Source organism: Convolutriloba macropyga, chromosome 15 (genome assembly GCF_964194025.1).
Source record: "Convolutriloba macropyga chromosome 15, txConMacr16.3, whole genome shotgun sequence".
Lineage (NCBI taxonomy): Eukaryota > Metazoa > Xenacoelomorpha > Acoela > Convolutidae > Convolutriloba > Convolutriloba macropyga.
In genome coordinates, this window is record NC_134482.1 from 31,833,012 (window position 1) to 31,935,457 (window position 102,446).

The 102,446-nt window shown below is 35.1% G+C and overlaps 3 protein-coding genes across 4 annotated transcripts in view; 1 reads left to right on the forward strand and 2 right to left on the reverse strand.

The window, feature by feature from the left end:
• LOC142354319 (uncharacterized) overlaps positions 1–11,440 on the reverse strand; it is a 32,523-nt gene extending 21,083 nt beyond the window's left edge. Inside the window, exon 1 of the mRNA XM_075406587.1 lies at positions 10,997–11,440. Within this exon, the coding sequence (XP_075262702.1) occupies positions 10,997–11,084 (88 nt within the window). The 5' untranslated portion in view covers positions 11,085–11,440. The remainder of the gene's footprint in view (positions 1–10,996) is intronic.
• Positions 11,441–11,597: 157 nt separating this feature from the next.
• LOC142353983 (uncharacterized) lies at positions 11,598–15,719 on the forward strand. The gene is made up of 2 exons (XM_075406225.1): positions 11,598–11,942; positions 14,688–15,719. The coding sequence occupies exons 1-2, from the start codon at positions 11,926–11,928 to the stop codon at positions 15,613–15,615; spliced, it is 945 nt and encodes a 314-aa protein (XP_075262340.1). The 5' UTR covers positions 11,598–11,925; the 3' UTR covers positions 15,616–15,719.
• A 34,781-nt stretch (positions 15,720–50,500) lies between these two features.
• Positions 50,501–88,252, reverse strand: LOC142354003 (beta-1,3-galactosyltransferase 5-like). 2 transcript variants are annotated; one of them, XM_075406249.1, is made up of 4 exons: positions 87,732–88,252; positions 65,192–65,835; positions 50,900–51,075; positions 50,501–50,660 (listed from the first exon to the last, which is right to left on the reverse strand). In XM_075406249.1, the coding sequence occupies exons 1-4, from the start codon at positions 88,101–88,103 to the stop codon at positions 50,656–50,658; spliced, it is 1,197 nt and encodes a 398-aa protein (XP_075262364.1). In that variant the 5' UTR covers positions 88,104–88,252; the 3' UTR covers positions 50,501–50,655. The 2 variants fall into 2 exon arrangements, with proteins under 2 accessions (XP_075262364.1, XP_075262363.1); XM_075406248.1 differs by having other exon boundaries at positions 50,501–51,075.
• Positions 88,253–102,446: the final 14,194 nt, after the last annotated feature.

Here is a 102,446-nt window from a genome sequence, read left to right on the forward strand (position 1 = left end):
CTCAAAATACTATTTTTACTGATTTGCATTATTTGATAACAGTCTGCTCAATATTCACTAAAGTTTCGTTTTATGCAAAGCTTGCTATCATAGAATGAACCGTAATAATTTCTTTGAAATCTTAAATGATTCCTTTGAACGCTAGTTTATTTTTTTCCACCGTTTTTAGGTTTAATTCAAAAAACCGAACGGGAAACCTTACAAAAGTTGACTCCAAAGACAACTGTAAATAATTAAATTGTGAGACTTTGGAGGGCTTGCATTTTTCAGTGGTTAAGATTTTCACCGTTTGTTTTAATAGCGGTACATTTTTTCCATCGCATAAGCAACGGAAAAAATTACCACTTAAAAGCGCTAATCTCACCGAAACTCAACGCGTATGTGACAACCTAAGTGGGAGTGAATTTGTTGTAAGCACAAACGAAGTATTAGAATTGTACGTGAGAAAATAGGGATGTAGAAAAGAGGGCAGAGGTTCGAACCCGAGTGAGGGAAACAATTTTTGGAAAAAATTCCATGGAACATTTTTATTTAAAAAACTCATCTCATTTTTTACAAAAATTTAACTCTTTAACCACTTTCACCGCTGAAAGTTGTGGGCGCTTTGAGGTGGAAATACTTATTTTCAGCGCCTGCAACCGAAACGTTTCTCTGAATACACTCTTAAACTCACTCGTGTGAGATCACATGAAAAATCGTGTGTCGGCACGCGATTTTTCGGGAAAAAAGTGACACACGATAAAACTGGCTTTTACATAATTTTTCATGTAAATTTACATGAATTTCTCGGGTTGGGCATCACGATTTTTCGTGTGATTTACACGATTTTCCATGTGAATTTTCATGTAAAATCACACGAATTTTTGTTTGTTTGCACACGAAATTTGTGTTGTTTCACATGAGTTTTAATGTGATTACCACATGAGAATTTGTGTGATTTTAAATGAAATTTCATGTGATTTCTCATGTAGAAACACACAACATCTCATGTGTTAATCACACGAAAACTCATGTGAAACAGCACAAAATTCGTGTGCAAAAAAACAAAAATTCGTGTGCTTTTACATGAAAATTCACATGAAAAATCGTGTAAATCACACGAAAAGTCAACCCGAGAATGCCCAACCCGAGAAATTCATGTAAATTTACATGAAAAATCATGTAAAAGCCAGATTTATCGTGTGTCACTTTTTTCCCGAAAAATCGCGTGCCTACACACGATTTTTCATGTGATCTCACACTAAAATTCATGTGCGCAGAAAATAGCATAATCTAGCTCCTAAGCAGCCCTCATGCTGATTTCTTACAGTAAATTCTATAGAAAGAAACGAACAAACTGCGCTCTCGGAGAAATCGTTCCGAAAAGGAAACATTTTTTCAATTTTAATTAAAACAATGGTTTAAAAGAAAACAATTTTTCAAGTTTCAATTAAACAATGAAGTAACATTTCTAGTTTTTGTTTTATTAGTTTACTGTGAGACGTCTTTCGGGGAGACAGCCTATTTCATTTTTGACGGAATTCAATCACGGTTCCTGGAACTGGGAGGTCGAACCATCATCCGTTTCCAGAAGAGCAAACTATTATGAGACAGAAAAGGTTGCGTCAAAATCAAGGCTCAAATATTTCAGATACAATGACACATCATATTCCAATACAAATCATCTTGTTATATTTGCAACTCTTCCACTGAAACACTGCAAATGATTCGAACTACCGATATGATCTATGGTCCACAATCAATAGAATTTGCCATGAGAGTTTGATAGAAAAATTTGGTCAAATTTATGGCCCAATAAAAATGGAATTAAGGTAATGCTGATCAATGATTCAGACAAGAATTGGAAGCCATCAGAAAAGAATTTCAGGCATTCTGCTCACCAAAAAATTTCAATATCAATGGAAAATTGGTCAAAATAATGGCCCAATTTTTCACGTTCATTGACTTTTTGTGATACGCCATTCTCCCAGGAATTAGTTGTATTGGAAACCGAAAAAAATGGGAACAGAAAAAAATAAGTTATGGCCCAATTATCGATATATTTTGTGTTTTCTGTAAATCATTCGTTTAAGTATAGAAGGTGTTTTCTGAAAAGGAAATTAGAAAAATCGTTTTGGTCAATTTTATGGCCGTTTACTTTGAAAAATTTTCTTGCATTAACCTACACAGGAGATAGATAATCACAAAAGATTTTTGAAGATTAAAAAATTCATTGTGCTCAGTTCTTGAAAAACAAACATAGCGTTGGATAATACCCTATAAGGCGACTACTCATCTCTTGGAGTATCAGTTTAAAACGAATCGCCGAAAAACTTGTTCAATTGCGCAAAACACCACTCAGCCATAAAATTTGAGAAAATATTTTGTTTTTCTGCATTCATAATTTAATAAGTGTTCTAAAGAATATTTTCAGGAATTTGACTAGCCATTCAAGCAAAGAGCGTCTTAACAGCAACACATTAAGCCAATAATCACTTGTTCATGTCAAAATATGAATGAGAAAATCGAAAAAGTGCAAAACATTAAATTCCTTTCTCAATGTGGTAAAACAAGTTTTTTCCTCTGCAAATGCAGATTTTGCTTGGATATCTGTTGCAAATAATCTTTTTTACCTGATTTTTTCTTCTTTGAAGGCTGTAAATCAAATTAAAGATCAAAATAAATTGAAATAAAACATTAGTCCTGAAACAATCAACGTTTTCAACAGCTTTCAACAAAATTGCTAATTGCTTTCACGAAGTATATATGCATTTATTGTCATTTCAAGACGAATAATTGTTCGAGTTCCCTTTACCTCGAGATAAGAAGGACACTGAGTGAGCCTGAATAGATAAAGCAAAGGGCACGCGAAAGGAGCGTCCAAAAATCTAGAAAAGGAACGAACGATTTAAAAAGCATGCCTAAATAAAAAAAAATCTGAAGAGTGCAATTTAAAAACTCTATGAGGAAAAGAGCAATTAATACATTCTGATCGCTGTTTACTCCTCTCATTCAAATCAAATATTACGTTTAGCTAGGCCCTAGGTCAAATAATTGCAATTAGCGAGAGCAGGGGACAAATGACTTTTTCGAAGAGGGGACAATGAATGTAATCAAAAGGGAACAAAAACATTTTTCGAAGAGTTAATGAATGTAATCGCCTGGTACTAAAGTAACAACTCTACAGTTCTCCTTGATAAATTAATTTCGTGTTTTGTCATTGAAATGGATGTGCCCTGTGATTGTGTTTTGCTAATTGTAATTCCGAAAACATGTATTAGTTGATTTTATACCGAAAAGGGTCTTTGATCCATTTTACCCTCTTTTGTTTAAAAACTATCACACTTCTTTATGTTTTGATGTTTTTATCCGTTAGAAATTGGGTTTGAGTGATATAAAAAACATCCTTAGGGATTTGATTTGTATTTTTATTGATAAATGACCTACTGTAGCGGATTCGAGAGTCCGAGGACAAAAAGGCTCGCTTAAATAATAAAAATCTTGAAGAAAGCAATTTAAAAACATAATGTTGAGGAAAAGAGCAATTACAACTTTCTGATCGCTGTTTTCTCCTCTCGCTCAAATGAAATGTTGAATTTAGCAAGGCCATAGGTCAAATAACTGCCAATAGTGAGAGAAGGGGACAAACGACTACAAAATATTTTTCTAAGAAATAATAAAAGTAATCGCCTGATTTTAAAGTGACAATTCTACAATTCTACTTGATTATATAAGTTCGTATTTTGTCATTGAAATGAATGTGCCCTGTGATTAGTTTTCGCTAATTGTTAATCCGATATCAAGTATTAGTTGATTTCATACGGAAAAGCGTCTTTGATCCAATTAACACTGACTTGATTAAAGACTATCACCTTTCACATTTTTCTGATGTTTTGTGCCGCAATCAATAAAAAAATGGGTTGAAGTGATTTACAAAACATCGTCCGGGGATTTGAATTGTCTGGGGATTTGTATTGTTTCAATACAGTTCAAAGCTTCAAGGTGTCAACGGTGTCAACCGCTGGTGTCAACCGTTTCTGAGGCTAAAATCGAGGGCAAGTCTACTGGCCAATTTCTCTGAAAGGGCTGAACAAAAATGAACCTCCTTAAAACAGTTTGTAGCACCGCTTGAGATACGCATCATATTAAAAAATGAGCCCGATCGGTGAACTCTAGAAGAAGTTATAGCAAAAAATAGGTACCCTGCCAACTGACCAAAAAAGCGAGGTGACCTGACCTCAGAGCCAAATTTGACGATCTCAGTTTCGTGAAATGCTATAACAAATATATATGGTGATACTCCCCACTAACTGAGGATTCTAAAACACTAACATTTGTTGGGTAAATCGCGTGCTTTGTTGTACCGAAATTTGGGTCATCCCTTATAGCCCAAAAACTCAACTTTTTTCAAATTTAAACGTTAATAACTTTTTGATTTGGACAATTTGAGAAACCAACTAAGCAGTGCAAGCAAGAAAGTTTCAGTATCAACAAAATGCGACTAGTCCCGTTTAATTTAGTTCAGTACTTTAAAAGATATTAACAAAATACCATTCCATAGTCCATTTTTTGGGTTATCACCGAAGCCCAAAATCTCCGTAACCGACGCAAAACAACATGAAACAGCGTTCCCGGCGTATTTGTGGGTGTAATTCCGGTCAAATTCGGTTTTCTAGGTCACGGCAAACCTTCATGGTGAGGTGGGCAAAAATTTCCCACCTCACCATGAAGGTTATGAAGTTATGTGTTTTTTGACATAAAACAACATCCACAGAATTTTTATGAAATCGCGAAAAAAGATAAATTGTTGAAATAACCCCAATATTTGACAAAATTAGCTTCAACTGCCTAAATCGTCTCTAGAAAACACAAAACGCACGCCGAAAAACTTGTTCACTTGCGCAAAACATAACTCAGCAATAAAATTTGGGAAAAGATTTTACTTTTCTGCATTCATCATTAAATAGGTGTTCTAAAGAATATTTTCAGGAATATGACTAGCCATTCCAGAAAAGAACGTCTTAACAGCAACAGATTAAGCCAATAATCACTCGTTTTGGTCAAATATTGAATGAGAAATTCGAAAATGACCAAAAATGACCCAAAATTTTCTCAACATTTGGACATGAATAAGTTTTTGCGGTTATTGACTCAGGAAGACAGCGTTAAATCTGGTACAGTAGTTTTTGAGAAATCAGCAAACCACTTAAATGTACCCCATTTTTTCGCTATAAGCAAAGCCAGAGTTCTTGATAAAAAACGCGCAAAACGGCCTGAAACATCACTTGCCGAGTGTTTCTGGACGAATGTTTAGTCCATTACCGAGTGAAACAAACTAGGGTCAAAACTTAAGGATAAAAACAGTTTTTATGAGAGGATCTTTTAGGTGGCCCACTTTACCCCACTTTTTGCGACTCATTGTTTTTTCTCTACAACTATGCCTTGAAAAAGGTTTAAAAGATGACTAAATCAACAGTGACAACTCGTTATGATTCACAGCTAAAGAGTCAGCCGTTTTAAGTCATCTTAGAGTACCAGTTGCTGATATGGCTATTTCGGCTTTTCAGTCTGGATTTTAGTTCAATATGTTTTAGCAGGTTCTCCGTAAAAACTCTATCAAAAAATGGTCAAAAAAAATTTTATTCAATTCATCCGTACGTTTGAGTAGTTTCATTTAGGAACAGCAATTCAAAACACTAGAAGAACTTTTTCCTTGCTATTGCAGTTATGAAACCCCAGAATAAATACTATATACAAAACAGATCGAAGTGATTTCTCTTTATCAAATAAAAACTTCAGATCGTGCTCACGTCAGAGTTATTCATAATTATGAGGCTCAAAGGCCATTAACAGCTAATATTCAGCTTGACTGACAAAGTACAGTCAACAAATAAAGATAAAAACAGTTTTTGCGGGAGAATCTTTTAGGTGGCCCACTGCACCCCACTTTTTGCGATTCATTTTGTTTTCTCTACAACTATGCCTTGAAAAAGGGTTAAAAGATGACTAAATCAACAGTGGCAACTCGTTATGATTTGCAGCTAAAGAGTCAGCCGTTATAAGTCATCTTAGAGCACCGTTTGCTGATGTGGCTATTTCGGCTTTTCAGTCTGGGTTGTAGTTCAATATATTTTCGCAGGTTCTCCGTAAAAAATCTATCGAAAACATGTCAAAGAAAGATTTCATTCAATTCATCCGTACTTTTGCTTAATTTCACTCAAGAACAGCAGGTCAAAACGCTAGAAGAACTTTTTCCTTGCTTTTGCAGTTATGAAACCCAAGAATAAATACTATAGACAAAACAGAACTAAGTGATTTCTCTTTATCAAATAAAAACCTCAGCTCGTGGCTCCGGTCAGAGTTATTCATATATAAAAGACTCAAAGGTCGTTAACTGCTAATATTCAATTTGACTGACCAACTACAGTCAACACATAAGGATAAGAACAGTTTTTGTGAGAGGATCTTTTAGGTGGCCCACTTTACACCACTTTTTGCGATTCCTTGTGTTTTCTCTACAACTAGGCCTTGAAAAAGGGTTAAAAGATGACCAAATCAACAATGATAGCTCGTTATGGATTATGGCAAAAGAATTAGCCGTTGAGAGTCGTCTTAGCGCACCAGTTGGTGATATGGCTATTCCGGCTTTTCAGTCTGGGTTGTAGTTCAATATGTTTTCACAGGTTCTCCGTAAAAAATCTATCGAAAACATGTCAGAGAAAGATTTCATTCAATTCATCCGTACTTTTGCTTAATTTCACTTAAGAACAGCAAGTCAAAACGCTAGAAGAACTTTTTCCTTGCTTTTGCAGTTATGAAACCCAAGAATAAATACTATAAACAAAACAGAATTAAGTGATTTCTCTTTATCAAATAAAAACCTCAGCTCGTGGCTCCGGTCAGAGTTATTCATAAAAAAAGACTCAAAGGTCATTAGCTGCTAATATTCAACTTGAGTGACCAATTACAGTCAACAAATAAGGATAAGAACAGTTTTTGTGAGAGGATCTTTTAAATGGCCCACTTTACCCCACTTTTTGCGATTCCTTGTGTTTTCTCTTCAACTAGGCCTTGAAAAAGGGTTAAAAGATGACCAAATCAACAATGGCAGCTCGTTATGGATCACGGCTAAAGAATTAGTCGTTGTGAGTCGTCTTAGCGCACCAGTTCCTGATATCGCTATTCTGGCTTTCAGCCTGCATTGTAATTCAATATGTTTTAGCAGGTTCTCCGTAAAAACTCTATCAAAAAATGTTTAAAAAAATTTTTTTATTCAATTCATCCGTACGTTTGCGTAGTTTTACTTAGGAACAGCAATTCAAAACGCTAGAAGAACTTTTTCCTTGCTTTTGCGGTTATTAAACCCAAGAATAAGTACTATATACAAAACAGAACGAAGTGATTTCTCTTTATCAAATAAAAACTTCAGGTCGTGGCTCCGGTCAGAGTTATTCGTAACTATAAAGCTCAAATGTCATTAACTGCTAATATTGAACTTGACTGACAAACTACAGTCAACACAAAAGGATAAGAACAGTTTTTGTGAAAGGATCTTTTAGGTGGCCCACTTTACCCCACTTTTTGCGATTCCTTGTGTTTTCTCTACAACTAGGCCTTGAAAAAGGGTTAAAAGATGATCAAATCAACAATGGCAGCTCGTTATGGATCACGGCTAAAAAATAAGCCGTTGAGAGTCGTCTTCGCGCACCAGTTGCTGATATAGCTAATCCGGCTTTTCAGTCTGGGTTGTAGTTCAATATGTTTTCACAGGTTCTCGGTAAAAAATCTATCGAAAACTTGTCAAAGAAAGATTTCATTCAATTCATCCGTACTTTTGCTTAATTTCACTTAAGAACAGCAATTCAAAAAGCTAGAAGAACTTTTTCCTTGCTTTTGCAGTTATGAAACCCAAGAATAAATACTATAGACAACACAGAACTAAGTGATTTCTCTTTATCAAATAAAAACCTCAGCTCGTGGCTCCGGCCCGAGTTATTCTTAAATAAAGGACTCAAAGGTCATTAACTGCTAATATTCAGCTTGACTGACCCACTACCGTCAACACATAAAGATAAGAACAGTTTTTGTGAGAGGATCTTTCAGGTGGCCCACTTTACCCCACTTTTTGCGATTCCTTGTGTTTTCTCTACAACTAGGCCTTGAAAAAGGGTTAAAAGATGACGAAATCAACAATGGCAGCTCGTTATGGATCACGGCTAAAGAATTAGCCGTTGTGAGTTGTCTTAGCGCACCAGTTGCTGATATGGCTATTCCGGCTTTCTGTCTGGATTGTAATTCAATATGTTTTAGCAGGTTGTCCGTAAAAACTCTTTCAAAAAATGGTCAAAAAAAAATTTTATTCAATTCATCCGTACGTTTGCGTATTTTCACTTAGGAACAGCAATTCAAAACACTAGAAGAACTTTTTCCTTGCTTTTGCAGTTATTAAACCCAAGAATAAGTACTATATAAAAAACAGAACGAAGTGATTTCTCTTTATCAAATAAAAACTTCAGGTCGTGGCTCCGGTCAGAGTTATTCACAAATATAAGGCTCAAAGGCCATTAACTGCTCATTTTGAGCTTGACTGACAACCTACAGTCAACAAATAAGGATAAAAACAGTTTTTGTGAGAGGATCTTTTAGGTGGCCCAATTTACCCAACTTTTTGCGATTCATTGTGTTTTCTCTGCAACAATGCCTTCAAAAAGGGTTAAAAGATGACCAAATCAACAATGGCAACTCGTTATAGGTCACGGCTATAGAAATTGTTGATGTGAGTCGTCTTAGCGTACCAGTTGCTGATATGGCTATTTCGGCTTTTCAGTCTGGATTGTAGTTCAATATGTTTTAGCAGGTTCTCCGTAAAAACTCTATCAAAAATTGTCAAAAAAAGATTAGATTCAATTCATACATACGTTTAAGAAATTTCACTTAGGAACAGCAAGTCAAAACGCAGGATGAATTTTTTCCTTGCTATTGCAGTTATGAAACCCAAGAATAAATACTATATACAAAACAGAACGAAGTGATTTCTCTTCATTAAGTAAAAACTTCAGGTCTTGGCTCCTGTCAGAGTTATTCATAAATATAAGACTCAAATGCCATTAACTGCTAATATTCAGCTTGACTGAGAAACTACAGTCAACACATAGGGATAAAAACAGTTTTTGTGAGAGGATCTTTTAGTTGGCCCACTTTACCACACTTTTTGCGATTCATTGTGTTTTCTCTACAACTAGGCCTTGAAAAAGGGTTAAAAGATGACCAAATCAACAATGGCAACTCGTTATGGTTAGCAGCTCAATTGTTAGCCGATGTAAGTCATCTTAGAGTACCAGTTGCTGATGTGGCTAATTCGTCTTTTCAGTCTGGATTGTAGTTCAATATGTTTTAGCAGGTTCTGTCTAAAAATTCTATTAAAAACTTGTCAAAAAAGATTTTATTCAATTCATCCGTAAATTTGTGTAAATTCACTTGGGAGAAGTAATTCAAAACGCTAGAAGAAATTTTTCCTTGTTTTTGCGGTTATGAAACTCAAAAATAAATACTATTGTCAAAACAGAACGAAGTGATTTCTCTTTATCAAATAAAAACTTCAGGTCGTGGCTCTGGTCAGAGTTATTCATAAATCTAAGGCTCAAAGGCCATTAACTGCTAATTTTGGGCTTGACTGACAACCTACAGTCAACACATAAAGATAAAAAAGTTTTTGTGAGAGCATGTTTTAGGTGGCGCACTTTACCCCATTTTTTTCAATTTAAAGTTTTATCTTTGGTTTTAATAACTGAAAAAAGCCCAAAATAGCATGAGAATACAATTGACAGAAAAATCTAGTGTTGTAAAAGAAATTAGGATGAGCAAAAGACCCACAGAGGTTGCAATTTTCAAGAAGAATTTTAAGCCTATAACTCTTGAGTGCGCTACATCTACTTTGAACACATTATCCATAAAATTCTTAATGGGGTCTTTTTTGGGGTTTTTTATCAAACACAGCATAAATTTTAAATCAATACAACTAATTTAACGTCCTTTGATCTTACCAGACTACTATCTTTTTAAATGACAAAGACAAAGAAAAAATGTACAAACCTTACAAAACACTTTCCTCGCAAACTTGTTAGATTCTCTTATATTCTCCAGCTATGAGTTTTTTGCGCAAACAAACACTCATTTTGATAAAACATGAGATTTTCTACAAATTGGATTTGACAGTCACTCAAAATCAGCGTTGGAAATAAATTTTTGGCGAGACAAATTTAGGTGGCCCATTTTACCCCATTTCTTTCATTTTAATGTTTTTTCTTTGGTTTTAATCACTGAAAAAAGCCCAAAATAGTATGTGACAGAACATTCTTGCGTTCTAAAAGAAATTGGGATGAGTAAAAGACCCAAAGAGGTTGCATTATTCAAGAAGCGTTTTGAACCTATAACTATTGAGTGCGCTACATCTACGTTGAACACATTATCCATTAAAATTTTTAAACTCTTTTTTTGGGCTCTTTTTGTTGGGTGTTTATCAAGCACGGCATAAATTTCCAATCCAGATAACTAACGTATAGTCCATTGAAATTACCAGGTTTTCTTTTTAAATGACAAGAACAAAGAAAAAAATGCACTTTACCCAAGTTCTTCAATTTAAAGTATTATCTTTGGTTTTAATCACTAATAGCACAATGTAGCATGAATTTATCATGGATAGACCAGTCGTCTGTTCTAAAGAAAATTAGGAGGAGGAAAAATCTAAATTTTTTTTATAAAAATTGCTTTTTTTCCTCCTTCATTTACTCACATGAAAAATCGTGTAAATTTTCATCACACGAAGAAAATTTTCTCGTGTGAAATCACACGAGACGCATTTTTCACACAAAAAATCGTGTGATTTTTCATCACACGAGAAAAAATCGTGTGATATTACACGAGAGAGTTTTAGAGTGTAACCTCGACACTGGATGGTATAAAGCATATGTATTTTAAAAACCCACAGGGTGTTGGGGTTTTAATAATTGGTACTAACCAGAAATTGTCAACTCAGGATCAGAATTGTTCACAGGGTCTCCGCTAACTATTTCCCCGAAATGGCCGGAAGTTGAGCTACCGCTCATGACGTCCAGGTCGGCTTAGCTAGTACAGGTTTTTTTTTAAAAAAAACTGCAGCAAACTTTATAGAGACCAAAGAACAATTATTAAACAATTGCTCCAGATCTGAAACAATCTGTAAATAATCTTCGCCAAGTTTGTGCAACTAGCATTGATTAATAAACAGAATACAGTAACGATGGTGTAAATAGATGCAGTGAAAAAATTATGTAACCTTTTTTGGATGCAAGTTTATTTAAAAAGTAACCATTGCAAAACATTTCAAATGTTTACAAATAATTAGTTCGACCAAATTGAACCATTTTACAGTTTTTGTATTTCTTATTTGTGCAAACTACTATAACAAATGGTAAAAAATGCCAGTGATTAGTTAGTTATCACAGCTATCAGTTTGTACTGTTGCAAAGAACAAGCATAAACTAAGCAAGAAATTTTACAAATACGTTCATTTTTATCTCATTACTAAATTTAATAAACAATACTGTCTATAGCACCAGGCACGAAAATTGATAGATTAATTTTTGGTGCATTTTAGATTTTCAGACGGTGCAAAAGTTCATATGAATTAATATACCATTTTTTTCGGACCTCAATGACAAAAATATTGGTCATCTGTTTAATAGAACGCCTCAGAACTTCATCATAACTCGAATACCACCTACATTATTAATTCTCGAGTCACATTTTTTGCAATAATCATTCACTAGCAGCACTCTGTTACAATATAATACTTTCTGTATTATTTTTTATAATTCAGCTGAGATTTATTGTAACGGCAAATAAATTATACACAGAGTCAAAGCGAAAAAGCCACATTTGCATGTTGATTGAAAGGCATTATGTAAAATGATGGACTCTAGCAGGTAAGGGCAAGTTTATTTTGGTCGTTTGAGAGAAATTTATTTGTTTTTGCAGACAGAAATATACTGCTAATCATTTAAACGTTTGTCCTTTTTGTTGTTTACATAAAATTGTTGAGCAGTCTAAAAATCTGCAGTGATATTTAGCTTCAAAAAGGATCTTTTCTGTTCCCGCAATTCTGAATAACCAAACTTTTTGAACCTTCAAATAACTATTTCTGGTCCTTAGATTCCCTATTTTAGTTATAAAAAACTTCCGGAATCGTTAGAGGATTGGATGGATTTTTGTCTCTGATTGTCAAAAAAAACTAGTGCCATAAACCTATTCCTGTAGTGTATAAGCTCAAATATTGTACACAGAAACTATTTTTTGCCTGATTACCTTTAAAGCAAGGTTTAATTATCGTGAACGCGTTCATTGCAAAAATTTGCTTCACCGATAAATTGTAAATGTCGCTTGTCCATAATTGTACATATAAGTGCATGAAATGCAAACAATATGCTGTAACATATATAAATTTTGGGCGCATCTGAACGTAGGGGAGCAATAAATGTGACTTCTCAGCCAAAATGTATAACTTTCAACGAACCTGATTGGCTGAAGAATTGAGAAACATTGTAACCTTATACGTTTAAGTAACCTAATTTGACATAGCCTAATTCTAGATGACATATTTTACCGTATCTGACCATGCCTCAACGGTTCGTGCGACTTAATACGGATCAATCACAACCAAACCTGCAATCAGTTTCCCCAAAAAATACACATTTTTCTCTCGTTTTTTCTCTCTAAAGCACATTTTCTCTCTAAAGCACATTTTCCGATAACACTCATATCCTGATTCAAAAAAATGGATAATATTTGAGTGAATTATGAGGGATTCAGCTAATCAGAAAACAGTGTGAAAATTTTCTCAATTCCGATTGGCCCGCAACAATTATTCCTTATAATTGTAAGTCTTTCATTTTCACTAGCGGCAGCAATAGAAGAAAAGATGCTCACTCAAAAATTTAAAAACTGTTGAAAAGAGTTTATTGCGAAGGAAACGCAACTATTTAATACGCTTTTTATAACAGATAAACTTCGCGATTTTTTGATTATTTAAAATAGCCTCGCTACGAGCAAAACTGTTTTAACATTCAGGGTGACGCAAGATGTCCTACGCTACCAACTTTTGCGAACACTGTCAATTATTAGATAGTATTAATGGGCAGCTGAAGTTGACCTTTGTTACCAGTTTGCCGTTTTTCCTCTCGCTTATGATATAAAAATAAATGCAAAAAACAATTAAGCTTTTAGCCCAAGCATATTGAATTACTGTTTTTGAAATCTGTTACTAATTAATACAATTCAAAAAATTTGAATTGTATTGAGGTGCTGTCTTTTTTTAAGATCTGTTCACATATTTTCATGATTTTTGAAGTCAAATTGGAGTAGTGATTTTTGTCACGCCGAAACAGGAAGTGGAGCAAAAAAGCGAGTGGTTTTGCGGCGTGAAACTTTTGCGCTCCAATTTTAAAGTAGAAAGAGAAAACGGTGATGGAACAAAAGTTCGCTTTCTCGCTAGTGGTTTTTTGTTCACATGCGGCATTTTCACTTGGATTTTTACTGTTTTTTTCGGTTTTTTTTGGATCAGTTTTTTTAAATGCTTCTACCAATCCATTCATAGTTCATTCTAGGTCTAGTTATTTGTTTGAACCAAATTTCCATTTCTCGCTGGTGGTTTTTTGTTCACATGAGGCATTTTGACATTGGTTTTCTGTTTTTGTTCTGATTTTATGGTACATTATGGTTTTTTTGGCTTTTTTAGATACCTCCTAGCCTATTTTGGCAAGAAAAGTTTTAATCAAAGCGAGTTTTGCCAGAAATAATGATGTATCACATTTCTTGACTAAGCCCACAGACTTTTTAGTGCGTCGTGCATTACCGTCGGAGTGAGAGATTTCAAAGTAGTTTGAAAACTTTTTTACCGATTTCATCGATGTCATATTGTTTATGCTTATTGCTTTGATAACGCTTTTGCGCATTGAAACCATCCATGTTGCTTCTCTTCATATTTGAAAAATTAAATAAATGCTTGAAAACAAGAAATTGCTACTGATGTAAAATTTTAAAATAATTTGACATAGGTGATATTACATACCCAAAAGACGCTTATTTACCGAAGCATTTCTCAAGCATTTAATCCTCTTCACAGAAGCAATTCTGAAGCAAAATAGAAATCTGTCCAAAACAAACCTCTGTTTTCAGGATTCTGAAGAAATTTAGCCAAACGTTAAAAAGCAGTTAGAAAATGTTCACCAGGAGTTCCGTTCTCAAAAACCTCTTGTAACATGTAATGCCAATTAAGCTTTTTTGAGTACACGAGATTAAGTTAAATTATATTTTCAGCAGGCTAAAATTAAAATTGGGTAAAAGCAGCATTCATAACATAACCATGAAATTTCTATTGCCATTGGCACGTTCTATTGAAATTTCTACTGTCATTGTAATTAATAGTTTTCTTGCAGTTCATGTAAACTTATTCTAGGTTAGAAAATTAGGTTAGAAAAATGGATTATTCCTCAATCTAAACGAATTTTCACAAAAAGCATTGCGCAGAATATCTTTGAAATGCTTTTAGGATTTGTTCGATTCATATAATTTAAGAAACCAGTTACTAATTTGCATTATTCCTGTAAAAAATAGCGTGCCATTATATATTATTGATAGCTTAATTCTCGAATTTGACACCAAATGTTTTGCAGAGAAATTTGTTGCATTGGGAGCAAAAGAAAAGAAACCCTGAAACCCGTTGGAAAAAACATTACCCGGGAAGCACTTAAAACAACCCAGAACATCATCTCATTTATTGACGAAATCAGTGAAAATGGCTGCAACGAAGTTCACCAATTGCTTATGGCGGTCAAAATTATTGAGACAAAACTCAACTCCTTGTCAGAAACCGGCTATGAAGAATCGTTTTTGGAGAAAACAATCGCAGAAATTGTGGAGACGTGTGACGATTTGTACCACAGTTTCAAGTTCATCAAGCGAGCGTCGAAACTAACGGGCGAACCGTTTGTGCTAAAGCAAAGTCACCTGGACGATATTGCAGATACTTTTCACGTTTTGAAAGAACTTTCGGACCGCATGCCCGGGTTTCAAACTGATGTCTTGACGAGCAACATTTCTGAGGAGCAAAAAAGAGTGTCAAAAATTGAAATCTCAGAACTGCTGAAAAACTTAGAGAAATTGGACTCATATGTTGGAAAATTAAACGAAGAAAACTCTTTCACTTCCACGTTGGAGTTGCCGGTGCCTTCAGTAATGCGGCAATCGAAATTGAACTATTTTCATGAACACATCGAAACAGCGCGTGAAACAATTATAGACTGCGTTGTCAAAATTTATCTTGAGAGAAATGATCACAATTTATCACGTCGCGAGTTGATCGAACAAATTATAGCACAAATTTCATCTGAACAAAGTTTGAAGGAAAATTGTTCGACAGATTTTCTGCTGCAAATTTTGGAGGCAACGCATGACTTTGGAAGTAATTCACGATGGGTTTCAATTTTGTACAATTTGCCTTTGAAAAAAGCGTGCAGGTCAAGAGGGGAGAGCGACCCAACGAGGGGGGAACGAAACTCGGTGAGGGAACATAACCGTGATATATCTCCGCATATTGGTTGATCGGGACTCACATTTCCTTTTAGGACTCTCTTTTTCAAAACAGCATCCACTTCTTTTCATTACCCCGCCCCAAAACAACCCCCTCCCTTGTCACCTTAAACAAACCCTTGGCTTGTATCAAACACGTGAAAAATTATTGATACATTCATTAAACGTTGATAGCTATTTATTATTCGGTATTTTTGGGTAAATCTGGATGATCAGGTTTTTTCTTCAGTTGCTAACTTTGTATTAACATATTTTTTTGGATGATTTTGACGTTTTTATGCCAAAAAAAGGTTTTTGCAGGATGTTGGACAAAATACTGGATGCTGCTTCGAACTAGAAAATGGATCAAGGAGAAGAAAAAATAACTTATTTGGAAACAGTTTTCTTTCATAGATGCTTTGTTAATACCATCTTTACAACTCAAGCTATTTTCGATTTAGTGCGAAAGCTTTGTATGCTCCTTTCATAATGACATCGCCTTAGCCAGCGATAGATTAGTGTTTGAAAACGCTCAGAAGAATACTTTTTACTTTAGATCTTTTGTTGTTAAAAATTCTATGATAAAATTGAATTATTAACAGTTTGTTTCCCTTTTTATTAACTTCGATCTTCGAAGAGATTCCACATACTAAGCATTGGGTGGTTAGAGGTTCAGTCACTAATGGAAACGCAGCATTCGAAAGCATTTCTTGGTGATCAATTCTTGATTATGCCGAAGAAATTTCGGGCTCAACTGCTTTTGCGTTATCTTATTTTTACCGACCGAAGACCGAAGTAGTTTCTGATCAGATCAAGTTTCATTGCGCGCGTTCAAATAGCGTGTTCCATTTACCGTTGGTAAAATCACTTGGTAAAAATTTGAGGCACAAATGTCTCGGTAATCGTCTGTCTCGGTAATCGTCTGTCTCGGGAATCGTTTGAGAAACAAATGTCTCGGCTCTGCCACGCTTTAAATGCACAAAATTTAAAGCACAAAACTATGACTACAGGCGTTTTCTGTTAAAAACACGAAAATCTGATCACAGGAGGCATTCGAGCGGAATAAAAGACTGATCTAAATTGTTAGAATCTTCAGAACCAAGTGCAACAAAATTTGTTCATTTCAGAACCAAGTTCAACTTTGTGCATTTAATTTAAGAAATTAGATTAGAATGAATTATGTTTGAATTTCCGAATGCTGTATTAAAGGTACAATCAGCATTTGAGAGACATTCAAATAGGTCGGAACCTGTCGAGCGATGTTTCAAGAACATTGAACAAAATGAAGCATGAACTGAAGAACTAATTGATTGAACCCCACGACAATTGTTTCCAAAGGAATTGGTTACCTTGTATGTAATTATCCCTAAATTTATTCAAAAAAGTTGGAAGTTCGGTCTCGGATAGCGTTAAAAAATTTCTAATATTTTGATGTCCAGTTTTGCAGAAGTATTGATTATCTTTCGCACTCGCGATACCAAAGACTTTTTAATGTTTGTAGTCGATTTCATTAAGAGCTTAAGCTCTGTCTTTCTATCCTCTCCACTTAAAACCTTTTCTAATTCAAGGTTATTAATCGTATTATTCAAAAAAATGGTTTGGTGAATCTTGTCTTAAAACCTTGAGAAGCACCTTAATTAGTTCATAGAAGTGAAATTCCTCTGTTTTTTTATTTTTTCAGGTCTTCTTCGACCTTCGAACCGCTTTCAAATTTTCACGGACCAATAATAATTCGTAACATATGACTTTGCAACCAATTAATTTTTGTCAGTGCAGATATATTTGCAGTGTCCTACATTAAAACATATTGCAGAAACCAATGAACATATGTTTTGTACAAGAGTTTTACGCCTGAAAAACTTTTTGAAACTGTAAAAACGTATTTATTACACGTTTCGATTTTTTGCAATTTCTTCTAAATGATGGGCACTTTTCTATTAAATGATGGGCACTTTTCTCAATTTACTTTTCTGATGATTAATATTCAGCTGATTCTCTTCCATTCAGTTGCAGATTGCTTAGATATCATGCTCCAGCTTTTGTAGTTCTTTTTTCAGAGAGCAGTATTAAGACGTATCGTCGGCATAGAGTGCTGTTTTGCTCTTTCCACACAGAAGCTGAAGATGATTATCATAAGTCAAAAAAGTATTGTTCCCACTACTGACCCTTGAGGAACACCGCGTTTCATGGCCCTTGTTTTGATTGAAAATTTCTTATGGAAAAAACCCTGCTTTCTTTCAATTAAGTTGGATTTCACAAGACCCAACAAAAACATCGAACTCCATATTTTCCCGTTTTTTAGTAATATCTCATGTTCGACTGTGTCAAAGGCAGTACTGAGGTCAAAAAATACACAACCTGATCTTTCATTATTGTTTATATTATATCGCATAGTTAATACCATCTCAGGAATTGCTTCAATAATACTCCGTTTGCTTCTGAACCCATATTGATTAGGACATAGAACATCATATTTTCTAAAAAGTTACCTAAAGAGTCTGAAAATGATTTTTCCAAAAATTTTGCCAAGTATCGGCAAACTAGATATTGGTCTGTAATTGTGTGGGTCATTTTGGCAATCATTCGAATGAAATGGTATCACCTTAGCCATTTTTAGTACTTCAGTAAATCGCATGAAAGTAAATTTTTTTGTTAAAAACGTCACAGAAGATCCCACAGATGGTATTATCAACAGTTTTAAGTATTACATTATTGAATTCAAACATAACAGCTGATCGTCTGTTATTCAGACGTTTTATTGTTTCGTAAACTTTGGTGGGATTGGTCTGAGAAAGTACAATAGTATTCTCAAAACGCTTCATAAACGTGAAAGTGTTTTTTCTATGCTGGTGTTCCGCAGTCTCTTGACCAAGCTTGCGAAAACTGCCATTAAGTTTGTTTGGACTGAGTTGCCAAAGTTTATGAGACATCGGTCCCTTTTATATATTTTTCACAAGCTTGAACCCAGACTTTTTATTAGCTTCACTTCACATCTTTTGTTCATAAAGAATTTGTTTTGGCTAATTCACATGCAGCCTTAACTCTATCGCATATTTCCTTGTATTTCTTTTAAAACAAATCAGTTTTATTTATTTTATTTGGCAAAGCAACGTTTCTTTTTTTTGCGGCCAAATTTCATAGGTGTAACCCAATTAGGTCCCAAACTTCTTCTTTATTGAGCTTGTGCATTTGTTTTGACATCAAAAATTTTTCCTCGCGTAGTTTGAGCTTATTTTTTAAGAAGCATACAAAATAATGATCCGATATGGCACATATATCTACAAAACAATCTCCATTAATTTTTGAAAAAAATAGATCAATTGAAGTCTGTGAGTGAGATTTATCACATGCTACTAAGTTTGCATTATTTCAAAAATATGACAACAAATCTATTAAATTTTGAAATGTTTCTATTAATTTTTTAAATATGTACATTAGAATTCCCACAAACTATGTGTTTTTCTCGTTTCTTCACATCTAGGGACATAGGAAGTTCAAAATTTTGTGATTTGATTAGTTTGGCGATTGATAATCAATTGTGATTGAAAAGTGTCTCTCGACGGTTAGCAGTTTTCAAACTTAAAGTTTGATTATTTGGAATACTGCTCTTAATCGTGTTAATTTTTTTCAATTTGTCTTGCAAAAATACCCCTACAACACCAACAATTCCATCGCGTCGTGAATAGAAGTTTCTATTTGATTATACGTTAAAAGAGAATAAGCTCCAGTTTGGATGTCATCACTAGTCCAGGTTTCTGCATGCACAATTGTAAGTGGTTTTTTGTCTAAGTTTTCTAAATAAACTTTACGTTACTCGAAATTACGATCTTAGTAACGATCTCATGTTTAGTAGGCCAACTTGGTCGCTCATTCCAATTGTCCCTCAAATTCATTGTTGTGTATTTGTTATTTATTATAGAGGTGCGCTATACAAAAACATATGCATTTTGATGGCTCTTCTTCCACTGATCCGTTTACATAGTCTTCTTATAGCAATCCTCGTGGATAGAGATTTGCTTATTGTTTCTTAGGAGTTGTAAAAAAATATCAAAAGCGAATTTTTTATCACTTGAAAATAGAGTTATTGAATTATTTTAAGCTGATAGCAATTAAAACCTGGTCATGCGACAACTGCACCCATTTTAGCCAGACAAAAAGACTACCGCACGAGGAGTCAGAATGTCACGAGCTGAAATGTGCAGTAGAATATGCAATTCTATATTTTTATGAGGCATGGAATAAGATTGTCTGTACATTGGAGTAGTTGATTGAATATTTTTTTCTTGTTTTATTGAAAAAGGTTAATTGTAACAAATAACTAAAAATCGCAAAAAAAGCCAACAATCAGAAAATGAGAGTTTTATGTGAAGGAACTCAATGCACTGCTATGCTGACCTAAAACATAAAACCACTGAAACAAACCACTCCTAGTTATAAGTTCTGAGAATTTATCAAAATTAATGAAATGAGATAATGAAGTTAAAGGAGTTAATTTACAAATTCATAATTGTTTTGGGTAAAAGAGTATCTCATGGGGGATTTTTCATGCAGTCATATATGGAACAAATTTATTCCAAATTTGAGCAGAGCTTTTTAATTCTGCATCTTTAATGGGATCTTGGCGTTCAATGGTTTCGCTCTAAAAGTGTTAACCACTAGCCTATATTACTTTGTTTGTAATATCTTAAAGTTCAGAAATGTTATAGTTAAAAACTTTTCTTGTGCACAATCAAAATGTGTCAGACGATTGAGTAGAGGAGAAACGAAAAAGTGAAGTATTACCGAGACTTGAACTTTGGACTCCCAAGTCAGTTATGTTGCCATCAATGTGCTGCGGATTGTACACTTCTGTTTTGTTTGGGGTGGCATAGAAATTAGTCATGGGTCATGATTAGTCGTGATTTTGAGCTACTCGAATAAACTGGTAATTAACGACAAAGAATAAGTCTATGTGGTGATTTGGTACGCAATTGTTAGTCTTGATAAAGATAATTGTATGAGTTTCGTTCACATTTAGTTTGTTGTTAACCTTCGGCTAATTCATTCATTGTTCTCATGTTTCTGTAATTTCCTGCTGTCCGCAGTTTCAATCGCTTAAATTTATACTGTATTGGATCAATCGAACAACTATTTTGAACTGGTTTTTGAATGATTGTGTCGGGGATTTTTCATCCGCCGGTAGCCGATTGTGAGCATCGTTTAACTATCATTTTACTGTCATCATTAACACATTGATTATCATGAGCCTAATTCAGTCCATGATGATCAGACTGCTATTAATGTCACTTTCGAATTAGTATCTCAAAGTGTAACAGGAAAGTCACAAGGAAGTACTCCACTTTGTGCTGGAAAGTCCTTTGGGAGTGAGTCTTTTATTGAAAAAAAAAGATTATTAACTAAAAGTTGCATAAAATTTATAATCATGACTTTTCAATTACCTTTTTCTCTTGTTCATACTCTTCAAAAGTTCTTTTAAATGCCCTTCTTTCTTAGCTTTAGCTTTTTAAATAACTCATTTAAGTTGCTCTCTCCTTTAACTCTGAGCCTCATTGAGGCTTATTATCAATATGAGCTAAATTGACAGACTTTTATTTGAGGCCAGAATGACAGCAGAAGAATCAATGCAAGATCAAAGCTTTTTTTTACTGAAATGCGGAATAAAAGAAATTGATTCAGAAAAGTGCCACCTCCAATCAGTAAAATAAGACCTATGATTGTTTCAGTTGATCCAAGATTATCACTAATTCAGTTTGAAAGAGCAATCAGATCGAAGTTTGCAGCCATAAAGACAAAGCAAATAAGAGAACTGAAGAACAATACCGATATCTTCATTCCACCAGAGGACCTCATTCCAAGAAAATGCCTTATACCCTTCTTTAACGTAAATCAGGCTTTCCAAATGCCAAAGAAAATGCCATGAATACACTTCCCAAGCCTAATACAAAACCAAAATTCGTCATTGTAAACCTTTATCACATGATTACTGAAGATGAAGTAAAAGAAGATTTTTTAAATGAAAACGCAAAGAACGTCACCAAAGTTTTACGAATAACAAGTCGAGCAACGAGCCAAGCAACAAAGTTATTACGCGTGATTACGGAATCAAACATTAAAGTCAATGTAGATCAAAAACATGGCGTCCAAATAGGCTGGCAGCTGTACCGATGTGAAGCAAGCCGAAAACCACAACATGTTATGCGTTGTTTCAAGTGTGAAAGATTTGGCCACTCAGCAAGGGAAGGCAATTCGATGTCTTCGCTGGTCGCAAGATCATAGTGATATAGAATACGCTGTTGCGTAAGAAAACGCCATGCGCTCAAACTGTTGCGGTGCTCATGCGACAGTTTATCGAGGCTGTCCAGCATATCAGCACAAGTAAGCAGAAACCTCAAAAAAGATAAATGAGAATAAAGTCTCAGCCTTTGTAAAAAAACTCATAACTCAAGCAAACAAAGAGCTAACATTATCAACTAAAAAAACTGCTGTTGTAGTAGCTGAAGCTTTGAACAAAATATGAACTGTTCTTAACACTATGTCCTACAGTGACATGATAATTAATGTCTCTAAGAGCGCCTCAAGTATCTTCAAGGAAAAAATTGGCGGCCAGAGATTACATGACAGCAATAAAAGAGCAAATAAAGCTACTATCATTACAAAACAGACAAACAATTTACCAAACAGACAAAACTTCTCGCAAAATGGATAAGCTCAAACTTTTGCAATGGAACTGTCGCAGACTATCCAACAAAACAAGCGATCTGATTTTGTTTCCAGCAGAAGAGGTCTTAGATGTATTTCGTTTGAATGAAGCTAAGAACTGGAAAAAAAGAAATCCTCTCAACAACTACATCGTTACGACGGAAACTTGCAACAACGGGCATCATGGCTTTGCTATCTTAGTGAACAACAGCCCTGTTATCAAGCGAACAGAACCAGTTGAAATTGAAACTGATACCAATAGACGAACATTAAAACAACTAAAAAATTGCCCTAATTTGCCCTCTATCGATGATCTTTGGATAATAGCTAATTACAATTCCCCTGGAAAGCCACTGTCGGCCGAGAAATTATCTTCAGGGAAGTTGAAAAAAGTCTTTGCATGTGGCGACTTCAATGCTCCCCACAGAACTAAACTCGTCCTTTGATTCTGAAAATGGAGAAAAACTCCATTGACTTTTTTACGAGGTTACTTTTAAACTGCTGAAAAACTGTTATCACTTCTATCAGTCATTTGATGGAATACGCAAAACAATGTTAGATCATCACTTTTGCGATAATTCATTTTTCGCGCATCTTAACGATTTTAAAAAATCAGATGATTTAGGCAGCGATCACAATAATACAATTACGATAAAGAAACTCAAAGATGTAAAATTTTTCAACTAAATTCAAAAATCGACTATTGAAAATTTTGAGAACATGCACAAAAATTAAACCGATCATGAAATCTCTGACCTGCGAAGTGTTTCATAAAAGAATCAATGAAATAAGTTCATCAGCAGTTCAATTGAATTAATACACAATACTCTAGAAGACTTCTGCATTGACAAGAAAGAGTTCCCATACAGTGTTGAGACACAAAAACTGGTAAAACTGATAAAAAAGGGCGAAGAGAGCTCAAAACTAACTGCAGATGGCGATCACTATACGTCTTTAAGAACGGAGATAAATTACCTACAGAAATAGAATAAACGATCAACGAGGCGGTGAGAAGACAGAAAAAGAATAAACGTCTGGGAAAATGCATGTGATAATGGTAGCAACGGTGTCTGGAAAGCAATAAAATAACAAAATAATAAAACGAGCCCAAACAAAAAACAGCAGAACACACAAAACTATTCTACAAGGATTGCGTGCTGTTTATAAACAAGTACAAAAAATGAAATGAAATGTTTAAACAGCTGCTAAAAGACACAATGAAAAACCTCGAAACGGAATCATAAATAATTTTTGAACTCTGAGACAATATTGAAAATGAAACCATAGCAATAATTAAAACAAATGAACATGCTGAACAGCTTGACATTGTGGTTACAACAAAGCAATTTGATGAAATCCTGAAAAAGACGAGAAAAAAGGCCCTGGGCTGGACAAAAATTGCTACAAAATCCTTGAAGAAACACCTAAGATTGATAAAGCCCATGCCTGTCCTCTCATATCTAGCTCCATAAAAAACTCGTATGTTCCAGTTTACTGGAAAAAAATCCCAGATGAAAATGTTACCGTAACACGACAAAGACCGATCGGAGGCTGAAAATTACCGGTTCATTAGTCTCACAACTTGCATTGCCAAAATGTGTGGAACTGTTGTGAAAAAAAATCGTTATGAACATTGTGAAAGCTAAAATATTATCGGCGAAACTCAGAGTGCTTGCACGAAACATCACTGCGCCCAGACAACCTCATTTAACTCACTCAGCACGTCAGTGAAGCCTTTCAGTGCTCCGAAGTAGTTGGTTTCGTATGCTTGGATGTCAAAAAAGCGTTTGATGCTTTATGGCGCCTAGAACTATTGCACAAATTAAATTCGATTGGGCTAAAATAAAAATATAATTCAGTAAAAAGGTGAAAAAATTCATTTTAATCGCAAAGGAACCTGTTTGTATTAAAAAACTCCACTGTCAGTGATAGTTTCAGCCCAACAGCTGGAGTACCTTATGGGAGCGTAATTGCTGCCATTCTCTTTCTCATTTACGTCAGTCGTTTGTCTCAAATAAAAGCCCAGATCTCACAGTTCGTTGACAACTTTGCACTCTACTATAGGTCATGATCCCCCAAATCAATTCAAAAACATCTCCAATCATCATTGAACAGTCTAATGGATTGGTGCAATTCACTCAAAATCAAAATTGACCCAAATAAAAATCATTGCCTGATCTTTAAAAAACCCCTCAAAAAAGAATCTACTGTAGGACTCAACATAAGAGGAATTTCTATTCAGACAAGACAATCAACATAATTCTTGAGCATCATTCTCACTCCGCAGCTCAAGTAGAATGAACATTGCAAAAATTCAGTACAAAGAAAGAACAGCAGGCTATTTCAACTCTGGAAGCTTAGTAACTTAAACGTTAACGAAGAAAGTCTAATTTTGGTTAACAAATCGTGGATCAGACCACCATTTCTGTACTCAAATGCTTGCTCACTGGAATAATCATATTCCCTTATCAATAAGATACAATAAAGTTCAAAACCGAGCCCTACAATTTGCCTTCGAAAACCAGGATGCTATCAGATTCAAAAATTCCACGAAGAGGCAAACATGAGGTCACTCAGCAAAAGCAGATTAAGCGGGACAACGGGTACACTAAAAATGCAATCAAACACAATGTACTGTCTGTATCAGAGCTGATACATAAGAATCGACAGTGCCTGCTCAACTCTCGCAAAAGCACTATTGACCATCTTCATTACTAAACCCCATCTCCAAATCATTCCCGGAAAATTAAAAATAAAGATCATAGTTTTTCAAACTACAGAATTGGGCTCAACGACGGAATAAAAGCAAGATTCGAGCGCATAAAAAAGAAAACTAAAGAACCAGGGAAATTCAAGTACAGCAACAAACGGAAAAACAGAGAGACAGATAGTGCATATGAAACACTGGCATTCGGATAACCAAAAGCAGTTGTCAAATGACAGTTGCGAGGAGCACAAAATTGGTTGAATAAAGTACACACAACTACGTCTCGAGTCCAACTCCAGCAACTTTTGATATATTTTCTTGATGCCTTTGTTCCATCCAGTAAATTGTAACAAATTTGTAACGTCTTGAAGAGGAAAAAAATAGTGCAGTGGGCAACAAAGCGTGGAAGAGTTAGTCTTGTTCATTATCTGTCCATCTCATTCAATTGTTGTCATCTGTTAGGCCAGCCGCTAATCCATTCAACTCTGGGCTGAACAGATCACAGCTGTCATCAAAATCTCTATGCGTAAATACTGATGCGCCTTCTTTTGATACTTTCCATTTCTACTTTATTAATAATTAGTTTTCTATTTTCTTCAACACCACTAATTTTTAAAAAAAATCGTCTGTATGATTAAAAACAAACAAAAATATTCATTATTGTGCTGCGCTTGGTTTGGTTTCAGTGGTTTTATGGTTTATGTTAGCGTAGCAATTTTATTTATCAATTTCCTATTTCTAGCACCTTTTTTAATGCTTGAAGTCAGAATCAACGTATTTCTCGATTATTTTTCTCCCTCTCTTTATTAATTTTAACCGTTCATTTCTTTCTCGTCGGTCTTTTTTCATCATTGAAGCAGAACTACTTGAAAACAAGGCCACCAATTTAAGCCCGAGCTATAAATGAATCAAGCGACAGTCAATATATTTGAATGAAAGCTGAATTTTTGTAGCATCGTACATGACACTTAGCTCGGCCCGCTAATACAACATCAGAACTGGGGGCTTCGATTCGAAATCGTTCAAGTCAGTTTGTTGATCTCCATTTTAACTTCGCGGCGACTGCAACATTGAAAGAACGACTTTGAAACGAAAAAATGGCAGCTATATAAGTCAATTTATTGCATTGACTATCACTTAGAAAAAACAGAACATCAACAGGAGTTGTTTCGAGTCCCACCCACACCCATCGCACTTTTAAGGTTTTTCCATTCGATTCTTTTTTGTTTTTTATTCTTATTTACAATATTTACCTGAAGAAATTGCCACACTCATTTCACACAATTTCCACGAGGCTAGTCAAGAAAACGATTCACTAGCGTTCGTATACGTCATGTTCTGCCAGCAGAAGTCCTCCGTGGTACTTGAAATGATTGAGTGCATCTGATGCAGAGGAAGTTTTTTACTACAGTTAGATATAAAATTCAGTCCTAACCAGAATTTCTGAAACTCATTTTTATGAACTCAAACTCTTCTTGCTGTGTATATAACTTTTTCACCTCTGGTTGTATATAAATTGTATTGTATATAAGTAACGAATTGATTATCTTGAGTATACGCATTTCTCGTGATAGTCCACCACCATAGTACAAATTTGCTCAAAATATGGTTGTTTACACTTTGGTGACATTGGTGCTGTTCGAAGACAAACTGAATGATCCCAAGATGAAATCCTAATTTGTGGGTCTCAATTGCTTATCTGTGATATAAGTGCTTATTTTATTTTAAATTAAGTAGCACTTTGCTCGCAATGTTAATCTTTCCTCTTTTTTTCCATATAATGCATGTTTGCTGTTGAATACTCGGTGCACGGATATAAAAAATTACTTTTTGATTGAGATTCAAAATTTTGATCTCAAATGTAAAAACGGCAATTGAATAGAGTTAGGGATTTTCTTTTTCCCATTAGAATCGAATACAATTTGTGTGTTGTGACGAATAATATCTCAACTTTTGTTCTAACCTTCGAAAATATGCGTATCGTTAGCGAGACTCAACCCTCGGGTCTCTAGAGGACAAAATGTTTTCCAGCTTTTCAATCGTGTAGCTTATTTGACCGTTCGCGCATTGATCAGTTCTTTACGTCGTCAAGAACAATTGATCAGCCATCCTTTGCATTATATACTGTTCTCTGCACATGAAATTAAGATTATTGTAATTGAGATTTGAACTCTTGCACCAATACAGACAAAAATGATATCTTATGAATTTGGTTTTACGGCAAAATCCCGTTTGCTCAATGCCTTTGTGTTATTAGAATTTGGTGGGATGAAGATTGTTCACTAAAGCAGGACAGATATAGCATGATTTTGAAAGTTTTTTAGCTTTGTTTTTTTTTCAGATAAGCTGAGCTATCAAGGCTTTTTTTTCTTTTTTCATGTGAGGTATTTGTTTGCTACTCAAATATGAATGTCACACACAACAGGTATATTTTCCTCTCAATGGGGATCTTTCACAATACACCAGCAATTGTTTCTCGGGTAGAGCATCAACGCTTTAGTTTGCATTAGTTGTACATTTGCATTAGCTGTATTAGATTGACCAGTCAGGTTAGAATTCGATTGCAAAGACAAAGGTCGGCTCTAAAACTTATATAAAAGCAGCTAACTCTTTTTAGCGATGCCTAATTGGGTGATTTAACATTTTAACTGATAGGTTCCTTAGTCTATTATTCCGAGAAAATTTGCGCTTGAATTTTAATGAAGGGTTAATGTTATGGCAACAAGTTCAACTGAAATTATCGCGTTCAATCATCTTTTTTAAAATGAAATCATCGAGAGTTTTTTCTTCCGGTTTTTGAAGAACATGCAGTTGTTCTGCCAGGGTCTATTAATAAATTTGGCATTTCACACTGTGCGATCAACCTTTTATTATGCATTGAAGAATCACTTGCATTAAACTGCCAGACCACGACCTGTGATACAAGACCAACAATCAGCAAAACGTGAAAATTTTGGTCTGGTAACTGGGAAAAATTTTTCACTTAAATCAAAATGGGTATCCGTAAAATGACAGACCTGTTGAACTCCTGTCAATGTTGAAGTGTTGCTTTCTTAAGACCTCTTAGAGTTTGCAGATATCTTTGCCGTTTTAATAAATCTTTGACATCGTTTTTTTAAGGCTGATTGGTCCGCAGTTCTCTGTTTTTATCTTCGGTAGCATTTTGGCTTGTGAATTTTCATTAAAAAAATTGAATATAAAATTTCTTTGTAGTGGTTCCTATCAGAAGGTAGCTTCTGTAATTGATTTTCTCCTGTTATGGAGGACTTGGTCTATTCGTTTTATATAAAATTTCCTTGTTTGGTATTTTTGAAGCCAAAATAGATTTTTATTTCATTCCCTCTTGTTCTAAAAATAGTTTGGGTGCTCTTTTGATCTTCTAGAAATTGATCATTTGGTTCCCAGTTTTCGTAATTGTGCTCATTTATCGTATCTTTTAGTAAATTTTTGAAACTTTTGCTATTCTGTCTCTTTTGTACACTGAGTTCACTATACAACATTTCATTACTTTGCTGCTTCTCATAGTTCATTTGTTAATTGTTCCGACCCTCTTGAGGGGGGAGGAACTATATACTCAACTGGGTTTTTTTTTTTTTGTTCAGTGAATTTTCGCCGCTCGATATATTCATCGTAGAGAGTTGAGACTGGTATCATTAGAAAGCTCGTTCAGCGTAGAATATGGAATTAAAAAGATTTTTTTAATTTTCGTTTTCTACAGGGAGTTATCGAGGCTTAAACTTCTGAGAAAAAAAGAGTGAATTCACGTTGTTTTTATTCACATTTTCCGGAATTTTTGCCTAAATTTTCGTCAATTTTGCTAAAATTTGTTATAATTCTTAAGAATAGTGTCGTTGATTTCATTTTTGAAGACGAACAAGCATTTTTGATTGTTTTGATTTAATTTTTTGGTCAAAAAATCTGGATAAACATTTCAAAATTTAGCCTTTTTCATCAACAACAGCACGAAATAAGCTACTTTAGTCCACTTTGATTAAATTTGCCTACAGTACACCCCCAAACAACACTCATACAATCTTTGTAGACTCAGAGGGGGGCTATTTCTACTTCAGAGTCCGCAGAGAGTGCCTTGTAGTTAAAACTTTGCCGTTTTTTGCTAACTTTACTCGTTGATTATCAAAAATGCAAAATTTATTTTGAGTTTCAACTCAGAAATTATCTATATCTACAACATTTGAAAAATCAATTGTTCTTAACGGACAATAAGTATTAACAGGGGTAGTTTTGGGCCATTCTTGGACTGTTACAATCCAAAAAAAAATCGGGTTGTAATCAGTCGGTCTTTTTTTTTTAAAAAAAGACTTTTTTTTAATAATAAAGAACAGAACATATCAAATCAAAGCTCAGGAGTGATAGGTCCAACCAATTCGCTTGCGAAACAGCTCCAGGCTAATTCATTTAGTTTTTTAATTGAAAGTTTATGGTGGTTTTTTTTAAAAATAATTGACTTTTCAATAAATAATGGCTTAATTAACTTTTCCTCTATTTTTTTCTTAATTTGTTCAACTTCCAGCTTAGTGTCAGCAAAAAAAGACTGCTTCTTCTTTCTACTGAGTTAACATTTATTCTCGGTTGCAGTTTTAAGCCTGAAATTATTGTTTTCTGGCTTTGATACTACAAGATTTTAGATTTTTGTTTGTTTTGATATTTGCCAGTTTTTCATGTTTTCTAATTTTGTCACATTATCACATTATTGACAGTTCTCATGTCACCTTATTGGCATTCAAATTAAAACACAATTGAACATATTAAAATCTTGAAAGATATAAATCATCGTTTTAATGGCCTCGACGCCTCTTTCTTGAAGAAATCAATTGAATTTTTTAATTTTGTCTTAACTGTCATTTATACTTTGTCGTTTCGGTCGTATGAAATTTCCTGTTTAGTGATAGCTTTCATTGGCTTTTCATGGAAGAATAGAAAAACCGATATTCTGATATTAGCAGATAGCTGATGGCTTTTATGACTTTCAAACCCATCGTTTTCCAAAATTAAAAAATAATTTTTTAACTTCGCAATTTTGTTCTTTTTATGTTTCTTTTTGTTACCTAATCTCGTTAGTTGATTACAGGTCAAATATGACATTATGGGTTTCAAGGGAATAAAAGGGATTAGTGTCCAAAAATCTTTTTTTTAAAGATTTTGTTATGACCTTACTGGCTTCGACACCGCTTTTTCACAAAAAAAAATTAAATTAATTTGATTTTTGTCATATTTGACGTTCTTTTTGTAGATGCAAGAAATATTCTGGATAATTACAGGTCTCGAGGGTTTCTTTTTCATGAAAAAACGACGATATTTAAATAGTTCTTTTTGTAATTAATGCCTTTCATGACATTGAATGTAATTTTGTTTCGAAAAAAAAATTAAAAGTATTACATACTTTAGCACTCCGCTTTTTTGTCTACTTGTTACCTAGTCTTACTAATGAATGGCCACGTACTACATTATAACTGTTTGAAGAAGGCGCAATCAAATATATTTTGAGTGCCAAAATTTGGCTTGACGGTTTTGACAGCGTTTTCTGGCAAGTTTCAATTTAAATTTTGTTTGTTCTTTGTTGTTCTTTTTAGCCGCTCTAAAAAATGAATAAGGTCAGGTCCTAATGCCCTTGTATAGAAGCAGTGGTAATCGCAAATTTGTGGTAATATTAATTTATTCCTAATGGTATTTATTACTTTGAAGTTAATTGTTTCAAAAAAAAAGTTAATTTTTTTTACTTTTCTGTTTTTGTTCTTTTTTGTATAATTATTACCCAACCTTTCTATGGACTGGTCGCATATGTTTTGTGGTGATTTTTAAGTTATTTTTGTTTAGTTTCAGGTTTATCTGACGGTATGTTGACTTTGTTATTAAATTTAGTTTTTAAGAGGGACATAAATTTTTTGATATAATTAATGTTTGTTGTTGTTGTTGTTTGATTTTGCTGTTCGTTTTGACTCGCTCTCTTAATATTGACATATTACAGCAATCTAATGCATCAATTTTTACTCCACTGAGTTATTTGTTTTGGAGGTTATCTTATCGTTCATACGGAATTTTTTGAAAAAGACTTGGGCTTTTTTGGGATTCGCAAAAAATAATTTTTGGGTTTTTCTATCTGTTCCTCATTTGGTCGCCCATCCACAAAATTGTGGATGGGCGGGGTCGGAACCTTATGTGCCATTGCACATTACCGAGCCGCCTTGTCTCATCTAACAAAACAATAACGGCTTTTTAGAAGTTTTAGTCCTCCTTTTCTGGGAATTAAAGATCAGTTCTAGCAGCTTGTTTTTGTCTGCTATTTTTTATTGAACTTTGATTTTCGAAGGTCTACGCTTTTCTCCATATTCTCCTTTCGGCGGTCAACGTTCTTTTTTTCTGCTGGATAAGATTTTTCGAAAAAACTTTCGCGAATGAAATAAATGTTTTAGAGAGCAATCAACGGTCTCTCCAAACACTTGATTTTTTTAAAAATTATTCTGCCTATAAACAATTTTTTCTGCAAACGTTTCCGCAGAAATTTCTGGCCATCTGTTTGAAAATTGGAACTATTGTTCGCCTTCAGATCAATTTTTTTTCTGTGGTTTTAGATTTCGAGTTGTAATAGGCGCACGTTGGTCAGTACCAAATTATCAAACAATCAAATTATAAAACTGAATGATCGACAAAATTTAGGTCACACATATTTCGGTAGGTCACACAATCTTTTTGAATTGTTTGATAAGCGTGAAACCCATTGTTTAAGGGCTTAAAGCTTTTGGTTTTAATCATGTCTCATAGTTTTACCATTTTTCGTTATATATGTGCTGTTCAACTCAAGCCGGTTGATGAAGTAATTGTAGATCGAAACATTTTGCAGTTCCGTTTCAAAGAACTATGACATATTTATATTGCAGCTTGATGAGCTACATAGCGCTATAACCCATAGATTTCTTATAAAAGTTTTCAAACGCCAGGCAACTATGAGCACGGGAAAACTAAGAAATCAAAAATTTTTTTTATTTTATTTCTTCAATAATTTTTGTTTTGTTGAGACGGAGTGCATCAATTAACCCTACACACGCATGGGTGAAGGAGAATTATAATTCTGAAAAAATGAATCACAGTGCCAATGAACGCTTTGAGTCTTTTAATAAAAAGGTGGTGTTGCAATCAGAGACAACCGATTTCGAACGCATATAAGTCTGGTCAGAGACCACTTTGTTCTGGGCCCGTCTCATCAGAAGTCATTGCTTTCTGGCACGCAAACCTGGTCAATGCCGAAAATCCCAACGTGTCAAAATACCCGATGCCAGAATGACCGATAGGTTAAATTGGCTCCATTTTGGCTTTACACTCTATTGTTCTATAATGTTACAGCAGCTGAAAAGGCATGCTGTACATGTATTAGGTAAATTTTTCTGACACGGATCCGACTAATAAACAGCATGCTATCAGATACTCGACCTCAATGAACATTTTTTTTAAAAAAAATGTTGAAATGAAAAAGAATTGATAAGAAACTAACAAGTGTTCCGAGTTGCTGGTTTTCGAACAAACCTAAGTAGCCATCATCAAAGTATGCAAAAAATTGTAGCTGGTCTTTTTCTACGGAGGCGAAAACAGTTCCAATGAGAAGGAAGAAGTTCCGAATGGAGAATTTGAGAAGAATCCGAATGGAAACTTTGTTAATTCAGCTCAGTTCCTAAACTTTTAGTCCATCCATTCCATTCTTTTTCCACATTAAATCTTTTAATTCCATACTCATTTTCTTGGTGTTTTTGTAATTTTTTTTAATCCGAACTACATATCTTCAGACTCATGTGATTATGGCCTTTGATTACTGAATCTTAATAGTCCCCACATTAAGGGGAGATCATCAACAGCATTGTAAATTAAGTGTATGTAGTTGAATCCATTCAGAAATATTGAAAGTTATAGTTCAAGCACAATTCTTTGGTTTGAAATTTTTCCACTACTTCAAAATTGTTAACTCCAGATCTGAGGAGATGCTCAAGTATTTTTCATGAAAAAAAAATTTTTTATCGTTTTTGCTTGTTGCAGTATCTAGTAAGCAAAGAAATTTGTTCATCGTGGTGAGAAGTAATAATTTTTGATAAAATTGCTAAAAAAATATTGTGAAAATCAACAGATACAGCTACTTTCTGCTTTGATACGTTTCTGTGACGTTAGGAGTATTGCGGCTGAGCTTAACAACTCAGAAATCAAATTGAATAGCGCTTCAAGGTCATTTCAAGCCTTAAAGCCAGAATAGCGTGACAAGCGAAATTTAATGCTACATTCTATCGAAGCCAAACGGATTTGGTCATTTTGTTCAACATTTATATTTAACAACTATTATTAGTACACAATCGTCATTCATGAAGTCAAACTATAACTCAAACTCGAACTACCTCAGCCACCAGCAAAACAATACTACGACTTAACAGTATTGCATCAGATTCTTTGCGATTGGATTGCGAATCAACCTATTATTGATACAGAATATTCGACAAAACTTCTACATGGTTAACAAATTTCCCATGACATCAAATTTACACTGAAAAAGTGACGTTATGGAAAAGTGTTCACATTCTGTCGACATTCTTATCTACCACCAATCAACAGTTGAATTTGACATGTAAATCCACGTGACTAGCAGCATAAAAGGAGCTTAAAAAACTACCAAAAATCAGTTGAAACTTGCAATTTTAGTTATATTAAACTGACATACAGTGCGTATTGAAGCACACTTTCTTGAGCGGTAAATTACTTGTTATCGTGTCTTGTTTCTGTAGATCATATTAGTGATTGTACAGTTTTAACTTTACTTTGACTTGTGAAAAGAGAATTAACTTTGATATTCTCAGAAGTTTCTTTCTGAGGAACGAAGTTCCTAAGTAAGAGAAACTTTGTGCAAAGCATAAAGTCAGTTTCTCTTACTGGCTTTAACGAAGCCTACTCTAGTTCAACATTGGTGTTATTGAAACCAATAGAGAGACTTGCTAACATTAAAGTTAGAAAATTTATTATTGTTGTTCAATTACCTTTACAGTTTTCTGACTGTTTTTGCAATCTTTGAGATAGAAAGCTGAAACTTTGCATAGTTATAGCCAAGTTATAGGGCTACAATTTGTAGGAACGGGAATTCCTAACTTCGATTTATAACTTGAGTTATTAACCAAGAACTCAACAAAAATTGATTGTTTCAATTTGATTTATTTTGTTATTCTGAGAGAAACAAGTTTGTTATACAGCAAAGCTGAGCGATTAGTTATCAGGAGTAAATGAGCAACAAGTAATGCAACGGTATTCTACAGTATAGCGGATAATACAGTTCACAAAAGTTAACTGCAAAAATACAATTTCCGGACAGATTTGAAACCGCTGAAACGAACTGGGCGGTGTAAAGTTTTCCTTGACTTTGATAGGAGAGCAGCCGTTACATTTGGTCCGCCGACCCGGACAGTGGAAGGAAAACTGCTGTCCAATCTGATGAAGGGAGTGCCGAACGCATCCCCCAAAGAGAATCAAACAAATCAACAGCGCAACGCCAGTGAGGCAGAGCGAAAGTTGCGAGTGCACTTCACAAATTACGTCGAAGAACTAACCTCGCTTAAAAGGAGCAAGCAAAGCAAAAGGCAATCAGGCAATCCAAACACAATCAGCAGAGAGGAGCTCCAATCAACAGCTCAGAGGTACGACAAGAAGCTCCAAGATTTACGGGAAGAAGTCAACACCAAAACAGGGTTTGGCTACAAAATAATTGAAGATTCAGATCGACCCAACAAATTAAAGGTCCTCTACCAACAGACTGTCCACCTCCTAGAGGAAGAAATACCCAAGCAACTGCAGCGTCGAAACAGGCTTGTGCCCTATCAAGCTAATTTCGTTGAAGAGCATCTGAAAGAAGCAAGGGAGTGCAAAGCAAGTTTGGACTATCATTGGCTTGCATATATAAGCAAAGGCACGCAACCAGAAATGAATGCAGAGCAAAGCAACACAGCTCAAGCAGTGAACGACAGCGAGAGCAACAACTACCAAACGGACAACCGAGTTGCTCAAACAGTGCAAAATGGAGCAACAGCAAGTGGCCAAGAAACGGAGAATGTTTCGGAAACATCTTCAGCAAAGCAAAGGCGCGAGGAAAGGATGAAGAAATTCGATATCGAATTCGAAACCAAGATGCGACTCGAACAAGCACGGTTTGAGCGGAGGAGGCTAGAGCTGGAAATGCAAATGAAGGAACTGGAAACCAAGCATCAACTGCTGGAGGAAGAGCGTGAGCTAGAGCGCAAAGTGAAGAGAACAGCATTAGAGAACGATGATGCTCGTTCCCAATCAACTGGTGCTCGAGACAAATTGCCTTTCAACTGGACCCCCAAGAAAAGAGATGTCTCTGACTGGGCCAGCAGAATCGACAACCTTCTAACACCAGATCGATCAACAGCTCGCTTCGAAGTAACCCCTTAAGTGAACAGGCAAAGTCACTTCTCACGATATCGCAGTTCACGAGACCGATCCTCAAGTGTTGAAGACCGAGACGTTTCCCCCAGAGCTGGTCTATTACGATACAACACTGGCTATTCAGGTAGTAGTAGCCTACCAAAGCTGAAGTTGAACAACTTTGACGGGAACCCTCTCGAATGGCCGGAGTGGTCTAGTATGTTCATTGCTACAGTGGATCAACGACCAATACCAGACTCAGAGAAGATGAGCCATCTGAAGACTCTACTGACAGGCAAGGCAAGGTCAGCAATCTCTGGAATGGGCTATTCTGGACAATTCTATGGTGCTGCATGGAATATTCTGGAGAGGAAATTTGGAAGGCCTCATGTGATCATTGATGCACAACTGGAGAGCCTTCGCAAAGCAAGTCAGGTGAAACCACACGACTCAACAGGTCTGATCAATTTCTCAGTTATTGTTTCGAACTTTGTGAATGTGCTCAAAGAGTACAAGCAGATTGGTGATCTGCAATCAAGCTCGACATTGTACATGGCAGTAGATAAACTACCCCAAGTTCTCAAAGAGAAGTGGTGGTTCTATGTTGATGATAAAGATGAAGATTGGCCTGATCTAATTATGTTTGAAAAATGGCTATCAAGGATAGCATTCGTGCACGAAGGGTTTTCAGCTTTCAAGGGAGAGCGAAGAGAAGAAGACCGAAGAAGCACAAATAGAGACAAACGGTTCTCGAAAACGTCGAACTTCAGTGCAAGTTCCAACGTGAAAGAAACGAAGCAAACGCAAAGTGATCACTGTCCGCTAGCTGATGGCACTCATAAAATATGGAACTGTCCACTATTCAGGAACATGAGTGTGAATGATCGGTACGCAGCAGTGAGAAAGCAACGCTTATGTTACGGATGTCTAGGCAAAGGACATGCAATCAAAGATTGTAAAGTCAATGCGTGCGGCATCAATGGATGCGTCAAGAAGCACAACCGATTGCTACACTTAGAAAACCAAATGGATGAGGGCAATCATGCAGTCAACGTAAGCGCAGCAACAATCAACCAGAGTAACGAAGTTACTAGCTTTCTTCAGATAGTTCCTGTCTCAATACAGAGCGGTGGCAACAGGCTGAACACATATGCTTTCCTCGATAGTGGATCAACGGTTTCATTCATCGATCAAAGTGTGCAAGAGAGGTTACAAGCCCAAGGCACCGATGTGACGCTCAACATAGCTGGCATACACGGAACGAAGGATCTGAAGACAGAAAAGGTTCCTCTCAAAATAAAGGGACTACATTCAAAGGTGCATTCAATTGAAGCGTTTGCACACCCGTCAATCTCCTTGGGAAACACAAACTACAACTACAACAAGCTAAAGCAAAGCTTCAACCACTTGAGTGTTTTACCAAACAAAAGCTTCAACTTGATGGAAGTTGGCATCATCCTTGGTCAAGATGCTTATGAGCTACAACGCCCATTGGACTATAAGATAGGAACACAAAGTGAACCTTTCGCCGTTCTAACAGAGCTAGGATGAGTAGTCAGTGGACCCATGACGGGCAAAAGAAGACAAAATGTTTGTCACTTCGCCTTCACTGAAGATGTGAAAGTGGCTCAGAATATCCAAACCTGGTGGGACATAGAAACCTATGCTTCCAAAATCAACGTCGTCAGTCAGTCAAAGAAGGAACTGCAGGCAGAGAAGATGCTAGAGAGTACGACGAAGTTCACAGGCGAGCGGTACGAAGTGGGAATGCTGTGGAGTGAACCAGAGCCAAACCTACCGAACAACTACAGCTCAGCCCTGGGTCAGCTTTACTCACTGGAGCGAAGATTCCAAAGGGACCCAAACCTGAAGAATTTGTATCAACAGTCAATAGATACAGATGTAGAAAAAGGATTCGTAAAGATATTGGACGAGTCCGAAGTGAAAGGCACCTTCGGGAAAGAATGGTATTTGCCCCACCATCCAGTGCTAAACCCGAACAAGCCTGGCAAAGTAAGACGTGTTTGCAATGCCGCATCAAAGTACAAAGATATATGCCTAAATGATAAGCTACTAGCAGGACCGGATCTGCTACACGGCTTGATTGGAACAATATTCAGATTCCGTGAAGGACCAATGGCCCTAACAGCCGACATCGAATCGATGTTTCTACAAGTGCAAGTTCCCGAACAGGATAGAAGTTGCTTGACGTTTTTATGGCGTCCAAGAACTAACGAACCTGTTCAGATATACGAATATCAGCGTCACGTATTTGGAGCTAAGAGTTCTCCAACGTGTGCAAACTATGCTCTCAAGAGAGTGGGACTGGACAACGAAAAAGAGTATCCATTAGCAACCAAGGCAATACAAAACAACTTCTACATGGATGATTTCATCAAATCAGTAGAAACCCCGGAAGAAGCAATTGAAGTCTTCAACCAACTACAACCTCTTCTCTCACAACATGGATTTGAACTGAAGAAGTGGATAAGCAACAATGATGCAGTTACCGAAGCAATCCCAGAAGACTTGAAGTCAATCAGCAACACAAAGCAAGTCGAAGTGGAACCCAGTACTGAGGGATCTTCAGTGCTAGGACTACAATGGACCGTTACTGATGACAGTCTTCAAGTATGCAGAGGTACAAACAAGGAAGTTGAAACTCCTATAACCCAGAGGAAGATTCTGTCACTGGTATCTTCAGTATTCGACCCGATCGGATTGTTTGCTCCGTTCAGTGTTCACATGAGACGACTTCTGAAAGGCATCTGGACTAAGAATGGACAACATTGGGACAACGAAGTGGAGCCTAGTGAAGAAGAAGAATTCCTGAGATGGAAAGAACAACTTCCAATAGTGGCTGAAACCAGCATCGATAGAAGATACTTCAACAGAGAGAGGGACAAAACCGAACTTCATGTGTTTGCTGACGCATCTGAAGACACGATGTGTGCAGTGGCCTATCTACGTTCACAACCAAAAGAATACTCAGCTGACTTAGCATTTGTCATTGGAAAATGCAGAGTGGCACCGATGAGAAATCTTTCAATACCACGATTGGAGTTGCAAGCGGCAGTCATGGCAGTGAGGTCGAAAGAACAGATAGTCAAGGAACATGAAATGAGGATAAGTAGTTGCAGTTTTTGGTCAGACTCAACTACGGTATTGCAGTGGATACACAGTTCCCATCGCAAACAACAAGTGTTTGTGGCCAATCGAGTAGCTGAGATACTAGATACAACTGATGTTTCACAGGGGAAACATGTCAGCGGTATCAACAACCCAGCGGACATTGGCACCAGAGCAATCAACATTGAGGAACTCAAGAGGAGTGAGTGGCTCACTGGGCCGGCCTGGTTAAAACGACCAGAAAGTGAATGGCCAGAGCAGGTGAACCTAATCTTTGCATCAGATGAAGAGAATATACCCTCATCAGTATTCATGATACAGGCTGAAGAGAAGAAAGCTGTTATCCAGTGGGAAAGATTCAGTAATTTTAACAGACTAGTAAATACAATGGCATACGTACAGCGAGCATTGAACAAACACAAACCAGCAACACTCGTAGTCAGCATTGAAGAAAAAGAAAAAGCAAAAGCAACGATCTTCAAGTTACTACAACAAGAACAGTTTGGTGAAGAGATGAAATCTCTCAAAGCTGAAAAGGAAATTCCAAAAGTCAGCAAAATTCTACAATTCTCCCCCTTCCTGGATGAAGAAGGACTTATTCGAGCCAAAGGCAGAATAGGCAAAAGTCAGTTGGACTTCAATGCAAAGCATCCAATTCTGCTACATTGGAAATATCGTGCGGTTGAATTATTCTTGCGAAACGAGCACAAGGACAATCAACACGAAGGCACTGAGCATGTGAGAAACATTGTTCAGCAGAAGATGTGGATCCTAGGCATACGGAACGCCTTAAGATCAATCAAGAACAAGTGCGTTACCTGCAGAAAAGGCAGAGCACAAACGATAGCACCAGTAATGGCAGGTCTACCCGAAGAACGGTTAGATGCTTCTACAGCTTTTACAAATGTTGGAGTTGACTACTTTGGCCCTTTCATTGTGAAGATTGGGCGAAGAAACGAAAAGCGATGGTGTTGTCTCTTTACTTGTCTAACTATGAGAGCGGTGCATATAGAAGTGGTACCCAAGTTGGACACAGATAGTTGTCTCAATGCAATAATGAGATTTATTGCACGAAGAGGCAAACCGAATACGATCATCAGTGACAACGGAACAAACTTTGTTGGAGCTGAAAGAGAGTTTGCAGAGTACGTTGCGGCATGGAACAAAGAAGGGATCGAAGAACATCTAATTCAACGAGATATCAGATGGAAGTTCAACCCACCCGCAGCACCTCACTTTGGAGGAGTATGGGAGCGGTTGGTGAGAAGTTGCAAGAAAGCAATGTATGCAGTATTGGGGAACAGATCAGTCACCGAGGACGTTCTTTCAACAACGATGTGTATTGTTGAGCAGACGTTGAACTCAAGACCTTTGACTCCAGTCAGTTCAGATTTTAATGACTTAGAGGCTTTGACCCCCAACCACTTCTTGCTTGGCAACAAGAACGTTTGCTTACCCTACCTGCTATGCGCGGAAGAATTTGTTGATCATCGAAAGCTCTTTCGACAAACTCAAGCATATGCAAATCTCATATGGGACAGATTTCGTAAAGAATATCTGCCAACTTTGAATAATCGGCAAAAATGGCGATCTACGGCGAACGAAATCCTTAAAGAAGGCGATCTCGTTTGGTTGATCGAAGACAGCGATAAGCGTGGATATTACAATCTAGGTCGAGTTACGGAGACCATCGATGGGTCTGACGGTGTGATTCGATCAGCTATAGTTCGAACGAACGACGGAGTGTACAAAAGACCAGTAGTGAAGCTCGCCCCAGTACTACCTGGAAAAGATGTTTTCGCGATGGAAAACAGGGCCGGCGATATTGCGGCTGAGCTTAACAACTCAGAAATCAAATTGAATAGCGCTTCAAGGTCATTTCAAGCCTTAAAGCCAGAATAGCGTGACAAGCGAAATTTAATGCTACATTCTATCGAAGCCAAACGGATTTGGTCATTTTGTTCAACATTTATATTTAACAACTATTATTAGTACACAATCGTCATTCATGAAGTCAAACTATAACTCAAACTCGAACTACCTCAGCCACCAGCAAAACAATACTACGACTTAACAGTATTGCATCAGATTCTTTGCGATTGGATTGCGAATCAACCTATTATTGATACAGAATATTCGACAAAACTTCTACATGGTTAACAAATTTCCCATGACATCAAATTTACACTGAAAAAGTGACGTTATGGAAAAGTGTTCACATTCTGTCGACATTCTTATCTACCACCAATCAACAGTTGAATTTGACATGTAAATCCACGTGACTAGCAGCATAAAAGGAGCTTGAAAAACTACCAAAAATCAGTTGAAACTTGCAATTTTAGTTATATTAAATTGACATACAGTGCGTATTGAAGCACACTTTCTTGAGCGGTAAATTACTTGTTATCGTGTCTTGTTTCTGTAGATCATATTAGTGATTGTACAGTTTTAACTTTACTTTGACTTGTGAAAAGAGAATTAACTTTGATATTCTCAGAAGTTTCTTTCTGAGGAACGAAGTTCCTAAGTAAGAGAAACTTTGTGCAAAGCATAAAGTCAGTTTCTTTTACTGGCTTTAACGAAGCCTACTCTAGTTCAACATTGGTGTTATTGAAACCAATAGAGAGACTTGCTAACATTAAAGTTAGAAAATTTATTATTGTTGTTCAGTTACCTTTACAGTTTTCTGACTGTTTTTGCAATCTTTGAGATAGAAAGCTGAAACTTTGCATAGTTATAGCCAAGTTATAGGGCTACAATTTGTAGGAACGGGAATTCCTAACTTCGATTTATAACTTGAGTTATTAACCAAGAACTCAACAAAAATTGATTGTTTCAATTTGATTTATTTTGTTATTCTGAGAGAAACAAGTTTGTTATACAGCAAAGCTGAGCGATTAGTTATCAGGAGTAAATGAGCAACAAGTAATGCAACGGTATTCTACAGTATAGCGGATAATACAGTTCACAAAAGTTAACTGCAAAAATACAATTTCCGGACAGATTTGAAACCGCTGAAACGAACTGGGCGGTGTAAAGTTTTCCTTGACTTTGATAGGAGAGCAGCCGTTACAAGGAGAGGAAAGTTAGCAACCAATTTTCTGATTAGACAAAAATGTATTCTAATCAATTTTCAGAAATTTCGTTTCTGATGGAAAGTTTGAGAAGGCTTTATTCAAATCTGATGTCAATCTATGTCAATCTCATGATTTTTTGTAATGATCAAAAAGACCTCCTTGTATACGAAAACCAAATTTAGAAGCTAAATTTTGTATGTGAAAATTTGAAAAACCGGACTTTTCTTTCAAGTTATCTGTCAGAGAGCGGCCGAAAACGCAATTGTAATGGAGAGATTGCAACTTTAATTGCCAAAAAGCGATAACGAAGCTACCATTGTTCTCATACAATTTTAACCAACCGACGGCGACTATCATCCTAGTGTCATTTTTACGATTCAAAGGGAGTATTTGTGGAGTATTTTTTATCAATAATTTTTGGAGTGTGTTTGATGCTAGAGTGCATTTGATACTAGAGAGCATTTGGAGTGCATTTGACGCAGGATGCTAAAACCAATGCCAAAATGAAAACTCAGTGTTCAGATGACATTGTGGAACAAAATTAAAGAGCAGAGACAAGTATGATTTTTGTTTCTGTTCAAGTCCCATTTTCAGAAAGAAAGAAAGAGAGAGAGAGAGAGAGAGAGAGAGAGAGAGAGAGAGAGAGAGAGAGAGAGAGAGAGAGAGAGAGAGAGAGAGAGAGAGAGAGAGAGATAAAATTTGTTCTAGCGTCGCATATTCAAGACATGTGATGCAATTTTCGCATTTTAATTTTTGGCTATTGATAGAGTGGTTATCCAACTTAATAGATAATTTGGACATTTTTGTGTTCAAATTAGTGTATATAGGTTTTGGTTACCTTTTGTTTCGATTGCTATCTATTTTCTTTTCAAGTGGTTTTGTTGCCTCTTTTTGTTTGTTTGAATTTTTTTACCTCTCAACAGTACCTTTTAATGCTTGTTGAAGTGATCGCTTTCATTCCATATCTCAACTGAATCCATTTTACGAGATGTTGTTACTGCAAACAGTTGACTGTCCAAACAGTTGACTGATTGATAGATATTTCACTGCGTTTGTTTTTTGCTTTGAATTTCTGGCCAATGTTCTGCATTTGTGTATTGTGGTATATCAATCTCGCCAAGTTGTTACTTCAGCGGAGCTTTGGTGCAACGATAGCATGCTTGGCCGCTGTTCTGGAGATAGTAGGTTCGAGTCTTCCAAAATTATTTAGCAGTATATGGAGTTAGCTAATAACACAGTTGGGTTGCTGCATTGGTCTTAATTGGTTTCCAGTGTCTCTTAGCGTCTCTTTCTTGAGGTTAGGAAAAAATAAAAAGCCTTAAACAACATTTCGGGATCAGCCGTTGGGACGTAACAACTTCTAGATGAATTTAAAGAATAATGTTTTTCTTTTTAGATTTTGATTTTCTTTTGTTAGTTTCGTCCGTTTTTGAAACATGATTTGATTTTGTTGGCTTACTTTGTCTATCACTCAAAAATTATGAAAAAAATTGCCCTATCGCAAGTTCTTCTGAGGGTCGTTAATTCCAAGTTCCTATAGTTCAACCTGTTGATCAAAACTCAAAAGGAGAAAGCAAAATGGTTCGAAGAGAGCAAGAGAGAGAGAGAGAGAGAGAGAGAGAGAGAGAGAGAGAGACAGAGAGAGAGAGAGATTTAAAAAGATAATAATGCAAAAATAGGATTCAAGTGAGTAATTGGCGGTGCTATAAATCCACTTTAAAACCATTCCGTTAAGGAGTCTTCTGGCTATTTTTCGTGAATTCGTGGTTGTCCCATTTTTTTACAACTATTTGACCAGACGCCAAGAAGAAAAATTTTGATTTACTTTGTTACCTCTACCAATAAACCAGCTACGTTCTTGTTTGTTACGTCAGTTGTTTTTTCTCTTGGAACAATTTTTGAGGTCAGTTATGCGGAGTTTCTTAAATGTAACCATAGATTATATGCTTCATTCAACAGTGACATGTGAGCTCACTTATGAGCTCTGAAGAGCAAATGTGAATTCCAACCGAATGCAATAAAAGTCAGAAAACTGGATTAGTCTATTTTTTAACAAAAATTTTTACTTGAATTTCAAATTGACCTTGATGATGGAATCCGAAAGTTTTTTTGGTTCTTTTATTAGAATTCTCATACTTTGCGGCTATTTTCCGACAGTATGCGGGCTTCGTTGTTTTTGGTTGAGCTTTGCTGTTCTCAAATCGTAGTGTTTAAATTGAACTTAGTAACTTGGTCTGTGGCTGAAAATGATAGACATATCAAAAGAACGAAAAAATAATCAAACTTTTTAATTTAATACAATGTCGCTTAAAATTTTAATTTTTGCTAATCAAACGCGCTTTTTAATGCTCCATTGATTACATTAGCGTTTTACCACAAAAGGGGCAAAAACAAATTATTTTTTACTGTTTAATTTTACTGTTGCTGTAAAATTTCTTGCAGCACTATTATGTTCGAATCAAAGACTTTAAACTTGGTGCTATTTTGTTCACAATCAAATTAAATTGTCGTAAAATGTGTTGTAGAAATGTATTAAAAGAAACCGCACTCTTTTGCATTGAAAAAGAAAAAGCAGGCCCGCAAACGCATCACAAGGAAACCATTTACCGGAAGATAAGGTTTACAGGAAATTAGGATTTCTGTTTCGCATTAATTCGGGCACTAACCCATGCCACTCGTTCAAAACCCATAGGTTGTACCATTGGCGCTATGAACGCAAACTTTTGCCTCTGTTACCTCATGTAGCAGCAATTTTGGTTCAGCGACATTTTTAACTCTGTGATTAATGTAAAGGGAGCGCTAGGAATTGTGCGAATAACGAGTTCCTGAATAGTGACACAGAGGGTCTCATAACGCATGCCTCACGTTAGTCTTCAAGTTTAAGAAGCGTTAAAACATGTGAATATTAGGTGCGTAAACATGGTGGTATAGCATTTGAGTTAAAATTGATTGATAGAGTAGCAGGCCCAAAGAAGCAACACAAACAAATAAGTAAAAGATTTGAAAAAATAGGCTCTCCGTTTCGTACCAGTTGCGGTTCCAACCTATGCACATAGTTTATAAGTCATAGGTCTTCTTAATTACGCTACCAATGCGATTTTTTAGCCTCTATTAAACTATCCAAAAAGCAATTTCTTTCAAGAAAGCTTGATTTTGCTATGTTGCATGTTTAAGGAGCGCTAAGAATTGTGAAGAAAATGAGCTTCTACATTGTGGCATAGTGCGTCGAAAAACGCATTTACTACACTAAGCTGGATGTTTAAGAAGCGCTAAAACATGGCAGTATTAGGAGTCTGAACATGGTGACATAGCTTTCCCCCAAAAATTAATACATAGAATAAAAAGAAAGGAATAAAAAAATAGAACGATAAAACAGAATTAAAATGAAGAAAGAATGGATGAAAAACATTAATAACAGTCTTTGTATCACCAAGCTGAGAGCAATTTTTAGCAAAAAAATTGAAAACGAACCATTTACCCTGGCATAACACCCAAAGTTCCTTTCCTCTGCGCTACCGATGCGTAATGCAATAGTTTATTTCTCGTTATAAATCAGCATTATTTTGGTCAAAGGTTTTTTTGGCTTGCCTGGGGTGCTATGCGGCCAATTTGAAGAGCGCTAAACATCTGCCGGCTTAAAATTAAAATAGAACTAGAAAACAGAAAAAAGCGGCAGGAAAGAAAACGAAAAACGAAAAGAGGAGACAGAAAAAGAAAGAAAAAAATGGAACGGAAGAAAATGTGAAACAACTCCCTGAATTTCTAACCCAGGAAAAAAAATATATTTAACGCTCCTATTTATACTCAAACCCTGCTCTTCTGTCAATTGGCATTGGGCTTATCCCTTACGCTACCAATGCCTATTGGTTATGTCTATTACCCAATCTACTTCAGTCAATGTTTGAACAGTACCTCTTCTTAGCTTCTCCTCTTTTTGCTATGCACCATGCTTAAAGAGTACGAGAAAAGGTATAGGCTAGGAGCTTAAATATGGCGGTATACTGCGTCTCAAAGAGCTTGTGTTACGCTTGGCTTGCTAAGGACAGTTGAGGTATGTGAAAACAGGAACACAGTTAACCAGTGCGCCAGATACGACTTACATTTTATATTTTAGATAGAACTCAGAAAACTCTTATGACAAATAAAGTTAAAAAAAGAAAAAAGTAAAGAATAACAGAAAAGACTGTCTGAGAATCAACAATTATCACTTCTTCGTGACAAGATATTAAAGACATTTTTGATACTACCTCAGTTTCGAACCCTTACCGATCGGTTAAAAGCCTTCGGTTTTATTTATCCTTTACGCCACCAAGTGTGTAAATTTTCTCCGTTGCCATTTCTGTTTTCGGTTTTTGCTACTCGATTTCTCAATGAGCACAAAAACATCTGCAAATTAGGATCTTAAATAAAGCGGTATAACGAGTTAGTCTACAAGTTTAAGGAGTGTTAAAACATGCGAAGATTAGGTGCGTAAACATGGCGGTAAAGCATTTGAGTTAAAATTGATTGATAGAGTAGCAGGCCCAAAGAAGCAACACAAACAAATAAGTAAAAGAATTGAAAAAAATAGGCTGTCCGTTTCGTACCAGCTGCGGTTCCAACCTATGCACATAGTTTATAAGTCATAGGTCTTCTTGCTTACGCTACCAATGCGGTTTTTTGGCATCTATTAAACTATCTAAAAGCAATTTATTTCAAGAAAGCTTGATTTTGCTATGTTACATGTTTAAGGAGCGCTAAGAATTGTGAAGAAAATGAGCTTCTACATTGTGGCATAGTGCGTCGAAAAACGCATTTACTACACTAAGCTGGATGTTTAAGAAGCGCTAAAACATGGCAGTATTAGGAGTCTGAACATGGTGACATAGCTTTCCCCCAAAAATTAATACATAGAATAAAAAGAAAGGAATAAAAAAATAGAACGATAAAACAGAATTAAAATGAAGAAAGAATGGATGAAAAACATTAATAACAGTCTTTGTATCACCAAGCTGAGAGCAATTTTTAGCAAAAAAAATTAAAAACGAACCATTTACCCTGGCATAACACCCAAAATTCCTTTCCTTTGCGCTACCGATGCGTAATGCAATAGTTTATTTCTCGTTATAAATCGGCATTATTTTGGTCAAGGGTTTTTTTGGCTTGCCTGGGGTGCTATGCGGCCAATTTGAAGAGCGCTAAACATAAGCCGGCTTAAAATTAAAATAGAACCAGAAAACAGAAAAAAGCGGCAGGAACGAAAACGAAAAACGAAAAAAGGAGTCAGAAAAAGAACGAAAAAAACGGAACGGAAGAAAATGTGAAACAACTCCCTAAATTTCTAACCCAGGAAAAAAAATATATTTAACGCTCCTATTTATACTCAAACCCTGCTCTTCTGTCAATTGGCATTGGGCTTATCCCTTACGCTACCAATGCCTATTGGTTATGTCTATTACCCAATCTACTTCAGTCAATGTTTGATCAGTACCTCTTCTTAGCTTCACCTCTTTTTGCTATGCAGCTTGCTTAAAGAGTACGAGAAAAGTTATAGGCTAGGAGCTAAATATGGCGGTATACTGTGTCTCAAAGAGCTGGTGTTGCGCTTGGCTAGCAAAGGACAGTTGAGGTATGTGAAGACAGGAACGCAGTTAACCATTGCGCCAGATACGACTTACATTTTATATTTTAGATAGAACTCAGAAAACTCTTATGACAAATAAAGTTTAAAAAAGAAGAAAGTAAAGAACAACAGAAAAGAGTGTCTTAGAATCAACAATTACCACTTCTTCGTGACAAGATATTAAAGACATTTTTGATACTACCTCAGTTTCGAACCCTTACCGATCGGTTAAAAGTCTTCGGTTTTATTTATCCTTTACGCCACCAAGCGTGTAAATTTTCTCCATTGCCATTTCTGTTTTCGGTTTTTGCTACTCGATTTCTCAATGAGCACAAAAACATCTGCATATTAGGATCTTAAATAAAGCGGTATAACGAGTCTTCGAACTCATGAATTACACTAGGCTGCATGTTAAAAGCTCGTTTAACAATGTGAAGGTTGAAGCTCAAACGTTGTGGTGGTATAGTTTAAGTTAGATTTTTAGATTTAATATATAGAAACTATATAAATGAAGAAAGATCATAACATAGAAATATAAAAGAGTATTACATAGAAAGCAAGGAAAGCAGGAGTGGACGAAAAACAACAATTACGATTTTTGCACGAACAAAATAGAAGCAATTTGCTGTACCAGCTTCAAAGCGAACCATTGATCCTCGCATAACAGCCATTAGGTCGTATCCTTACGCTATCAATGCGTTTTGCCTTTATCCATTGTGTCCTTTGCTCTTTCTACAACAGCAAAATATTAGTCAATGGCTCTTTGGCTTGCTTCATTTTGCTATGCTGCATGCTTAATGAGCTCGAAACAGATGAAGATTAACATCCTCTAAATGACAAGAGAGATAGAGGAAGAAAGAAAAGAACGAACTAAATGATGCGCAATAAAAGGAAGGAAAAACAAGCGGGAAAGAAAAAGATAAACAACATCAAAATCACAAACTTTTGACCGAGAAAATTGTGCGTCTTGTCCGCAAGGGGACTCCAAATCTTGTCCCTCTGTCTACGGTCATTGGTTTATCGTCTTATGCAGCCTTTACGCAACCAACAGTTATTAATTCCTCTATTTTAACACATTTTCAATGTCAATTTGGCTTGTATGTTTCTGCTTTGCGGCTTGCTTTATGAGCGAACAACATGTACAAATTTCCCTCACACGCACACACACACACACACACACACACACGCACGCAGTCAAGTTAAAAGAACGTTCGAAAACGAAGCGAAAGTCCCGAAATAGAAAAGAGCATTTGAACAGAAAATGGCCATTTGAATGCTTACGTGCACACGCATGCATGCACGCTCACACGCGCGCGCACACACACACACATTCACACATACACGCAGACAACACCCACAAGTACACAAAGGACTGCTACAATCCAGACCTTCCACTGGATGAAAACACCTCCCGTTCCATCCACGAAACCCAACTCATTGCGATTCCGCTTCTCAACCTATATATGTGGGTTCAAATCCCATTTTTGCCGATTGTTTTGAATGAACATCATGCTTAAAGGGTTTTTAAATCATGTGTAGATGGGGAGCTTTATCAATGTGATATAGTTTTTTCAAGTTATGTTTAATATACAGACAAGCAGGTTCGTAAAAGCAATCTAAACGTTAATTTGAGAACTTTCAAATTCTTGGTCCGCATCAAAACAATAATTTCACTGATGAATTTACCAAGAACTGACAAATTTTATCTGCTCCTAAGTTAATTGCAAAATTTTTTGCAAAAATGCGAAAAACTAGCGCAAAGGCCACAGATATGGAGCAAAACTGCTTAAAAAAGTACGGTGGCTAATTCCAACTTGCGTTGGCGCTATGCTATACATTTCTCAAAGCAGCTTAAAGCAATATCAGAACGTCCAATAAACAAAGTACATAAAAAAATTGATGAAGGTTTTACCCCACTTTCAAAAGCAATTCAAAAGCAATTAGTAAAGACAAGAAGAGGGAAAAGCAAAACCCGCATTTTGAAGAATTGTTTTTCAATAGAAATTTTTTCGGACAATACCCTCTTTTTGAATCCGTTTTTATTTTTGAATTGGTTTTTATTAGGTAAACAAGGAATTTATTTTCAATCCTTTTTGGGTAAAACCTGCACAATAAGAGTTTTCTGTAAATTGTGATAGAATATCAAAAAAAAGATTAGGCGCTCTTCAAATTAAAACAATTAAATTCAGCTTTTAATATCCATGAAAATTGTTGCATTTTAACTTAATTTTCAACATATGGTTTTAATAATGAGTTTGATCTGTTTTCAAAATAAACATTTGTTTTTTACTTTTATCTTTTCCAAACACCGTAGAAAATCACAGAACACAAAAGTATCCACATTCACAATTATTTGACGCAAAATTTCATTTATCTTTCACAAAAACACTTCACAACATTATATTATTATATCTTCTGCGTATTTCTATTGAAACGAACTATATGAGATGCCAAAAGCGTTGAAAATGAAAATATAGAATTAAAGGCACAATTTTTTTTAAACAGAGGCACAAATTGAAAAGTTATTTTTAAGGATTTGCTCAATTTTTCAAAAGCTGTTCAAGTGTTCTGCTTTTTTTTCTTCTCCGCTGAGCACATAGATCGGCCAGATTTGGTTTTTAAAAATATTGGGTCAAAAGGTTCATAAACCCCCGGACATAACGGTAAGTCAATATCAGTACTGGGCACGTCAAATCGAAGTCTTATATCAGTACTGATTCAGAGCTATGATCATGTCACTTTTTACACTTGTCAGTACAAAGTCTTGGCCTAGACGTGAGGCATTTTGATTAGATTCATATTCTGGGTGATTTGGTACAATTTGGGAAAAAAACCGGCTCCATTGGCGCTTGCTGGCGGCTAACAGGGCCTCGGGACAGCAGAGGAACCCTTACTGCGTTAGCGTTTTTCGCAATTTTTCCTCTAATTGGAATGCTCGACATTTGGTAAATCTGAAAAAATTGAGAATTGTCGATTTTCGGCTAATATTCGGCTCCAAAGGGCTGAAAAACGGCTGAAAACGTCTCAGAAACACCTTAAAATGGTCCAATATGGGGCCATTTGACCTTCCCGGGTCCCGCTGTGTCACTTGCTATCAGCTGGTATCAGTTGTCAGGCGCCTCGAGAAAGTGCATAAAAATTAATGCAAAAATCGTGGCACTTTATAAATTTGTTCGAAATTCATAATTTTCACACAAAATTTTTTGAAAATTTGTTTTTGACTTGATTTTGACTTGGGATTTCAAGTGTAATCCAATTCTTGGCAAAGACTTGTCAGACCTGCAGACTTGTTTTTAGACGTCCACAGTACTGATATGTGCTTGTAGTCTTGCATTTAGACTGATCCAGTACTGATTTTGGCTTGCAGTTCAGTCCGGGCCTCCCAATAAAGCTGCAGGGCTGGATGGAATTCCGGGATTCGGTGCACGGGGAAATTATTCTAAATAAATTCAACTTGTAATTTCATCAAATAAATATCTCTTTTTAACTTTAGAGATCATTAAATAAAAACATCTCGACATTTAAACACAAACTGAAATCTGATTTTTTAAGGTCTTTTAACAACTCCAGCTGATACAGTTCCATTGCGATGGGGGATCATTTTGAACACCTTTAGTTTATTTCCAAGTTTTTGTAAAGCGTCATGTAATTGTGGAATCAACTGAAAATAATGGTTACCGAAATGCACAGCAAACATGACATTCGGATTCGCAACTGATCGTGATATGTAGGGCAAAACGCCAGCATTGTCTATGAAGCTGTCCAGTTTCACATTTGGCTCGAAAGACATGTTCTTCAAACATAATGCAGTGTAGACATCCTCTAAGGCGACTGGCCTGATTAACCTAAAGTGCCTGAAACAATGAAGCAATAAAATACAATTGAAGATAAATAATGTAACAACGCAGCAAATGTTTGAACTCTTAATCGACTCGTAGTATTATTTTCCTCTCAAGAAAAGTTCTGACCTTTTTTATTAAAGAGAGGCACTCAACTACTGACGCATTTTTGCACCTACTTTTCCATGCATAAAAATTGGCTTAAAAACATTTAAAATTTATAATGTTTATTACATAAATTTATGCTGCGCTACCCAAACTTTCTGTGATACCTGTACAATTCTTGTTATTATCATTTTATTTAGTGCATTAAAATTTATACGATGTCATAATTTAGTTCTTGATTTTATGTTGCCCTTCAACCTTCATTTACATCCAGACATTATTTCGTGTTTCCCGCTTTTAATTAGTCATTCATTTATATGATTGTATTTTCCCGCTGCGTGATCAGACACGTTTGTTCACCTTGATTCATTTTGTAGATATCCTTTAGAGTTCATCCTTCTTATCTTGTCCGTTCAATATCAGTTGCCTAAATCTCTTTGATTCCGCTCCGCAAACTAAGCTCAGAAATAATTAAGCGTTTCGCCCGGCGAAATCTAATCTCAAATTAAAAGTGTGTCTTCGCGCGGCGAAGTCAACTTTAACTCAAAAAAATATGACTTGGAACAGTCAGCAAACTAAAAAAAATCCCCTATCAATTGACGTCTTTTGTGATAAACCTACAACCGAGCCACATCTCCGATGGGAAAAAGTGGAGCTTGCCAGGGAGAACATCATCCTGGATAAACTTCTCCGTCCTAAACCAGAATTGGCAGGCTTTCCCCCTAGAGTCTATATACGAAAAAACTATCATCAGACCCTCAGCGCAATCAGAATTGGAACGCAATGTCCAAAACGCGCAACAAAAGATGAATTGTCAAAACAAATACCAAAGATTCATCGAAGTAGGAATAATGTGCGCAGATAAACCACGGTCACTGGCAGATCGAAAGACAGTCTCGCTACTCTACCTTAGAATTGGTGTGGAGGAAGGTAGAATTCTCAACAGTAAGAACCCGCATATAATGATAGATACTCTCACAACTGCTGAAATTTTGTAGATCGTAGAAGACGCATTCATCAGACCCAGAAACATAACATTTGACAGCCACGTTTTCCTCATAACAAATCAACTCCGGAGAGAAACAGTCAAGCACTTCTACGGAACGCTTCAGGAATTAGCTGAAAATCGTGACTTCGGAAACAAAGAGCAAACTCTTATTAGAAATGTCTTCATCACTATTTTAATCGACACGGAAAAACAGAAAGAACTCCTAAAACAAACAGTTGAGCCGCAGAAATCTTTTGAGCCAGCTATAAATATGGAAGTCGATATGCCAAATCAGCATCAATTTCAAACACACATCAAGATCCTCATTCTGGTTAGTGTTAATGCAATTCAATACCCGCCAAGTGCTTGCTCTTCATATTGGTTTCTCTCAAACAAGTTCCTAGGCAAGGCAATCGAAAACCTCGATTATTTTGCTCAATTTGTGGAGAACCATGGCTTCCGGAACACCAAGACAAAAAAATCGCTAAAGGTAAAAATTGTGGTCTGTTAAATCAATTCGCAAAACTAAGTTGCCAACAAAAAACACAGAAGGCCCAAAATCCAAAGAAAAAATCGGTCAACTCATCAGAAGAATCTCACCCCTAGGATTCCGTGAATCTCCTACAATAATTGTCTGGATTGTACGAAACCGATTACTGTAGCGGCGATGACAACATAGTGGCCATAATACACATTGATCTCGAGAAATTTGGACCACTCAACAGGCCCATCAAAATCGAAATGATCTCAACTACCCTACTTGATGACTCAGGAAGTGACCGCAGCATTTTGAATAAGTCACTCACTCGCAGCACAAGTGTTCAATTATAAGCCATATGCAATATGGGTTCACGAAATCAATAATCCCCATTTCCGGACATTTTCGAACAAGTCAATCCACATTGAGTAAAGATTCGAACACCAGTTGAATGATTCAGAGTCGTTGCTGATGGCCTCAAACCAATCATCGGTTTCGATCTCTTTGATCAACTAAACTAGGAGTTGCAATCACACAATCTCAATTGCATTAAGGTAATCAGGTCAACATTAACTCGCCACAATACTCATTAAAAAGAAAATAGCCTTACGATTTCCTGACCTTGTAACTCGCATTGGAAGATCAAAAAATCATGTAGCAAAAACAAAATTTTGCAAACATTTCCGACCATGACACCAAATAGGGAAACGTATATTTATTAATGTGCAAGACGGAGTAAGTAGTGTTTTAAAAAAATACTTAATAAGAAAAACACATAACAAAACTTGCATATTGTCTAGAAAATCATTTTATTTCACCACATGTAGTCATTGTTAAAAAGGACCAAACTATAAAGTTTGCACTTGATCGGAAAATCCTCAATAAATCAATCCATAAAAGTAAATACCAAATGCCAAACAATGATACGCTAATCGAATCCATGATTCATCAAACTAGTGATCCCTCGTCGCACAGCACCCCATATTTTTCAAATTTGCACCTCAAGTATGCCTACAGTCAATTCTATCTAGACCCCGACCCAGCCAATCACTGGAGGCTAATCCTCAGGCACAAACAGGATTCAAACTGGATTAACAGATATGCCCGCAGAATTTCAGAAGGCCATGGATTGCACTCTAATAAGATTAAAAAATACATACTGCTTCCTTGATGATTTTCTAATTGTTAGCAAAAGATCAGAAGAAGACCATGAACAAATTGTATGCTATTTTCTTGAAAGACATGATGAAGAATATCGTCGGTTTAATCTTCCTAAATGCCACTTGGCTAAATTAGAAACCGATTGGCTTGGATGTCAAATTTCACAATCGAGAATATTGCCGATCGAAAATAAAACATCAGCAATAGTGTCTCTTGAAGCACCGAAAAAATTAAAGAAACTTTCTTCTTTTCTTGGTTCAGAAAATTACATAAGTAAATTCATCCCAAACCCTGCACAAATTAGCCACCCATTACGCCTCTTATTAAGAAAATCTGCTAAATTTATTGAGACCGATAATCATGAAAACTGTTTTCTTGAAGCAAAGAACCGCATCACAAAAGCAACTGAAAATTGTAATTACAATGCGCAACTCGAAACGCGGGTAGAATTGATAGCTACAGGTGTTGGGATCCAAGCTGCCCATGAACAACTAAAAGTAGACGGGCGGAAACCCATTGCTTTTACTTCTAGATTTCAAAACTCCTGTTAAGAAAAATACAGTATCAAGGAATTAGAACCACTCGGTGAAGTATGGTCTATTAAATATGTGAGAAAATTTTCTACTATCTCATCAAATCACAATTGAACACATGCCTGGTGCCAAATTGGGTCTGGCTGGTTAAATATTTCAACACTCTAATCAAAAAGCTAAAAAAGCCTTTGCATAAGAAGTCTCTGCTAACTCCTTGAAATTACACTCAATTCAATCTGCAACTGATTTACACAAATTGCTTAAATCACATGATCCAGCACCCCGAGTCACTACACAGAGTGAAACTGTCATAAATTCAATAAATACAATTAGCGCACTTGACACTAACTTAAAAACTCATGCATTTCACTTGTCACCCGCAAAGCGAAACCGATTAGTAAATACCAGCTTCAGTGCAAACTATTCTAAATATAAATACCCCTCTCGGCAATTACCATGTAACCGTTCACTCGCTAAGCGAAATCCAACTCATTTTAATGTTCGTTTCCAAATTCAAAATGTAAAGCCTTACACAGGGCGAGAAACGCAATTTTATAAGATTGATTTCCCGTTTGTTAATAGACATTCCAATTATAGTTATAAAAGTCAGCTACCAAAAATAAAATCAGTGCTTTCTGGCCAATCTCCGTCTCAAAATCAGTCAACTGAAATCATCTTCAAAACGAACTTAGTTTGTCATCAAAATCTCAATTCAAATAAAACGATTTCAATAAACAAAATCAATATGCACCCCAAAAAGCTTATCACCAGAATTATGATCGGCTACTTTTCCCACACTATCCCCAATGGCATCATCTATTTTTAGTACAAAAATCACGCCCAGCCCACGAATACCCACGTTTAATAAAATCATAGCAAAGGTCTTCAGCAAATCCTTGATAACTTTGCTCACGAGCATATTCGCACTCCAAAATGAAGTGAGTCATTGTATAGTCAACAGCAGTGAGGTAAGGTTAAAGTAGATTAATCCACCCGTAGATTAGTTCGTACTATCGGGAACTTCATTTGCGATCTTGTTTCGTCTGTATAGACAAAAAGATTGCTATCCCTAACGTTTTGCGAGATGCATTAATTGACGACTTGGACGCTAGTCATCAATGTACCTGGTGCATGATATGAATGGCTAATTATTGCTGGTGGCCATACATCAATAGGGTGTTGATCGTCAGATCAACAGATTGTATACCCTGCACGGCAGTTCGTAAGAACCTTAAATCAGTAATTCCCGCCAAGCAATTCCACTACCATATATCTTATGCTGAACCAAACCAGGAAAAAGAAATTGATTTTGGTGGATCAATTGACGATAAAAAAAAGGCCAACAAAAAGCTTTCCCACCGCAATAGATTGTTTCTCTAATTTTCCTACTGCAACTACACTATGGTACCAAAAAGCTACGTACACCTATATTTTTTTAAAAAGCAATACAAACATCAAATAATATAAAATATTCAGTTGAAATTTTGTTCTCTAATAAGGCGTCATTACTTTTAGATTTTTTGACGTCTAGCAGACGGTGGTTTAGTTTTCATGCAGGTTTCTCATAACCTCTGGGTTAATTTTCTTCGAAATTTCATACACTTCTTCTCTTAAATTTTACCAAAAAACTGTCTGTTTTCGTAATTGTTGCTTCAAAATTGCCCATACATTTTCAAAAGGATTCAAATCTGGAGATTATGCTGGCCATTCCAGTACCTTCCATTTCTTTTCCTGGAAAAAATTGTCAGAAAATTGCCTTACCTTATTGAAAAAAAATTTCCAGTAAATGCTTTTTTTCTTCGTAAATTTTCAAACTTTCCAAATAACCGACAGTTATTTGGAAAGTTCATCTGATAGTATTTCACCTCAAAATATAAATGATTGTTTGTCCGAACTCAACTTTTTTGTGTTTTTTTCAAGAAATCGCATTCGCACCCTTGTTTCATCAGATGCGTACCCTTGTTTCATCAGTAAAAACAAAATTCTGCCAGAAAGAAAACCGCTTCTTCGGCATATTGATATACCATTTTGAACAAAAACCCTTGCTTTTATTCTTCAAACTGACTTTATTTGCAGCTTTTCTTGAAAAACGCCATATTTGTGAGAATTCGGTTAACGTACCTCTGGAAATTGAATCATAGCAAAAGAAAGCGTTTTGAACTACTCTAATGCGCTCCAGTGAGGTTTGGGATCTTTCAAAACGCTGCTATTTAACTTTAATTCAAAATTTTTTGATAACTTTGTGGGTCTTCCGCTCAATTTTTGTGCCTCAAAACTGTTGTTTTTCAAAAAATGTTTGTATGCCTATTGTTACCTGGATCTCGATTTATTGTTACCTGGATCTCGATTTCAAGTTGAGTCGCTTTTGTTTTTCGTCCGTGAAAATATTGTCCGACATCTCGGCGCGTAACAACTTTGCAAACAGTGAAAGAACAAAGCGGTTTAACCACTTTTTCTGTTAAAGAAGAGAAAAAGAGAACAAAATTTCTCCAAAAACTTTTAAATTTTACGCTTTTTTTCACGCCTCATGAAGCACGAATCTTTCTTTAAAAGCAGAAATGCTGTACGTAGCCTTTTGGTACCATATTGTTTTTTTGACAAAACGAATGGCCCTATTTTTAACAAAATTTGTGGACATGTATATTGAAAATCATGGAACACCTCGTTCCATTCGTTTGGATGAAACGGATTGCCTTCAGGGACATCAAGTAAAGATTTTCTGTAGAAAGAATAACAATGACATTATAGAATCCCGCGCTTACAACCACCAAGCTATTAGACAGGTAGAAAGATTAATACAGAAAATTAAAAATAGACTTGCATGTTTTAAAGAAGAAAAATTGGCTACTAATTGTTTTAACACAAAGCATGCACTACTGACGATCCACCAACTGCAAATATAAAAACAGAAAAAAAAACAAATATTTCGCCCTTCGAAGCACACTTTGGTGGAAAACATAATAACCAATTGAGCGAAATCATTACCATCCCTAAGTTGCCCAAACTCTCATAAGAGAATATTAAAAACTATTATTTAGATGAAGACACAGTTACCTCTGAGGCCATATCTCCCGACGACAAATGGGACAACGGCTACTAGAGCGACATAGAAGTTGAAAAGGGGAAAACAACGGCCAATAAAGATGCTAATGAGCGCAAGATAAAAGAGCGCTGATGGAGAATCTTGATTTCTTTGCCCAAAACTATGACGACCAATTCCAATCTTAGAACGTGCGGTGCAACACAAACTGGCTTGCAAAGTGCATGGCAAACGCCGATCAAGAAGAACCTTGAGGGCCTGTATGAGGTGCTGGCACCCGGGTCCAACATCATCAAAGTCAGTCTAACCTACTCGACGATCTTGGAACCGGGAATGGCAATCATCACAGTTCGCAAGTGACATTGCGAAATTAGGTACCCAGCAGGAACTTCAAACTTCTTTAAAAGCTTATGTGGACCACGCACAAACAAAAAGTTGGCGGATGAAAAAAGCTTGAAAAATTAAGGAATTCGCTCGAAAAATAAAAGGCGATAAAAAGACGAAACACAAGAGACGCGATCGAAGTAGCTATGTGTCATTATCTAAACCTAACATCGCACGTGGGGTGCGGGACCGTATCCCCAAAGACCCTAACTTCTTGCCATCAGGGGCCAAAATGAAACAACGAATGTCAGGCGAATTGTTTATTCCTCCGCCAAATGCCCCGATTTTAGCACTTCAACAAGTTCCTCCCTCCACGCCTACGACAAACACAGATAAGAAATCATCCAAACGCAATCGACGAAAACCAATGTATTATGGTTTTGAAGATATGTCATCTGATTTCGTAATATGCGCTCCCCCTGAAAGACAACGAAAAGCAGGCGACATTGAAAGTCTTCAACTGCAAATGGTCTCTGTTGTAGAAACAGTGCAGTCTACAGCAGGACAAGCTGCAGACGAGACAAACACTTCGATAGTGATCGGAAATGTTTCATCTCCTGCATCTCAGGTTGATATCTGATCCCCAGGTTGATATTTAGCAGGTTGATGTCTAAAGGTTGATATCTAGCCCGACCTCCGAGGATGATGTCATTTCCATGACCGTCTTTGAGGCGGAAATACATGAGAATTTGGAATAAACATACATAAACTAAAAAAACTCACCTTATATTTTAGTATAAATCACTTGTATCGATAAAAAGCAAATATTTTGTTACTACACTTTTAACTGGGGACCAAGCATTACTATTGTTTAACTTTTGTAAATATGTTGCTATTAGTGAAAAATTGTCTTAACTGTACAATTTTGCTTATCGTTCAAGGGGCTATGTGATACCTGTACAATTCTTGTTAAATATCATTTTTAGTGCAGTAAAATTTGTACAATGTCATAATTCGGTTTTTCATTTACCGCCAGACATCAATCCAAGTTTCCCGCTATGGATTTGTTATTCATTCTCCCGGGTAGCTTTGTATCGTTATCTGAACCAAACAACGCACGCGCGATGCAGTGTCGTATCCCCAAAGTTATTAGCTTCTCGGCACTCAGAGACATAAATGATACAACGAAACTGGTAACATTGAAAATTTTCAATCACCAAATGTCTCTGTTCTAGAAACTGTGCAGTCTAGAGCACAACAATCTCCAGAAGAGACAAACTTTTCGCCAGTGATCGCAAATGTTTCGCCTCCTGATCCGCCGGTGGAAATCTAGTGGATTACAGAATCCCAACTGCCGAGGACGATGTCATTTCTATGACAGTCTATGAGGCAGAAGTATGAGAATTTGGATTAAACATACTTTAACTCAAAAAACTTCACAATATATTTTAGTAAATATCACTAGTTAAGATAGCAAGCAAGAATATTGCTACTACATATTTAACCGCGGGCCAAGTATTAATATTGTAAAATTAAAAAAATATTGTAAATATTAATAAACATACTTTAACTCAAAAAAATCACAATATATATTAGTAAATATCACTAGTTAAGATAACAAGCAAGAATATTGCTACTACATATTTAACCGCGGACCAAGTATTAATATTGTAATCTTCTAGCGGATTAAAGAAGCCGAACTTCTGACGACGATGTCATTTCTATGACAGTCTATGAGGCACAAGTATGAGAATTTGGAATAAACATACTTTAACTCAAAAAAATTCACAATGCATTTTAGTAAATATCACTAGTTAAGATAACCAGCAAGAATACTGCTACTACATATTTAACAGCGGACCAAGAATTAACTTTGTAAATATGTCACTATTAGTGAAAAATTGTCCTAATTGTACAATTTTGTTTCCTTTCAAGGGGTTATGTGTTACCTGTACAATTCTTGTTAATTATCATTTTGAAGTGCGGTAAATTCTATCCGATGTCATAATTTAGTTATTTTGTTGTCGCCCTTCAACCTTCATTTACCTCTAGAAAATCTTTTAAGTTTCCCGAGTTAAATTTGTTATTCAATCATATAATTGTAATTAACCGCTGCGTGATCAGACACGTCTGTTCACTTTTATTCATTTTGTTGTCCTCCACTTGGGTTCATTTTTCTTACCTTGTCAATTCAGTATCAGTTGCCATAATCTCTTTGATTCCGCTGTGCAATTCAAGCGCAGCAATAAGTAAGCATTTCGCCTGGCGAAATCCAATCGCAAATTTATAGCATGTCTTTCTGCGAAAAAGTCAACAGTATTTTTATTAAAGTACGACACTTTCTTTAGAAAAAATATCATTTTTATTAGATCTGTATCAAATTTCACGTATCAATTTTCACAATTATCTCGAAAATATAACAGAACGTGACAAATAAATAATTGAGGAGGCTACGATGTCGGAGAAAAAGCGATTCAAACGGGCTACGGCAAAAAGTCTGTAGGAAGGAAAAATTGAAGGGAAATAGATTGTTTTATAAGAAAAACATATATCATATTATCACGGGTCGTAGGATATTCAGCAGTCTAGAGCAGAACAAGCTCCAGAAGAGACAAACTTTCCGCCAGTGATCGGAAATGTTTCGCCTCCTGACCCGCGGGTCGACATCTAGCGAATTACAGAAGTCCAACCTCCGAGGACGATGTCATTTCTATGACAGTCTATGAGGCAGAAGTATGAGAATTTGGAATAAACATACTTTAACTCAAAAAATTTACATTATATTTTTGAAAATAGATTGTTTTATAAGAAAAACATATATCATATTATCACGGGTCGTAGGATAATAGGCGAAAAAAATTTTCGTAGGCTTTAGACAAAATTGCGGAGAAAAACATTGGTTGAAATTAGGTGTAAACCTATTAAATTGGTAATATAGAGCAGTCAGGTCACTATAACAATTGTTTTCCAAGAACAGCCCACAAAAGCAATCCAAATTAACCAGAGTTTGCGAATGTTGTGCAATTGCCATTTTCCGTGCGTTTTTCAGCCAGTAGTCCTAAATTATTTACATTAAAGCTATTGATAAGCAAATTTAGTGATCACTATTCCTTTCCTCCAGTTTTAGATTTTTATAAAATCAAAATCATTGGCCATGATGACACTGAGTACAAGAGATGTGAAACAATGAAAAAATGATATATTTAGAATGCACTGCTCAACATCTCGTTTGTAAGTAAAGACACTTGTACGGACACTTGACTAATAAGGAAACTAATAAGGACACTTGACAACTTTACAGCATTGAGTGGATTTTGAGGTACCTCTTTTAAAGTGCTTCAATTCGCAATCGCCTAAACGCTGCAAAATTTGGTTTAAGATTTTCACCTACTATCTATAAAAACTCCGTTCGCCTAATCAAGTTTTGCCTCATATCCCATCAACCCATTAGCACAATGAAGCATTATTATCATCATATCGCAGGAGCAGTAAATCCAAAATACTTCAATTTCAAGTTATAGTTTCATTCATTGAAGATTTTCAAAATTTTATGCAGTGAAGTGAAGTTTTTATAATCTTATTAATATAAGGTCGGGCAAAAATTGGGTGTATAATTGACTAGTGATTTTTGACTTATATAGATATGAATGGATTTGAAATAGGACAGCAGAACACAGATGCAATTCGAAAATATCGAACAGAAAGAATGTATCAATCTGACAAAGAAGACAGTTGGATGATGCTAAAGAATGAGTCAACTGTTCTATAATACTATTGAAATTTGTTAGATTACTAATGGATCCTTCAGTTTTGTGAGCCACTGTGCTCCTAGAACAGCTCCATTATTCGACAAGAAGATCACTCGCCTCTGTAAATTAGATGCACGTTTAAAATGTTATGATCAAGCAATGATCCAATAAGGGAAAAAATTGTTGCAAAATTTCCAGGCAGTAAGCATTCAAAAAGAAAATGTTAAAACAGCTTGCGCGGCAAAATTTGTTCCAAAATATTTGAGCCTTACAGAAGACAAGAACACGGTAAAGTATATCTATCAAAATGAAATCTAAATTGCAAGATTTACAAGATTTACCGAAACGCCAAAGACCCGATAATTTGATACCTTTCATGCACATTATCAATTGAACTTTTAGACTGAAAAAATCAACACACTCTAAACAATTTTACTTTTGTGAAAAAATTAATGGTCATCAACAAAACTTCTAAGTTATCATTTACTGTATGAAACAATAAACATTAAACAAGTCTAAACTACATTTACAGAATCGACAATCTATCAAGTTTCCAAAATCAACATTCTAATTTTTGTGTTGTCATAAATGATCAAAAAACAATTCGAAATATAATGATAATGTGAAAAACAAACATAATAAATTGTTTTTGGTTGACTTGAAAACCAAAGCATAACGTTAATAGAGAACAAAATATAGTACGCCCTTTGAATATAAAAACTTTAATGATAACCACACCAACCAACAGTACATTGTTAGGTCTACCCGACATGTTTTCAAGTGCCTCTGGCGGAGAATAGGTTATATCTTTTATGTGCACAAAACGGATAAAATAAAAAGGCTTTTCAAGAAAATAAATCTGAATAAGATTTTCTGAGTCAGTTAGTCAAAAAACATTCTCATTAATTGACAATTTTCCAAAAGGTTATTGTGTATGAAATTTTGCGCCAGTTTGCGTGTCTCGGTTTCGTTGAGGTTTTCCACTTTTTCTACAAAAGTTGTTTTGATACTCAAAGCTACGTTTAAAAGTTATCCTGTTCTATTATCCAAAGGATATTTAATGCTCGATTGATTGCTTATTGAAATTTTTAGGTCCACCAATTGAAAAAATTTCTTTGTCTCTACAAGTAAGCATTGACGGCGTTGGCGGTAAGATTTTACGGTGTTCAATTCTTGCATTCCTCGCGCAAAACACTAACAAGTGTTTTAAAAAATTCATAAGTGTGTAAGTCTTTAACCATGTAAAATTTATGTTCTCCCCTCAAGGAGCTAAGCGAACTAAATTTTCGTTTGTACTCTTTTAGTTTAGTGCTTTGTTAGTTTTTTAGACACTAACCTAGAGTTAAGAACTCCAATTGTAAAAAATCAGCACAGGAAGTTTTCCAACGGTTTGGATTAGCAGGCGCGATGGTAAAACTTCCTAGACTCTAAAAACGGCAAAAAAAATGGAGACGACGTTGTTTTCCCATGTCGAGTACAAGCTCTCGAAAACTAAGTTATTTAGCAATAAGTACAACCAAAAAAATTGAAATCTTTCACAGAATAAAATGTTAGATTTTCAAGGGTAAAATCCTTTACAGAGCAATAAGATAAGCTGACAATTAGAAAGCTTGTTTTTCGTATGCCTTGCCTTCAGAAATTACTTGTTTCGTTTATCCAATCATTCGATTGATTACTTTGCAATTCTTCCTTTTTGTGTCCGGTTACATTTGCTGTATAATCAGTATAGATAATCAGGTCTGTGACCATGTGTTTTGATTTGATTTCTTTTTGATGTCATTTGATGTCAAAATGAGCCCAAGACCTTGCCTTTGTTGACTACATTAGTATTGGTGGTCAGAAACAACTTTCTCTGTGAAACGAAGAAGTTTTAAACAAAAATGGTGAGGCTCATCTAGGTCACTATACGTGTTTTCAATAATAGATTTTTAAATGACTCTCGGAGCCTTACCAATTCTCGAACTTGAAAAATATCTCAAATAAAACGTCTATTTTAGGATTCTATTTTCTTCTACTTCCTTCAGCGATATCCATTCCTTAAAGAAAAATTCTCACTCATTACTTTTCACCCAAAAATATTGAAAAACTCTTAGTTGAAAAATTATTGAGAAAATTTCAATTCAAAATCTTTACTGCTTCAGCTTGTGGAACAGTATCTAATTATGATGAAATGTTCGATATTATGAAATTGATATCTTTGTTCAAATGTAACCAACTGGAAAAAAATTGTTGTCAAAAAACCCGATAAAGAATGTAAACCTCAACAATTTTACTAGCAGTGATGTGAAATTTTACCAAAAGTTTAATAATCCGTATGTTTTTGAATATACCAGCTCATTTTCAGCTGCAATTTTTCTTATATTTTCTAGTGCTTGAGTCAAAAATTTTAAGGAAAGTGTTGTCTAAAATATTTTTTATCATTTCTCAAACTTTTCCTACAGTTTTCTGATAAAATTCATTCAGATGTCGTAGTAAATTTTGGCAAATCAAATTGGCCAGGATTCAAAAATTCCCGCCACATATATTACCATTTCCCTGAATTAAGTATTTGAGAAAAAAAAGTGTAACAAACTTTGATTTAAAAAATTCGCGGAAGTTGTGGAAAATTATGTTAAAAGATTGGTCAATTAAAAATTAAAAATCAAGGAATAGGGCAGAGTGTTTGGGAGTTGGTTTTCTTACCAAATTTGAGTTACAATTTTATTTTTTTTTAATTTTTGTTTGAAATGTTACGAAAGTGCGGAAAAGAGTGTACAAAACTAATTGAAAAAGTAGCAAATGTGCTTGAAAAACGCCGTTAATAGATGAAAACATTCACTATATCAGCTGTAAGTTTTTCACAACATAAACAACAAATTTGCCAGTGAAAAGTAAAGAAGATTCAGAAAACCTCGGTTGGACGATTTGATAGGATGTTAAAGATACGTAAAAATGTGCAGAAAAGTTGGAGAAAATTACATCTGGAGAAAAGATTTTATTTGTCCTGTAATTTACAATGAAATGTCTAATATGTGCCATGAACAGTTAACTTGGAAGAGTAAAAAACATGATGGAGTTAAAAAGATTCAGTACTGATTTACACTTGAAGCTAGGTCCGGGAAGGAAAGGGTTGAATAATGCGGAACGAGATGTAAAAACTGAAAACTATTTTCTAGTAGATATATTTAAGTTATCTGAATCTGAATATGCATACAATGCTTCGTAAAAATGATTTAGAAAATGCTCTGACATGTGCGATCATATATTGAGCGGATAAGTTTCCAAAATTCATCGATAGTGCTACAGTTTTTTATCGCTAACTAATCTTTGGTTCCCGATTTTTACTAGGAACCTCGACCGTGTAGTTTTAGTCAATATTGCCCCCCCCACTAGACTTTTAAAGTCTTTTCTTAAGTCGAGGTCGTGACCTGGGGACCAAATGAACGCTTCAAGGGACGTCAAGAGTTCCTGGTTACACAGTCTTGACAAAAATGATTAGATTAATGAAATTACAAAAGTCGAAAGACGTACGGATGTTTGGAAACGCTTACTTTTAGAAACATTAAAATCTGTGAACGTCTGGACGGAGACGTTTTTTTTCTACGACGGTCTGAGCTTTCGGTCTTGGATCAGCCTGGAATTACAGGCCTTTAAATCTTATAAAAAAAGTTTAAAAAAACTTGTTATTAAACACAACAGCCGAAACTGAACAATGCAACTGGTTGACTTCGGACGTGGTGAGTCTATAAGTTGATAAAATTTTATTCAACTAACTTGCGGACATCTTTGGCAACATCGGTACTCATTATGTAGAATGCACCCGCACAAAAAGGCGGATAGGTTCGCCCGGGATAGTCCTCGTCACTAACATAGTACTTATCGATGTCTATTCTAGTTCTATTTATTCCGTAATAACATCTCCCCCCGAATAATCGTTTTCCTTCTCCCTGCTTAGATAGGAAAAGGCTTACAGGGAATATGTTTAAATACATATCGTCGTCTGTTTTTATGACGTAATCGAAGTTGCCGCACTCGTTAACTGCGAAGTCGATACCCATTTGGACTTTCAAGGTCAAGTTTTGATAAGTTTCCTTAATGTCCGCTTCTATGACGTCACCATACGCTTTTTGTTCCAATCTCAACCCTGACTTAGGGTTTATATCTTTCCCCACAACGAATACCACTTTGAAAGAAACAAGACCAGATGAGTTCTTCAAGTTCCTCAAATTTGATTCGGATGCCCATGTTTTGCGTATTATTTGTCGTCTTTCGTAATTGGTCGCTTGTGATGTGACTAAAATGAGCACCTTTCTTTGAATGGCAACCTTTGTTGGTAGCCTGTCACATTTGTTAAATGTCTTTGTATTGATCCAAATTGGAGGTCTCGAGTCAGTCCAAACGCGATGATAGTCGTACAACTGAAGCAAAAATGCCTAATTTAGATGTCTAATTTGAGTTTGAAAAACAGTTTAATTTTCGAGAAAAATTGGGGTACAAAAAATTTCAGAATAAACTAACGGATGTTTTACTGGTACGCTATTTGTTAGTTTATATTTTGTCAGGGGGTCTAAGCTGAGGCAAATATATTGAAAATGCATCAGTACTTGATGCCAACAAGGATATCTTATTTGCAAATCCATTGTGCTGAACAACACACCACCTGATATTAAATCTTGCATTTAAGTAACTCCTACAACAACTATTTTTGCGTTTCATTAATCCTCATGGCTTCATTTCTTTAGTAAAATTTACTTTGAACAAGAAAAACTTCAATACAAGCGGTTTCAAGTTTGTTTTTTGTACAAATAACTTTAAGAGTTTCCCCTATCTCTCTCTCTCTCTCTCTCTCTCTCTCTCTCTCTCTCTCTCTCTCTCTTGTCTCTCTTCTATCTCCTCTTAATTCTCTTCTCGTCTGCTTTCTTTCTCTCTTCTCTCCTCTCTTCTCTGGTCTCGTTTCTCTCTTCTCTCTGCTCTCTTCTCACTTCCCTGATCTCTCTGCACTTTTGTCTATATACTGGCCTTCTTGTTGGGGGTATACAAAGGAAATTTAGCATTGATGTTCTAAAGAAAAAAGAGGTGGATTTCAAAATTTTCAAAGCCTTTTGCTAAAGTCAGATAACTGACGAAGGATACAAAATTTTAGAACTATTTAATACAAATTTGACATAGAACTTAAAACAAGTTGTTAAGATCGACTTATCTATGTCAGAACATAGAAATGAGACAAATTGGAAAGTTTTCCTAAGTTTTTTGCTCGCAACAGATTTTATTTAAACTAAAGATTGAGGTAAAATCTTTAGAACACAGAATTTACTAACCATGAGTTAGCCTCACTGGTCGCATCAATTTTTACTCGCCTTCTTGTTGGAAACATACAAAAGAAATTTAGCTTTGATGCTCTAAGGATAAAAGAAAGAGGTGGATTTAAAATTTTATTATAAAAAAGAGATGAAGAATATAATGCAATAAATGATCTCAACATAAGGGATATCATGAATATTTAGCAGTTAGGAAGAGAAGTAATCAGAGTATAGTTATTGTTTGATTTTTTGGGATACTGTTTGAATACTGAACTGATGAAAAAAACGTCTCCTATTTATAGGCTACAAAGTGGGAATTCGTTTTCCATTTTATTAAAAATGGGATAAAAGATCCCATTGTGGGATAAAACCCTCCATTTTTCCAGTTTGGGATAAAACTTTCCATTTTCTGTTTTTGGGATAAACTTCCCATTTTTACTATTTTTTTTAGTACATTAGTTTACCTCATCCGGCTGCTAAGACTATATACACGAAACTAGCCAAATAGAGATTTCTGAGTTTGACAAACAGGTTTGATATTTCTTTTATAAAAATCATATGTTAATATACTGCACTTTTTTAGATGCAATAAAGCGACAATAATAATGGAAGGGCAGAACAAAGTTTAAAATTATAAGTTTATTGATTCTGTGATCCCTCTAGTTCGTTTATTCTTTTTTGTAGAAATTTGTTTTTGTTCTGCAGATTTGCGTTCTTCTGATTCTCACGTAGAAAATTTTGTTCTAGGCCAAAAGTATAAGTGTCCCGCTTGTTATGTAGATCTGCAGAGATTAATTGATATGGGATGGTCAAATTTTGCTTGTCCAGTGCTATATTCTTGACTCTATACGTTTTCAATTTTGAGTTGAAGGAATGTATTTTGTATAATTTTCCTTCTGGCAGTATGCGATACTGGAGCCCCCATTGTATTTCGGGTGTCCTCTAATTTTAGTGTTCTGTGCTTTCTCTTCTGCAAATTTTTGTCGTTCTAGCCGTTGGTTCATTGTCAGCACTCTTGGTTGTATAGGGCATATCTTTGCGATTGGTCTTAAATGCGTCTCCGTTGGGGCAATTGTCACTTCTGTCATACTTAAGTTGTCGGTTTTTTCCTCTCCCCTCCCGATGTACAATATTTGTACATTTTTTCCTGGTGCTGATGTTGTAGCTTGTCCTGGTTGTTGTTGCTGTTAATGTTGTTGTTCTCCCATGAAATCTTCAAATGTATCCCGCAATATGAAATCCTCCAGATCAGGCATTGTCTCAAAATCTCAAGATGGAAACAACATAAGTGTCTATTATTGAAAAGATGTATAAAAAAATAATTAATTGAATTTCTTCTTTTTTAAAGTTTGTTTAGACGGGGGAGGTTGGATTATCTCAATTTTCATCGAATGCAGCATTTTTTCATTCCTAATTGCACTATACAGTGGGTGCGGAATGTGTGGATACAAATTAAAGTGGTGTTCTTTCATTTCAGTTACTAAAAACTCAGCATCATCTTGCTGTTTGTCATTAGTTGTCTCATTTTTGAATATAGAAGTCGTAATAGAAGTGAATAAGATATTTTAAGTGGCAAATAAAACGATTTCGAGAAACAGAAGCTCCGTGTATTTTATGTTTTTGTAGGGCTTTAATAATCGTTACACAATTCGGATAGTAAACTTCAAGAAAAGAAAAGCGTCAAAATAAATTCCGCATTGCTCTAAGATAAATTGTGTATAACCAAACATTTCTATATAGCGGTTATCAAAGAAGTTAGGAGAAATTAAGGCGTCTAAGCCGACTGTTCTCTTTGGGTTGTTAAAATAAGGTATATATTCACTTTTAAAATTATCTTTTGAAACAAGAAGTTCTTTAGAGAAGGTTTGTATAGCATCTTTCATCTCGTTATTAAATTCAATTCCGCGCCAACAATTTTTTAATCTTTAATTCTTTGTCAGTAAAGTATACATAAATTTTTATTCCTGTGTGCTTAAAGTGTTACTCTAACTGTTTAGCTAATTTATTCCTTAACCTGGGGTCGTCGCCACACATTATCTTAGGCATAGCAGCACATGTTATACCGTCTTGCATAAGTATCTTTTGTAATTCGCAAAATACTGAACAAATTTTGCTGGCTTCGTATGGATGAGAGTTATAATCTTCTTTCTTTATAAGAAGGTATAATATTTGCTGACTATACTCATCTTGAAAGTGTATTAGCTCGTGGTTAGCCAAATTCTCCGATCCGACATTTTTGAAGTTTTTTTTACGATATTCCTCTTTAAGTTGGAGTATCTCTTAGAGAGGGAGGCAGTAAAGCCTGTGTTTAATACTATTTCTCTTGATTTAGTATGAATAATAGGCATATTAGGGTCTAATATTGAATGTTCGTCAAAAGTAATATAGCTATTGCACTCAGCGTTCAGGTCGGTGGATCCAGATATAGTATTCGTAGTTGTATTTAGCATAAAAGAACTATCAAGTTCTTTGTATCTTTTGATAACTGAATAAGTAAATTTGTTATTTTTGTGTGTTGTTTGAAATATCACATATAGTAAATCGAATTATCACTTTATTTAGAATAACTTGATGGTTTTTATGCTTTTCAATAACCAAGGGAAATAGTTTTTCTTTCTTAGTACAAATAGTATTTATAAAGCACAACTCGGTTTTTACTGTAGTCCCATTAGGTACAAAAAAGTGCCCTTCGGAAAGATATCTTGCTCACAAAACTTTTGCCTGTAGAGAAATGTAGACTTAGGTGGAATATATAAAGGTTGATGTATTATGACTGCGTTTATTTTAGTGACCTGGGGATACTCCATTTCATTATATAGTGAATCATAGCTCAGGACTTCTTTATCTTCTGCTTTTAATTCTACTGCTGGAATATCGAAGCATAGTGCTTTAAGAAAAGTTTGACAAAAGTCTACTCCTGATAAGCTAAAATTTTCTCCTCAGTAAGCCATACTCTATATTTTGCTCTATATTTCCCATTTGTGTCAAAGTATGAGGTTAGTATAGTGTAACCTATAATACGTATTTCGGAGCCGTAATAAGTTCTTGTTTTTTTGACTGAAGTTTGAATGTTTATTTGCTGTCCCAATTGGTAAAGTTCAATAAACCGTGAGTAATTCTTTATAGTGCATTTTGATCCTTGATCTATCATAATTCTTTTTCTAAGCCACTAAGTTTTTTATTTTCTCCAGTAGCAACGTGATATAGACTCAAAAAAACTCGAGCTTTCGGGTTTTATGTGCTATTCTTTTTTTTCGGAGACCCTATTAGTCTAAAGGAAATAAATCTGAGATAGCGTCAAAATAATCAACATTATTTTCTTCTTCTTGAATCCAACGAACATTATTTTTATTTTTTGCATTGTAAGACATGGTGTCTTGTTGTAGAGTAGGCCCTATAATACTATGTGCTTGGTTTCTATTGAGTTGGCTGTTTTCGTGCTCATAGAATCGTTTAGCAGCATATTCATTTTGCCGAAATAAACTTTCTCCGGGAAAACTTTGCTCATATTGCTTATTTTGGTTAAATCTTTTTCCGTACTTGCAACTGTTCTGGTTAATGTAGAATGAATTTGGGTTTTTGTGCTCGGTTTTTATAACTATTATTTCTACTACTGTATTTAGTGTTATTTCACACGCCTCGTCTGTAGTTATTACTAAAAGTAGGCATGATCTCATTTTTCTCTAATAGTTCCTTTCTAATCTTTTGCACTTCGTCGTCTATCTTCTTTTGTTATAAGAAGACATAGAGTGTCCGTGATTTCTACAATACTATAGAAGAATCTAGTATTATTTGCTCGTTCTTTTAAATTCGGGTCTCTATTGAAGTTGTTTGTACCGTGTATAGCACTAACTTCGTTGTTTTTTATAAAGCTTGTAAGTTCCTTATTTTGAGTCTCTAAAGACGACATTTCGTCTAATGGTTGTTTAGCCATATTTTCACTCATAGCTATGCAAGTTTAATCTTGTTTGATAAGATGTTTTTTTAACCATCCCAACTTTCATTAGGTTTCTTGATACGCCGTTCATTGGCCTTTCGATTTAGTGATGGGGGTTGTAATCCCCTTACAGCAAAATCAATATAATTTTGTTCTCCTTGTCTAGATTGTTTTATTGCTTCTTGGGCTCGATTAGCGTTAGTTACATTTGTTAAATCTTCTGGCCAACCTTTATCAACCGCGTGCTTGACTCTATGAAAATAATTTTTTATTAATTCACCTTCCTGTCTAGAAGGATTTTCTACTTTTCTACTCTAATCCATGCTTAAATTTTTCATTACCGTCAGTAAATATATCAAGGAAGTCTTCTTTAATATCATTTAAGACTTTTCTTAATCAACATTGGTAAAACATTCTAAAGCTGTATCCATTCTAAAGCCAGATGCTCTCTGTTTTTTCTCATAAATCTTTTTCTTATCACCGTCAGTAGGAACAACTGCTAACAAAAGTTTTACTTTTCGATCATCAGAATTCCAAAAGTCAAGAGCACTCTGACTGTGATCGTTACCTTAAAATGTAGTTAAAGATACATTATTCAAAGAAATAGGAGCATCAGCCATTTTTATTTAAACTGCTTGGACGTTGCCAAGTTTTTAATTTATCTAAGATATATTAAATGTTTTTGTAAGAACCGGAGACGACTTTAAACAGTCTAGGAATTACGTCCTCTGGGTATAGTTTCTCTTTTTTTGAGAACTTAGAAAACTTTCAAAGCCTTTTGCTAAAGTCAGATAACTGACGAAGGATACAAAATTTTAGAACTATTTAAAACAAATTTGACATAGAACTTAAAACAAGTTGTTAAGATCGATTTATCTATGTCAGAACATAGAAATGAGGCAAATTGGAAAGTTTTCCTAAGTTTTTTGCTCGCAACAGATTTTATTTAAACTAAAGATTGAGGTAAAATCTTTAGAACACAGAATTTACTAACCATGAGTTAGCCTCACTGGTCGCATCAATTTTTACTCGCCTTCTTGTTGGAAATATACAAAGGAAATTTAGCTTTGATGCTCTAAGGATAAAAGAAAGAGGTGGAATTTAAAATTTTAATATAAAAAGGAGATGAAGGATATGATGCAATAAATGATCTCAAAATAAGGGATATCATGAATATTTAGCAGTTTGGAAGAGAAGTAATTAGAGTATAGTTTTTGTTTGATATTTTGGGATTTTCTTTGGAAACTGAACTGATGAAATAAACGTCTCCTATTTATAGGCGACACAGTGGGAGTTTGTTTCCCGTTTTAATAAAAGTGGGATAAAAGATCCCATTGCGGGATAAGACCTCTCATTTCTATTTTGTGATAAAACTTCCCATTATCTTTTTTGGGATAACTCTTTTTTACTATTTCTTTTTAGTACATTAGTACATCTATTTTCTCCACTCTCCGCTAGTTTTTCTTTTTGTTTTATCTAATCTCTACTCCTGTTAGGAAGCTCTACTTTTCGGCCTCTTCTTTCTATTCTCTTCGCTCTGCTCACAACTGCCTCCTCTCTTCTCTTGTCCGTATTTTCTCTTTTCTCTCTTCTTTCTCCTCTTTAATCAACTCCCTTTTCTCTTCCATTGTTTTTTGTGAATTTGAGTATTTGCGTCAGTGGTTATTCTGAAGGAATTGTAAAATACTTTTTCATATTTTCATCATTTCGAGAATAAGTCAGTGTTGTATTTGATACTTCTCTGGAAAATAAAACTCTTACATCATCCGAATTCAAGAACTCTTGTTGCAATCTAATTTGCACGATTCATCTTTACAGTTGGTAGACCAAACAAGAGGAAACTCTCATCTACGTTTAATACAAACATAACAACAATTTCTTGACTTTTCAAAAACGAACATACCGAAACTCTCTTACGTTGAAACGATCAAACATTCTCAACATTCATTACGCAAAAACAGATGATTCTGACGAAACTAAATATTCCAAAAATTTCTTACGTTTGAGAACCAACAGAAAATTTCCTAAAAATTCAAAGTCAATTCTGTTTTGTCTTCTGAATTAGTGCGGTTATTATAAAAACAATTTTAATGATAGTTTTGGAGCAACCTCCATTAGGCAATCACATTTGAAGCAACGACAGATGGTTCTTAAATCCACTTTTTCCAAGCTGTTTCCGCGTTTTGTTATTTTTGTCGCTTCTGTCGTCAAGTTTAAACGTTTCCACATAATAATTGGTACCACCACATTGTAGCGCACCGCGAAACAATTTTTGGAATGTTCCTCAACTTGTGGTTGAACAAATTGAGACACTTTCCAAAAAAAATCATTGCCGTAGTTTGCAAGTTGATTTGTTTTTTTTTTTCGGGAAGCAGCATTCCATATTTGAGTAAAATTGTTTAAACTCACGGAGACAGTTACATACCTTAAAAAGGAAACTTGTTTAAAATTTTCACTAAAAACTTAAGAATATAGCAAAAATTAAAAGCAGAAACTAAACATAAAAACAATACTAGAGGAAAAACGAATGAAACCAAAGATTCTGGTCCAGCTATTTTTAATTGTTACGCTAAAATTCAAAAAAAAACTCCATTAGAGAACTCTAAGGCACTAAAAAACAACACAAAAACTTGTGAAAGAAAATCAAAACATTAAACAGTAAAAATTAGTTTATGAGTAGGGTCTAGCAAAAAAGTTGAACCAGTTTTTGCGAAAAATTCTTAAAAAACTTCAATAACAAATTTAAAATAACGTGACCCTAAAACCAAATTTCAGTAGGTTAGGGAGACAAAAAAGTGAAATGAAGATTTTGTTGTGTTGCTAACTTTGAGGGATCAGTATTGAAGATACAGAAATTGGTATCAATTATAAAATGCTGAAAAAACAAAACACTCAAAAAACAACATTTCATTTGTTGACAAAAAGTGAAGCTGGAATCAATTATTTTTACACCTTTTCATGTTTGGCATAAATTTATATGGCTAAAATATAAAAGAAGTTATGTGAAACCGATCCCTATTAATATAAAATCGATGCTTTTTAAAATTTACCTTTAGAACTTCACTTACAAAGTGTATCAGTAACCGTTTGAAACAACACAAAATATTATAAACAATTGTTACATAAACTGTGTTTTAGCACACTTTGTGTTCCTATATTTATTCTAGCATCCAGTTTAGTATAGCCACCGCTACAGATATGATAAGGCTTATTTGTTCTATTTGGCCATTAAACAAGCAAAGAAGCAAGTCATTGTTGTGTTGGCCTCGAAAAAACTTTTGAGGCCGTTGATTTAGGTAAACTTTAAAATCTCTTAAAAAATTCAAGTGTTTTGTCATTTTTGCAAGCGTCTATTGGTGCCAAAAAAAATCCCTTCCAGAGAAAGTTGCTTGCGCTTTCAGGTACTTCTCCTGTTAATGCGGAAAGCGCTTAAATTTTGTGAAAGTGGTTTCCACAAAGCAATTGAGAGCCTTAAAATGAAAAATGGGATTGAATAAATGTGAAAATTGGTTACGTTCGGCGGTAAGGGCATCATTTTTTATCTTTTTAATATTTCTGCCGCTTCATTTTACCATTTTACCATGTAATGCTTTAAGTTTACTAAAATGCCCAATTCTTTGGGGATCCCGATTCCGTCAAGCATATTTTAACGCGGAAAGCAGTTTTCACTTAACAATTCCAGTTTTAAAATGACTGAAACTTCTATATAGGGCACCGTCTTTTCGTTCAAGAAGTTAGATAGTATGTTTCACCCGCACAATGTATAAACATAGAAAAAGTGAAATCTGAAAATAAAAACAAGTAAATTTTTTGAAAAATTTGGTACCGGTTGACGTTCGTACAAGTCTTTTGGCTAATGGGCTCTAAATTCTTTTTGATAGTCACCATAAATTGGTAAATGAAAATTAAATCCGTTCGGAACCGTTATTTGTCCTTTCAAAAACATTCTATTTCATCTTGTTGAACGCTTGAACGAAAAAATTTGTCATTAAAATTTCTAATTTTTCTAATTAAATTTAGGCATCAAAGATTCTAGTTAGTGCCCCATTAACGTTTATCTTAACTTAGGAAACGTGAGATAAGACAGCTTTTTCCGGATAAATCGAAAATTGTTATTCTATAACTTTCCACTTATGGATCCTTAGTGTCATAGGCTAAAAAATTGTGCGAAATAGGTAGGATAATAACTTTCCCATAAACTATTAAGATTACATCTTTATCACAAAGGAAAGTTCTAAAATTTAAACTTTACCCTATTAGGAAAGTTCCATGATCACAACTTTACCATAATAGTTTTAAAGTTCTATGACATCAACTTGTTCATAAAATGAAAATTATAAGAAAACAAATTTTTCACGTTAAATAACTGCAGCTTCATAATGACACCACAGACATTAGAAACAAGTAGTAAAGGTTTTCTAGGATTTTCAGGAGGTCTCTTAACTATCTCCCACTCCAAGAACTTTTGTTTACTTATGTGGCAAATATTCTAGCAGACTAAAAAAAATGGAGACTCGGATAGCTGGAATGAAAAAGCTCCCGGATGTTTCTTTTAGTGGTTCTGACCTATCCGAGAGCTTTTTTTTCTGCTATCTGAGTCTCTAATTTTCATCCGTGCCATCCGAGTGTCTGCCCTTTTCTCCATGGGCTATCTTTTTCATTCATATGATTACTGTGCTATTTGTTTCCATTTCAAACGGAAACAAATAGCACAGTAATCATTTGAAAGAAAAACATAGCCCATGAAGAAAAGGGCACAAGACGACACTGACTTTTCATAGAAGACATAATAGGACGTCGGATTTTTATAACTTTTTGAATTTGCAAGTCAACCCAGGTTAGCGGTAATTGTGAACTAGGAGAACGTGAAAGTAGTTTTGTTTGTTTTGATGTAGCTAACTAGTAAATGTTATCCTCATTTATTCCCCCTCACACGTTTTCCTCATGCCCTCCTCTCCCGTGAAAACAACTGGTGGTTTGACAGCAGAAAACATTTCATGTGATGACGAAAACCCATTATCGCGACCCTAATTGTCCTCAGTAAAACTCAAAATTTCAATTCAACTTTTTAAGATTGAATATGCCTTAACGATATAACGGAAACGTTCATCCCATAGGTTGTAAAGATTTTAGTGAGAACCTAAGGAAAGCATTAAGAAGTGTGAAAGTTTTAAGCGGTCAACGTTCTTTTGTCTAAGTGTGATAACAAGGAAACAGAAAGATCTCTTGATTCTGTGCGTGGCATAGAAAACTCCTCAAATTTAATTATTTCATACCGTGAAAGGCTTCATCAAAGGTTTATGTGAAAAAAATAACGTCTAATTTCGTAAACAGATTTTTTCTCCCGGCAGATCGCAAGTAAAAGCGTCTCATTTTTTGCGAAAGTGTTTCCGAAAACAACCAAAAAGAACACCAGGCGACGTGTATTTGCCCAGTTTTACATCAGGACAACCCGCAGCTTTAGACGTCACCATTACGTCCCCACTGCAAGCCAGTTTTATCTCAGATGCGGTGAGGACAAGTGGTTTTCCTCTAACCCTAGCCGAAGACAGAAAGATGGGGCGTTATTATCAGAAGTGCAGAGATATGGGCATCCACTTCATACCATTGGCGTCAGAAACATTTGGCGGACTGTCCGAACAACGCAGAAAACATTGAAAAGAATAGCTCTTTTTATCTGATAACAGAGGTTTCCAGCCCTTAGGCCTATCAGTAGCATTCAATCGCCTCACTCAAGTGGTATCAATAAGTGCCATGCGTGGCTCAGCTACAGTGCTGATTGCAAGAAATGATGGAGACTGTCACATCCAATTACGCCACTATGCCCAATGAGAGGGTCAAGAAAGTCCGGTTCAAGAACTCACTAACCTCAAGTGATACCGGACTCACTTTATGAGAGGGGGGCCCTTTTTTATGTTTAAATGTCTCCCAATGAGTGGGGAGTTCAATTAATTTTACTTGTCTTTGTCCTCATCCATCAGCAGAGGAACTTCGAAATCACCGCAGGAAACGAATTTTTTCAAAAACAACTAACTGAAAGTACAACTGCTCCTCTTTACGTTCTTACCTGATAAAGTGGGGAGAACTTCAGCAAATGAGACATTTTAGAAAAAGCATTCACGACTTGTTAAATTTTTTAATCACGAGTTTTTATTTTTACCTGACAAAAGTGGGGAGAACATAAACGAAAATTTCACGCGTGGAAACTGGAAATAGACAATTGAATTTAGAATCATTGATTTGTTGATCTGTTGAATTAATTATCATAGTTATTATAACCAAGTTAATTATAAATAAAAGAATGAAAAAAAGAGAAAAAACTAAACTTTTTTATCTATTTCATTTTATGCCTGTACAAACTCCCATTTTTGAACTCTTCTAACGGATGTTTGAAACATCGGAATTGTTTAAACACTATCAAATTGGCAGAGTTCTGCTAAAATCTAAGTTAATTTGTCATAAAGGTCATTAACTGCCATTTATCAGCATATCTTGCCTTTGTTTCATACTTTGACACAACACGAAACAATATCTTGCTCAAATCATTGTTTTTTTGGTTTTCATGCAATCACTGCTTGACTGAAGAACATATGTAGTTGGTGTGCTAGATTCCTGATAATTTGACAATCAAAACCTACTTCGGCTAACAAGAAATTTTTTAATAAATATTGGAGATTTGGACTAAGTTTTCAGTGAGCTAGAAAACCAGTTAATGAAAACAACAAAAAACAAGATACCATATATCCGCCGGATTTTTGGTTAAGTTTTAGCATGAAATGCCTAAATACTTTTAAATCAGAAAATAAAATGATCAAAAGCCAATGAAAAATAAAAAATTGAATTAAAAGTTCTTTTGCAAGTTGTTGGTAAACCAGAACCAAACGAATCAAGCGTTTTGAACTTAAGTGTTGAGTTCCTAAATTCATATTACCTCGCCTGATCTAGTTCCTTTCAGTGCTGCAGCAGGACCGCCCTCGAAAAAGTGGTATGTACATTTCAAGAAGTAATATGTAGAAATAAGCAAGGCAGGTAAACCTATGTTCAACCAGTTTATCTAATATCTTCTCCCACTTTACCAATATTATAGAAAAACAATCAGAATTTATTTTAAAAATTATCTGATTTCTGAGGTATTTTTTGAAACCCAGTTTTTTACCTAATCGCCTGAAATTGTCCTCATGTTTGACCTGATTCGCTTGTCCTCAATTAAATCAACTCGATCCATGTTTTACACTAAATCCTAAATTGTTACTCAAATGTTATCACAAAATACTCAAATTTGCACTATATTACATAAATTACTCCCCTTTTTACCATATTTTTGGTAACTGAATGAAAACTTATCAAAGTTTTTCCCCAATTTTCAATTATTTTGCACAAAATTTATTAAAAACTAGTCGATTGTCAACAAATTTCCTCAACTTTTATACATTTAAACATTTATACAAAATTTAAGCAGTTCAACTCAATTTACCCAAAATTTACCAATAAAACAAACATTCAAATTTGAAAAAAATACTCAATTTTTACCTAATTTGCCCATAAAATACCAGAACGAAAATGCTCAAACTTTTAAATTTTTTACCAAATTTAGCCAGATTTTATTACAAATTAACCAAAATTTCAAAAGTTTTTTAAAAGCTTTTTTAAAAACCTACGCTGTTCTTAAAAAATTCTTAACAACTCTAGTCAGTATTTCTTTCTGCTTAAACAGATTTCACAAAATTACTCAAATTTTAAACAATTGATAAAAACGTTCATGAAATTTAATCTAAAAAAATTGCCCAAATTTCCCAAGACCCCCAGACTTTACACGAACTATAAATACTTAAGTTTTTAACATATTAAATATGAACACAAAAGTTTTCAAGTGATCCGATCAGTAGTAATAACTACCTCATAAAAACACACAAAAACTTTCTCTTGCATCAGCATAATTGAGCTGTCAAGTTATCTTTGGGGAAATCACGTGAAATAAAATTAGTCTTTGGTGTTAGAACACCTAAATAATTATTTTTAAGTACGGGGAAGGAACAGAAGTGATAGAAGTTTGAGTCAAGCCAACCAATTGAATTGCATTCACGGTTATAATATTTTTTGTTGAAATTCACTATTCTGTTTTAAAACAACCCTGCTAAAGTAGTTTTAATTGAATGCATATTCCTTGCCTATTCAAACCACCACTTACAGCGATGTCTAATTTTTATAAATCCTCGCTGAATAATACTTCCAGCGATGATTAATTTTATCCCTCATCTCCTCCAACATTCTACTTGATCTGTAGCGAAAATTTCTCCGCCGGCGCATTAAATCAAATAAGTGGTTGCGTCAAGTAGAAACCAAAACAAGAAAGCTTTGAAACAAGTTATTTTAAATTTTGCAAAGGCGTGATTAGAAATTTGCGTTGCAATTATAGACTTCTATAGAAATTCTTTGAAACCATTTTTTCGAAAAATTTTAATTGTTAGGTAAATTTGGCCCAAAGTGCTTCTTCTCTAAAATAGTTCCCGACGAAGAACATCGTTGTGAAACCAAGAAAAACTAATTAGAGTAACAATAAATTTTTCAATAAATTAGGGAATTTTGCAAAAAAAAATTAGTGAACCAGAAAACCAATTAATGAAAACCAAAAAAATAACATGCCAAATATCCGACGGAAATTTTAAATAAGTCTTGGCAACAATCGCCTTAAGCACTTTTAAATTGGAAAAAAATAATCAAAAACCAATGAATAATGCAAATATGCGCCAAAACTTGCTTTGCGTACAAAGTTCTCTTGCAAATTGTAGGCAAACAGGAACAAACCGAACCACGCGTTTTGAGCTAACATGTTGATTTAATAATTCATACTACCCCGCCTGATCTGGTTCATTTCAATGCTGCAGCAAGACGGCCCTTTAAAAGTGCTATTCACATTTCCAGAAGTGATATACACAGTAAAGCAAAACGGGTCACTCACCCTTTTTTGAAACAGTTCATCTAATATCTTCTCCAATTTTACCATTATTATCGAAAAACTATTAAAACTTATCAAAAATTATCTGACTTTTTGCAGTCTGATTCCAGATTAAAACCAAAATTTTAAACCTAATTTGAAATCTAATTTTTGACATAGTCGCCAGAAATTGTCCTCAATTAAATCAACTCGATCCAAAGTTTACCCTAATTTATTGCTCAACTTTTATCAAAAAACACGCAATTTTGCATTATATTACAATACTTTTGGTAAATTAATCCAAACCTATCTAATTTTTTACCCATTTTTTAGTCAATTTACACAAAATGTATCAAAAACTAGTCAATTTTGAACAAATTTTGTCAATTTCTAACCATTTTTTCCTAAATTTAACCAACTTTTACCCTATTCTAATCTAATTCACACAAAATCTTCCCAATTTCAACTACTTGCACCAATTTTGAACCAATTTTAGCCACAATTTATTGGAAATTACCCAATTTTTTTTCATTTTTAAAATATATTTTTTTAAAATCTGCGTTATTCATAAACATTTCATAACAACCTTAGTCAGTATTTCTTTCTGCTTAAACAGAGTTCACGGAAATTACTCAAATTTTAAACAACTGATCAAAAAATTCTAAAAACATTCTCGTGGCTCAGCACAATTGAGCTGTCAATTTATCTTTGGACAATTCACTTGAACAAAAAATTAGTGATTGGAGTTGGAACACCTAAGGAATTACTTTTGAAATGATGGGGACAAACTGATTTGATAGAATTTTGAGTCCAGCCAACCAGTTGACTTGAGTTCACGGTTACGACCTCTTTTGTCCAATGTCATAGTTTTGTTTTAAAAAAACCTGCTAAAGTAGTTTTAATTGAAAGCATATTCCTTGCCTATTTAAACCAGTATTTACAAACTCATTTCAAATAGGCCATAAAGCAGTTAATATTACCTCATATTGCGTAATATGTACGTCTCGATATTTTCATATTTACGGTTCATTAGGTAATTTTAGCTTATACACATGTGTCGGCATTATTGAACTCAAGCGATTGAAGAATAACCTATAATACAGAACGCAGGCTCATTTATGTTTCACAAAATGGTCAAAAACTCCCGTTATTGAACTTTTACTAATTTTAAAGTTAGAACTACATCACATTTTCGTCATAAGTATATTGCATGTTCTCATTGCATACACACACACACACACACACACACACACAAAAGATCTGATTTTAATGTTCCACTCTCCCGTACCTAACCTTCAGAGATCATCAGTACTGAATCAGAACAATTTCAGAGAAATAAAGGTTTTCAGTACTGAATCAGAGATAATTCAGAACAAATTCTGAATTTCTCTGATTCAGAGAAAAATTCAGAATCAACTTTCTCTGAAAATCACTGAATTAGAGCAAAATCAGAATAACAATTTCTGAATCAACTCTGATTCAGAACAAAAATCACAAATTTTTTAAAGCAGCAAAACAAACAAAATTGTGCAAAAAACCGGCTCCGAAATAGGTCTTTGCAATAATAGCAGTGATAAAAGTAGGCATCTTGAGTTTTTTTGCACTTTTTAGAATATAATTATTAACTATAATTCTGATCACTTTTAGAACATCTACCGCATATCTGAGCACCTGGTTCTATGATGCAATTAGAGACTCTATGCTAACCAAGAACCTACAAAGATTTTGGTCAGAAAGTGTTTCTTTGAGAGAAAAACTGTCATTATAGAAAAATAATTTGCGACTTTCTCTATGATCAGTTATATAAAAACTCTTTGTGTTAAGGTAAATTATTTGTTTTTCTTGATTTTTATATAAAACTAAACCGTATGGACGCTTCCTACTTAATCTGCAAAAACGGCAAAAAAACACATATGAGAATAAAAGTTGTCATTATTTAAATAATTTGCAATTGCAACAGAGAATTTTTCAATTTTTCAAAAAAATTTTATATGAATACTCGTCAGAAAACTTAAACCCTTTCGACGATATAAGTAAACATATCTACAAAAATTTTGACTGAATTTTATAGTCGAAAGTGGTATAAATCGTAAAATACGGGAAAAAAAACCTTTGTCTCACAGTTACACAAAACTCAATTAGTAACGTCTCAGGTAGCGAATAAAATCTAATTATAATTTAATAACTGATCAGAAAGAAAGTAGCTACTTTGGCCATTGAGAAAAATTGTACCAAAATTATGTTACGTTTAAGAAGACATCCAATAGAGGATCTGCGAAAAAGGCCTTCAAGTCTCAATTGATATATCGTACAGAGAAGAAAGATAACAGTAGAGCTAGTTCCACCAAAAACTAGGTCGGTAATGGTCGCAAGGAGTGAGAATCTGTTTAAAACATGTAGAAAAATTTCTCCACCGACGCTTAAATTCAAATGAATTGTTGCGTCATGTAGAGACCAATACAGAAAGGTTCTAAAACAAATTTTTATTTATTTTACTAAATTTCTCAGATTTGTTGTATACGCCAAGCGTGTACGATAGCAAGTTCATATTTCAATTATCGACTGAAAAATTTTATCATTTTTTATACAATCAAGTGAACTGATTTTTCTTCCTACTTTTGAATTGATACTTTATTACTTGCTCGTAAGTAAACTTTTTGGATTTCGAGCCAATTGGAATACAGCTTCAGTTTTATGCTCCTCATTTTTTTATACATCAGTTATTCGAACCATGACGGAACCGTGACGGAAAACTTTAACAGTTGAAAAATTACGTGTTGGAGAAAAAGTTTTATATATGGGATGTCTGAGAAACGAATTGCTGATTGAGAAATGCACCTTCTAATTATGAAATATTGGTTAAAAACGTAGTTTCTCTGGAACTAAAATCCGCAAAACGTATTTTTTTGTTTAAACTTCAATGTTTGCAAAATCACTTTTTAAAATAAGCGTTTTCGGAAAACTCTCTGAAAAAAATTATATTTAAATGTCTATCAAAAAATTTTTATTTACTTCTAATTCTTCCGAAAAACTGCTTTATGATGTAAATTTGATTCGGAAAAAAAAACTTCAGATATTTTTTGTAAAAAAAACAGTAATAAAAAACTCCTTAAAATTTCTTATTCAAAAATGACTTTCAAAAAGACCATGTCTAGCAGAAAACCATTTTAAAATCCGATTGTTAAAGTTTTCCTGGGCGATTTCATATTCGTCAAGAACTGGAGTTTTATTGTTTACTATAGACAAAAACTTGTCAATTTTGAACAGATTTCATCAGTTTTTAAACATTTTTTTCTATGGCAAAAATTACCCAAATATTGATCAAACACTATACCAAAACCAAAATTAAATTAAAGGTTTTATTTTAACCCAATTTTAAAGTATTTCCAAAAACGACTAAGAAGGATACAAGAAAAATCAAAAGTCTTTTATCCATTTTATTTTATGCCTGTACAAACTCTCATTTTTGAAATTTTCTAACGAATGTTTAATTACTATCAAATTGCCGTAGTTCGGCAAAAACCTAATTTAATTTGTCAAAAATTTCATTGACTGCCCTTGTCATCAGCACATCTTGCCCTTGTTTCATACTATGACGCCAAACGAAACAATATCTTGCTCAAATTTTTTGTTTTTTGGTTTTTGTGCAAACACCGCTTGAATGAAAAACATATAGAGTTGGAGTGCTTGAATTTCTGATCATCTGACAAAAAAACCTACATCGGGTAACAAGAATTTTAAAAATGAACTCTGGACTTTTGAACCAAATTTTCACTGAGCTAGAAAACCTTTTATTGAAAACAGAAAAAACAGGATGCAATATATCAGCCAGAATTTTTAGTTAAATTTTCTTAAACTTTTTTACAATTGCCTTAAACACTTTTATATCAGAAAATAAAATGATCAAAAGCCAACGAATGATACAGATTTTCGCCAAAAATTTTGTTTAAAAAATCTCTTGCAAGTTGTTGGCAAACAGGAACGAACCGAACCAAGCGTTTTCAACATAGGTGTTGATTGCTTAAATGATTTCAGGCAGTGATATATCAAGTTAAACTAGACGGCTAAATCTATTTTGAACCTGTTTGTATAATAACTTCTCCCATTTTGCAAATATTATCGAGAAACTATTAAAACCTATCAAAAATTATTTGATTTTTCACAGTCTGATTCTAAATTATCAAAGTTTTTCAAACCTAATTTTTGAAAAATTCGCCAGAAATGGTCCTCGATCTTACTCAAATTTTATCAAAAAATGCCTAAATTTGCACTATATTACATCCAAATCCAACTCTTCCCTTTCTCTGCCATACATTGGGTAAATTAACCCAAAGTTACTTGAATTTTTACCCAATTTTCAATTTACACAAAATTTATCAGAAAACTAGCCAACTCAATTTTGAACAAATTTAATCAATTTTTATACATTTTTTCGAAATTTAACCAATTCAACCCAATTTACACAAGTGTTAGCAAAAGTTAACCAAAAATGGTCAAAAACTATACAAAATTAAATGAAGGGTTTTACTTAACACACTTTTTGCCCAATCTTCATTTAACTTACCCACAGTTTACCAAAAATCATCCTATATTGTAAATAAAAATACTCAATTTTTACGTAATTTGGCCAAAATATACCAAAAACTTAAAAAAAATAACGTAAATTAACCAATTTTTTGCCAATTTTTCCGACCTAATTCGCACAAAATCTTCCCAGTTGGCTCTCACCTTGACAAACTATATGGTTTTCTTGTTGAGTTTTGCTAGATCGTAGAATCGGCAAGGCAAAGTTTTAGTTGAGCTTTGTCAAAAGAAGTTAGCAACAGTATTACCACTGACTGAAGTCTTAGTACGAGATTGAACATAATTTATCACTAAAGATACTTTCAACTTGAATAAAATTAAAATTACATTCCCTTAAATCATTTATAGGAGTCCTTTTAACGATTTATACAGTCATTTAAAACAATATTGCTACTGGTTTCTGATTAGTTACCCAAGCAGAGTCATTTAGGTCAATATTAACTTAGTAAAAATCAGGTTACTTCTCCAATTGCTTTTGTTGACATACCTAAGGCTGGCAAATATGTAATTACAAAAACCTGAAACAAAAGAATTTGATCATGAACAAACAATTAACAGACCACATGAATAATATAATAAGGAAGTTTGCTTCTTTTTTACTAAAGATTAAAAAAAATGCAGTTTTCCACCATATAAATGCCAATAGCCACCTCTGTAGATATGATGAAATAATTTTTGCTACGTTCATTGATAGCTTAGAAGTTACTCTAACCAAGTGCTGAATTCTTTGGGTGCTCAGGGTTTTTCTTCTCAAAATCGGGTTGTACAGTTTTTCCGTCCCAATTTCGGCCATTTTCAACCCTTTCGAACTCTAAATATTTTTTAGTTTCAAAAATTATGTCCTGCTTTTATGGTTTTTGCTGCTGTTTAGAAGTGGCGTCAATATTGCCGGCCCAATTTTTTGAACTCATCTAAGAGTACGGTCGCAATCTTTACAACTGGCCGTTTCAGCTCACCATGCGCTATTTTTGATTCTTGTTAATAGCACAAAGCAGATATTGCATTATTCGTCCAAATTTGTACTCATAACGCTTCACAGAGTCATCCACTAACCAAACTAATACGCCTTTTTTCAGATTTGCACAACAACTTCTTTTGACCACTTCAATCTTTGTTTCCTTTTTGGGAGATATGCGCGGGTCCATCTTTTCCAGATCATGACGGCATATGCTTGGGTCATTTTTTGTTGGAATTTTTTAAAATACACTACCCCCGCTGGACGGCATAAATAGTGCACTTGAATTGTCTCTTCATAGCAAGATGTGGTTTGGTTTAAAGGCTGTCAATTTTTCTGTATCGTCACTTATTGCTGTTGGGGGGGGGGCTCAATTAAAAGTTTGCTCTACAAGACACCTTTTCCCGCTAAGTACCTCATTGCTGAGGCCTCAGTTGTCCGAGATATCGATCATAACATTTTTTCTGCTTCAGTCTAGTGCTTCCTAGACTCCGCCAAAGTTTGGGGCCTCAAGGGTGTTCAAATTCCAAACATTTAACTGAGCTAGGTCGCATTCAGTTTTAGTTCTGTCTCATTGGACAATGACTGCTTTCAGTTTTTCGGCCATCTCAACAAACTTTTTCCGTCTTTTATCAATAATGACACTCGGTTAGCCACATCAAGCGATGAATCGCGGTACTGCGGCTCCGTATGACTCTTTGCCTAATGACTGCACAACTTCGACGTGTATTGATCTGGTCATTAGACAAATGAAGAGGCAGCGCAATCTCTTCCTTGAACCTAGTATAAATTTGACATCAATGGGTCCAAAATAATTGATTACGTCATGAGTAAATGGGAACATACGTCCAGCATGTCCCTCTAGTGATACGTTCGCAACCGCAGGCTATATTGGATTGACGTTTCCGTGCCAACAATTTATATGTCTCGAATTGACTTTCCCTAGCGCATTCCTTATTCCGATGACCCAAAACTCGTTTTCAAAAATTTTTCTCACTGATTTTTTTCCTCGTGAAGAATATCACGATTATCACACAAGATTGGTTGTTTCGCGTTGTAATCTAGGTTCCAATGCTTTAGACGACCTTTAACTCAAATTGTTCAATCTTCTTTCCTGAAAGCTGACGATTCGCAATGTTCAACTTTTTGAGATCTCTTTGCTGCTTTCCTTCGCCTATGAAACATTTGGAAAGATCTCGATTTGGGCAATTCAGAACATTTTTTGTTATAATTGCTGGATTGCGCCTGCTTTGAGAGGTGTCTTTTGCTCTGTCTTGAACCTCATGCAGTAATCAGTGAAGTTTCTGATACAATTGAAGCTGCTGTAGCGTTCCCAGTCGGTTTAATTATCCAATTTAGTTTCTGTTTTTACATTACTTGTTGTTTGCTCAGTTTGAACTTCGTTCACTTGGCACCAGGGCTTTAGCACACTTTCTTTGTCATTCTGGAGCCGTGCCGGCTTGTTCATTCACACAAACTCCTTGAGTTCTTAAATAGAAATTCTTGTGGTACCCATATCTGCTGGATTTTCGATACTCTTCACATGAATTCTTTGATCCATTGAAGAGTTTACCAGAACTTCTGCTCCTCTGCTGGCCACAAACACATGTGGCTTCTCTTGTGCCTACTGTAGCCACTGCAACACTGTTGATGAATCCGTCCAGGGATAGATTGTATCAATTTTGATCTCATGTTCTTTCGCTATCTCATCTCGAAGAAAACTCGGTAAACTGCGACCTGGAGTTCTAACTTCGTGATTGTCATGTGTCTGATGGGTGTCACACAACATTTATGAGAAGTTATGGTCAAAAGTACATTCTCTACTATAAATATTATAAGAGAAACAGTCAAGCACTAAGTCACTTTTCTCGACAAAATCAAGCAAAAGTGAAAAAACTCAATAAAAACGATGGAGGTCGGGGAACGGAAGAATAAATGGAACTGATAACTTTACATAAGCATCTATGTCTGAAATGGATTGTTGGATATCAATTTATTACTCTTTTTGAAAGCGAGGACTATAGATTTAACGTTAATGCTAGAACCATTTGTAACATGAAAAAATTTAGTTTCCGTTTTATCGTTAGTCATAGTTTAGTTTACGTTAACGCTTTGCCTGTTTCTTTTTGTTCAGAATTCCGTTTTGTTTTAAGTTGTGATTTGAAAAATTTTATCACAGTTTGTGCACAGTAATTCTAGGTGAACAAGCCCGAAAAATTTCCGCAAGGTGAAGTTGTATATGATTCACTTAAATCGTAGTTTTTAATGAAATAACTATCAGACTTAGCAACTATTTAAACGACTTACAAAATACTTTGCCGTGACCTGGAGTCATGATACAATTAAAAAAAACATCTTTAGCAAAGAAAGTGTCATAACTATTGGGGTCAAATGATAACTATCCAGATACAGGCCTTGACTTGTGAGGACTTTAAAGTCTATGAGGGTGGGGGAGAGGTCAATACTGACTCTAACTAAAGAGTTCAGCATTCTAATTAAAGTGCAGGTCAAATTGTCATCGGTCCGGGAATGCCTTTGCATAACACATTTTGGTCAAGCATGGTCTTATCAAATTGAGGCCTAAACGTGGGAAATAATTTTACCGGTGCATTGATCGAAAAATTTTGAGGTTGCGCAGGTCTTTCGTAATTATTTTCAGTCCTCCCGGTCTGTTTTGTCCTTCCAGTCCCCACCAAATTGTTTCCTCCAATTTCCTTAGAGCTGGTTGTGGAGTTTTCGCGCTGTTTTAAAAACTCGACGAACTTTAACTGTGACAGATTTGAATCCAGATTTTCTTCGTAAGAAGTTACAAATTGACCTCCCGGTTGATTATAATTCTTCAATAGCTTAATAGTGCCGGAAAAGTGCGGGCTATAAAAGGGCAAAATATTCAATTCTAATGAAAGCAGAATAAACGCAATAAGAACAAAATATCGTAGTAACTTCAACAAGGGTACCGAATAAAGAAATTGCATTATGACTATAAAAGTATAGCCTTAACAAAAAAACCAATATCTTAGACTTAAGTTCGGCAATGGTATAATTTAGAAAAATAATACTATCATGATTGAATAATTTTGTATTTATTTTCAAGTAACTGAGTTAAGAATAAAGAAAGTGACTAAAAATTGTTCATTCAAAACCTTCAACGATCGTCAGGAACACGTGAGCTCGTAAACTTTTTTCGAGCTCATTTGTTGGATATTTTGTACGCACTTTTCATGAACGAAGTCTAAGTTATTGAAAGCAACTTTAACTCTGTTAAGATGCTAAAATAATCAAGTTAAATAACTTATTGTTTTGTGCTTCACCAACTTTTTAAATATCGGTACAAATCCCTCACAAAGATAATCTCCATATAATGTACTCGTCTCCAATAAAATTGCTATTGATTTTTCTTGGTTTCGCTCTTTGCAAAAAAGCAACCATTTTTATCTTCAAGATAAGTTGAGAAAATTGGTTGTCAAAGTATTATTAGTCACACACAGATACGAAGAGAGAGACTTTTCGGTAGGGAATCAGATATCAATTTTGGGGTGCCTAAATATCGTCTATAAAGGACTGGCTATATATATCATATCGAACCAACGATCTCGGATCAGAAAGTCCAAGACCGAAGTGACCTCTGATGAGACAAATTCTATGCCATTGTGCAGACTTTCGTTGGACCCTGGTAAAGGCTCTTTTCAGACAACTGTTCAGACCATCGTGCCTTTTATCACACTTTCGTTCACTCTAAATTATCTCCGATCGGAACAAAAATTTTGCTGAATTTCGCCAAACAGCCTTCAATTGCTCTATAATCTGTTTTTTTTTAAAAAAAAAACATTTTTTTAATGATATGTTCTTCGCATTTAATGAAAAACTTAAATACAAAATTTTCTGGGTTCTAAGCAGACTCTGATCAAACAATCGTACATTCAATACAACTTACGATACCCCTCTCATCATCTTGAAATTCATACTGAGTAGACTTTCGTGCGGCCCAAAGATTAGACTTTTTTGTCTTAGAAACGACTTCTATTCAGACCTCCGTGCGTTTTAAATGGCCAGTGCATTCAAAGTTTATCCAGTCGATTGCTGATCAGACCAGCCGAAACTAAAAACTCATCTGATTAAAGAAGCAAATAGAAACAAAGTTTTGGTTTCTGCGTAGCCACAGTGAAGCAGCTTTCGGCCTGTTCACAGCTACCCTTTTCTTATTATTCCCTTCCTTTCAGACTGTTATTTTCATAAGCAGCATTGCTCTTTTCTGCTGACTATGGCCCTGACTATTTTCTGCGTCTGCAACTTGTATCTGAAATTGAGCGGACTCAAATTGTAATATCTTAAAAAAAGTCAAAACAAACTGGATTGGAAGAACAAGAAACGAAAGGAGAGGAGATTATCCTCAAAACGATGGTGCATGATATTAGAAAAAATAACCGTATTTCCCTTAAAAACTTTTTAATAACTCTCAAATGATTGTGTAGCGTATTGTCCTGTTCGTCATGAGAACAAAGCTGATTGATTTGCTGACTCAGAGGTCAGCAAATTTTGGCAGCTCAACCCTCATCTTTTACCATGCAAATACCAGGTCACTAAACTGTGAGCAAAATTTTCTGTGCTCTCAGCAGACTCTGATCAGACAATATTGCATACAAAATGACTTCCGATACTCTCATGATCTTGATTTTCATATCTAAATAGACTTTCCTGCGGTCAAATGATCAGACCATTGTGTGTGTGTGTGTGTTGGAAGCCACCTCTAATCAGATCTTCGTGTGTTTTAAATGGCGTGTGTGTTCGAAGTTTACTCCAGTTGATCCCTGATCAGAGCTCCGAAACCCAAAATGCCATTTGATTAAAGAACCAAATAAAAATAAAATTCTAGTTTCAGCGTAGCTGCACAGAAACAGTGTTAGGCCACAATAGCCTGATCTTAGCTAGTATAATTCTCCTTATGCCCTAAATTTCAGACTGTTATTTTCATGAGCAGCTTTGCTCCTTTTTTGCTGACTATGGCTAATTTTTTGCGTCTGCAAAGTGTATCTGAGATTGAGCGCACTCAAATTGAAACCCAAATGCCATTTCATTAAAGAACCGAATAAAAATATAATTCTGGTTTCAGCGTAGCTGCACAGAAACACTGTTAGGCCACACTAGCTTGCTCTTAGCTTGTATATTTCTCCTTATGCCCAAAATTTCAGACTGTTATTTTCATGAGCAGCTTTGCTCTTTTTTTGCTGACTATGGCCAATTTTTTGCGTCTGCAACTTGTATCTGAAATTGAGCGCACTCAAATTGAAACCCAAATGCCATTTGATTAAAGAACCGAATAAAAATATAATTCTGGTTTCAGCGTAGCTGCACAGAAACAGTGTTAGGCCACACTAGCTTGCTCTTAGCTTGTATATTTCTCCTTATGCCCTGAATTTCAGACTGTTATTTTCATGAGCAGCTTTGCTCCTTTTTTGCTGACTATGGCCAATTTTTTGCGTCTGCAACTTGTATCTGAGATTGAGCGCACTCAAATTGAAACCCAAATGCCATTTGATTAAAGAACCGAATAAAAATATAATTCTGGTTTCAGCGTAGCTGCACAGAAACAGTGTTAGGCCACACTAGCTTGCTCTTAGCTAGTATATTTTTCCTTATGCCCTAAATTTCAGACTGTTATTTTCATGAGCAGCTTTGCTCTTTTTTTGCTGACTATGGCCAATTTTTTGCGTCTGCAACTTGTATCTGAAATTGAGCGCACTCAAATTGAAGTCTCCTAAAAATTCAAGACAAATCGAATTGGAACAAGAAAAGAAGGTAGAGGAGACTCTCTTCAAAACAATGGTGAATGATATTAAACAGGGGTATATCCCTTAGAAATTTCATCAAAACTCTCAAACTATTAAAGTTTTGACCTTTTCATCATGAGAACAAAACTGATTGACTTGCTGATGGACGGCGAAAGGTCACAAAAGGTCACTTTACTGGAGAGGAAGAAGAAAAATGAAAAATATAAAAAAAAACAGAAAAAAAACGTTGATCTGTGAAGTCAAACAAAAAACAATAATTTGCTTTCTTTTCCTAAATTTGTGTCCGGTCTGCAGCATCATGTCAGAGGTTCTTCAGGATCCCAACTTCAGAAACTACAAGTGAGTGTTCTCTGAAGATCCACGAAGAGATCAGAAGTTTCATATTTGCTTCACTCAACAGTCATTTGGTCATCCTATGACATGAGCGTACAGATGAACCAAAAATAGAGCTGAAATGAAAAGAAGGAACTGTCTTTAAAACTGTATTTGTCTAGCAAAACGTTGAAATATGACATCGATTAACCTCATAGGAAAAAGCGAATATTCGAATTAAACTAATTTATTCTAACGCTTATATTCATCAACCCCAATGATAACTAAAATTTCTCAACTATTGCTTAGCTGCGTTAACGTTGATCTAATTCAATGAATGATTTGGGTATGATCTTCGTTCACAATCAAAACTCAATTGTGCTGTGAGAATACTGCAATCAATATTGTAGACAAAAAATGAATCTGAGCCAGAATTCGGGTTATTCTCAAACACTACTTGCGTTAATTGAGCAACTGGCTGAGAAAGTTTGCATTCTGCTATTGGTATCTTATTGTGTGCAACATTAAGTTCCCCAAGGGAAGTAATGCACACAAAAGATAGAAAAACAGTTGCTACTGTTGCCAGTTTTACCAACAGGTAAAATTACTTCAAATCCAGCGATGAAAATCATGTTTTAGTAATTGCGTCAATTTGCGTTTGCATTCGGTATTCAACGCTATGAGACATCAAGACAGTTGAAATTCTGTTTTTGATGCAAAGACTATGTGAACTCTGTCAGCAAAGTGAAACAAACCGTGGCTTACACGGCTGCTCCAAGGGGAAAACTCTTCTCCGTAAATAAAAACAGGAGATAAGATTATCACAATGACGCGAGAGACAAATTGATGTGTAAATTGAGGTTACAATGAACAAAATTGGGCCATTTTGTCATGCTATTTGGGATCACAATTATCTATTGAAAGTCCACCATCTACAAAAAAAAAGATATTTCCCCATACGACAGCTGCCAAGTGCAGAGCAAAAAAAAGGCGCTTTTGAGTGAAATGTGAAATGAGTGTCATTTGAGCTTTTAATTATAACTTGCAGCTGATTATCGGAAATCGAAAATTGACCATTGTTTTTCAAGCGCTGAAGGGTAAGATTCAAATATCAGGCTACTTTTTCAAATAACAGGCTGCTATACATTAGAGACGTACCATTTTATTTTTTTTTGCAACAAGTAAATTAAAATTATAACCACACGGTTAAACATACCTGAAACAAAAAATATTTCAAATCATTCAAACAATAAAAATATAATATAATATATATATAATAATTATCAATAAATTTCTTAAAGAATCACATTTTAAAATTTTCTTTTGATTGTTTTCTTCCTAAAAATAAAAATAACTTTTAAAAGCTCCTACGTTACTATTCAAAGGAATTTTTTCATGTTGTGAGAGCAAGAAATCATTCAACGTTTTCTTAAGAACGTTTTTATTTTTTGTCAACCGAAGCCAAACTTATTCCATTTCTGTACGCATTGATGAACAATCGAATTCATTCCAAAGCTGGTTTTGGCAATTTGTCTAATTTTGAATTGTTTTGTTCGAGTATTTTGATGAAGACTCAGATACCCGTGAGAATTTTTCAGAATTTTCTGGCCTCGCGATATCATAACAAAATTTGATTAGCAACATTTTTGCTATTATTAGCTCAGCTGGTAGGGTCTTTGTCTGGATTACCAGATCTCTCGCTTTGTCATACTTTTTGCGTAGAAAGCACACCTTTATACCCCAGTTAATCTGTCTGTTAAGGCGTTTTAGGTTTTTTGCAGGTAAATTTTAAAAAAAATTGCCGAAAATGATAAATGTGAAAGCACAAGTGATTTTAGAAGAAGAAATCGTGCGTTCAGGGGAAGTTGATGTCTTATAAGGTAAATTGATCTTATAGCATGAGCCATCTTTTTCAAGGTTTTATTCAGCTGCTCCTCGAAACTACGATTCCTGTCAATTTGAATACCAAGATATCTGCAACTTTTTTGTGTTGTGAGAACTTCGTTTTTGTAAAAAATAGATCCGAAATCTGAATTATTGCGCGAGAAAAAGATTTATTTGGTTTTGTTTGTATTCAAAGTTAGTTTGTTCATTTCTACATATTCTTCTGTTTTTTGTAAAATTTCCGTGATTTTTCCATGTAAGCTACCTTTCTGTCCACAACAGCAATACTTGTGTCATCTGCGAATTGGATTACCTTTTCTGTTGTGCTAATATTAGATGAGAAACCGTTCACATATAAAAGAAAAATGAGTGGTCCTAAAACAGTTCCTTGTGACACACCGTGATTCAAAATTTTACAATCAGAGAATATTCCATTAAGTTTTACCTTTTGCCTGCGGTTGGCAAGAAATGAAAACAGTAATTCTTTCGCTTCCTGGGAAAAACCATACATTTCAATTTTTTTAAGGAAAATGTTATGCGAAATGGAATTAAAGGCTTTTGCAAGGTCTAGAAAAATAGCAATAGTTTCTTTGCTTTGATCTAAATTAGCCGAAACTGTTTCAACCAGTTCTAGAACTGCATCTGTTGCAGACTTTTTTCTGAAATCCGAATTTCTCTTTGTTTATAATTTTATGCTTATCAATGAACTCAATCATCTGATTCAAAAGGAGGCGCTCAAAAATTTTTGCAAAACTCGGAGTTACAGAAATTGGTCAATAATTTGTGCTATCTAATTTATTACCTTTTTTGAAAATTGGTGTTACATAGGCTAGTTTCATTTTAGTTGGGAAAATGTTCTCCCTAATGCACTCATATGAAGCGAATTGTAGATGTACGCCAATAGCTACATTGCAAGACTTTATGAGTCGAATTGAGATTTCACTAGGTCCTGCTGCTTTGTTATCGTACAGCGAGTCAATGACTGAATAAAGTTCTTTTCTAGTCACAGTTCTGAACAGTTCTACTCACAGTTTTATTGAACTATCAGAGTACAAAAACTGCCTGTAAATTGATGAAAGTATTTGCAAAACTCATAGGCATGACTACCGGACAAAAGGCGAATTTTGTATATGCTGCTGAAGTGTTTGATGCACTTTTTGGGACAAGGTAAAGATATTCCTGTTTGACATTTTGAGAATTATGCTCATTTTACTTATAATTTCGGCAAAAAGATTTCGGGTCTTTCCAATTATAGCCCCTCCCCCCGTTTAGTGGCCAGATAACCAAGAGCCCCCCAATCATGGTAATTATACCATAATAGGGGGCTATAACTTCAATGGGGGGCTATAATGGGAAAGACCCCAGATTTCTTCCTCTTTTTATGTACAAGGCACAATTTGATTCTTGACTACAGGCATTTTTCCCGTAACAATCTACTAATAATTGACATCAACTATTTTCTTTGAAGCCTCTTTAACATTTTTGCTACAACCAAACAAAACTTTAAGTCTGGCATTGGACTCCTTGCGTTACAGTGCAACACTGTCCTTTTACAAAAGATAACTGTTAATATTTTATCTAGTGCAAACTTCAATGAACTGAATTTTTTTTTTATTGATTACCGAATCCAACGTTGAAAAACTTATCACTATCCCATCTCATTTGAAAGATAACAAGCTCCTTAACTTGTCTGACCAGAAGTTATTTTTCAAAAGAACAAAAAGTCATTACGTGAAACCGGAATGATCAAATCCTGCATCTATTTGCAAATGTGTGCGTTCAAAATTTTGTTCAACTTATTGTACGAATTTTACCTAGCACACTCTAAAACTTTCTTTCTCTCTCTCGTGTGAAATCACGCAATTTTTTCCGGTGTGATGAAAAATCACACATTTTTTGTGTCAAAAATGCGTCTCGTGTAATTTCATATGAGGACAAGTTACATGATTTTTCGTGTAAATGACTGTATCAAAAAAACAATTTTTAAAAGAATTTTCCACAAGCTGTTTTTTTAAGATTTTGTAATGAAATATGCTGAAACTAACACGAAAGTAATTTTTTTGAACTCTTAACCTGGTTTAATTGTTGAATCTCAGCTAGCATCACCCTAGATTAGACTTGACTGGTTCTCTGATCTTTGTCTCGAGACATTGAACATTTTGCGGCAAAACTTAATTAGGTTGATTCCGGCACAAAAGCAGCTGAATACAAACACCAAAGGAAAATCACCAATGAGACACCCAAAACTTCTGTTTTTCGACACATATGAGCTTTACAATTTGCATTCGGAGTTTGCGGCTTTTGCTTATTTCAATATTGCTGCTTCCAATAAACTTGATGATTACTCATTTTATATATTAATTGAGTGACAGTTTATAGAGCTGCATGTTTAAGAGTTATGAGTGGCATGTTTAGGAGACCTATAGAACAAGCATAGTTAAGCGGACTCATAAGTAGAGGTCAATGACTGAAAACGCGTTTACCGAAAACGCGCTTTTCGGTCAATGTCCAAAAAAACTGATTTGGACTGATTTGGTGATGCAAATCATATACTCCTGAACAAGAAAAATTAAGATTCAAAGATTTTAGAAACGGGAAAAACTCGACTTTCCATTTGATCGCTTCTTCCTTTGTCTTGACTTTTCTTTTGTTTTGTTTTTCTGCTTTTCGTTTTTCCTTCATTTTATCTCAATTCTGTTTTTATTTTTCGTTTTTTCTTTGTTCTTTCCTTCACTTTTTATTCTTCTCTCTCTTTCTTTTTTTCTCTTGCTTTTCTCTTTTTTTCTGTATTTTGTTTCTGTATTTTTTGTCTCTCATTTCTTTCTGTTCGTTTTTTCTGCCTCTTTTTTTGTTTATTTTGTCTTTTTCTTTTCTCTCTCTCTCTCTCTCTCTCTCTTTCTTTCTTTCTTTTCTCTTTTCGTCTGTCCTTTTTGGTCCGCCTTTTCTCTTTCGTTTGTTTCTTTCGTTTATCTTTCTTTTCTGCATTTCGTTTCTCTTCATTTTTTCTCATCTCTCATTCTTTCTGTTAGTCTTTTCTGTCTCTTTTCAGTTTTGTTTAAATTATCTTTTTGCTGTCTCTTTTTTCTCTCTCGCTCTCTCTCTCTCTCTCTCCTCTTTATTTTTTGACTGTTTTATTCTGCTTTCTCAATTTTGCTATCCTTTGTTCCTCTCTTTTGTTTCTCTCTTTAGTTTGTCAGTCTGTTGCTCTTGCTTGTTTCTTTTCTGTTTTTCATTTGTCTTTGTTGTCTCTTTCTTTTCTGTTCTTTTTTATCTGCCTTTCTTTTCTCTCTTTCTTTCTTTTCTTTCTTTCGCTTCTCTTACTTATCTCTCTTTTTCTTTTCTGTATTTTGTTCCTGTCCTTCTTTTCTGTATTGCTTTCTATTTTCTCGTTCTTTTCTCCTTCCTTTCTGTCTTCTTGTTTCTTTTTTTCTCTATCTTTTCTGTTTCTCTTTTCTTGCTATTCTTTTTTTTTCTCTCTTGCTTTTCTGTTTTATGTCTTTCTTTTCTGTCTCTTTTCTCCCTTTCTTTTACCTCTCGCTCTCTCTCTCTCTCTCTCTCTCTCTCTCTTCTGTTCTTTTTTCTTCTTTTCCTCTTTTTTTGCTTACTTTCACTTTCTCTTCTCTCTTTCTTTCATCTCTTGTTTTTCTCTCCTTCTCTCCTGCTTTTCTTTCTGACTTCTCAATTGCTTTTCAGTTTTATTTTTTGCTGTTGTCTTTTGTCTCTTTTGTTTCTGTCTTTCGTTTCTCGATTTCTCTTCTCTCGCTTCTCTTTCTTTTCGCTCTTCCTTTCGGTTCAATTTTTTTTTCATTTCTCTCCTGTTTTTCTCTCTTTCGTCCTTCCGTCTTTTCTCTCTATTTTGTCTTTTCTCAGTCTTTTTTCTCTCCTTGTCTCACTTGCTTTCTCTCTCCCTCTCTCTCTCTCTCTCTCTCTCTCTCTCTCTCTCTTTCCCTTCTCTATCTTTTCTCTCTATTTTATCTTTCTTCTGTCTTTTTCTTTTTTCCCTTTCTTTTTTCTTTTTTTCTGTTTTTCTCTCTTGCTTCTCTTTTTTGTTTTTTTTCTCTATTTTGTCTTTCTTTGTCTTTTTTCTTTTATCTGGTGCTTTTCGCTTTCTGTTCTTTCTTTCTTTTCTTGCTTTTCTCGTCTTTTTTTCTTTCTTTTCTCTTTTGTTTCTTTTCTGTCGTTCTTTTCTCTTTATTTTTGGTCTGTTTTCTCCCCTACAATATCTTGTTTCTACTCTCTTTTTAAATACTCCTAAAACATGCAGCCTAAAGTATTACATGTGTTACGCTACGCCACCTGGTAGAAGTCGTTTATCTTTACAAGTCTTATTGCTCCTTAAATATGCAAGTTAGCAAAGTCAATAAAGTTGAACACAAAATTGCTGGGTCTTGGGGGTAATATACTAAACCAAACACATCCTAATTGCTACAATCGCCACCGGCACTCCTCCCACCCGAGGTATTTGAAGTCGTCTCCGACCTCCATCTGGGCGATCTCGACTGCGATCACGTGGCGGTAATGTAACGTAATACCTATGGCTGTTGAGGGGCATGTTTTCCAGCCCGAGGCGGTACGAAAATGAAAATTAAAACTTTTCTTTTAAATGATGTTCTTGTTATGCTTTTTGCGGGCCTGCTACTTTTTGTTTAAATTTTAACATACTCTGTTGAAAAACATCGAATCATTGACTGTAATGTGTTACTTCTTGCTTTCAGAATTCAGAGGAGACAGGCAGCGTTTGCTGATTCACATTTCCACGCGAATAACATTTTTTTGCTGCACAGTGGAAAGAGTATTGACATGAGAAAACATGTGGCAGTTTCCAAAGACTCCTGTTTCTTCACCCGATTTCTCATACAAAAACGGACACAAGATTTTAGGCTTGTTTAGAGCAGAAATCAAGTATAATCAAATGTTTTTTTAGCTCAATCATACATGTTTTCATCGCTCGATAAATCACGTAAATTTGAGGCAATTTTTTGTAAAAATTATTGAAATTTCGTGTTTTCATACGAAATTTGGTGTGATTTTTACAGGAACACCGTCTAAATTGTGTTTTTCACCTAAATTTTTTCTAAGAGTGAGACAAAAAAATGTATAGCTAAGCCTTTGAATGATTTCGCGTGTAAACGAGCAAAACATTTTGTCTCCGTTTTAGTACGAGAAATCTGGTATCAATGCACGATTTGTTGCGTTATTCAGTCAAGAAACAAATTTAGTGAATATTACCAAATGAACAGCCTGAGGAGACAAAATTAAAACTTCTGAAGGTTCATTTCACAATAGCGGCGTTAAATTGGATTGTCTTCTTTAAAGAAAATGGAAGTGTATGCAATGAGAAAAAAATTTACAAATTTGCCGCGTTTGATGGTACAATAACGAAGAGTGAAACTTTGAACGCAAAGGTGCATTTTTGAGAAACTCTCGAGATATTGACTCTAAACTCCAGCAAACAACAATCTAAAGACTTTTTTGGAGGCTCCCAATGCAATCACACTCCTTTAGAGAAACGGAATGGTGACCTTCTTTTTGTACCCCCCTGACAGTATGCCTTTAAGTGTCTTTTGAGTAGCTTCCTACAAATTTTAAGCGCCGGATAATTGAGTCTCGATTGTTATCAAAATCTGTGTGAATTGATCAAGAGCAAGAAATTGTTAGTTTATGCTAGTAATCTAGGGCTAAAGTGTTAAAAGCACCAAAAGAAGAGAATTACAGAAGCAATATTTTTAAAACAATTTCTTGAGTGAGTCTCACGAAAAATCGTATGGTTAATCCTGAACCAATTCTGGTGTAAATCAACCAAAAAACCGCTCCTTTGGAGCAACGAAATAGTGATCGTCCTTTTGTACTCCCTCTGACAGTATGCCTTAGACTGTCTTTTGAGTGGCTTCCGAACTAAGGTTTTGAAACGCCTGACAATTGAGTTTCTACTGTTATCAAGAGCTATGCGAATAGATCAAAAACGAGAAATTGTTACTTTCCGCTAGTAATCTAGGGCTAAAATGTTAAAAGCACCAAAAGAAAGGAAATAGAGAAGGCAAGTTTTTTAAATATTTTTTTGTGTGAGTCACACAAAAAAATTGTATGGATGAGCCTGTTAATGATTTCTCGTGTAAATGAGCTAAACAATTGTGTCTCTGTTTTTACACGCGAAATTGAATATTAATAGACGATTTGTGTTGTTCACGCACAAGACGAATTTAGTGCACATTACCAGATTAACAGCCTGAGGAGACAAAACTAAAACTTCTAAAGCTTTATATTACAATGGAGGTGATAAACTGGGCTCTCAATAAAAGAGCATGGAAGTGAAATCTGCCGCGTCAAAAAATTGCATCAAAAATTTGCCGCGTTTGATGATGAAATAACAAATGACCTTAACACAAAAAGGTGCCCTTTTGAGAAACTCTTAGAAATCGACCGCAAAATCTAGCAAGCACAATTCCGATGATTTTTTGGATTTTTCCAATCCAATCGCACTCCTTCAGAGCAACAAAATAGAGATCTTCTTTCTGTACCCCCTGACAGTATACCCTTGGGTGTCTTTTCAGTGGCTTCCGAACTACAATTTGGAAGCCCGGGACAATTGAGTTTTTACTGTTATCAAAAGCAATGCGAATAGATCAAAAACCACAAATTATTACTTTCCGCTAGTAATCTAACGCTAAAGTGTTCAAAGCAACAAAAGAAGAAATTTTCAGACGAAAAATTTTTTATAAAATTTTTTGTGTGAATCGCACAAAAAAACGTTTGGTTAAGCCTGTTAATAATTTCTCGTGTAAACGAGCAAAAAAAGTTTGTCTCCGTTTTTCACTTAGAATTTGGGGATGAATAGCCAATGTGTTGTGTTATTCACGCACACCAGACAAATTTAGTACTTATTACCAGATGAACAGCCTAAGGAGACAAAATTGAAACTTCTAAAGCTTCATTTCACAAAAGTGATGATAAGTTGGTCTTTCCATAAAAAAGCATGGAAGTGCACGGAATACAAAAAATCATGAAAATTTACCTCGTTTGATGATGCAAAAAAATATGTTGAAAACTTGAACACAAAAAGGTGCCTTTTCGTGAAAATTTTGAGATATCGACCGTAAACTCCAGCAAGCAACGATCCCGACGATTTTTTGGAGGCTCTCAATCCAATCGTACTCCTTTAGAGCAACGAAATAGTGATCTTCCTTTTGTACTCCCCCTGACAGTAAGCTTTTGAGTGTCTTTTGAGAGGCTTTCGAACTATGATTTTCAAGCGCCGGACAATTGAGCTTTGACTGTTTTGAAAAGCTATGCGAATAGATATAAAAACGAGAAATTGCTACTTTCCGCTTCCGCTCGTAATCTAGGGCTAAAATGTTAAAAGCACCAAAAGAAGGGAATTGCAGAAGGCAAGTTTTTCACCTAATTTTTTGTGTGAGTCACACAAAAAATCGTATGAATGAGCCTGTTAATGATTTCTCGTGTAAATGAGCTAAAAATTTGTCTGTGTTTATACATGAGAAACTGAATATTAAAAAACGATATGTTGTGTTATTCACACAAAAGACAATTTTTAGTGCAAATTACCATATTAACATCCTGAGGAGACATAACTAAAACTTCTAAAGCTTCATATTACAATAGAGGCGATAAACTGGGCTCTCCCTGAAAGAGCATGGAAGTGCATGGAATACAAAAAAAGTCAGAAAAATCTGCCGCGTTTGATGATGCAATAACGAATGGTCAAACCTTGAACACAAAAACATGCCCTTTTGAGATACTCTTAGGACTGGACCATAAACTCCAGCAAGCACGATCCTGATGATTTTTTGGAGGCTTTCAATCCAATCGCGCTCCTTTAGAGCAACAATTTAGAGATCTTCTTTTTGTACCCCCTGACGTATGCCTTTGCGTGTTTTTTGAGTGGCTTCCGGACGATAAATTAGAAGCCCCAAATAATCGAGTTTTGATTGTATTTTCGAAAACTATGCGAATAGATCAAAAACAAAAAATTATTACTTTCCGCTAGTAACCTAGGCGTTAAAAGCACCAAAAGAGAAAATTACAGCAGGATAATTTTTGACATAGTTTTTCGTGTGAGTCAAACCAAAAATCGCATGGTTAGGCTTGTAAATAATTTCTTGTTTAAACGAATCAAAAAATTTGTCTCCGTTTTTCCATTAGAAAATGTGTATGAAAAAAACAATGTTTTGTGTTATTAACACACACAAGACAAATTTAGCGCATATTACCAGATGAACAGCCTAAAGAGACAAAACTGAAACTTCTAAAGCTTCATTTCACAAAAGCGGTGATAAGTTGGGCTCAATAATAAAGCATGGAAGTGTATTGAATACAAAAAAAGTCATAAAAATTTGCCTCGTTCGATGATGCAAAAAAGAATTTTGAAAAACTTGAACACAAAAAGGTGCCCTATTGTGAAATTTTTGAGATATCGACCGTAAAATCCAGCAAGCAACCATCCCGATGATTTTTTGGAGGCTCTCAATCCAAGCGCACTCGTTAAGAGCAACGAAATAGTGATCTTTCTTTTGTACCCCCCGACATCATGCCTTTGAATGTCTTTTGGGTGGCTTCCGAACTAAGATTTGGAAGCGCCGGACGATTGAGTTTTGAGTGTTATCAAAAGCTGTGCGAATAGATCAAAATGGAGAAATTATTACCTTCCAGTAGCAATCCAGGGCTAAAGTGTCAAAAGCAAACAAAGAAGAGAATTAGAGAAGAAACGTTTTTTAAATAAATTTTTGGTTGAGTCACACGAAAAATCGTATGGTTAAGCCTCTTAGTAATTTCTCGTGTAAATGAGCTAAAATTTGTGCTTTTACATGAAAAATCGGGTATCAATACACGCTTTGTTGTGTTATTCACACACGAGACAAATTTTAGTCCATATTACCAGTTTAACAGCCTGAGGAGACATAAATAAAACTTCTTAAGCATCATTTTACAATAGCGGCGATTTTTTGGGTTCTCTCCATTTAAAAGCAGGCATGTAATACAAAAAAGTCATGAAATTTTGCTGCGTTTGATGATACAATAACAAATGGTGAAACCTTGAACAAAAAAAGGTGCAGTTTTGAGAAACTCATGAGGAATCGACCGTAAACTCCAGCAAGCACGATTCCGACGTTTTTTGGAGGCTTTTAATCCCATTGCGGACCTTTAGATCAACAAAATAGAGCTTTTCTTTTTGTACCCCCCTGACGGTATGCTTTTGAGTGTTGTTTGAGTGGCTTCCAAACTACCTTTGAGAAGCGCCGGACAATTGAGTTTTGACTGCTATCAAAAGCAATGCGAATTGGTCAAAAACGAGAAGTTAATACATTCTGCCAATAA

Excerpts from the sequence above, each read along its gene's own strand:
- LOC142354003 (XM_075406248.1), bottom strand. The coding sequence starts at position 88,103 with ATGCAATTTCTTTATTCGGTACCCTTGTTGAAGTTACTACGATATTTT. Across the intron at positions 65,836-87,731 it reads ATTTTTCGATCAATGCACCG|TTGTACGACTATCATCGCGT; the intron begins GTAAAATTATTT and ends TTTTTGCTTCAG. Across the intron at positions 51,076-65,191 it reads GTTGCCAAAGATGTCCGCAA|GCACTTTAGGTTAATCAGGC; the intron begins GTTAGTTGAATA and ends TCATTGTTTCAG.